Source organism: Tasmannia lanceolata, unplaced genomic scaffold (assembly GCF_043159265.1).
Source record: "Tasmannia lanceolata isolate RefF3 unplaced genomic scaffold, GAP_Taslan_0.1 ptg000018l, whole genome shotgun sequence".
NCBI lineage: Eukaryota > Viridiplantae > Streptophyta > Magnoliopsida > Canellales > Winteraceae > Tasmannia > Tasmannia lanceolata.
The window spans coordinates 5,252,418-5,396,596 of record NW_027518695.1 but is presented as its reverse complement, the minus strand read 5'-3'; the positions used below and the strand labels follow the sequence as shown (position 1 = coordinate 5,396,596).

General features: G+C 40.2%; 6 protein-coding genes and 2 long non-coding RNA genes across 14 annotated transcripts; 4 read left to right on the top strand and 4 right to left on the bottom strand.

The window, feature by feature from the left end:
* The first annotated feature begins 8,918 nt into the window (after nucleotides 1-8,918).
* LOC143849855 (zinc finger protein CONSTANS-LIKE 5-like) lies at nucleotides 8,919-10,473 on the top strand. Its single transcript, XM_077359121.1, has 2 exons — nucleotides 8,919-9,792; nucleotides 9,893-10,473. Exons 1-2 carry the CDS (start codon nucleotides 9,001-9,003, stop codon nucleotides 10,286-10,288), a joined length of 1,188 nt encoding a protein of 395 aa, XP_077215236.1. The 5' UTR covers nucleotides 8,919-9,000; the 3' UTR covers nucleotides 10,289-10,473.
* Nucleotides 10,474-28,130: 17,657 nt separating this feature from the next.
* On the bottom strand, nucleotides 28,131-32,116 carry LOC143850978 (Protein kinase superfamily protein). Its single transcript, XM_077360287.1, has 11 exons — nucleotides 31,906-32,116; nucleotides 31,692-31,810; nucleotides 31,498-31,616; nucleotides 31,294-31,415; nucleotides 30,747-31,199; nucleotides 30,415-30,669; nucleotides 30,156-30,313; nucleotides 29,993-30,072; nucleotides 28,780-28,915; nucleotides 28,544-28,693; nucleotides 28,131-28,444 (listed from the first exon to the last, which is right to left on the bottom strand). The coding sequence occupies exons 1-11, from the start codon at nucleotides 32,051-32,053 to the stop codon at nucleotides 28,304-28,306; spliced, it is 1,881 nt and encodes a 626-aa protein (XP_077216402.1). The 5' UTR covers nucleotides 32,054-32,116; the 3' UTR covers nucleotides 28,131-28,303.
* Nucleotides 32,117-37,870: 5,754 nt separating this feature from the next.
* LOC143850009 (uncharacterized) lies at nucleotides 37,871-42,685 on the top strand. Its single transcript, XR_013235933.1, has 2 exons — nucleotides 37,871-38,451; nucleotides 42,006-42,685. It is a non-coding gene; the product is annotated as an uncharacterized LOC143850009 (long non-coding RNA).
* A 7,381-nt stretch (nucleotides 42,686-50,066) lies between these two features.
* LOC143849532 (protein GLUTAMINE DUMPER 3-like) lies at nucleotides 50,067-50,606 on the bottom strand. The gene is made up of 2 exons (XM_077358590.1): nucleotides 50,264-50,606; nucleotides 50,067-50,086 (listed from the first exon to the last, which is right to left on the bottom strand). The coding sequence occupies exons 1-2, from the start codon at nucleotides 50,604-50,606 to the stop codon at nucleotides 50,067-50,069; spliced, it is 363 nt and encodes a 120-aa protein (XP_077214705.1).
* Nucleotides 50,607-74,107: 23,501 nt separating this feature from the next.
* LOC143849449 (uncharacterized) lies at nucleotides 74,108-82,325 on the top strand. 2 transcript variants are annotated; one of them, XR_013235675.1, is made up of 5 exons: nucleotides 74,108-74,243; nucleotides 75,907-75,990; nucleotides 76,084-76,116; nucleotides 80,175-81,469; nucleotides 81,639-82,325. It is a non-coding gene; the product is annotated as an uncharacterized LOC143849449 (long non-coding RNA). The 2 variants fall into 2 exon arrangements; XR_013235674.1 differs by lacking the exons at nucleotides 80,175-81,469; nucleotides 81,639-82,325 and adding exons at nucleotides 77,099-77,213; nucleotides 77,638-78,366.
* Nucleotides 82,326-82,745: 420 nt separating this feature from the next.
* Nucleotides 82,746-102,511, bottom strand: LOC143849448 (uncharacterized). Of its 3 annotated transcripts, none has more exons than XM_077358456.1 (10): nucleotides 102,327-102,511; nucleotides 99,719-99,774; nucleotides 96,195-96,339; nucleotides 88,478-88,539; nucleotides 88,008-88,120; nucleotides 87,818-87,920; nucleotides 84,758-84,985; nucleotides 84,380-84,598; nucleotides 84,013-84,273; nucleotides 82,746-83,382 (listed from the first exon to the last, which is right to left on the bottom strand). In XM_077358456.1, exons 3-10 carry the CDS (start codon nucleotides 96,298-96,300, stop codon nucleotides 83,080-83,082), a joined length of 1,395 nt encoding a protein of 464 aa, XP_077214571.1. In that variant the 5' UTR covers nucleotides 96,301-96,339; nucleotides 99,719-99,774; nucleotides 102,327-102,511; the 3' UTR covers nucleotides 82,746-83,079. The 3 variants fall into 3 exon arrangements, with proteins under 3 accessions (XP_077214571.1, XP_077214569.1, XP_077214570.1); XM_077358454.1 differs by having other exon boundaries at nucleotides 96,195-96,321; nucleotides 102,327-102,404; XM_077358455.1 differs by lacking the exon at nucleotides 99,719-99,774 and having other exon boundaries at nucleotides 96,195-96,321; nucleotides 102,327-102,478.
* Nucleotides 102,512-115,098: 12,587 nt separating this feature from the next.
* LOC143851178 (uncharacterized) lies at nucleotides 115,099-119,020 on the top strand. The gene is made up of 2 exons (XM_077360523.1): nucleotides 115,099-117,864; nucleotides 118,604-119,020. The coding sequence occupies exons 1-2, from the start codon at nucleotides 115,104-115,106 to the stop codon at nucleotides 118,993-118,995; spliced, it is 3,153 nt and encodes a 1,050-aa protein (XP_077216638.1). The 5' UTR covers nucleotides 115,099-115,103; the 3' UTR covers nucleotides 118,996-119,020.
* Nucleotides 119,021-120,434: 1,414 nt separating this feature from the next.
* On the bottom strand, nucleotides 120,435-142,774 carry LOC143851177 (histidine kinase 5-like). Of its 4 annotated transcripts, XM_077360520.1 has the most exons (14): nucleotides 142,301-142,774; nucleotides 139,766-140,703; nucleotides 136,309-136,365; nucleotides 135,863-136,090; nucleotides 132,397-132,490; nucleotides 132,097-132,303; nucleotides 130,464-130,594; nucleotides 129,431-129,480; nucleotides 128,133-128,476; nucleotides 127,825-127,928; nucleotides 125,569-126,429; nucleotides 125,124-125,303; nucleotides 124,715-124,894; nucleotides 120,435-120,660 (listed from the first exon to the last, which is right to left on the bottom strand). In XM_077360520.1, the coding sequence occupies exons 2-14, from the start codon at nucleotides 140,483-140,485 to the stop codon at nucleotides 120,526-120,528; spliced, it is 3,291 nt and encodes a 1,096-aa protein (XP_077216635.1). In that variant the 5' UTR covers nucleotides 140,486-140,703; nucleotides 142,301-142,774; the 3' UTR covers nucleotides 120,435-120,525. The 4 variants fall into 4 exon arrangements, 3 of the variants coding, with proteins under 3 accessions (XP_077216635.1, XP_077216636.1, XP_077216637.1); XM_077360521.1 differs by lacking the exon at nucleotides 125,124-125,303 and having other exon boundaries at nucleotides 142,301-142,771; XR_013236249.1 differs by lacking the exon at nucleotides 120,435-120,660 and having other exon boundaries at nucleotides 124,756-124,894; nucleotides 125,124-125,280.
* Nucleotides 142,775-144,179: the final 1,405 nt, after the last annotated feature.

Sequence of the window (144,179 nt, the reverse complement as noted above, 5' to 3'; positions counted from 1 at the left end):
GCTCTTGCCACTCCTGCTCGAGCAAGAAGATCCGCCGCTCCATTCACCGACCTTCTAGCATGATGATAGTTAACCCAATGACCTTCTACTCGATCCAAAATCTTGGTAAAAATCTCTCCAAATCGCCATGGATGAGAAGATCGGCCTTTTAACCTATGATTTTAATAATGATATGCAAAAAGATGACGTCCAAAGATTTCTGGTGATTTTATATCCAAAAAATATGAGTATTTACCAAAACAAATGGTGCAAATTTGATCTCAGTCACCCTAATGATCATCATTGGGATGGCCAAAGCTCCTTGAATTTACTAGATTAGGTTATTTTTATATTTATATATATTTATGTTTATCCTTTCATTGCTCTATATAAATATTCATTATGGTCCATTATAAACATAGATATTATTCAATCGAGGGATGCTAGATACACAGGCGCTCTTGCGTAATAAAGAGGAAAGGGCGACCTCATTGGTCCACCTCATTTTAAAGCAACCGGCATTACAAGTTCAGCAGGTTATATTTTCCCTTTAAGCGAGCGTTAATTACGGGATTCTAATTACGTTTTTAGCCATACCATTAAAAGCTAGCTTATAATTTTAGTAACCTCCCATTTATTTCGCCAATTAAATCTCCCTCCCTCCCTCTCTCTCTCTCTGCAATTGGTTTAGCCACCAAGAACAATATAAAACAACTGTGTATTGATGTCTTTTAACCATGTGCTTCTCTCCTTTTTCGTTTACAATACATGCATGAATTCAAAGGTCACTAAAACCGTACTCCATTGAAGAAGTAAATGGTTTGTCGGGTCACATTTTTTCCATAATATTGTTTTTTTGAAATGGCAAATATTATAAAAGAATCAGAAGGGACACCCGAAAGGGAAATCCCGAAGTTACAGAACACAAAAATAAAAAAAACTAATTACACATGAATAGGACATCAAATAGGAAATTGATCAGACCAATTCATCGAGTTGCATACCACCCATCTTCTAGCCAACGCATCCGCCTTCTCGTTAGCAAACCTTCTAACATGGATCAACTCAATATCTGATTCCGCCAATATATTCCATTTCGTCAAAAAGATCCAAAAACCTCCAAGGCGGAGCCACCCCACCCATCAGCCACCGGATAACATTAAACGAGTCCCCTTCAACAATTACACTCTTCAGACGGTCCATACTCACTTTTTTTATGCCATTGAAAGCCGCTTGGACTTCCGCCTCCGCAGCGTCAGTCACACCTAAAGGGCCCCAAAAAGTCCAAAGAACCCTGTCGGCATCATCACGACATAAACCTCCCACCCCGGCTGGACCAGGATTCCCAAAGCAAGCACCATCAAAGTTTATTTTTAACACTCCTTGAGGCAGTGGTTCCCATCTCTGCACAACTTTGTTAGCCCACTCACTACTCAAACACACCACACCCCATCTTTCCCTAAGATCAAAAGCTGAGACAAACTGGAAAGATGGATGGCATCTCATCTAATTTATAACCAATGCAATTATCTGTATATAAAGATAACGAGGAGCCTTTGACATTACCTCAAACACCCGTGCATTTCTCTCCTTCCAAACCACCCACCAAGTGGCAAGCAAGCATACTTCCCACAAGATTTTCCCTTTCTTCTTCCAAGGCACGAAGCTCCATTGTTGCAACAACAACTCAACAGATCTAGGAAAAATCCAGCTAATCCCAAATCTCAAAAATATGCGACCCCATATAGACCGGGTGAACGAACAATGCATAAATAGATGATCCGTAGATTCTTCATCAGCAAGACATAGAGGGCAATGATCAACAAGCCACATACCACGGTTTTCCATAATTTTATTGTTTAATCTCAAAGTTTAACGACTTGACTGCTAATTTTCTAGAATTTCAATCTTCTGAATGAATGAACTACTTGTAAATACAACTTATGTAAAAATCTAAAAGGAAAACATGTTATGTAAAAATCTAAGGCATTTGGGGATTACTGATCCTCGGATAAACACGCAAGCATTTTGGAATCACTTTGGTCCATTTTATTTTCGATTTTGAGAATTGATTTTGCTACCTGATTATTCCATTCAAAATTAAACACAATTGATTCATCTACCTTTGATTGATCTCAACCATTCATTTGATTGCCCTTCTTTGGATCTTCCTATGACCCAAAATCATGCATTTATAACAACCACCTACTGTTGTTGAATGTGAACATGTAGTTTTGACCGTTCATTTTGAGGCAATAGGAGGTACAAAGCAAGGCCAATTAAGTCGATGGTTTGGAAAGATGGGACCCACTATTCTGTATGTGGCACCACATTGTATTGCAACAGTACTGTACTTACTCTGTAGCGTTGGGAGATAATCCTACGTCTTGGATTTTGATCGGAATCATCTCCAGCATCATACCCACAACCAGTGGCTTGTCCTCGCTCACCATCACTACGACTTTAGGATTTTAATTCATAATTTCCTTTTAGTCTATCGTAGTTGAGGTGCCCGACTTGATGTGAGTGCTTGAAATAGTTGCTCTATTTAGTTGAGGTGCTTTTCAAAGATGGTAATTCTAGATTTTCACGAGGATTGATACACAAATTAGTCTATTAAGCCCAATCTTATCCATTGCGACACCAATCCAAAGTAACCCATTTCCATCATGATAGCTATCAAAACTGGCTCATGAGAACTTGCCCATCGAGGCCTAATCTTATCCATAAAGACTTATTATCCTTAGTTAGCCTGCATCAATGTTCACCTGTTAAGAGACACCTTCTTCAACATCACTGACAATTAACGCATATCAGTCACAATCAACAGCAAACACCATCCAACAGATAAACCATTGTTAGCCTTCTACTTGTGGAATATGCATCAATCCATAGACTCATGTTACATTTAGTATTGACACATTTCGTCCTTACAATCAAATGTATAATCCACATACTTTTGAGAGAAAATATTTACTATATATATAAGATAAACTGTCAAATTTGTTAAATTGACTAGCTAGATTAGAGAACCATGCTAGGTTATTTCTTCATTCACGAGGTGGTTGCTGTCAGATGCAACAGGCCATCCGCGAAATGCCTTCTGCAATGGACGCTAGCAAATTCCATCTCACATTACTAGTCTTTTAAGGTCCATCACATGTAGCATACTTGGGACCTAGAACTGATTAAGTCCCTATTAATTACTGCCAACTAAGTAGGGTTCGATCAGCCGTTTCCTATGCAAGATACTCCAGGTTTGGAAAGGAAGTGGATTTAGTTGTGTTGGGAGGAAATGTGAACGGTTGTGGGATAGATCCAATGGCCATTTTTTGTTAGAGATTTTCAAAATAAAAAATAATTTTTAAAAAAGTTATTAAAATAAAAGAGGAGGGCTTTTAGGAAATAGGAAATCTATTTTGTAAAAAAAAAATGGGGCACCATACGTGCCCAAGAGTACAAGGAAGAGAGCATGAATCCCTATAAAATGCCAAAAAAACACAGAAAATGGCGTAGCCGGAAGCGCGAAGAATGAGTCGAGGATTGATCTCCGTCAACCACCGATCAAATAAACCTTCGAATCCACGAAGGGTGCTCGTCGAATCCACGAAGAACAAGATTTCTTCTAAGAAGAAAGCCAAAATACGTTATTTCAGAAAAATAATTATCAATTGTGCAAACAACCCTTGCGCTTGAGTATTTATAAAAGCATTATTTCATACTCTAAATAAAACTCCTCTCTAAGCCCTTGATCTAATCTAATGGTTGTAATTAAAACCCTAAAATTCTACTTCCTCAACCTTCCTAAATTCCTACATAATAAATAAGAAACATGTTGCAACTTTCCCAAACTCCTATATAGTAACTACTAGGGCTGCAACAGGGTCGGGTTGGGTCGGGTTTTTCAAAACCCTAGCCCAACCCTGGATCCCATTATCTCGGCCCTGACCCTGAGTCAGGGCCGGAAAACCTCAACCCATTACCCGCCCTACAGGGTATTGTGCTGCCCCTTGGCCCGCCTTGATTGGCCCTGATTGGGCAGGGCCGAGCCGGCACGGCCCTAATTGACCCTAGTGCAAATACCTGTTAAGAGTGCCAAAAATAAAGCAACCACTTATCATATGGATCAATAAACAGAGAAAGGGAACAAAATAAGACAATATGAATTCAACAACACGCGGGCAACAGAGACAATTAATATTAATAATAATCTAAAGAAACATCAATCCAAGATAATAGAAAACATTAGCAAAAGAAACATGCACCGATGGTTCAATTCTATAATAGAAAACTCAGGGTCGGGCCGGGTCAGGGTACCCGAGGCATTAACCCAAAACCCGCCTGACCTGAGTCAGGGTAAAACAAAAAATGAACCTTGACCCGGCCTCAGGGTTAGAAAATCCAGCCCTGACCCTGTTCGGGCTCAGGGCGGGTCAAGGCTGACAGGGCCAAACTTGCACCCCTAGTAACTACACTAGGATTCCTATTAAAATAAGAAATATATGCTTGTAAAGAAATATGGCATTTTAAAATAAGAAAGGTGTTCTTTTAAAGAAATATGGTTGAATCAATGGACTTGGAAACTTTCCAAGTTGTGATGCCTTCCAGCCCACGCCAGAAAAGATGACAAAATGATCCTTCCTTTTCACCACCTTCTATATTTTCCGCACTTTAAAAGTGTTTTAGATAAAATAGTTTTTTATTTTGAAAATGGTGCTTTTTTGAAAGAGGTGAAAAGTACTATAGGAAAACTAAGGGGCCGTTTGGATACGCGGATTTTAGAATCTTGGATTTCCTCAAAAGCGTAGATGGGAGACGAGAGAAGAATGAGACCAGCCGTCGTTTTCTGATTTATCGCCCTTCTTTCCGTCAGCAAGCTGGAGATAATCTCATGCTCCAAGTTTTATAAATCTCAGGATGGGAGAGAGATTTCTAAAATCTGAATTTCTTACTTAAAGTCCAAGATTGTAAAGAGAAGCAAAACGGACGGCCTGCTTCTTCTCTTGTCTCCCATACAGGATTTTGAGGAAATTCAAGATTCTAAAATCTGTCTATCCAAACGGCCCCTAAAAGTTTAGTCCCACATTAGCAAATGAGAAGAGTGGAGAGAGGTTAATAAGTACCCCTCCACTACTATCCATAATTTTATTTTGATTATCTATGATTTCAAGGTTTGTTTACTTCGATCATAACTTTGAGTTCTGAAATCTTAGATATAGGCATATTTCTAGCTTTATGAATCTTTTATAGTTTTGAAATACTTGAACTCTGTTTTTCTCGTTAGTCATCGATCTTTTTCTTTTTCTTATTTCTTGAATGAAGTCTCTGATGTTGTTGCCTGTTAATTTTCCACATCAAATGTGCAGAAATTATGTGAATGACTTTAAAAGGTAGTCATGCTTTTGATATCAGCAACATCTTTGATATGATTTTCTACATTGAATTTGATATCAGTATATGTTGAGTTAGTGTTTATATTGAACTTGGAATTTATATTGTCTAAAAAAGTTGAATTCAAATGTTTTTGAAATGATGGGACCAAGGAACGGTGTGTTGCGCCATCCATGTGCGACGTGGGAAGTGTGGTGTGTTACATCGTCCGCACACGCACGCGTGCGTGGGAAGTGCGTAGGGGTATATTTCAAACAGAAAAGCCACCAGTAACTCTATAAAATGACTAAAACCAGCCATTTGAAGGAAAATAGGAATTTCTTGGTGGAGACTTCCCAATTTAGTGGGATGAATTTTCACTGGGTTTCATTTGTATCTTGGAGGCGAGTTCGTAGAAATTGATGGGGCGATTATCGTCATAAGGAAAGCGGCGTCTGTAATGCGCCTTGAAGCATCTCGTCTTCGTTTTTTCATCATCTCCACCGTCTATTTTCCAACATTGTTGAGATATCATCATGATTTGACCACGTCAAGGCGGGCTACAATTTTCGTGGTCAAAATGGAGAAATGAAGCATCGCTTTCCAAAAAGGCCCAATCATTCACCTCTTTTTATGGGTAGAGATAAAAGTTGCCCCTTCGAATTTTTGAATAGTCAGGTTTAAGTGAAAGAGCAAGAATGTAAACTGAATAACTGATTGAGAACTAAATCAAACTATGTACCAAAAGAAAATGGAATTGACATCATTGAACTGATTGAGAACTAATCAAATTCATGCCCAAAAATTGAAACAAGTCCAAGAAAGAAAACTGATTGAGAACTAAATCAAATTCATGTACCGAAAGAAAATGGATTTGCCATAATTAAACTGATTGAGAACTAAATCAAATCCATGCCCCAAAATTGAAACAAGGCCAAGAATGAAAACTGGTTCAGAACTATATCAAGGACTTATCAATCCATGTTGTTCGTGAAAATGATGGCCTCATGGTGTGGCCCACCTGCATGTTAGGTGGTTGGCTCAAATGGCATTGAGAGCAACATGATTTGTTGGTCCTAAGCCCTTGATCCTCAAGCCTGGTTGATGGTTCTACCAAGTAAATGTAAACCCTTCTTTAAATTACACATCGAATGTCTGCTTAGGATGGGGCCAAGACAATGTGGGTCGCCACATGATGTTTATAATATCAATGGTCTTTATGTCACTTACTTGCCCTTTTTCCTTCTTGCAAGACCCAAAAATTAGGAGTGTCAAAGGATTCACTTAAGGCATCCACATATGTCTTGATCACAATCGGTTCAAACTTCAAACCCTTTATGGGTCTGATCTTTTTTCGGTCATTACCATGTTTTAGTAATAGGCTTCAAAGAGCTTTTTGGGATTTGTAATAACTAATAACCTTTGATAGCTGTTTAAGCCATAAAAGACGAGAGAAGATAGTGCAACTTTTAAGACATGGTAGTGCCAATATCAGTTATGAATAGACATAAATGAACAAAAAACATGGAAGTTATTTCCATACTTTCGAACTATATGATATGGATTAACCCGACATGATTAAGGTCATGATTCTAAGGCCATCTTCGTTTATGTTATATGGATTAACCCGACATGATTAAGGTCAAGATTCTAAGGCCATGTTCGTTTATGTTACGTGCCTAATCGGCCGTAACGGAAATAAACAAAAAGAAAATAGAAATGAGGGGGAGAGAGGTTGATTCGAGGCAACCAGACCTCCTAACGGCTCAATTCGAGAGGAGCCATGACTCTCTAAAACAAAGATTCCTTTGCTGTAAATTATCTTTTTCTTCCCATTTCATTGAATTACTACTACATAGATAAAATCAAGATACATCACAAGCCCATTTACCCACTAACAAGACACATCACAAATAACTAACCCCGCAAACCTTAACTACAAAACCATAACTACATTCTATCCACCCACATACACCACAATCGGGGGCGGAGCCACGTATGTAATAAGGGGGGCAGCTGCCCCCCAAGAGTTGAAAAAAAAACTAAATAAAGTACATGCTTTAAAAGTTTTGGAAAGTTTTTTCTATGCTTTTCTAGAAAACAACAGTTGAAAAGTAGCAAAATATAAAAATAAAGTAGGACAATGATACTTTTCGTGGATCATGAGATCGGTTCACTGCATGTGGATAAATTCTCCACTTTTGACGTTTTCCTTTACCTTTGAAACTTAAAGGAAAACGTCAAGGACTCAAGGGGGGGAATTGGGAAAATATCATTGCCCTAAAATAAACCCTAACTTGAAATTCATACTAAAAAAATAGAGTTCTTTTTTCCTTTATCTGGAAACTACTCGCCCCTCCCACCCCCATGGTCCCACCGTCTCAACTCGGCAACTCTCAAGCCGTTCGATTCAACTTCGCCCCTCCCACTCTCATCTAAGAAGTAAAGAAGAAGAATAAGAAGAAGAATAAGGAGGAGGAGGTAAGGGCATATTTTTTTCCTTTTTTTTTATATATATTTTTTGTATTTCTGAAAACTAAATCATTTGATTGATGAGATTTGCCCTAGATATTTATGCTAAAACCCTAGAAATTTACGGAATCGATGAATGGATGACTGATACTTTGATTACTTACATTGAAAATGATATATTTTGTAGCATTGATAATGAGACCATCATGCATTGCTTTCAGAACATGATCGACTCGTCGAGGACAACTGTAGCACGTATCAGTTTTAAAGATTATGGTAACCCACTGTGAGTGCCAAACCGATTCATGGTCTATTGGCATCGCTACCAAAAATTATCAGTACCAGAAATCGTAAAGGTATATTTTAGTTCTCATTTTCAAGATACAATATTTTAAGGGCGAAACTAGCCCGAGTGAAAGAAAGACCACACGGCAGAAAAACAATACGAGGGCAGCAAATTTCAGATTTCATCAGAGTTACCAGAAAAAAGGTCACTGCGTCACTGAAATTACTCAAAAAGAGAAAAAAAGGACCCGTACTCGGCCAGAGTACCATTGCTGGAATCATGGGACCCTCTTTGAAAAGTTATGAGGGAGAGTTTAAAACCCCCTTTTTCTGCGCCAATCATGGAGAAGGTAGGGCATTTTTGTCATTTCAAATCAAACTGCAATGCATCATATACTAACTCTCTCCGACTCACTTTTACGTGAAACTGTGAGATGAGAGCGATTCCTCATGTATCAGGACCGAGTCGGACCCAGCAACTACTTTTTGATTATTATAAGGGAATTGATTTAGTCGTCCCCGTATCTTCCCTGTGCCAGCCACCGCTAGTGTATTTATGAATTCCTTTTACAATATGTGAGGGTGGCCCGAAGAAGGAAAGGGGTTAAATATATCATTTCCCTTTTTGTAAGACTAATTCTTCCTTTCACTGAAAGGCCAATACTCTATTCATGTGGGTCCCGCATCGGCACAGAAGACAGCTACCCTCGCGAGATTGCATTCAATCTAAAAAGAAATTTTAAGTGGCTAAGAGTACCACACATGTCGCACTCTCACTCGTCCACATACAAATCACTTCAGAAGATAGACACCAGCTAAAGATCTAACTATTCCAGATCAGAAAAGAGGTAGAATTACAGAGAGGGGGAGGGAGAGAGAGAGAGAGAGAGAGATATGGGGAGCGAGAAGGAGAGAGGGAGAGTTTTCTCAGGGGGATGGAGCCTAACGGCTAAAGCGTGCGACACGTGTAAATCGGCATCGGCTCTGCTCTTCTGCAGAGCCGACTCGGCTTTCCTTTGTTTCGGCTGCGACGCCAGCATCCACGGCGCCAACAAGCTGGCTTCTAGACACGAACGCGTCTGGCTCTGCGAAGTCTGCGAGCAGGCTCCAGCCAGCGTCACCTGCAAAGCCGACGCCGCGGCTCTCTGCGTCACGTGCGACGCCGATATCCACTCCGCCAACCCCCTCGCTCGCCGCCACGAGCGTGTCCCCGTCATCCCCTTCTACGAATCGGCTGCAAACGCCGTCAAATCTAACACCGTTAAATCTAACGCCGTTAGTCTGCTCGTCCCTGACCGAATCTTGAAACAAACGGACGATGACGATCTCGTGGATGATGACCCCAACAACGATGATCTTGAAGAAGGTGATACTTGCGAGGAAGACGCAGAAGCTGCTTCTTGGTTGCTCTGTAACCCTAACCCTAAGCTGATGGAGGCTCCTGAGCTTAAAGCTGGAGAGTTTTTCTTCTCTGATGTTGATCCTTATCTCGATCTGGACTATGCTTCGTCTATGGATGCTCGATTTCAGCAGCAGAACGGTGCCCGGACTGATAGTGTTGTTCCCGTTCAGATCAAACCTCATCCACCTCATATTCTCACTCAATCCCCTGATCAGAACTGCATCGATATGGATTTGTGCCGCAAGCCTTCTTACAGCTATACGACTCAGTCACTCAGCCATAGCGTAATTCCAGATCTGAATATGAAATAGTAAAAAAAAAAAAGTTAAATTAAAGTTTTTTTTTTTTTTCCTGATTTTCTCCTTTTTTATGCTTTTGTTACAGGTTTCTTCCTCTTCGTTGGATGTTGGAGTCGTGCCAGATGGAAACAGCAACGCCATGGCGGATATCTCAAATCCATTCGGTATGAACATGAAATCAGGGATCAATCTATCTGGATCTGCTGCAGGGACTGTAAATCAAGCTTCGTCTCAGTTATCGGGGTTAGATAGGGAAGCTAGGGTTCTGAGATACAGAGAAAAGAGGAAGAACAGAAAGTTCGAGAAGACGATCAGATACGCATCTAGAAAAGCGTACGCTGAGACTCGGCCGAGGATCAAAGGAAGGTTCGCGAAGAGAACTGAGATCGAAACTGAGGTCGATCGGATCTACTCTTCAGCTGCGGCCTTGATGGCCGAGACAGGTTATGGTGTTGTCCCCTCGTTTTGTGGCGCCATGTAAGATCTTACGAATTTTAAATACCTTTTCCTTCTGATAGTTTATGTTGTTGTTTATATTGTTGTAAATTACTGTCTATTGTGATCTTCCTCTAATCGGTGGAACTCACCATGAATTAGTAGAAGCCATTTACTGTGCTTTTGCTTATGGGAATCTCCACGCTTAAAAAGCTCTGCTACTTTCTTGTTTCTTCTGAGTGCTTTTGATTCTTCTCTTTATCCAAAGATCTTTTGCTTTTAAGATCTATTTATCTAGTACGATTGGCTCATTCTCGCCATTGATCTTTTGCTTTTAAGATCTATTTCTCAAGTACGATTGGCTCATTTTCGCCATTGCCGGGGGTGCTCTGCACAATCGCTCGTGTGATATTTTATTCCCATGAAGTGATATTCGCTCCCTTTTCTTCCTTGGGATAGCCCCTTCTACGATATTTACTACTACTCTTTTACACTACAAGGGGCTGGCCTGTGAAAGAAAATGGAGCGAATATATCATTTCCCTATTAATAAATAAATAAAAATTAAAAAAATAGTACTTTCTTGCTGACGAATATTAAAATTAAGAACTAGAAAGTCTGAGGTGCCCTCTGAGTTTGATCACTGTGGAAAGGTCTAAGACCACCTTTTCCACTGTAAGGACAATATTTTTATAAAATACTCTTGATTTTATTGGAAATTACTGGCGTACCATCCCTTGTTTCTTCGACTTTTCTAATCAGCTTAAAATAAGTGGAAGGATATACTCGTCTCCTTTCCTCCCCGGGCCACCCTCTTTGTCGTTTAAAATGAATGCTGCTTACAAATGCACTAGAGTGGGTGGCCCGGGAAGAAAAGGAGTGAATATATCACTTCCCAAAAGTATTTGAGCTCGGGCCGGGGGGTGTCGATAGATGCAGCTGGTCCATGAATCGGAATTCGAATGGACAGGATTTGGGCGCAAAGTTATCAATAGGATGTATATATCCTAAGGTATGAAACTATTTAGGATTGTGATCTAAACATATCCACAGAATTCGAAGAAGCATCCAAGTTTAAAAACAACCTTTTATATATTTGTTAGGCCTAAAATCGGTAACAGGTTATGGTAGGGCTGGGTGGTCCGAACTAACGAGCCACGACTGAGGGGCTGGTTGAGTCCTGCGCTGCACAAGAGTACAGACAAGAAAGAAAAGGGTCAGAGGACCAACCCGGAGTGATACTCCGGACGGGCGCTTCGACACTCAAGTCAGTATGAGCAGGAGTGCAGAGCAATGTCAGAGCAAAAAGCTTAGAGTTTTGGTTCTCAGATTTTCAGGACCCTCACCTTAGCACAAGTGAAGGCTATTTATAGTGATTCTGAGCCACCTGTCTAGGACAGGTGGTAGTTCTGAGCCAGGTGGTGGCCTCTGTATGGACCAGGTTTCATACCTAAGGAGGGCAGGTGGAGGTCCCTGATTGGTCCAGGTGCCACACCTAGTGGAGACAGGTGTTGGCCTTCCAACGGTCCTTGTGAGGGCCACGTGCCAGAAGCTAATTGGATGCTGAGTTCGGACCCCTCAGTGCTGAGTCCGGATTCTCTCAGTGCTGAGTCCGGATTCTCTCAGTGCTGAGTCCGGACCCTATCAGTTGCCCCCTGGTTCTTCAAGCCATGAAAGTGGCTAGAAGAAGCAAAGAGAAGGTAAAGACAGCGTCGGGCCGGCCTTAAGACCTCCAGGCAGCTTAGGCCGGGCTCAGACTCAGCTAGAAGAAATAGTGGCCGGACAGGAGACTCCGGGCGCCCTGGCCTGGCCTTGGCGTTTGGCCTGAAGGAGTACGGCCGGGCAGAAGGCATCCGGCTATCCAGCACGGCTAAATTTTTGACCAGAGGTCTGGGCGGCCAGGCTTCCTGGACGTCCTTGGTTCAAGAGGTTATGTGGTCCTGTTCGGCTAAGGCTGTGAACGGCCAGCCGGGCAGGTCTTTGCTGGTAAAGCTTTTTGTCGCCTAGCGCGTTTGTCGTCTAGCGAACGCGTCATATCCTGTCCGGACAGGTCTTTTGTCGTCTAGCGCTTTTGTCGTCTAGCGAACGCGCCATATCCTGTCCGGACAGCCGGACAGGTCTTTTGTCGTCTGAATGATCCTGTCCGGATAGCCGGACAGGTCTTTTGTCGCCTAGCGCTTTTGTCGTCTAGCGAACGCGCCATATCCTGTCCGGACAGCCGGACAGGTCTTTTGTCGTCTAGCGCTTTTGTCGTCTAGCGAACGCGCCATATCCTGTCCGGACAGCCGGACAGGTCTTTTGTCGTCTGAATTATCCTGTCCGGACAGCCGGACAGGTCTTTTGTCGCCTAGCGCTTTTGTCGTCTAGCGAACGCGCCATATCCTGTCCGGACAGCCGGACAGGTCTTTTGTCGTCTAGCGCTTTTGTCGTCTAGCGAACGCGCCATATCCTGTCCGGACAGCCGGACAGGTCTTTTGTCGTCTAGCGCTTTTGTCGTCTAACGAACGCGCCATATCCTGTCCGGACAGCCGGACAGGTCTTTTGTCTTCTAGCGCTTTTGTCGTCTAGCGAACGCGCCATATCCTGTCCGGACAGCCGTACAGGTCTTTTGTCTTCTAGCGCTTTTGTCGTCTAGCGAACACGCCATATCCTGTCCGGACATCCGGACAGGTCTTTTGTCTTCTAGCGCTTTTGTCGTCTAGCGAACGCGCCATATCCTGTCCGGACAGCCGGACAGGTCTTTTGTCTTCTGAATGCGCCATATCCTGTCCGGACAGCCGGACAGGTCTTTTGTCCTCTAGCGCTTTGGGACCTGTGCCTTGTATTTAATGCAGGCGGCGCATTTAATGCGGACGGCGCATTTAATGCGAACGGCGCATTTAATGAGGAAGGCGACGTGGCGCACTCCGGCTGGCGGAAAGGGGCGGGATTTTTCCCGCTCTTCCCAGCTTCTCTATAAATACTGAAGTTTACTCTTCATTTCTTACTTTTCATCTTTTACTCTCCTCCTCTTCTGTTCGGCTACTCAAGTTTTCTGCCCGCTTCGGATCAGTGAGCCCGGAGGTCCTCGTCCAACACTTCAGTTCGGTAATCTTTTTTAGCTTTTAGCTTTTCTTTTCTTCCTTTTTTATGTCTAGCACTAGTTCGGAGACGGACTCCAGTTCAAAGGAGTCCGGTTCGACCAGTACCACCACGGGGTCCGGGGCGTCGGAGAGGGCGGTTCCGGCCTCACCTATAGTGGAGGCCGGTGTTGAGGGCGAAGAGCTAGTGATCATAATAGACGATGAGAGCGGTGAGGAAATGAGTGTGGACTTAGACACAATCCCGGCCTGTGGGGACGGACCGGGTAGAAACCAGCGACGATGATGAGGACGTCGAAGCGGCAGTTCCTCAATCGTCGCGTATGCCAGTCGAGGTGATAGCGGAGGCACAGATGGAAGCCAACCCACAGTATAACATCGGGGCCCTATACGAGGTGAACCATCTGTGGCCCAACAGGCTTCAGATCGTCAAGGACAAATACTGTATTCCTAGCCGGTACATTCTGAGGGCGGCTGTCGAAGGGGATCGGGCCAGCAACGATAGCGCAGACCTCTGCGTATATGAAGAGGCCTTACGGGCCGGGCTTAGGCTCCCCTTCCACCCCTTTTTTGCGTACGTACTGAATTATTACGGACTGGCAGTTACACAGGTCGTCCCAAACTCTTGGAGAACGCTGATCGGCTTCTTGTACCTTCTTGAAGTCCGGCTCCGTAGGAACCCCACCGTGCCCGTCTTCAGGATGTGTGCGCACCTGAAGAGGCATAAGGACGGCGGCTGGATCTACATTAGCCAGAGGCCTGAAATGAAAATGATCACTGAGATACCTTCTTCCATTCACACATGGAAGAACAGGTTCTTCTATGTAAAGGACACCGTGCCGGGCTCGCACTGGCCGTTCTCATTACAATGGAGAACGCCGGACACTCGCCACCTTAGTAAGAAACCAGCCCTCGAGGACTATGACCATATGACCTTCGCTCTGATCAAAGAAGAGCTCAAGCGAGGTCCAATACACTGCTCAGAGTTCGAAGAAGAGGCCGAGCTGGTCGCACTCGGGGTCAGTCGTGCGACGCCGGCACGTACGTAGATCTTTTAGGATAACATTTTGTTTTTCTGAAGTGTTCTTCAATTTTCATATTTCTGATTGCGCTCCGTTCTCTTTTGCAGAAATGGTGAAGCAGATGTCCCTTTTGGACAGAATCAAGCAGACCTCGGGCGCGTCCCCAGCGCAGGAGCAGCCCCAAACAAAGGGCAAGAAGAGGAAGGTGCCGGAGTCGACTCCGCCGATGGTCGCACTGGCTAAGCCTCTGAAAAGCAGCCGGGCGACGCATAAGCTTGCCCTATCGAGCCGGGCAGATACCACGGGTCAGAGCTCCAAGTCCGGAGCGGCGACAGGGCCAAAACACGGCGGGGCAGTACTGAGTATTCCGGCCGCCGCATCAGTTGGAGGCGACAACGTCTTCCGCCCGAACTGGGCCGTGCAGAAAACGGACACCGGTCTGGGGGATACCCGGGTGGCCACAGAGTTGATGTACAAGGGCGTCCTCCCACGCGACCGGTTAGAAGTCGAAAAAGAGGTGCCGGAGACCTGCGAAGCGGCAATCAGCTCCGTCCTCTATCAACTCCAGGTCTACTCAAGGGATATGGCTAAGAAGCGATATCTCTTCTCTGAGACGATCACAAGGATCGAGTCTGAAAAGGCCCAGCTCCAGAAGGAGAACGGCGAGCTCAATGAAGCCGTCCAGATCAAAGAGGCCGAACTCAACAGCTTACATGACGAACTGCAGAGGGTCAAAAACCAGGCCGTGCAGGATCTCCTAAGTTCGGCAGAGAGGGCCGGAAGGAAGGAGAAGGCGGCCGTGGAGAAGGCCGTGAAGGAAACCGAGGAGAGGAAGGAGGCCCAGCACTTCGACTTAGGCCTCCAGGCTTACAGGGCGGGTTTCCTTCTCTGCTCCGAGCAGGTGAAGAGACTTCACCCCGGCATCTCCTTGGACGGGCTAACCGTCCCGTATGCACCTCCGGAGGAGGAGGAGGATGAGGAGGAAAACGAACCGGACTCCTCCCGGCCTATTGAGGTAGATGCGGAGGTGACTGTCGCCGCCGTCTCCTCTGCGGAGGGTGGCGAACTTGCAGCCCTCACTCCCACAGAGATCGTCACTGAGGTGGTGGCAGACGAGGAGGCCTGAGCAGCAGCCTTCTTTCTTTTTAGTGATATGTTTTTTTGCACAGTTTGTAATGCCCATTCTTTGTAAGCCAGCTCGGCGAAGAGAGCAATTTTGTAATACGAATACTGAATACAAATACATTTTTGTTCAACTGTCTGTACAGCATTCTTATTTTTTGTACGCATTACTCAAACACTTAGGAAATATTTGAAGGTGGTTTCCACTGCGGGCGTCCTGGCTGGAACTGATCTCCAAGCCACTATGATGAGCCGGAGTGCACCACTGCTGCTCGTCCTAAGTCTGCGAGAACCGAGCTGGAAGCTTGGTACTCAAACACTTAGGAAATATTTGAAGGTGGTTTCCACTGCGGGCGTCCTGGCTGGAACTGATCTCCAAGCCACTAGGATGAGCCGGAGTGCACCACTGCTGCTCGTCCTAAGTCTGCGAGAACCGAGCTGGAAGCTTGGTACTCAAACACTTAGGAAATATTTGAAGGTGGTTTCCACTGCGGGCGTCCTGGCTGGAACTGATCTCCAAGCCACTAGGATGAGCCGGAGTGCACCACTGCTGCTCGTCCTAAGTCTGCGAGAACCGAGCTGGAAGCTTGGTACTCAAACACTTAGGAAATATTTGAAGGTGGTTTCCACTGCGGGCGTCCTGGCTGGAACTGATCTCCAAGCCACTAGGATGAGCCAAGCCACTAGGATGAGCCGGAGTGCACCACTGCTGTTATATGCTGATGTCTACATAAGTTACTCAAAGAGGGACACTTGTTCGAGAAACTTATTTTATTCATTCCAGAACTTGGATGATTACAGCGGTTCTTTACAAGCCTATGAAGGCAAACAAAATTACTGATAGTAGATCCGAAGATTTCTAGAATTCCAGGCGTGTGGTAGCATCTGTTCGTCGAGGGACTCTAACCGATAGCTTCCTGGGCGGATGACTTCTTTGATTCGGTATGGTCCTTCCCAAGTCGGAGAGAGCTTGCCCACGCTTCTTGGCTGGGAAACGGAGGCTTTCCTCAGGACTAGGTGGCCGGCACGGAATTCTCTTGGTCGGATCTTGACGTCGTGATATCTGGATACTTTCTGCTTATAGGCCGCCGACCTGATCTGAGATTCCTCACGGACTTCTTCAAGCAAGTCAAGGTTGGCACGGAGTCCGTCCCCGTTGAGCTGCTCACTGAAATGGACGATCCTTGGGGAGGGGACGCCGATGTCAACCGAGATCACTGCTTCTGTTCCGAATGAGAGATTGAAGGGCGACTCGCCTGTGGCCGTACGCGGAGTAGTCCGATACGCCCAGAGCACATGATACAGTTCGTCTGCCCAACGCCCGGCCTTGCCATCCAGTCTCTTCTTTATCCCCTGCAAGAGGGTCCTGTTCGTCACCTCTGTTTGCCCATTCGTCTGAGGATGTGCCACAGATGTGAATCTCTGCTCTATGTGCAGGTCAGAACAAAACTTTCGGAAGTTCCTCGAGTCGAACTGCTTGCCATTGTCCGTTATGAGGACCCGGGGGATTCCGAACCTGCACACCACTGATTTCCAGAAGAAGTTCTGTACATTCTGCTCTGTGATCTTGGCCAGAGGCTCTGCTTCTACCCATTTGGTGAAATAATCAATAGCGACAACGACGAACTCACGGCCTCCCGAGGCCGGCGGAAAGGGGCCCAGAATATCCATTCCCCATACTGCGAAGGGAAGAGGACTGATGATCGGGGCCATCGGAACGGGTGCCTGGTGGACAGTCGGAGAGAACTTCTGGCACTTCTCACACTTTTTCACAAGGCTCAGCGCGTCCTTCCTCAATGTAGGCCAGTACAGACCTCTCAGGAGGATTTTAATGGCGAGGGCCTTGCCCCCGAGGTGCTCTCCGCAGATTCCTTCATGGGTTTCCTGCAGGGCTAACAAGGCATCACTGGGGCGAAGACACTTCAAATACGGGAGGGTATACGACCTCTTGTATAGAGTCTCGCCATCCAGTGAAAACCTCGCTGCCCTCTGCGTGGTGACCTTACGGGCCTCCTTTCTCTCTCCAGGGAGCTCTCCGCTGCGCAGATACCTGATTATCTCATCCATCCAGCACGGCTCATCGTCAATCTGCATCACCACGACGGACTGGGCATCGATACTGGACCTCTTCAGAAACTCCATGCGAATTTCTCTGAGGGCGGTGTAACCTGAGGCTGCAAGCTTTGATAGCACATCTGCCTTTACATTCTCTGCTCGGGGGATTCTGACGACCTCAAAGCTCTTGAAATGAACGGCCAGACTGCGAACCCTTCCCAAGTACTTGATCATTCGCTCTTCACGGGCTTCGTATACTCCCTGGATCTGACAGACGACCAGCTGTGAATCGCAGTACGCCCTTAACCTCTGAGCACGGGTCTGCACAGCGAGATTCATCCCGGCTATGAGCGCTTCATATTCTGCTTCATTGTTGGACGCACGGAAACCAAACCTCAGGGCGTAGTTCAGGACGAAGTCCTCTGGTCCAGTGAGAACTAGTCCTGCACCACACCCTGTCTTGTTCGATGACCCGTCCACATAAACTTCCCAGAGCGGCTCTTCATCAAAGACTGGGTGCGCGATGACGGACTCAGTCCCGGGGGGCGGTGATGCTCTGGAAACGACTCGAGGCTCCGGTACAGCCAGCTCTGCTTCTGGAGATGGAACTGCTACCAGCCCGGGGTCTGGGTCCGGAACTGTGCACTCGGCTATGAAGTCAGCGAGAATCTGAGCTTTGATCGCCGGCCTGGGTAGATACTTGATATCAAACTCACTGAGCTCCACGGCCCACTTGACAAGTCGACCCGAAGTGTCTGGCCGGTGGAGGATCTGTCTGAGAGGCTGCCCTGTCAAGACCTTGATTGTGTGCGCCTGAAAGTACGGCCTTAGCTTCCGGGCCGCCATAATGAGGGCGCACACGAGCTTCTCTACTCGCTGATATCTGGTCTCTGCATCGTGGAGGACCTTGCTGACATAATAGATCGGCTTTTGCTGGTTAGACTCTTCTTTGATCAGTACTGCTGCAACTGCCAAGGGTCCCGCTGAGAGGTACAGAATCAGCTCTTCTCCTGGCTCCGGCGTGGACAACAAGGGGGGGAGGATAAGTACTGCTTCAACTCCTCGAACGCTGCTTGACATTCCGGAGTCCAGGGCGCGGTTTTTATACCTTTGATCGCATTGAAGAACGGGAGGCATCTCTCGGCGGATTTTGAAATAAACCGCCCCAGGGCTGCCACCAGCCCGGTCAGCCGCTGTACTTCTCTGATAGTGTTGGGAGGAGTCAGCTCCATTACTGCCTTGATCTTCTCCGGATTCGCCTCTATCCCTCTCTGGCTTACCATGAAGCCCAGGAATTTGCCTGCTCCGACGCCAAACGTACACTTGGTCGGATTAAGCTTCATGTTGTGTTCCCTCAAGACTTGGAAGGCCTCTTCGAGGTCGGAGACGTGGTTGGAAGCACTTCTGCTCTTTACTAGCATATCATCAACGTAGACCTCCATGTTCCGACCGATCTGATTTCTGAACAGCTTGTTGACGAGACGCTGGTAAGTGGCTCCTGCATTCTTCAGTCCGAAAGGCATCACCCGATAGCAATAAGTCCCCTGGTCGGTAACGAATGATGTCTTCGGGATGTCTGACTCGTACATTCTGATTTGATTGTATCCTGAGAAAGCATCCATGAAACTGAGCAGCTCGTGACCTGCTGTAGCGTCAATGAGCTGGTCTATTTTTGGGAGTGGGTAGCTGTCCTTTGGGCAGGCCTTGTTCAGGTCTGTGAAGTCTATACAGGTCCTCCACTTCCCGTTGGACTTTTTCACCATCACCACATTCGCGAGCCAGTCCGGATACTGGATCTCACGGATGAAATCGGCCTTCAAAAGCCTCTCCACCTCTTCTCTGATGGCTCTCCGCCTTTCTGGTGCAAAGTGTATCCGCTTCTGCTTTACGGGCTTGCAGGTCTGATCGACACCGAGCTCGTGGGTGCTAATCGACGGGTCAATGCCGGGCATGTCTGAAGGAGTCCAGGCAAAGACATCTGCATTGGCTCTGAGGAACTGAGCGAGATCCTGCTGCGCGGCCTCTGGCAGGGCAGAGCCGATCTGGACAACCCTCTGTTCGTCACCGCTGTTCAATTGAATGGAGATGAGGTCCTCTGCGGGCTCGTTGACCATGACCTGCGCTTCGTCTCTCAGATCGTACAGCTCGATTGGAAGAGACTCAGACGCATTCTTCCCTCTCAGCGCTGCCGCATAGCATAGTCTCGATTGGGGCTGATCCCCTCTGACTTCACCTACGCCTCCTGGCGTAATGAACTTCATCTTCTGATGATAAGCGGAGGGAATAGCTCGGAGGAGGTTCTGGCCAGGGCGTCCTAGAATGGCATTATAGGCTGACTTGGCCTTAACCCCTAGGAAGGTCACCATTGCGAAGGACTGGCGGGGCGGCTCCCCGATAAGAACTGGAAGCTCAATCTGCCCTTCGACCTTGACAACTTCTCCTGAGAACCCGAACAGATCTGAGTTGGCCGGTTTCAGACGGTCAGCTCCGATCATCATCTGTTCGAAGGCGTGATAGTAGAGGATGTCGGCGGAGCTCCCGTTGTCGACCAGGATCTTCTTCATTTCCCAGTTCGCCACTAGCATTGTGACGACCAGGGCATCATCGTGCGGGAGGATCAGACCGTCAAGATCTGCCTCCGAAAAGGATATCTCATTTTCTGGCTCGGCCCTCTTGCTGCAGGCATGGACGGCGTTGACCTGCCGGGCATAGGTTCTGCGGGCCGATGAAGAGGTCCCTCCCGCGGTCGGCCCTCCTGAAATGGTACCAATAACACCATGAGGTTGAAGTTGAGGTTGAGGTACCTGAGGAGGGAGAACGGCCGGGGCAGGAGCCTGGATGCGGTCGCCCAGGGGTTGGGCGTCTCTAGGGCTTCGGTCTCTGGGCCTCGGGTTGTCCTGGCGCTCCCTTCTGTTGTCGTTATTTTTTAAGTACCTCCCAAGGTACCCTCTGCTTATCAGCTGCTCGATCTCCTCCTTGAGATGAATGCAGGCATTGGTGTCGTGGCCGTGGCTCTTATGGAACCGGCAATACCTTGACATATCTTGGGTGCCCGCCTCTGGCGTCTGCTTCTTCGGCCATCGGATGAAGTCTTCTTTCCGAATGGCTGCCAAAATTTGAGCCCTAGATGCGGTGAGCGGCGTGTAGCGCTCCCTCGTGGGGGGGCTCCTCTCCTTTCGAGGCCGGGGGGAGCTCCTTTCCTTCCGGGACGGGCTGCTCTCCTTCCTCTGGGGTCTGTCATCCCTACGCTGCTTGGCGGGGTTCTTCTCCTCTGGTCTTCTCTTGCTGACGGAATCCAGGGCAGCGAGAGTCTCCTCGACGGAGATGTACTCTTCCGCCCCGGTCATCAGATCTGCCAAGGACTGCGGATTGCGTCGAGCGACTGCTCTTCTGAAGTCGGTGGACCGGGCTCCGGCCAGAAGAGCATTCGTTGCCGCGGAGGGGTCCAGGTTGGGTACCTGCAGGGCCTCCCTGTTGAACCGGCCAACGAACGCTTTTAAGGCCTCGCCGTCTTCCTGCCTCAGAGCCATCAGTGAAGCCGTTGTCTTTCGAGGTCTTCTGCTGCTCATGAAATGCCGGGCCAGATCGTCCCCGAAGTCGTCGAAATTGTCCACAGACTTGGGCTTCAGCCGTGAGTACCAGTCTCTCGCGGCTCCAGTTAATGTGGTGGGGAGTGCCCTGCAAAGGAACCCGTCCGACGCCCCGTGGAGAAGCATCGTGGTCCTGAAGGTCTGCAGATGATCCACGGGATCGGTGGTCCCATCGTACTGCGGGATCTGCGGCATCTTGAAGCCCAAGGGGACTGCCGCACCGAGTACCCTGTCTGTGAAAGGGGGATTGCTACTGAAGATCCTTGAAGCAGGGCGGCCATGATCTCTAGCCAGCTCTTCGATTCTATTATCGATCTTCTGGATTCTCAGTAACATCGGATCATCCCTCTGTTCGGCCAGACGGACAGGTCTACTCCTTACGGCTGATGGGCTCCTTGCGGATCCGGACTGGCTGAGGGGACTCCTTCGCCGGTGCCGCGATCCCTCTCCGTGCATAGGGTCTCTCTTGCTGCCACGTTTCTGCACGGAGGGAGATCGTGACCGGTGATGCTGACGAGGCTCAGGGCGCACATTCCTGTCCCGCGAGCGGTGGTCTCTTCTTGTGGAGTGACGAGTTTGGTCCCGGGGTTGAGACGCGTGTTCTCTGCGGGAGTTTCTCCCCTCTGAACGGGTCGAGAAACCTCGACTAGGTGTTGCTGGAGTGCGGGGGCCGCATTCCTGAATTGCGCAACTACAGCAGTCATTTCTTGAAAAAGGGCCCGCATCTCCCTTGGGGTCGGGGTAGGGTCTGAACGGTCCGAGTGGGGCGAAGTTCGCTCCACGGCCGCCCCGACCTCCACCTGTGAGGCCAGCCGCTCACTTCGTCCTTCACGGGAGGCCGTAGCCCGGGTAGCCCGAGAAGTCGGAGGTGTTCGCTTGCCGGTCTGTCCTACCATTTTTATCTGGGTGAGATTTCGAACAGCTTTTTGTTGCGTAGTCCCACGGATGGCGCCAAATCTGTTAGGCCTAAAATCGGTAACAGGTTATGGTAGGGCTGGGTGGTCCGAACTAACGAGCCACGACTGAGGGGCTGGTTGAGTCCTGCGCTGCACAAGAGTACAGACAAGAAAGAAAAGGGTCAGAGGACCAACCCGGAGTGATACTCCGGACGGGCGCTTCGACACTCAAGTCAGTATGAGCAGGAGTGCAGAGCAATGTCAGAGCAAAAAGCTTAGAGTTTTGGTTCTCAGATTTTCAGGACCCTCACCTTAGCACAAGTGAAGGCTATTTATAGTGATTCTGAGCCACCTGTCTAGGACAGGTGGTAGTTCTGAGCCAGGTGGTGGCCTCTGTATGGACCAGGTTTCATACCTAAGGAGGGCAGGTGGAGGTCCCTGATTGGTCCAGGTGCCACACCTAGTGGAGACAGGTGTTGGCCTTCCAACGGTCCTTGTGAGGGCCACGTGCCAGAAGCTAATTGGATGCTGAGTTCGGACCCCTCAGTGCTGAGTCCGGATTCCCTCAGTGCTGAGTCCGGATTCTCTCAGTGCTGAGTCCGGACCCTATCAATATTCATTCTTTTTTGTCTATTCATGAGTATTTTTTTTATAACGTTTTTCGCAACCGTTAAAAAAATATTCAATGGAATATTAGTGGGGCCAATTGTTAGAGACGGGTTGAGAGGGAGAGACTTGAGACTTGAGACTGTGAGAGTCAAGGGAGCAGCAGAAGCACTTGAAAAACAGCCACACAAAAAAAAAAAAAAAAAACAATTCGAAGTAGTGAACTTTTTCCTTGTTTTATAGGTATTTCTCGTGCTACACTTGTGCCCTCTATACTCATATCCAGGGGCGGAGGCACGTATATCATCCCCGGCAAAAAATATAAAAAAAGACTTGCAAAATCTCTTTAATGGTGCGTAGCTGTACATGCATGCTTAGCCAGTTTAGTGGCCACGCCCCCCGATGACCAATGCAGGCAAGTGTAAATCAGCCCGCCCCCAAGTGTAAATTCCTGGATCTGCCCATGCTGATATCCTATTATGTCTTCGCTCCGTGTTATCTCTTCTTTCACAATTGGGCTCCAGAATATTCCACTGAATAAATGTTTTATGATTGCTTAAGATGGTTTGGGCATATCCAACGTAGGCCTTTGGATGCTTCAGTGAGAAGAAGTGACTCGTGCCAAGTTGATGGAGTAAAAAGAGGTAGGAGCAGACCGAAAACAACTTAGGTAGAAACAGTGAGAAAATACTTGAGAGCTAGGAACATAACAGAGAACATGACCTTGGATAGGAGAGCATAGGCGAAAACGATCCATGTAGACAAACCTAACTAGTGTTAGGATTAGACTTAGTCAATTTGACCTGAATAGATCCTTTCACATTCTTCATGAAAATTTTATAAAGGAAGAATTAGCCGACCCAAACTGGTTGGGGACAAAGGCTTAGCTGAGTTGAGTTGAGTTGAGTTGCCATGCAAGCTCTTAAAAAATAAACAAAATGGCTAGGAAGATGATATTTTCACCCCTCCGAAGTACGCATTCGCCCACCTTATAACGTGAACAGTGGGAAACTTTAACAGTTTTGACATCAAATCACGTTAAAGGGGGCGAATACGTACTCCAGGGGGTGAAAATATCTTCGCCAAATGGCAAATAACATTTTATTTTATTTTTCTGCCTTTTCATCTCTCTCTCAATTGGGTTTTTTCCCATATCTAAGAGCCTCTCTCTCTCAAGTCCCTCAGGGCCCACCTGTCATAAATGGCCCTACCAATATTACATGGAATAATTTTTGGGAGAAGATAAATTTGCACCCCCTGTAGGTTGATTCACACTCCTCTTAACGTGAATTGTGGAAGACTTGGACGGTTTTTTTTTTTTTTACATATAACATGGGTGCGAATCATCCTACTGGGCGTGCAAATTTATCATCGCCCTATTTTTTTCATGGTTACCAAACTTGCCCTAGATGTACAGATGAGAAGGGAATCAAGGGCAGTTAAATCTGGTTTTTAGCTGGAGCTTAAGTTTCGGTTTGGTTAGAAAGTAGAAATCTCTCGTCATTGGTTGCGTCAGGTTGTCTTTTGCCTGAAAGAGAGCAGCAGCAGATAATCGCTTTTGTTTTCGGGCATTCCAGGAAATAGCATGTGCACCTGTTCACGTGTCCTTGACCTTTTTTACACCAGCCAATGGTCGGTACCGAAATATGGACCACCCATTTCCTTTCGTATCCTTCACCTCCATTTCCACGAAGCATGGCCGGCCCATATTTGTGGTGGGGCCCACCAAAAAAATGACACATGTATTCCACAGCTGGAAACTTCTCCCAAAACCCGTGCCTCACACCTTATCTAACCTATGTCCCCATCATCGGTACCGACTCTCCGGAAAATGAAACACGACCACGGAAATCCTGCCACCAAGTGGAAAACCCAGTTGACCGTTACACTAAAACCGCCTCCCACATCAAAAAGAGAAATCAAAGGTTTCTGCCTAGACCACCATCCCTCCTAGGGGTCTTCATTCGGTTTAAACCGAACCGAAATATTTCGCTTAGTGCAAAATGATAACCAAAACCGAACCGAATTATATTATAACCGAACTTGAATCGAAACCGAACAAAATTTCGGTTCTTCGGTTAGTTCGGTTATTACCGAATTATACGAGGATGAGAAAAAAATAATAAACCATATTACCCTAATCCAATAATCCTTACTGGAATCCGTCAATCCGGCGCTTCACTGCTTCAGTAGAAAACCCTAAGTCCCAAAAGTCCAAAACCTTTTCGTTTCGTGGCTTCTTGCTTGCAAAGTGCAAACGACTGAAATAGGGGATGAAAACCTGTAAAAAGATGAATGATACAGTCAATCCGGAGTCGGAGATGGAGAGATGCCAACGATGGAGATCATGGAGTCATGGATTGGAGATAACACCAATCCGGAGAGATGGGGAGATGCTGACTATGGGGAGTAATCCGTCAATCTGTAGTCGGTGATGGAGATACCGTCACCGGAGTCGGAGATGGAGCAGAAATCACTCAAATCAGCCGCTGCTAAGTTCCTTACGAGCAAAACCGTAGTTTCACTTCAGAGCTTTGAAATAGGGGAAGGAAAAATCATGCGATGGAATAGGGAAAGTAAAGTGTAAAACCCTAGTTTTCGACTTTTAAGACTCTTTAACATTTAACTTAAAGTTACAGTTATACCCTCGATTTTTACTCGGGACAACCATTTGATATTTCTCTCTCTAATGGCAATGGCAATGGCAATGACCACTCAATGGGGGCTGCCCCTAGTAAAGAAATGTTAAAACATTAAAAACTGAAACCGATAATCGAATAACTATTAAATTTCTAAAATTTCTGTTATTCGGTGCAACCGAATTATTGTAAGATACAAACCGAAACCGAAACCGATACCGATAACCGAACTACTACTGATTACATAACTGAAACCAAACCGTTTAATAAATTAACCAAATCGAAACCGAAAAAAAAATTCGGTTCGGTCGGTTAACTCGGTTAAAACCGAGTAATGCACACCCCTAATCAACTCTGTCTACGTATTCAAATAATCATGACCCCACGATTGTAACCGCCGCCCATTCCGCCCCACGTGAGCGGAATTAAGGACATGATTATCGCCGTGGGCATTATGGATCTCCTCTACTATAAAAGGGTGTCCACACACTCAAGCAGAGAATCTAATTTCTCTCTCCATCTTGCTGGTAATCATGGTTTTAAATTTCGACCGAAATCTGAAATAGGCCGAAACTGAAATTCGCCGAAATTCCAAATTTCGCCGACTACCAAATTTTGGATTTTCGGTCTGAAATTTAGTCTTAATGGCATTTTTTTTATTAAAAAAAATTGTTACAAAATTTCGGAATTTCAAACCCAAATTTCAAAGCTTAATACCAAATTTCGGATTTCGGTAGGGTCCGAAATAGGTACCGAAAACGAAATTTTAAACCTTGCTGGTAATGTACCTTGGCCCTCACACCTTCTCATTGCCCTTCTGTCTGTGTTGCCTATCTCTGACTGGAGTGTCGAAGTGGCCGCCCGGAACCACAACTCCGGGCCCACTGATGCTTTGTTTGTGAGCACAGGATGGCAAGCTCCACCAAGCTAGTACATGCAGTCAGATTTTGTGCACCATCAGCGTGTATTTTTCAAGGGAATGATATTTCTCCCCCTTTTAACGGTTTCTGTGAGAAAGGTTCACTCTTGAGGATAAACTCACCCTCTTTAACATTTTTCTTTGCCTTTAAAACTAAACTATCCAACCATTCATTTGTACGGTCCCAACCTAAATTTCGTTTCCAGAGGATGATCCCTTTAACAATTATTGGGTCTATACTAGAGTTTTATTTGTTTTTTCTATTTCCTTCCCCCTTTTGGTATACCTTAAGAATCGATTATTTCGTTGCAGTTCGGTTTCTGGATCCTCGATTTCCTGGATTTATAAAACAAATTTTGTCACGGTTTGAATTATTGTTTTCTTGTTTCTAAAGTACGTAGAAATTTGGATTTCCTTCCTTATACAGATAAAAAATCATAGTATGGCAGGCAACCCACTGTATGAGATAAACTCTTATCCACCGGTTGTAAACTTGTAATATCAGCCTTGGATGAATTTATGGTTTACTTTGGGGCTTTTTTTACTGCTTGCTTGTGCAATTTACCTTTTGTTTTGACCAGTGTATTTTTTCTTAGTTACCTTTTTATTTGATCTGATATATTTATAGGTTCTCATCTTTTTATGGTTTGATTTTTCTGTTAAAAGTGAGTTCAATCTATATATTTAGTTTTTGTTAAATTTAGGAGTCAAGAATTGTGCACCAGATCTGTTATTTTCAATCATTTTTTTTTGTTTTTTTATAATTATTTATGGAGGAGATCTTTTGTCAATCAAATCCCAATAGATTAAATAGCTCATAACTACATACAAATTACTGAAATTTCTCTGCTTAGATTGTGAGAGAGATGGAAAGAGCATCTTTGCTTCAAGGGTTAGTTAATGAGAAATTCTTTGGTGGTTTTGAGACCCACTCCCCATGGCAGAAGAAAGAGAAAAACATCTTTTGTTTGGATTGCTGTAAAAGCATATGCCATGAGTGCATTACTTCCCATCATTCTCATCTTCTTCTTCAGAGGAGGAAAGATGGTAATTTCGCGGCTGTTGAATCAGAAGATCTTCAAAACCTCATCAACTGCTCTACTATCAAGCCCTACAGAGACAAATGTGGAGAGATAGTGTACTTGGATCTAAAAGAAAAATCAATACCTATCAAAGGCCCAGCAAACATCTGTCTCACTTGTGGTAGGGTTCTGAAAAAGCCATTCGAGTTTTGTTCCCTCTCCTGCAAGGTAGAATATGCGGAGCCTTGAGGAGAACTGTTGAACATGTTACAGAATTTCAATAGATCTGACTTTTCATTTTCATGAATCGAGGGGTTTCAAGAGGTGGGTCTTTAGCTCAAATGGTAGAACGCTTGGGAAATAGGGTCTGACCGCAGCATTTCCAAAAATGATCGTGGCTCGAATCTACCAAGATATTTAATTTTGCAATCTATTTTATTGACAATGAGCATATAGTTTTAACTTTTAATTGAATAGATCTTAGATCTGTTTTTATATAATTCAAACTCAGCGAATTCAGATTTCTAAATTGAATTGTTTCAGATTAATGTGTGACACTGAGATTCAGCAAGTTCAGAGTCAAGTTCTTCAATTTCAGTCAAAGTTCATGCATGCTCTCGAGTGCCTGGATGTCCGCAAATTCAAATTCCAAGTTCCCGAGTCTCACGGATAGTTTATGAGAGTTCACAGAACCTTCAAAATCCCTTGCAACTAACCCTCTGTATAAATTTTGGCAAAACGTTAAGTGCTCTTAGGAGGCTGCAAGGGTCTTGCTGATTTGACCATTTACAGATATGAATACCATTTGTTTCATTTCCTGACATTTCTAATTGGGTCAGAATCCGCTGACATCTTCCTCTTAAACTTTAGTCTTTATGGTGAGTTTTGAAACATTCAGACATGGATTTAATTAACAATAATTTTTATTAATCTAGAGAGAACCCAAAACTTAGAAATGGATAATTATAGTCAGCCAAGCCAATCAAGTAGCTACTTGTTGTTAGATCATTGTTACATATGATTTAGTACTACTACTACTCGCGCAATCGATGTCTCCTTCCAAAGCAAAACTAACCAGTCATTAACCAAAAAAAATATCGGAATTCTTCATCTACAGCTCCTCCTGTGAATTGGGACTAGTTGGAAACTGGTAATCGACATCCGAAGCATAATCGTCTGCCTCATCGACCTTGCATTCTGGTATCCTCCAGCTCCATTTTTCCTCGAAGTCATCAGTCATAAGCTGCAACACCTGAAACTCCACCACGAGAGGAAATTGGAATTTAATATTCTTAAGCACTCTATGAAGTGAGTTTGAGGGTTTGATTGTATGGAAAATTTATTAATTTACCTGGCTCATAGACGGGCGCCATGTTGATGATTGTCTTACACAGTAAGAAGCTGTGAGCACTAAACTCTGCATCTGTTCAATGTCGTATTTACCTCTCAGCTTTGGATCTGCAAGCTCAGCGATGTTTCCAGACTCTATAAAAGGCTTTGCCTGTACAACACTCATTCAAATTTTATCAACACGTGAACTGAAATTGGATGAAATTTAGGTTTTCCCCTTCTACTCAGTGTACTCACCCACAAAAGAAGGCTCTGCATTGACTCATCCACAGGCCTTCTGCCTGTAATGATCTCCAACAGCAGAACACCGAACGCAAAAACATCAGTTTTCTCATTGACAGTTCCATGCATGAAGTATTCTGGTGCCAAATATCTGATCAAAACATAATCACATAAGAAAATGTCTTTTTGTTTTCATATGCACTTATTTTAAAGTGCTTCATTTCCTATCATGTTCACCACATCATCCTTCTATGAACTGGTCCCCTTGGGGCTCTGTTTGTACTTTGTACATCAAATTTAGCTTAACAGTGCCCAAGCTTCAGTTTGACTCTTGACCTTAACTCAAATGGGTTAATAATGTAGCATTTCTTATATGGGAACCTTATTTATAAATTCCGTTCCGGTCGCCGTTCTGTTTTGGCTACTGGAACGGAACATTTCGGTGTTTTGGCTGTTTCGTTCGAAACTTTTTGTTCCGCTTCGGCGAGGGGAATTTTAAAAAAAAAAAGTTAAAAATATGAAAAAAATCCAGTGGGTATGGTGAATTTTTTGGAATTTTTGTTCCACTCCAGCGTGGGGAATTTTTTTTAATTTTTTTCAATTTTTTTGCAAAAAGACGAAAATAGCCCTCCAAACAGCACCCACGGTCATAAAATGAGGGTAAATATGTAAAATACACTCCCCAACAGCCATAAGGGCATTTCTGTAATTTTTTGGATTTTTTTTGAATTTTTTTATTTTTTCCAACTTTCTAACCCCATTCCAGCCGAAATAGGGGGTTTCGCCCGTTCAGCCGGAATTCCGGCCGGAATGACCGGAACGGAAAATATAGGCATTCTGTTCCGGAATCCGGACCGGAACCGGAATTCCTGTGCGTTCCGGCCGGAACGGAACGGAGTTGATAACTAAGATGGGAACTGATGAAGTGCGAGAGCTTTATTTTAAATTGTTAGCTTAGCTGACCAAATGATTGTTTCAACCCATGGCTGTTAGGTTCTCAGATTTCCTTTTTGGGGTTCCCTTTGCTTGTAGATTCTTGAGAAAAACGGATGCCCCTTCTTGCAGTAGCGCTATTATATAATCCTCTTCTCAGACCCCTGACCTCTGAGCTTAACTCGTTTCTTTTCCGGGAGAGCAAGAGCAAGGCAATGGAGAGGGTCTCTGAAAAAAGTGTGAGTTCTGTTCCCTTTATCTATCCGAATTGGGAAAAAAGGATAACAGATCTTACCCAAATGTCCCTTCTATTGGGACAACAGAGTGATGAGTCATTTGCTTTGGAAGCCATTTTGCTAGTCCAAAGTCCGAAATCTACGTCAAGAAAAACGTAGTGAGCTTGAGCTTCACAAGAATTACCATGCTTGTAAATTTAAAAGAGATTTTGACTTCTTCACCTGTGGTTCAAAGTCTGGTCCAAGAAGAACATTGGATGCCTTGATATCCCGATGGATTATTCGGTGTTTACAACATTTATGAAGGTAATGAAGACCTCTTGCAACTCCAATGGCAATCTTGTATCTGACTGACCATTCAAGCAACTTGCAGTTTTTACCTGGTGTATATTTTACCCATCCATTTTCAATTTGAAAATTGCACTGAATTACTGAAGTTCAACTGAAATAACAACCGAAAGGAAAGCAGTTTAGGCCTCACCATGCAATACTGATGCCAAGCTTCCATTTGTAGAGAAATCGAAGATCAAATGGAGTCCATTTTCAATGCAGCAGCCAACCAAGTATGAGGTGTTGGGGTGGCAAACATGCCCTATTATACCCAATTCTGTAAGAAACTCTTTCTCCTTATTTTCATCTGTATTGTCTTTAGCCAGTCTCTTCACTGCTATAGTTTGTCCACTGTAGAGATTTCCTCTGTATACTTCTGCGTATCCTCCTCTGCCTACGATATTGTCTGCCATAGAAAGTAAATATGATCTTAAAGATTCATAATAAATTGGATGTAATAGTTGGCATTTGTGGTCTTGTTACCTGGATGAAAGTTATTTGTAGCATGTGAAATCTCCTCGTAACTGAAGCACCTCCACGAAGGTTGTTGGCTTTCTTCATTGGATATGCACTCCGTGCTCTTGTTTCCAGTTTGCTCAGAGGCAGAGCGAACGAACGGAAATAAGAGTTTGATCATTGATAGAGGCTTCCAGATGTTGGAGTGCCTGTGTTCACTGTTATTATGGTCGAATTTGCGAAGCTTTGGTCCTATAGGAGGTGACTCTGTTGTGCTGGAATCCCCCACACTAAAGTAATCCGGTACGGGATGGGATCCTCCTTCAGGTCCATCTAGAACAGCTCTAGGTGAAGGCTTCTCACTGATGCTTTCAGTGTGGGAAAGCCGACTCGATAGATTCTTATTGAACTGCAGAGATGGGAGGGGCTTAGCAATATGAGTGTCTTTGTTTGACCCTCTTGAGCTCAATTGATTTAATCCTGCAATCGAAGTGATGGAGTTACTGGTGTTAGAATTCATAGGAACCATCTTAACTGAAGGTCATCAAATTCAACTTGAGTTGATTTTTCTAACCTTCATAAGGCATGGACTCTGAATCTGAGTCTTGGGTAGGCTGGGCTCCTTTTCTTATTGCAACCATTGAACAGCCTTCTGGAGCATTCTTGAAGCAATAGCTTGTTATTTTGTGTGACGCTCTGATTCATAATACATGATTGAGAATCTTACAATTACTGCGTATTTTTTTATAACCCATTAAATCTTACATGGTAAGCTCACCTCTGTGGTCGGTTTCTCGATCCACCAATGACGAGAAAGGAAGCTTTAAGGGAAGTTGCCTCCTCAATAAGGCCTTTTCTGACACTGGAACTCCACACTACTTTTGCCTCCAAATTCACCTGAGAATTGGCGAATTAAGGAGCGCTCAAATCAAAATATTTTAGATATGTTTTCATCAGTAGTTAGCGATTTACCTGGTTTGATTGGCAGATTTCAGTGAACTCTCCAAGCATTTTTATCACAACTGCTTTTGCTTTGCGCAGATTAGTCCTGTCAACTGCAATGGAGTTGGGCTTCTTCCCATCTTTGCCATCTGTTAATTTAGTCATAAAATGTAAAATAGATCAAACCCAATTCATATCAGAATTTAAAAGGATAATGACAATTGTATCATGTCAGAGTACCAACCAAGAACATGTAGAGCGACAACTATGTCGTTTGGATGAGATGCAATTCCAATCGCCCATGAAAGAAGCTCCATACTTGTTTCTTCATCAAGAGATATGCCAACAAGTATTTTAGAAGCAGAAGAAAACTTAGCCTCCATAGAATTCATGCTGGAGAAACTGTCTGTTTCTTGTGGATTGAATATGACTTGGTTATCTGAATTTGTAATGCAAAAAAATAATGATTTAGATCTGTGTGAGTGATCACCATTGCTCTCAATTAAATTTCCTTGCTTAAGAAGTTTTCACAGTGGAAAGAGGATCAGTGATTAGTCCATGGAGCTGTTGCTTTCACAATGCCTTTTTTTGCGGAGAACAAGAGTTGGTTGGGTTGCTTTGGGATGGAAGCAAAGGGATGAGCATAATTTGTCTTGCTATTGAAGCGTCCAAACAAGTGAAAAGTAGTCAATTGTTTTATCATGGATGTGGCTTTGACAAGACTGCAATATCTACTTAGCTTTGTTATAGGTAAATGAGTTTGAGTTCCTTTCCCTCCTTTCCTCATACAGTGCAATATCTACATGGTCCCATTTGAATTTTGGTAACTTCATTTGCACTTTTTTTGTGGTGCAACACAAACTAGAACACACATGTGCATGAGAGAGAGAGAGAGAGAGAGAGAGAGAGAGAGAGATTAGGGGTGCAACTCGGGTCGGGTTGGGTCGGATTGAGGCCAACCCGAGGAGCTCAACCTCCAACCCTAACCCGACTCTCAACCCAGCATGGCTAATCCAACCCAACCCAAATTGGTTTTTCCCTAACCCAACCCAACCCAACCCAACCCGAATTCCCAAGTTGGGTCGGGTTGGGTTGGGTTTAGACAGTTATGATGAAAATATTTAGGAAGGGAAATGGCATCCAAGTTCAAAACCCAAGGAAAAAAATACACTAATAGAACACGTGCACAGATTAAATAACTGCAAATGAAGCAAGGAAAGATTGACAATCACAATCACAAGGATATGCACTCTCTGTATCTCCATCTCATCTACACAACAGCAGCCATCTCTCTAGAGAATTATATTTTTGAGGATAGAAAGTAGAAAAAAATAAAACGTCAAAAACTAAAAAAGCCAAAAAAAATGCTAATGTTTGCCGGGTTACGGGTTGGGTCGGGTTGCCTGATGCCCAACCCAACCCGAATTTTGGTCGAGTTGCCAAATTCCAACCCAGACCCAAACCCAACCCGAATTTTGTCAACCCAACCCGCCCAAAAATCGGGTTGAACCCGACCCAAGTTGCACCCCTAAGAGAGATCCCATTGGTGGAAATGGTGAGAGAGGGGTATTCCCACTGGTATTGCATGTGTTTGGTGATCAGGACCATTGATGTGATGGCCTATTCCTCGGCAACCGAGTGAGTAAAGGTTTCGGGCTGGGCTGGGCCATTCACTAGATTGAAGCGTTCAAAGAATCAATGGCTTGGAGGCATCTCAAAATTATGGACATGTTTGGCAACCATGAAAATAGAATTCATGGAATATTTGTTTACCAAGTTAGAGAGAGAGAGAGAGAGAGAGAGAGAGAGAGAGAGAGAGAGAGTTGATAGGGTTGGTAAACATAGGAAAAAATTCCGTTTAAATAGGAATTTAGTTTCCCTGTTTTCCAATCCCATCGCATGCTCTCCTCTGTAGTCACCGCTGTAGTCTCTCATACTCTCCGACCTCTCTTCAGTCTCTTGCATTAGGAGTACATTTGGCTACCATGAATTTTTTTTTCTTAATAAATCGGTGTCTCCAAAGTGGAGATGAAGGTGAAGTCGCTAAAAATCAGGAAACAAAATCCAAGAAACTAGTGTCTCCGGTGATGAGATGTGGCTAAAAACCAGGAGACAAAAAACTCTAAAATCTGATCAACCTTTTTCTGATTTTTAGTCATATCTCATCACCGGAAACACTAGTTTCCTGGATTTTATTTCTTGATTTTTAGCAACTTCACCCTCATCTCCCCTTGTAGACACGGATTTATCATGAAAAAAAAAATCATGGAAGCAGGACATGGCTTAGATAAACAAATATTCTATTATTTTTTTTCAAGGTTGCCAAACATGCCGTATGTCTTTTTCAGCACCCTTGATCTAGCGATTAAGATCATCTGGTGCGGGTGACAAGGGGAAATGGCCCTGCCTTCTCAGTTCTCACGAGTGCCCCCAATCATCGTACATCATCAAGAGTGTAATACTTCAAAAATTGTATTTTCTTTTCCATACAGGTGTCATGTGTACGGTGCAGATTGAGGCGCATAACTTACCAACTTCTCCAAAAGCTTAAGCTGATGGAGATGGTTTGGATTTTTGCTATCGAGGAAGTTTGAACTCGGGACCTTCAGCTCTGATACCAGGTGAAACAACCAGTTACGCCAAAAGCTTAAGCTGGTAAGTTATCTAATTACGGTAATATAAGGACAACCATAATTTTTTAGGGAGATGATTTTTTTCGCCCCCTGTTCACGTGAATGCGTTAAAGTCTGCCCACAATTAAAGTCACGAGGGGGGGGGGGGAGGAGTGGTGGGGGGGCGGAGATAATTATCCTACAGGAAGGAGAAAAATATCGCCCATTTTTTACTGTAATTTTTAAGAAAGATTAAATGCCACATTTAGGCATCACTTGTGTCATATGGATGTGATTGAATTCGTTGATTTCTCTATAAGTCCGGCCGTTTTTATTGGTGTCACTTTGATCAGATATTCCTAGCCCTTGATTCAATAAGTTTCGTTTTAGGATTTTGCCAAGAAAAGCTAAACTGTTGTTTCCTATAGGTCGAAGACCATGTGGGCCACCTTACAACAAAATCAACGGTCTTGATTACACATGCATGTCTCCCTGTAAGATCCAGCACGATCTCTCACATTGTTAGAGATCGTGCATTCAAGTTTAGCCAAAGAAAAAAAGAAAACCCGTGGGGCCAACAATATTGGCTGATATAAACCATTTGGTCATTCACTTGTGATTCTCCTCGACGAATAATCTTAACCCTCCGATCTGTGGAGGTTTCTACTCTATTCCATCCATTTTAAACCTACACAAATCATAAGGTTATGATCATCGTGTAGAGAAGATTTTTATGGATTTTTTTTAGGGCTGGGCACACGATCCAACAGGATTTAGATCATCCAATAAAGTTGGCCTCACTGTATTTTTTGTCACATGTACTTATTTCCATCAGACATAGACGCCATATTTAAAAGATGATTGTTGGGAATGATGCCATATTTCCACACAAGTGTAGTTTGTTTCTTAGTTAGACTAAAGAGACAGTTTAGGAAACCTGAGTTATATAAGATATACGGGGATTGCTAGCGTCCATAACAAAAGGCATTTCATGGCTCATGCATGTCAATCCACCCACCTTGTGAATGGAGACAAAAGTTGTCTTCGTTCACGAGGTGGCTGGACTGACACGTGACAGACCAGCTGCGAGATGCCTTTTGCAATGGACCCTAGCAAATCGCAAGATGGGAATTGCTATCTTCCATCACAGAAGGCATTATTATACCTTATGCTTATGCAAGGTGGGACGTGAAAAATGAAGAGAGAGCTTGAATGTGTGAGAAGTGATAATGATCTCCCAACCTAGAGATCACAATCTTCTAGGTTGAGAGTGTTGAGGGTAAAAGGATTCGGTTAAGGAATTGGTGTTCATCTCCTTGTTATCTTGTGTGCTTGTTACTTGTAGTAGAAGATTGTTTTCCCTCCCATAAATATTGACATTATTGTCGAACTATATAAATTCATGCCTTCGTTGTGTGTGGCTTGTGGGTGTTTACTATTTCTATTATATGAGGCATGAGGCATGTAGTAGATTTGTACATGGGTCTCCCAAAACTGTGGGAAGTAATAGTAGTTTAAGTTGGGCATAGTGTGCTTTTTGGTTTAATCTTTCACATTACGAGTGTCGAGCATTTTAGGATTAAGGATTTGATAATTATCTCTCTATAATTTCTTATCATTGTTGCCTATAGTCCAAGATGATTTCTCTCCTGTCCAGTGACTCTAGACAAATCCATTGGAACTATGTAATCTCACGTCTTCATTTTAATAGAGTATTGGTTTAGAAAAACATAGTAATAAAACAGTCAAAGAAACAAAAACATGAAAAGAATCTGTTTAATACGTTTAAAATTTTGTTATTTACGACATATAACGAAGGGAAAACTGGAAAGTTGGCCAAAAAACGCGTTTGATACTCTTAAAATGCAATGTTTTCCTTAAAAAGTGTGGTTTTTTTAGCTGTAAAAGTTTTAAACGAAGCATTAATGGCGAACCTACAAAATTTGTTAAAAAAAAACGACATTTAAAAAGAAGTTTTACTGTGAGCCTGACATGGCTAATGAGAAGAGATCATGAGTCCTGATTACATTATTATGATCACCATTCCAAGCAATCTGATTGTGAATCCTGTTTGATTGCTGGAAAAATATTCCTAAGGAGAAAAAATTTACATATCAATAAATTATATTCATATCATTTTCCTCTAAATAAAACTTGAATTGCAATGGTTGGATTTGCCTTTTTCCTTTGTATGAAGAAGTAAAAAACTTCGGAAAAAAAAAAATATCTTCCAAACTTTTCCAGAAAATTCTTGCAATCCAAAGAGAGCTCCGTCATATTTGCGAACTTCATATAAAGTGCCATTGGGGAGACCGTTTTAAGCTCGTGTAATCATATGACTTTCTAGGGGATTTAGAGTTCAGGGTTTAGGGTTTTAAGCTGACTCGAGAACGTTTGGGACGCATAAAACCCTTTCTCGAGATCAACCCCAATTCGAACACAGTGGTAAAAATCTCCATCTCGACTTGTCGTCTATTTCTTCTACCGATCTCCCTCTCCCACAAACCCTAGAAAACCAAACCCCATGCTCTGTTTGGTTGCCGGGTTTTTTTTGTTCCCGGGAGTTATGTGGGAGAAAAAAATACCCTGGGAGATAGGTGGGAAAAAAAAACTCCTGGAAGTATCCTGGTAAAATAAAAATCCCATGTTTGGTTATGTGGGAGAAAAAAATACCCTGGGAGATATGGTGGGAGAAAAAAAAACCTTTGTTTGGTTGCTTGAACTGTTGGGTAGAAAAAAATTCTTCTCAAGCTTATTTTTGGTTCCTGAGTTTATTTTGGTTCCTGGGGTTATCTTGGGATGGGATGAAAAGGCAATCATTACAAAAGTGGGATTAAAAAATTCACCCCACAAGTAATCATTACAAGAGTGGGATTAAAATAAACCTAGTGCTAAAAGGCAACCAAACATGGGATGGGACCAAAATTTAACTTACTCTCCCACAAAACTCCCAGGCACAAAAAAACCCGGCAACCAAACAGAGCATTATGTTATGATTAGAAAAGATATTCCTCAATTAAATATCTTATCCTAAAAGACCAGCCAAAAAAATACACGTATCACCTTCATCATCAAACCCTCCCCCTCCTCATAAATTTGAAACCCTAGAAAACCAAACCCCTTCAACATCAAACCCTCCCCTTCTTTAAAAAACTGAAACCCTAGAAAACCAAACCCCTTCAACATCAAACCCTCCCCCTCTTCATAAAACTGAAACCCTAGAAAACCAAACCCCTTCATCATAAAACCCTCCCCATCATCATAAAACTGAAACCCTAGGAAAGCAAACCCCTTTGTTACATGCCTAATCGGTCGTAACGGAAATAAACAAAATAAAAGAGAAATAGGGGGAGGGGGGATGGTTGATTCGAGGCAACCGGACCTCCTAGCGGCTCTATTCGAGAGGAGCCACGACTCTCCAAAACAATTTGCTGTAAATTATCTTCTCTTCTTTTCTTTCTTTCATTAGATTACTACTACATAAATACAAGCAAGAGAGAGTGCCACATCACAAGCACACTTACCCACTAACACATCACAAATAACTAACACCCACTACTTAACACATACACCATAACTAACACCTATAACTCTAAAAACACATTCCCACAACTAACACCCACACCATAATTATTATGCACATAACACCCTTCAGCATCAAACCCTTCCCCTCTTCATAAAACTGAAACCCTAGAAAACCAATCCCCTTCAACATCAAACCCTCCCCCTCATCATAAAACTGAAACCCTAGAAAACCAATCTCCAACAGTCACAAATCCCCCTCCAGACGCAGAAGAAGAGGTGGAGAACGAAGGTGATGAGGAGGAGACAGAGTGTGGTTTCTGTCTTTTCATCAAAGGAGGGGGATGTAAGGAATACAGAGAAGAACAAGGAAGACATGGTTGAGAACTGAGAAATGTTTTGAAGTGATGAGATTGCTGAAAAAAATGCATGGATGAGCACATGCATTACTACGAGCCCGTCCTTCGGGCTGAGAAAGCCATGGAAGATGAGGCGAAACAGGAATTGGATCCAGAAGAGGCATCATCTGAGGTCAAAACAATGGAAAGCTGATGTATTCCCTTTATTAGATTTTCCTTGAATCGCGTGATTCTGGTTTTTGAATATGAGAGGAGAAAAGAAGGGTTTTCAGGGGGTTTTTTTTGGACCCTAAAGAGGTAAATAAGATATACGGAGCTTTTATTTTTTGCATTGTAATTGTTTCCCATTTTTCGCTTTTGGAATAAACTGCATCGATTTTGTTGTAGTAAAGATAGTAATATTCATGTGCAAACCCAAATTGTGCGATTATGCCTTGATCAGGTTGATCTTTTTTATATCTATGGACTGGATTTTCGTTTTGAAACAGCAAATTGTGAGGCTAATTGAGTAACATTTTTCTCTGGATTTATCCTTTGGTATCTTGTTGCTTGTTTGTGATTGCCCTACCTGAAATGTTACCAGCACAAGAATCTTTTCGGGCTTGATATTGAGTGTAACAAGGTGCATTCCTTCTTTGTTTAGGTCCTAAATTATAAGTTACAAATCTGCAATTAGGATCAAGTTCATTGGAATTAAATTATGATTTAACATGAAACCTATTTGACAAGAAATATATGTTAACAGAAAAATCCACTAAGAATGAAGTTGCCTAGAGTTTCATGAATGTTACTGATGATTATACTCTCTTAATTTTTTCGGTGTACTTCATTGCTTCCTGGATATGCTATCCAACATTATAAAACAATAAAAATTTGATCTCTGTGATTTTTTGTTGATCTTGAAAGATGATATATGGAAGGAGGCAACCTGGAGACTGTTGAGAAAACTAGTAGGGAGACCGCCAGAGTAGGGAATTAGCTAGGCTAGAATGGACAGTTAATTATGAAAAATGTGCAGTGCCGGCAAGTAGACCTATGGGTGATTCTAGCGCAAGTTGATTGCAGGGAGAAGAATTTGAACTTACTTGCCTCACCACGGCCTAGATCCTTTCGATGACCTATGTTGTGTTGAAGGGATATCTATATGATCCGATCGATTGCGTAAGACCCTCGGTCGCAACGGAACCGGGGATAGTATACCGAAAAGACAGTTCATTTCTATTATATTAGTAAATGAATCAGTCTTTCCACGGAGGTAAATCTTTGCCTGCCAGGCAAGAGGATAGCAAGTTACAAATTTTGTCTCGGTAGGACATTTATTTCTATTACTATGAAATTAATAAATAAAGTAGTTAATGGTGGGGTTACCCTTATCCTTTTTGTGGTCGCGAATCTTGAATGTGTTCCTAAGAAAAGGAATTTGCCCATTTTTCGAGGGTCTCAAAGGTCGTGGAGATAGCTTCTTTCTTGTTGTTGATCGGTGTTAGGAATTAACAACGCAGCCGAATAACAATGCAAAGATAAACGAAAGATTCACACACAGATTTACGTGGTTCACCCAACCAGTTTGGTATGGGCTACGTCCACGGCAGAGCGACAAGCCAACGATTCCACTATTATGAAGAAAAGATTACAAACCCTCACACCTCTCAGTAGCGTCTCCTGATATCACATCTCTTTTATATGGCGTTCAGAAACACGTTACAATAAAGAAAAACCCTAATTCATGAAAGTACAAAACTACCCCCAGTATAAAAATACCTTAAAATTCACAGATTAGATTGAGATCAGGCTTCACCAATAACAACCGGTTCTCAAAGATGACACATTTCATCCCTTTTAAATATGTTCATGATACCAGTAAAATTTCTGATTTATTCTTCAATGAGGTGGTCAGTTGCCATGAGCTGCTGAAGACCACTACATTTGACCGCGATACCAAGTCTGTGAGTTTTTTTTTGGAACGATTTGTAGTAGAAACTTCGGACTTCTTTAAAATGCACTAGCTCTTATAATCCTCAAATTGACTGTCAAATGAAGGTGATCAACCATACGTCAGGAAACATGTTGAGGTTTCAAGTCAAGGTAATTAGAAATTGGGATCTTGTACTTCCGATGATTGAATTTGTATTTAATTGCTCTAATAAACACCCAACAGGTTTCTCTCCATTTCAAATTGTTCTTGGTCGTAATCCTTAATGGCTACTTGATTTTATTCCTATTCTTAGTGTTGAGAAGACAAAGAAGGTGGATTAGATGATAGAAGATTTGGTGGCTATTTGTGAACAAGTGAGAACTAACATTGAGGCTAGCTATGCAAAGTATAAGGCAATTGTTGAGCGTCATCGTCAAGAGCTTACTTATGAAGTTGGTGACAAAGTATGTGCATCTTTTAAGAAAGGTATCCGAGTGTTGGGTATCATAAACTCAAGCCATAGAAGATTGGTCATTTCAAAGTTCTGGAGAAAATTACTGACAACACCTACAAGGTGAAATTGCACTCCCTAATTTACACGTTACGGCATTAGTGACACTTTCAACATCAAGCATGTTTCTCCTTATATCAACTCAACTCAACTCAACTCAACTCAACAAAGCCTTTGTCCCAAACTAGTTAGGGTCGACTAATTCATTTCATAGAAGAGTGGCAAAGTTTACGGCCGGCTGCCAACCTGACGCTAACCCTCCTCCTTTATCCTGGCTTGGGACAGGCTGTGAAAAACACAGGCGGAGTTATGTTTCTCGTTATATCTGTTAAAGTATAAAAGATAAATCCACATGTTAACTATGTGAAAATCCACTCGTTATATCTGTTGGTAAGTTAACATGGTATCAGAGCCAAAGGTCTCGAGTTCAAACCTCCCGGATAGCAAAATTTCACATGCGATGGTCGGCCCAAATGGGACCACATGTGTCACGTGTTTGCCAAGTGGGACACACGTGCGGGGGGAGTGTTTAAGTATAAAAGATAAATAACGCCTTTCTCCAACAGCTTAAGCTTTTGGAGTAGTTGGGTAGTCAGAATGGATCAGAGCCAAAGGTCTCGACTTCAAACCTCCTGGATAGCAAAAATCCACATGCGATGGTCGGCCCAAAGTGGGACCACATGTGCCACGTGTTTGCCAAGTGGCCACACCACACGTGCGGGGAGTGTTAAAGTATAAAAGATAAATAATGGATTCCTCCAACAGCTAAAGCTTTTGGAGAAGTTGGTAAGTTAACATGGTATCAAAGCCAAAGGTCTCGAGTTCAAACCTCCCGGATAGCAAAAATCCACATGCGATGGTCGGCCCAAAGTGGGACTACATGTGCCACGTGTTTGCCAAGTGAGCCACACGTGTGGGGGAGTGTTAAAGTATAAAAGATAAATAATTCCTTTCTCCAATAGCTTAAGCTTTTGGAGAAGTTGGTAAGTTAACAATATCTCTATGTAGGAAATTAATGTGAATCTGTAAATTGTATCTTACTTTATTTCTGCTACATTTTTCTTAGATACATTTTTCTTTTCCATGGGTGTATTAAATTTGTGCGTGTTGTGTTGTTGGTTGGAAGAAATTTCTAAAAGATAGTGAAACATTTACTTTGTGTTTGGCAGCCGTTGGAGTTGATCTACAGAGATATACTACTAGATATAAACACCCATGGGAACTGTTTAGAAGTTGTGATAATTGAAATTTCTAAAAGATGGTGAAATAGTTGCATTGTGTTTGGCTGCCATTGGGGTCGATCTACAGAACTGTTTAGAAATTATGAAAATTGGCTTGGATTATAATCCTCATGTTTCAATACCCACGAGTACAGTGTAGAAAAATACTTGTATTTTTATTCAGCCTCCCCTTTTCCTGGTTCAGGTTGGATGTTGTTATCCACATCTTTCACAGAGAACTCCATAGTGGGTTGGGGCAACCTCCCAAGGACTCTAATACAGTTATTTCCAGACAATGATATGCAAATCCAACAACATCAATAACGCGACAGTTAACCATGATCTCCAGTATGTTGCTTGGGATTCTCTGCCAAAGTAGCATACTTTGTCTCTCAGGCTGAAGTTTAAAAGAGACTGATTATAAGTTTTGTACCATTTGCTAAACAGTTCAAGAAAGGCGACCATGTGCTTGACAAAATTGATCCTGATTCCTGACCCCAACTAAATATGGAAGCAATTCATGCACGGCGGGCGGTGTTCTGAGAAATGGCGGGCGGTGTTCTGAGAGAGTGCAAGCAATGGGATGGAGTTTTGGTACACGTGAGAATTTGAGTATTATTCGAGTCCTGGAGCTGGTTCGTGGAGATTGAAATCCTTGTATGAAAGTTGCTTTCTAAGAATTTTAAATGAAGTCGATATAGTTGACAATTTTGTAATTATAAAACAAAGGGGAGAGAGAGCTAATGGTTGAAAGGGAATTTCCTTCCATTTTCCCTTCCATTTCTTGCCTCCACAGGAAAATTTAAAATCTCCCTTGACCTCCTAGACTGGTCCCGTCTACCTTTGGCAATTGAATGTATGGTAGAAGCTTTCATGTTTTCTTGACTGTATTGTAACCCCATCCAACAACAGATCCTTCGTTTTGTTAGGCACTTAGGCCAAGATGTAGAGATTGCTCCAAAAAATCTCAGCTTTTAGTTGAAATAAAAGCTAAAATGTAGGAAACAGACTCTTAGTGGGTCGGTAGCTGAATGAGATTTTCGATGTTTTTTGGCTTTTGTTATACTCCGGATCTAATAAACCAGGAGAATTACAGTTTGGCGAGACATGAAATTTGAGATGCAATTCTTTGCAGGCGATGGGAAGAGGATTAGATTGTGGCTGCATACATGGTGTGAGGATAGATCTTTGAAGGAGGATTTCCCATTATTATTTAATGTGGCGTTGTCGCATGTGCCTCAGTCAGCAAGTGATGGTTCTGATTGTGCAATTCTGTTTTCTTCACATCATGGGATCCAATTCTCTACCTGACTATGTTGGTATTATTTGGTTTTAGGTTAGGATTTGTATTTAGTTTGTCTAACATGCTAAGGAAAGTGGATTTTAATGAAAGTTCTGTTCTTGGTCGAAGTTACTCTTCTCTATTCTCTTGTTTTCTTTCTACTACTGCAAATCAGTCTCTCTTTTGCCTGGATGGGTCCAAGAAGTAAGAAGGGCAATGGTGAAGCCCAAGTTGATCTTATTCACTGGGTAGCACAGGACATGCATCCCACAAAGTGTCTGATTCTATTTGTAGAGCGAACAGTGAAGTGGATTGGAACTTCGGGTTCGGCTAGTATTTTTCAATCATCGGAAAGAATTTTTTGTTCGGGAACTTGATGACGTTACTTCTTTTGTGAATAGAATCAACTCACTGTACATAAGTAGTAAGGATTCGGATAAAAGAGCTAGGAACTGGATCCAATGAGCTATTTCACTGTCAAATCTTTCTATGAACATTTGGTTCTAAGGCACTAGTCATCACATTCGGAGATTGTTTCAAAAATCAATGCCATCTTAGGATTAATGTCTTCTATTGGTCTGTGTGCCTTAATAAGATCCTCACCGCAGATCATCTTTTTCTTTTTTTTTTGGAAAGGTAACATTCCATTCATAACAAAAAGCTTACAATGATAGTAAAAAACACACCAATTAAGTTAACACAGACGGATTAGGGATTCATCAAACGTGAAAAGCATGTCCTCCCGCCGAGCCCCATTTTTAGCTAGTTCATCCGCCCTAACTAGCTGAGGTTGAATGGATCTCACTAGATCCCTAATTTCGTCCAAAATGTTCGCAAGCTTCCAAGGTCCGGCACATATACTCGAAGCCCATGCAATCACATTGCTGAAGTCCCCTTCCACAATTAGTGGACCAAAATTGTACAAGCTAAACCATCGTAAACCAAATAGTAATGTTCTAGCTTCAGCTTCATTTGCATCTCATGTACCCGCCGGGCAGGAGAAAGACATAATCACTCTTTCCTTGTCATCGCGGATCGATTATTGTTCCTTTGCCTAGCCGACGCTTAGTCTATTAACCACCTTTGCCATCATTATTGATTTATCCATAATTTGTAATACCTTGTCTTCAGTCTCTTGAATTTGTTGGGTTCTCCCCGGCCACATCACTGGTCATATTGAGTCGTGTAGTTTCATCCCTCGGCCCTCTAGAAGTAGGTATTTTTTCGAGCATATTCCTAGTTTTCACTATGTGGTTCATGTGGAAGGAAATAAATAGGATAGTTTTCAAAGGCACATCTAAAGGTGTGCAAAATTTACAAAGACAAATTTTTTAATCGTTGTCCAGTAGGCATCAGTCCTCTCTTTGTTTAGACCGTGTTCGTTTCAGATTGTGACAACTGATGGTGAGGCCTTTAAGCCTTGATAGATCCCTCCACTTTCTGAGAGGTTGGAGCGTGGTTTGAGTTACCCCTAGCCCAATAATTGTATGAGGACTGCTGAAAAATGCACACGGAGAGGTTGTGGGTGTTTTCAGGCCCAATAGGTGAGAAGGATCTATTGAAGCAAAGGCCATGGTGCTTCTTAGAGGGATTCGAATCACATTACGGGAAAAAATTGCAGCATTTGAATTAGATGGGTTGCAATTCACTAGTTTAATTAGAAATGAAATGTAGTTCCTAGTTGAACCAGCATTCAAAGCTAGCCTCATTGTTCCTAAAATCTACCCGCAGATCCCACACAGCCAAAAATTCCTTTGATTTAAGCTGTTGAAAATTTGACATAGTGAGTGCGCGCGAAGTCCAGTATTTTTCAGAAAGTACAGTGGGGCCCACTTCTCAAGATGATCTAAACTGTTGGGCGACAGTGTAAATAGGTTGCACCCTATATAGATCATCTCCATAGGACGATCCTAACCCTCCAATCAGTAGATGGACTGCACAGTGTAGATCGGTTTAGATCATCTTGAGAAGTGGGCCCCACTGAACTTTCTGAAAAATACTGACTTCAAGCGCATTCACCATATAAAATCCATGGTGTTTTTGGTGCTCCCAATTCATGTCTTTTCAGACTTTCGGCCCAAGAAAAGGAAAGAAAGTTGAAAACTGCGAAAGTGAAAGTAAAAGATTCAATAGAAAAGAATCGAAAAATAGAAAACTCAATATGCTAAATTCTGTAGCTCACCCTTCTCTAGTGGCCGCATAAAACTCAATATACTCAACTCGATCTGTAGCTTACCGTTCTCTAGAGGCCGCATATATTCAAAAGAGTTCAGAGTAAATGGGCCACGTGGAACCACGTGAGCCGTGGAAAGGGGAGTGCGTTTGAGAAAATGACATAGAGTCCTTCTGAGAATAAGAATAGAACCCTCATAAATTCAAACATTTCATAATTTGTCAAGCCACCTTACCTTTTCTATCTAGGCAATTTCGCAAAAACACTTTTGCACTCCTTTTTCATCACAGAATTGTCACCCGATGAATCATACAAATTGAGCCCCAAGGTATCTCTTCTCTCTCTTAAAAAAGATAAAATGCGAAATGTCTCTCTGCAAAATTGCCAAGGAACTCCACAATCCATCCGCATATTACGTTATAAAACAGAATATAATCCCACCGAGAAAGAAGAAACCTCCAGCTCTCAGTCCTCTTCCTCTAAATAAAGAAATGAAATGTTGGGAAGTTCACACTCACTTGTTTTGAGAAAGAAACTCTTCTTTTTGTTAAACATATTTCTAATCGGTCGTCGGTAGCCTTTTGAGAATTGTAACAAGTGTAAAATGCTGTACCAAAAAAATAGATGAGTTTAAAATGATGAGAGGAGTCTCATTATCAAAATAAGGCCAATGGAAACACTCCTACCTAAGTGGCAGAAACTTGATACAGCTTTCTAAAGAGGTTGTGTGTTCTTTGATTCAAATGGGGCCCACTTCACACGATCATTCATCTTCTTCTTTTTTTCTACTTTTTTTGAAATGGCAATAATTATATATCATAGCAAATTTAGGAGGCCGAGATGGACCACCCATATCTACGATCATTCATCTTAAGAGGACCGATCTCGACCGTTCCCTTTTGTACCTCCCACTTAATATCTATTATATGTGGACACGTGTTAATGAAACTAGACAAGCATTGTAACCCACCATATATAGATGGGCCATCAGTCTAAAGAGTCATGGATTTGATTATCCTGCCCATCCAATTGCAATGTGGCTGGCCCGACGGTGGAAAAATTGGCACCCATTAATAATCAACATGCCCACCTGCCATGTGTACCGTCATGGTACATTTAGAGAGGGCTAGGGATGTAACTCGGCCCAAGATGGGTAGGGTTAAACTCAACCCTAGCCCAACCTGAGATAGCATTACCTCAACCCTAACTCGAACCGAACCAGATCTAGGCCGGGTTGCCAGGATCAACCTTCACCCAACCAACACTACTTTAAATCTCTCAACCCTAATCCCTAAATCAGGTCGGAGACTGTTAATATTTAGGCCCTGTTCGTTTTAGATATTGAGATTTGATTAGGAGTACAGAACTGATTATAGGACTCGATTTTTTTAATTTTGAATGCAAAAATCACTTTTGGACACGTAATGAATTCTCAAAATCCAATACGAACAGAAACATGATGCCTCGTGCAGCTAGCCAATCGCCATGTGTTGCACATCACATGACATGCATGTGAGAGAGCTTTGAGATGAGCCACATGAACTGTTGTCTTTACAAGCCTCCTTACAAGGAGAACTAAAATTTAAGAAAGAAGAGCAGAAGATCCAGAAAATTAGATGCTTTCTTAGTTTAGTCGACAGAGCAGAATGACTTTATGGGTTTGATTCCATAGATGACGACTCCACTTCTATTTTTTTAGGTTACATTGATTCTTCTCTACGTTTGTGTATGAAAGGTCATCATCAACATTGAAGTTTGGAACTGAGAAAGCTAACCATCTTTCCATCAAATACTAAGAAATGAAACAGATGGACCACTGACAGAAAATGATAGATGCAAGAGCTTTAATTACATCGAATCCAAATGGACACCCAGTGCATATCTTTGTGATCTAATCAAAGAGATCTCGTCCATCTAAGGTAGGGGTGTCAACGGATCCACTTCGGATCGGATCCACCTATGTCACAGTCACGCTCCATTCAAATTTCTTAGCGGTCGGGTCGGATTCGGATTGTTCTTCGGATCCTACTTTCCACGTCACGATCATGATCCATTTTAAATCGGACTGTCCATCGGAGTGTCCTAGTATGTCCTACTAAGCTCAGTACACAATTAATATAGGCCTTTGTACAGTGGAGGTCCCACCCTTGATATTTGATTCAACAGCAGCTTCTCAAAAAGTGAGCTGCTGTTGGATCAAATATCAATGGTGGTACCTCCACCGTATAGTTGTAAGGCCTTAAACCATATAAAAACTCCAAAAGGAAAACTCTATGATAAAAACCAGGCAGTGATAAATTCACCCCGTTCTATTACAATATTCACCCCCTATATTTCAAAATTCACTGTAAAGCCCACACCCCCACACCATAGGATGATCCAAACCATTCAATAATGATGGAAAGTTGGAAACCGATAACTATTAGAAAGATTTGGGCTATTTTGACGAGAATACCCCCACTTATTAACATTGATGTTATAATGATTTTGACTTTTGAGGGTATTTTTGTAAGATGATTTCAGATCGTGACTGTCCCTAAGGACTTTTGAAGCATGTCCGGATCCGATCTGAAAATTTTCGGATCGTATGATTGGGAATCCGAAATATGCCCATGGACCCTCTTGGTATGCTTATATCCCGTTAACTAAAGTTCGGATTCGGATGGTCCATCGGACCGTCTGGATCCATTGACACCCCTAATCTAAGGCCATGTTTGGCCACCATGAAAAACGAAAAATTTTTGGGGCCAGTTTTGAGAGATGGGCGAGAGATCGAGAGACTTGAGAGGGATCACTTAAAAACAAGGGAAAAAAAAACAATTCTTAATTGATATTTTCTTTTAAGATATTTTTAGGAATTTTTTGTGCTATATCTACTGCACCCGTTCAATCATCTCACTCTGCCTTCTTCTCAGCTCCTCTTATACAGCTGGGACGTATATTCCATGGAATATTTTCTTCATGGTGGCCAAACATGGCCTAAATGTTGGGCCAACATTGTCTGTGCAGTAGTACAATCGTAACTGTTCACTCGATCACTAGTTTGGAAAAATGGAACATTACGGCATTGAGTCCACATTCAACGTGCAAGATGCATTGACCCACTAAAAGTATAGTCCAAAATGCAAACGGTCGAGATTAGGGATGGACTATTTAACTGTAGAATTGAGTGATTATCTAAGGCCCTTGATTCATCAAGCATCTTTTACGGCTCTGCCAAGAAAAGTGCTTTTGTTATCTTATACATAGGATATCCGTCCATTATGAAACAGAGACCACATTGGTCTACTCATGATGTTGTACAACATAAACAGTCTTGATTGTAGATACATGTATCTGTGTGTGTGGGCTCATGTTACCATTGATCTCGACACTCACTATCCACCACTAGTCGTTCGCTCAATTACTCTACTATTATCTAAGAGCTAGAATCCCTTCTTTCCTCACCCTATAGCGCTGATCAGGTGGTCTAAGTCGGATTAAGGAAAATTCAAACCTAGCCCAAGGGACTATTTTTCCAACCCTAGTCCCTTGTTCAACCCTAACCCGACTCGACCTGACTTGTAACCTGAGGAGGGTCAACCGGACTACTTTTCCAAATTTATGCACACAACTATCCCGTCTTTCTTTTGCTCTCCCTCGACCTGTCACCATTTATAATCCGCAGTAGTTTAACACCCTGTTTGGTTGCCGGGTTTTTTTTGGTTCCTGAGATTTATGTGGGAGAAAAAAAATCTAAGGAGATTGGTGGGAAAAAAAAAGTCCTAGAAGTATTGCGGTAAAATAAAAATCCCATGTTTGGTTGACCGGACTATGATGGGAAAAAAAAACTTTGTTTGGTTGCTTGAACTGTTGGGAAGAAAAAAAATCTTCTTAAGCTTATTTTTGGTTCCTGGGTTTATTTTGGTTCCTGGGATTGTATTAGGATAGGATGAAAAGGCAATCACTACAAGAGTGGGATTAAAAAATTCACCACACAAACAATCATGTAGACAAGAGTAAGATTAAAAAAAATTTAGTGCTAAAAGGCAACTAAATATGAGATGGGACCAAAATTACTAAAACTTCCTTACCGGCAACGAAACGGAGCAAAAATTCTGAAATAACAATTTTATCCTCAATTTGCATTTCATTTTTAGAGCTTTTCTGAAAACGAGCAAGGGTGTGTTTGGAAATTTATCTAAAAGCAGTTCCAAGTTCCAACAGTGAGATCGTATCGTAATTCGTAGCCCACAGACTGAGATAATTACGAGCCATTACTCACCTTCACCCTCCCGCGTCGCCGCATACTTGCATGACGTACACCTGTCTTTTCAATTTTCTAGATCCAATAAAAATAGGACGCGTGGCAACAACGAATTCATTCCTTTTGCTCGTCTTTTTCCTTGCCTCCCAAGAAAGAAAAAAAGAAATAGTCCTTCCTTTTTCTTCCTACTTTGATTTACTGTTAGGTTTTTTAACCCTACGTGGTAAACTTTCTAAAATTGTGGTTTAAATACCGTAGCAATTCCCCATGAATAAGTTCCCTACAGAAAATTAGAAGAAAAGAAGTTCGTGCTTCACGAAAAGTTGAATTAATGGTGACCAAGATCATCACCTACGATCTTCTTTTTACTTGAAGAAATCATAACTCATAATGTCCACAAAATAAAAATAGAAATCTCTCATTTTCATGTCACCTCTCCTCATCAGCATCTCAAGTGCATAAAAATATAGAAGAAATAATTAGAAAAATTTCTCTTCCATTACATCTCAACATCAAATTACATCTCCCGAAACAGGAAACCATAAGAACAAAAAAGAAGCCCATTTCAGACACCACAGGCAAAACCTGAAATACGAGCACTGACAAGTCAAAGCTAACTCAAAAAGGAGACCCAAATGAAGAAAAGAGCTCACTGATTCTGGTTTGGATTTTCTGTGTGAGTCGTTTCATGGTTTTCTTCTTCTTTTTCCTGGTTTTCAACTTCTTTTTCCTTTTCTTGTTTCTCTTTATCTTTATTATCACCAAAAGAAGAAGCCCTGCTAGACATTGGGGTGGCTAAGTAAGTGGGTTTCTCATCTCCGGCCATAATCACTACTATTTTGGTTTCCAAAATAGAGGAGATTTTCATAGCATCACAAGGCTTTTCATTACCATCTTCAAGATCTCTTTCTGAATCATCTCTGTTCTCCCAATACCCAGAAAGTTTCCAGTAAGAGCAAGCAAGCATCAGTAGAGCAAAGGCTATAAGCCCCAGCATAGCAGCCAAACCCCCGAACAGGTAAGGCACCGGAGAATGCCACGCCGAATGCTGTCCGGCACCGCTCGCCGGAGTTCCGGTCAAGGGGCTGCCAATACCACTTCTCATTTTCTTTAAAAAGTATTAGAGAGAGAGAGAGAGTAATGTTTAAGGAGGAGAGAAGGAGAGATGGGGAAATGAGAAATGGGGTGGTGGGTATTTATAACAAGGAAAACAAAGAGGTGATTTTTCTTTATTTAAAGTATTTTATGAATATTTGTGATTGTAAATCTTATTTTGGAACTGGTTTTGGATTTGGTGGTAAATGTCGTCATTTGGAGAAGCTTTTCTTTTTGTGCAAAAAACTTGTCTTTTTCCAAGAGTGAGTGTTTTAGTAACACAAGTTGATATACTGTGTGTTGATTCCTTCTTAAATGTGAAACTTATCCATTTAAAGGGGCCCACTCTCATCTCAGGAATAGTAAAACGCACTAAGAGGTAAGTGTTTGAGAGCGACTACAATCATAAGAGAATGGAATTTGGAGTGTAAAGAGAAAGTGCTTTAATTCTTTTTTCATCATTTGCCCCTTGATTTTGATTGTAGTGATGTAACTACCGATAATACCCCCAAGCAATCATACATGCATTAAGAGGAATTTGCTTGGCAATTAGGCCCTAAGCCATTTTGGGCTCACTTTTTCACATGAGAACAGACACTTAGTAGATGACTTATGGCTTTATGCGACGTTGCCTAGCAAATCCCACATTAGAAATATCATTTTCAACTTCTTTCTTTTCTTTGATCAACCAAAAATGGTAGTGGATCTATAGCTAGATACATACTGTGCATGTATTCGTAAGTTGTCAGCTTCCACTCAGAACTAGGCCTGCCGATGGATCCAATTCGGATAGCATTGTTTGTGTTGTTATATACATTTAAATCATATATAACTTGTTATTGCTTTTCACAGCTAAAATTTTGGCAGCCATGAAATTTTATTTTTTTTCATGATAAATCGGTGAGAGATGGGTAGGGAAGTGAGAAAGGAGAGAGATTTGAGAGAGTACGATTGAGATGAGCAGGAGAAAGTAAGGAAAAAGTCTATCTTATTTTGAGTAGAGTTTTTTGTTTCTTGATTTTTAGCAACTTTTCATCACTTCGAGACACTAGTTTCCTATTTTTTGCTTCCTGATTTTTTACCCGCTTCACCCTCATCGCCACTTGGACACTGGCTTATCATGAAAATAGAAATCATGGTAGCCAAATGTGTCCTGAGTATGTTTCAATCTCTTATCAAGAAAATATGATCTACAATTTTGCTATAACTTTGTGTTCTCAGCAAAGAAGAGGGTGACAAATTGCGACAATTCGGATAACACAATCACACAATAGATACTAGTTACGGAGTGCTTCGAATAGAGACGGATGATTGTGAATGGTGATGGGGGTCAACGAATGGGTCTTAGGGACTTTGGGTTGAGAGAGAGACAGAGGGAGATTAATGACAATTCGATCGGATATGTTCATTTAGATGAGATTTTTTAGTTTTATTAGAATCTATATACCAAACATACCTCTAATATTAAGTGTGTACGTAAAAAAAATAGTTTTGGATACGAGAGTCGGATTTTTCGATAGTAACTAGTCACCTACCATTAATTAAGGGTTATGTCTACGGCCCACACGGGACACTATGTCCCTGATATTGAGACTAGGATCTAGAGGATCTGTCAGTCCTTATGAGTTCATTGAAAGCCCTACTAAGAAGATTTCTCATAATTACCCTCTGATGGGTTTAATACTCTAATTTGAGGACTTGAGTTAGCTGGAGATAATCATAATTTGTTCATTTCTCTCAAGCAGAGTTTCCCAGACAGGGAAAGATCATCGGATGCACAATTTCATCTGACAACTGCCTTTCCTAGCCAGGTATTTAGTACCTTGTTTTCATCAGGCAATACCTTTTTTTATCATACAACTACAAGATTTCTTTTACAATCTAAGATCTCATCAATAATGTTGACGGGGCAAATCACCTTATATAGGTTCCTTTACAAGGCTAAGTGATGGCATTAGTTGAACCTGGCCATTTCCTGGCCAAGTTATACACTGAAAAGGAAAAGTAATTCAAGGTTTTGGTCGATCATTCACCATTGATAACAGTGATCGTTCTTACACAAGATTCCCCGGGTTGTAAATCGAGAAAACAAAGCATTAGTAGGTCAAAGTGACAATCTTTAGACCCAGAAAAACATTTATGATGAAAAATATTTTGTTGGAAAAAATTTTCATTCCACGATTTAGAGAGAAATGATAGGATTATGGCTAATTCAGAAGGATATTTTCTTAAATTGATGATCTCTCTAAGTAAAAAGTGAATATGGTTGGTTCAAGTTATATTTGTGTGTGATACGAAAGCAAAGCATTTAAAACTAGGATTTCTTGAGCATCGTTTTCTTGGATGAAATATGTTCTAATTATAACTTATTCTATTATATACTGCATTTGGAAATAAGTGTATGGTCCCTAGGAAGGTAAGAACTAACAACACAGGAAGAGAAAGAAAAGGCCGGAGGATACATGTGTCTTTAAAAGAGGAGTATTAGGGTTGTTCTTGGAATATAGAGGGAGCCTCTTTTTTAGTTGTGGGTGGCAGTTTTTGCTGACGTGTACTATTTTCTCCCGCAATTCCTGCTGCTCGCACTCCCTCGCGTACTCCAAGCTGTTTTCCTCCCCTCTATGTTTTTTGTCGGTTCAGCTCGGCTCGGTTTTACCACTACAGATCTAACGTCTACTTCGTGCTTTCAGATTTTTTTTTAATTTCAAATGTTGGTTCTCCTTCTATAGTGCGCCACAGTGAGCGTAATACTCACACGCTCTGTCCTTTCAAACGCACGTAACTATTGGTTTCTTCCCTACACAAGTTTCTTGCCTTCTCAACCTCTTCTTTCCTAATAGCCAGTGTCTACGCACAAGAGGCTTTCAAACGAGAGTGGGAAATGAGGTAGGGTGGTGTGCCCCAATCTCGACTATAGAGGTCATTGTTTAAAAACTCGTTGACTCGACTCGGAATTCGCCCAAATCAACTCTCTTTTACCTTGGCCGCGTAACGTGTTGCACCGCATTCCGAATTACGTATTTTGTCTTACAGAGTCAATAAAAACTTCTTTTTTGACTCTCCCGAGTTATAACCCCGTCAACCGTGTTCTTGGCCTCGTCTGTGCTGAGTTGACAAGGATTTTTCTTAGTACATCTGTATTTTTAAACATGGATAGAGATGGCCTACGTGTGGTAATATCATTCATCCAAAAGTTGCTCTTAGAGCTTCTGATTATGTATGGAAAGAAAATGACTAAAGAATTTAACAAGCAAAGTGACAATCAAGATGGTCACAATAAGGGCCGGCCACGAGATGATCTGCTCAAATAAACTTACACACCATACTGTTTTAAGTGGTTAATTACTTACATTCATTTTCTTCATGCCCGATTAAAACATTCCAATTAGGGGTATTGATGGACCGAGATGATCTGATGGATCCAAAGGATCTGAACGATAATGAAAACATTCCAACCTGTCCATTGGATCCATGCCGGAAGGTTTGAAAATATTTCAGGCATGATCGAGAAGTGGGCACAAAATTCGATCATCCGTCATATTTTTGTTCAATTATGTCTATTTATGAGGGTAATTTCGTAGCATTAAAAAATCCACTCAAAACAATGAATAGCATATTATTTTCTGGCTTTTTGTTTGGATGACGATTGTCTCCTCTGTCACTGCCTCTCCAATTCCTTCCATCTTCCCTCCCTTCATCCTAAGCTCTAATTTTGTACAACCTAAGAAAGACCTTCGACACTCCGATGACTAGTCCAATTTGAAATGGATCATGACCTAGACCCAAAAAAGTACCACGAAAAGGTTCCAACTGATGAGGGATCTGAAATTTTGGGATAGGCACACTCTAATAGTCATTGACACTCCAAGAGAGTCCTGGGGACATTTAGAATCCTACCTATCGACGAAATCCCACTTACACGCTAATGCTATTGGCATTGAACGTGATCTTTCTCCCTCCCAGAAAAATACAAGGGAGAGCAGTTTGGCTCGGCTCGGCTCGGCTCCATGCCCTCGAGCCATGGGCTCAGGTGGTTAAATCATGTTTCAGGCCAAAAAGGACAATCAGTGGGGCCCTCCACTTTATGCCTTTGCCTGCCACTCTTTCTCTCTCCCATGGAATTTCGGGTCACATCCGTACAGAGTCGGACCTGAGGACCTATGTACACGTGGCGCTACTAGATAGGTAGGGTCCATTTCTCGCTCGTATCCCTATTGAAGGGATTTGCTAGGGGCTATAAGATAAAGGCATTTCGCGATGAATTAAACCAATAAGACAAATGCTGCTGAAAAATGAGCCAGGGTGTCTGCTCTCTCATGCAACAGCCAGCCGGGAAATGCTTTCCTATGAAAGCCCCTAGCAAATCCCTATATTGAAAAATGCCAAAAAGAAAGAGGCTATTGCATTCCTTCATACAAGACACTTATGGCCTCCCACATCTACCTCCTGCAAGAGATCAGGGCCGTCGATCCAAATGGCAGCTGTAAGTTCAGCCAAATGCGATTGAGAAATACTTTCATCGGATGATCTTAGAGCTCTGATCCATAGAGCCTTATTTCGGGTTCTGCCCCCAAAAAAAAAACACTACACACTTGATTTTTCTAGGTCTTAAGATTAGATCAAAATTAGGCCAAAATCATGTGGGTAGCCCACAAGATTTTTGCAATTGAATTCTTATACAGGCCCTACTCCTTGTGGCACCCACAACAAGGTCTCGATTGTTTATTCTGTTTCTTTCTTTTCAGTTTGTCCAATGAGTAGATTAACATGGCATTTCCATCTTTTGCTCACATCAGTTTCGGTTCCAAATGCTCATTTGCTTTTCCTTTTTTAGTTTCTACTATCTTATTGCGTTTCTGATGTGATCTTTTCCATATGTTCACGTCAGCAGCATAAGAGTTTTTTATTTTTTAAAACAACAGCTACTTCAATTACTATTTGGAGTGCTGTATTAATCAGTACAAGTGGGGGCAATCCACCATGAATTATCTCATAAAGATCTTTTAAACAAAAGGTGCATATCTTCATTTGTTTAACAGGAGGCCAAACATTGCTTTGATTTGGTCTATTATTCTAAGTAAAAGGAGTGTCATATCTTAGATATGCTGGAATCTTTCTTCACATAGGAAAAAAACAAGAGGCTGGAGCAGTTGTTCCCTTAGAGGGTGGCTTTGCTATTGTGCATATCGATTGGGAAAAGCATTAGCTTCAAAAGAAAATCCAACTAATGGAAGGGGACCAAGTAAGACGTGATGAAATGTCATTGGGGTCATTTCATGTTTTTTCGCACCTATTGTTTAGCATCAGAGAGAAGGATGAATTTGTTAGAGATTTTTCAAAATGATATTGGAAAAATAAATGAATTTTCACAAGTTTTATTTAAAATAAAAAAAACAATTTTCAACATTCTTTCATGTCTTTTGCTTCCCAAGAGTCATGGATGTTTTCCAAACACAAACACCAAACACAAGCTTAAATCACAAAGAGTTGTGATCAAATTGTCACTATTCAAATCAATCCAAGAAATGTCTTGAAGGAATGTTTCCCTTAATGAATAGACATCTAATGCTTTATAAAAAGAGCAGAAGTCTGTCTTTTAAAAACTAGAAAACAATTATTGCTATAGCTTTTCTCTTACAATTCCCTTCTCTCTTATTTTCGTATTATTATTCATAAAACAGTGCACTAAAGAATGTTTTTTGCAGAAACAGTTTTAGTTATTTCTGAAAGGCTTGAAGTTCTTAACGAGGCGTTTTGGGTTTGATTCCACTTGTGCAAAGTGTCATCAAACATTTGTAGGATCTTCCTCGAAGGCTTCATTGTATATTGGAGGCAGTTCACGGATCCCCTTTGCACACAACTGGTGGAGGCAAAATTTGTCTTAAATAAAGCGATTACGTGCCTTGAAGCAACTCTACAAATTTTTATCTTTTAGAAATTCGCACCAACTGAATTGACAGACATGGTTTTGGCATAGGTCAGGCCGCAATACAAAAGGTAGTTATAAAATCCAGGCTACCACCATATATTTTGTCATGGTAAAATTGGCCAAACCCCAAATTCAGAAACCACTAAGGCCTTGTTTGGCAGCTATAAATTAGTTTTTTCCCATGGAATATTGGTTTATCAAATGGTTGGGGAAGAGCAAGGAGGGTGGGAGGCAGAGACTTGAGAGGGCATGAGTCGGACAGGTAAGAAATGGTGGAAAAATAGGGAAAGATAACTCTATCCAAAACGTTGTTTTGTTTTGTTTTTCTTTTTTTAGCACTTTGCATCATTTCCTCACTCATGCCCTCTCAATTATCTGCCTCTCCCACTCTCCTTACTCCTTTGTCAAAAACTTGGAAAGCTAATATTCCATGAAAAAAAAATTCATGGTTGCCAAACATGACCTAAGTTTGCGGAACCGGATTTCTAAGATAAAGCTTAAATGGGTCTGTTCTTCCCGAGTTGGGATGTTTATTTTCATGGGCTAAAGACAAATGGGCATGTGCTTCACAGCAAGAGAATTTCAATACAGAGGCATCTGGGGTCAGGCCACCCGAACATGATCATAAAACAACAAATAGTAGGCCCTGTACTTGAAGGGCAAAAGTAATGGCGGACTTGAAAGATTGACTCAGGCAAAGATTCACGCCTGGAAAAAATGAGAACGACTGGACAGACATTTAGTATCGGGATCGATGCTATCAATCAAGTTTTGGGCCCTCCGGCCCTGTAACAGAGGGACATGTATGTGTAATAGAGACCATTGATCCTATAGAAAATCGCGAGCCAGCCCACCAATGCCTAACGGACATCACATACATAAGATAAAAGGACTATAAAATTCAACTGATATCTATTTTGTTAGCGGAACCCAAAATGAGACTAAGAACATCCTACGATATATTACCCAAAACAAAATTTTAGTAAGGTGCCTACAGGTATTTTCATTTTCATCCATGGAAAACTACCATATTTTTGTTCTAATTTTATTTTTATTTTTTTTGAAATGCAAATTTTATAAAAGAATCGGAAGGGACACCCGAAAGGGAATACCCAAAGATACAGAACAAAAAATAAAAAACTAATTACACAATGAATAGGACATCAAATAGGAAATTGATCAGACCAATTCATCGAGTTGGTCTAGCATTCTTTTGTTCTAATTTTATTGTGTCTAGCATTCTTTTTATTTTGCCATCATCATAAATCAGAACTCCGAACAATGGGCATTATGTTACATAACTACCATATATTAGTAACAGTGATTTTGAGCTTGCATGTAAGTTATATATGTTCAGTTAAGATTTCAAAGCATTTAGAAATACTTAGAAGTTACTTGATTATAGGTGAATTTGCTTTTCATATCCTTAAGAGGCAATGATCTAGTGGATCAACTGGCTGAATCCGGGTCTTTGAGGAACCCAGTTTACCCCGGCTCCTCTCTTCCTATTGATGATTATCTCTAATCTCTTCTTTTTTTTTCTTTGTTTTTTTTTTTATGACATAGGGTGTCCCCACCCCATTTTAGGGCGGGACTAATCCCTATGAATCTCTAATCTCTTCTTGCTCTGGATATAAATATATTTATTCAAAAAAAAAAACACACACACACACACACACAGGTGAATTGGTTTGTTTGAGTTAATGCTAATAGCACAACTCATGCAAGCACATTTGGAAACATTCTGCAAAGTTTTGAATTCAAACTTGTTGCGCACTTTCCCATAAAACCAGGCTTACCGGCTTGTGTCCACCATTTCTTATTGATTGAGAGAAATTCTAGTCTAACCTTGATCAGTACACTTTGAAATGAGTATTCATATAGCCCAAACAAACACCAGACTGCATAGCTATGTGCCCTCGCCTCCTAAAGTTCGTATCTCGTCAACCTCTTTGAAATAAGCAATAACGCAAACGAACACTTGGAGGGTGTCCATATCTTCTTGATTCAGTGACATTTTATAGTGTTTAAAATGAGCACTCAAATAGCCCAAACAAAGACTGCATAGTTACGCCCTCTGAAAGTTTGAAATTCTCGATCTCGTCTACCTCTTTGAAATATGAGCACGTACATAGCCCAAATGAACACCCGGGTGGCTTGTGAAGCTCTTTGAAATGTCCAAATGGACACCAGAGCAAAAAGTTACACCCTATAGAAGTTAGATGCTCTGTGGCTAGATCACATCAAGCATATTGGAATGGGAACTTATACCTGAGGGTATAGTTACACCCCTCCCCCGGGGAGTTAAGGGGTTATATAGGTAAAGAACACCGAAAGCTATGACACTCTCAAGTACATCTCAAAATGCGTAGTTATATTAGCCCAAATGGACACCCGAGTGCATAGTTTTGCCCTTTTGTGATCTCATCGAGCTCTTCAAAATGAGTACTTTTATAACCTAAACAGACACCCCGACCAAAAAGTTAACACCATCTTATGGTTAGACGTCTTCTAAATGAGTGCTTATATACCCCAAACGCACACAAATGCATATGCCATCCAGACGTTACTTACACATTCTCTAGGTAGATCTCATTGCATTATCACCTTTTGCTTACATCCGCATTGGATCCAAGTACGTATTTGCATTACCTTTTTAGTTTCTACTAACTTATTGCGTTTATGATGTGATCTTTTCATTTGTTCACGTCAGCAGCACAAGAGGTTTCTAAACAATAGATACTTTAATGACCAATTTTGTGTGATGTGTTAATCAGTACAAGTGGGGCAATCCACCATGATCTCGGCTGCTCTGCCCACCTAATTATCTCAAAGAATAAGATAGTTTAAACAAAATCATACCATGAGTTGTTAAACAAAGGGGCACCTGAAGAAAAACAACTCTCCGCCGTGTGATAGGGCCAAACACACTTTGATTTCTTTAATCAAGATTAGGTCTATTAATCTAAGTAAAAGGTGTCATATCTGAGATATGCTGGAATCTTTCATCACATGCACAAAAAGAAAGAAAGAAAGAGGCTGGAGCACTTGTTCCCATTGCGGGTGGACACTGCATCGCCTACGGTATTGGCTTTGCTTTGATTAAGCAAAGGCGCACTTCGCTATCGTGCATATTGATTGGGAAAAGCATTTGCTTGAACAGAAAAGGCCAACCAATGGAAGGGGGAGTGGTGGCTCGAGTAAGATGTAATGAAATATCATTGGGGTCATTTCATGTTTCTTCGTCGGCCAGTTATGGGTAAGTGCAATGAAACTCGCATGCCTGTGAGGAAAGATGAGATACCTGTCTGCTCATTTTTCGCATCTATAGGAAGACATCAGAGAGAACGATGAATTGACAGATACGGTTTTGGCATAGGTCATGCTGCAATACAAAAGGCAGTTATAAAACCCTAGCTACCACTGTATATTTTGTGGTGCCAAAATTAGCAGAACACTGAATTCAGAAGCCACTAAGTTTGCAGAACAGGATTTCTAAGATAAAGTTCAAATGGCTCTGCTCTTCCCAAGGTAAACTCGATCAGTAGAAAGACATCCCGGGTCGGGCCCTGTACTTGAAAGTAATGAAGGACTTGATTACAATGGTGGCCTGCTTGGAAAAATGAGAACGACTAGGCAAATGCAAATAAGATATTCATGTTGTTAAGAGAGCACCGACTCTCTCTCTCTTTCTCTAGATCTCTAGAATCCTCTTTCTAGAATTCTCTCTCTCCTTTTCCTAGACAATCTCCTCTCTAGAAATTTCTCCACTCTTCCTTATTCCCTTCTTTTAAAACATCGTTCTAGATGTTTCTTTCTAGAAATATCTAATGCTAGAAGAGTGTAGCCACCATTCTAGAATAATGGGGAAGCATTTCTAGCAAGTATAAAAAGGAGGCATCCCCTTCCATTTGGGCATGTAGAGTTCAAAGCTTCTCCTTAAAGTGTGCAAAGGAGTAATTGAGTGTGTGTGATGAGAGCAAAGTGATTGTGGGTGAAAAACTCTTGAGTGCATTTGAGTGTATACAAGTTGTGTACTTTTGAGCTTTTACATTGAATAAAATTAGTTCTTCTACCACTTAAGTTCAACAAGTGGTATCAGAGCAGGCGATCAGGGATCGTTCTATCAAGAAGTTCTGCAACTATACAGTTAGGGACTGTGAAGCTTATTGGTCTGGGACCAGGCTTACTTGGTAGAGTGCAGGGCATCACCAAGTCACGATGGCAGGTATTTTTGGTTCGACTAGCGGGGTGGAGAAGCTCAATGACAACAACTACAACAATTCGAGTGTTCGCGTACAATTTTACCTGCTCGGACAGGACCTATGGGATATTGTCGACGGCGAAAACACCGCACCACCCACTAATGCTGACGAGTTGAAGAAATGGAAGATTAAGGCTGGTAAGGCTATGTACGTCCTTGCAGTAACTATTCAAGATGAATTACTGCAACACATTAAAAGCGCGAAAACGCCAAAGGAAGCACGAGACACTAGCGGCTCTTTTTGCACGGACGAATGATGCTAAGCTCCAGTGGCTGGAGAATGAGCTCCTATCATCTTCACAAAAGGATATGATAGTGAGTGAATATTTCACAAAAAATAAATCTATTTGTGAAGAACTTTCAAAATTAGATCCTACAAATGCCATCTCTGAAGCACGAATGAGGAGAATAATATTCACGGGTTGAGACCGGAATATAACGGGCTTATTACGGTGATCCGTGGATGGGCCAAAGAGCCAACTCTATAAATATACTAGCCAATCAGGAGGCCCTAGACAAACAAATGTCTACAGCCTCAGTAAATGATGACAAGGTGCTATTCAGCAAGAGAAAAGGATTCAATGACAAAAATGCTGCGAGATCAAAAACTGGCGGTGATCAAAATATCAAGAAGGATGGAAAAAGAGACCAGAAGGAAAGGGGGAGCTCGACAAGGACAAGGCAACGAAGATAAGAAATATCGTCGCCAAAATAACCAATGTTACAACTGCGGAAAAAGATGACACTTTGCACGGGACTGCTGGTCCAAGCGAGTGGAGGGTAATGCAGCAACCTCCACCCAAAATGAGAATGACAGTGAAAATGAGTGGGATTTTCAAGCATCACATGTCGTTGAAGACCCCACGGAGCTTGCGGCCTCATGCGTCATAGACCCAGAGGAGGAGTCTGCACTTGTTACGGTGAGTGATAAATGAATTAATTATGATGATGATTCTGGATGCTCCAATCATATGTCTGGAGATATGGAGAAGTTGACTGATATGACGGAATATAAGAAAGGAGGAGTGGTCGTCACGGCAAATAACTCTAGATTGCCTATCACTCACGTCGGCAAGGCAACAATAGTACCTCGATTCAGCTCTAGCTAGGTACCATTGGAGAATGTGTACCATGTGCCTGGGATGAAGAAGAATTTGTTGTCCGTCTCACAGCTCACAACATCTGGAAATTATGTGGTGTTCGATGAAGCGTCTTCGCAGTGGTCATCACAAGAGGTGTTGCTGCTGAATATGAAAGAAACTGAAGAAAAGCTACAAGAAAGAATCGAAAATCAATCAAAGCCTGGTGAGGTTCCAGAAGTTGAACCCCAAGAAGAACACGAAGAGGTTGGATCCAAGACTCCTGAAAAAGCAAAGAGTCCTTGACGAACAAGAGCATTGCAAAAGACACCTGAAGAAGAAAGACCAAGACAACTTGAAGAGTTCGAGGGGGAAATAGATCCTCAATCAATTCCGAGAAGATCCTCGAGACAAAGAAAACCAAATCCCAAATATGTGAATGCTGCACTCACAAAAGAAGAGATAATTAAGGAGCCAGCCTCATATGAGGAAGCAGCACAGATGCCAGAATGGAGAAAGGCTATGGATGAAGAGATTCAAGCTTTGCGGCAGAATGAGACTTGGGAATTGGTACTGAGGTCTGAAAATATACACCCTATATCCTGCAAATGGGTGTACAAAGTGACGACTCGACCTAATGGGTCGGTAGAAAGATATAAGGCTCGACTTGTGGCTCGAGGATTCTTACAAAAATATAGTATAGATTACGATGAGACTTTCAGCCCGGTGTCGAAGATTACAACAGTACGTGTCTTAATAGCACTCGCTGCAAGTAAGTCTTGGAAGCTCTAGCAAATGGATGTGAAGAACGCTTTTCTGTATGGCGAGCTAGATCATGACATATACATGGAGCAGCCCCAAGGTTTTCAAAGCAAGAGATATCCAAGCTATGTATGTAAGCTCAAGAAAGCGTTATATGGATTGAAGCAAGCACCAAAAGCTTGGTATGGTAAAATTGGAGAGTTCCTAGTACAAAGTAGTTATTCTCTAGCACCGTCAGATTCTAGCTTGTTCGTGAAAGCCGGAGGGGGAAAAGCACATCAACTACTGTACGAGGAATCAAACTACCGAAGTTGAGTATAGAGCAGTAGCGATGGTAGCTCAAGAAAGCACGTGGCTAATGCAGCTGATGAAAGACTTACATCAACGAATTAACTACTCGGTGGAGATCCATTGCGACAATCAATCAGCCATAAGGTTGGTAGAGAACCCAGTCTTTCACGCAAGGACTAAGCATGTGGAAGTACACTATCACTTTATTCAAGAGAAGGTGCTACGAGGACAAATTGAAATGAAGCACATCAAGACTGGATGCCAAGTTGCAGACATATTTACTAAAGGACTAAGAGGCACAAAGTTTGAGGAGTTCAGAAATAAGGGAGAGTAGCCGATAAAGAGAGAGTTGTCGTTGAGGGTGAGTGTTAAGAGAGCACCGACTCTCTCTCTCTCTCTCTCTCTCTCTCTCTCTCTCTCTCTCTCTCTCTCTCTCTCTCTCTCTCTTTCTCTAGATCTCTAGAATCCTCTTTCTAGAATTCTCTTTCTCCTTTTCCTAGACAATCTCCTCTCTAGAAATTTCTCCACTCTTCCTTATTCCCTTCTTTTAAAACATTGTTCTAGATGTTTCTTTCTAGACATATCTAATGCTAGAAGAGTGTAGCCACAATTCTAGAATAATGGGGAAGCATCTCTAGCAAGTATAAAAAGGAGGCATCCCCTTCCATTTGGGCATGTAGAGTTCAAAGCTTCTCCTTAGAGTGTGCAAAGGAGTAATTGTGTGTGATGAGAGCAAGTGATTGTGGATGAGAAACTCTTGAGTGCATTTGAGTGTATACAAGTTGTGTACTTTTGAGCTTTTACATTGAATAAAATTAGTTCTTCCACCACTCAAATTTCAACACACGTGATGTCCCTTTCGAGAAAAATGGACTTGAAAGACTGGCTTAGGCAAAGATTCACACTAGGAAAACGAGCAGAAGCCCGGCTTGGAAAAATAAGAACGACTAGACAGACATTTAGTGTCGGGATCAATTCTAGCAATCAACTTTTGGACCCCACAAAGAGACATGTATGTGTAATTGAGACCATTGATCTTACAGAAAATTGTGAGGCAACCCACCCATGCCTAACAGACATCACATGCACAAGATAAAGGACTATATAAACAACCGTTTATCTATTGTCTTTGTGGAACCCTAGATGAGACTAAGAACATCCGATCAAGACAGTCCTATTGGCAATTGTTTGGAATTGTGGTTAACGGTTAGATCAAAGGAGCCTAACACATCCACTGGGGCAAGCATAGCGAGAAAAAAGAGTGGCTGTTAAGGAAGAACAGGACAGCATCATGTCATTTTAGCTTTTCTCTACCAAAATATACTCCCACTTTTGTTGAAGATGATAGACACCAACATTACAGTTCAGGACCCAGTCAATGCAAGGTTGAGGGCCATTACTTCATCAATCCGATGTGAAGTGGCGGCTTTATATCAGGAATCATGCAACTCAATGTAGGATCCATCATTTCATTGCTTGATCAATCAGGGAAGAGTAACCAGTTTAGTGCCATGAGGGAGCACATCCTTTTCCAATACAAGCCTTCTCATCAGAAAAGGTAATCGACTGGAGAGCTGGAGTATTAAACTTCAATGGTTCAAACATCATGAACTAAGATTGCAACGCAAACAGCATTTGAATCCTTTATGATATGTATGTAAATCACGTAACAGTTCAAGGATAAGATGGGTCCTGCAAACTGCAGGAAATATCGGTGTTTAAAAACCTAACATGAACAGAATGCTTGGGAAACACACCTTAACACAGTTTATGACTCAGGTCAAGTTAAGCGATAGCTCAGATTTTTCTTGAGACCCGAGAAACAATGATTGAGTACATGTCGGAGAAAACTAATCCATGAACTCAAAAAGCCAATACAAGTTAATCAAAACATCACAAAAAACACAGATTGCATAAGTCTTTTCAAAAAAAAAAACAAATCAATTAATCAATTAACTTTTAAGGTTTTATTTTGATAGGTAAGCTGGGATTGAATCTGTAATCTCAAGGTTGAGGTCATGAATACCTTCAAACTGAGCTGATGGAAGAGTCCTCAAGTTTTGAGTAGATTGGGGTGTTCATGTTGCAATTCATGTTATGGGTTTATAAACTTGGTATCGATTATTCAATCTACACTGAGATAAAAAAGATCAACTATCCAATAGCAAGTCTTAACATATCAGATTAGCACATCACTTATGTGCTACCATTAACCTCAATCAATATTGAGATGTATATTCTAATCTCTATATTCAAATCATGGTTGCCGAACATGGCCTAAGTTTGCAGAACAGGATTTCTTAAGCTCAAATGGGTCTGCTATTCCCGAGTGGGGATGTTTACTTTCATGGGCTTGTTGGACTCGAAATTTTATAAAAATGGGATGATACTAAAATTTCTTACTAAAATAAGAAGAGAGATCGAGAAAAGGGGGTGTTACGTATCACATTATTGTTGGAAAATTTGTTGAGGGTACTGTTGATGATAGAAAACAGAAACTTGTTGCTTCAAGGCGTGATATCACTTTCCTTAAGACAAGATTCGCCCCCACTAGTAGTGTGCAAAGGGGATCCGCGAATTGCCTCCAAGATACAATGAAGCCTAGTAGGGAAGCCCTACTAATGTTTGATGACGCGTAGCACTAGCGGAATCAAACCCGAAATGCCCTTCCGAAATCTCAAGCCTTAGAGAAATCTCTAGATTCTGTTTCTGCAGAAAAACAGTATCTAGAACAGTAAACAAAAGAAAAACAGTATGTAGAAATACTTGGGGATTTTTGTAGGAGTGTAGAAGAGAGTGTAAAATCAGTCAGAATTGCCAATTCGATTTCTATCTGAAATGACTGAAGTTTGCACATTTTTATAGATCATCTGGTGTCTTTTCAGTGTGAAAAACACCTCTACAGGGCACCTTTCCAGAATGTTTGAAATCTGACCGTTAGATCGCACCCATTGATATTGAACGGTCCTGATCGATCCTAGATGTGACTGTTGGCTTGAGTAAAACCTCTCTCCAACCCAGTCATCGTTAGATCAACCATCTATGGTGTGGATCGCACCCCCTTGGCACATGACCGTTGGGGAAAGGGACACAACCCATTTGATCACACCCTTTGACCGTTGGAGTCATGGGCCCGTTGGGCCGACCGTTAGGCCCGAACCGAAGCCCAACCCAACTGAACCATTCGGCTTGATGGGCCTGCGAACCATTTGGCCGGTCCACCTTCATCTTGATCCAACGGTGCAGATCAAATCTGGAAAAATTAAAGGCTCCAATCGCTCCTCGCGACGTTGCGTACGTGCGAAGTGCAAAGTGCGCCTAAAAAAGCGCCAATAAAGCGCCACTATGCGCCCTATAGCCCATTGCCCACGCCGCGCGCGCGCGTGCGCGTGCGCGTGTGCGAACGGTGCGTTGCACCGTCCCGCGGGTCCAACCATGGGTTCAACCCAATGTGCAATCAACAAGAGTTAGAAAAGGTAGTGCTTTATAAGCCCTTCTCTTTCTTTTCTCTCATCCGATGTGGAACTATCTTTTCAACTACACTTCTACATCCTTTTGTAAAAGCAAATATTTCCAAGAAAATATTTTCTTTTTCCCAAACGCTTTTGATAAAACATTTTCCAAAACACTAAAACATGTAATATACATGATTTTGAAAATGCAAAATCACTAACAATCCCCCACCATTTTTAAAATCAAAGAAAATTTTCTCATCAGGCTTGGAAATCTTATGCATAGATGAAGGTATCTCTCGATTTGAACCTTCACTTAGTGAGGACATATCAAAGTTAACCAGAATTGCATAGTAGACGTATCTTTGAACTAGCTATTCTATTTGGTTAACCGGATACGTCTCACACACAAGATTTCACCTCTTTGGGCAATTTCTAAAACCGACACATGTACTGGCCTTGTGTCTATATCTTGGTTTCGTGAGCGCTCTAGAGACTAGCCAGGTCTCATAGGAAGCGGCACCACTTCCACACTCACATAGGTAGGCTTATCAAGAGTGCCCCTGTAACTAAAACACTCCAACACTATGTTATAAGCCTATTAAGAGTTTAAATACTCAGCCTTCTCCTTTTAAACATTACAGGTACCAAGCACTTTACCTTGGGATGGCAAATAATACAGATTATAGTGCTTGCAATCACTCCATATGATGTACTTGGACTCATTGAACTCAAGACTTGATGTTTATTCAAGTGTTGAGTTGATGTTCCATCATTGGTGACTATTGGTTAATGGCTTTAACCCCATCCCTAATGATGTTTTACACACCAGATCTCTTGCAAGAGCTTTAGTGAATGGATCGGCCAAGTTTTGGCTCGATCTCACAAAATCAATAGTTACTACTCCATTAGTAAGTAACTCTCTTATAGCACTATGTCTAAGTCCTATATGTCTGGACTTACCATTATAAACATGATTATATGCCCTTGATAGTGTGGCCTGACTATCACAATGGACATAAATCGATGGCATTGGTTTAGACCATAACGGAATTTCCAATAACAAATTCCGAAGCCATTCCGCCTCTTTACAGCATGCTGCCAGAGCTATAAACTCTGCTTCCATAGTTGAAGTTGTTATGCATGTCTGTTTCTTAGAGGCCCAGGAGACTGCTCCCCCACCAAGGGTGAAAATCCACCCACTGGTTGATAAATGGTCTATACGCTCAGTTATCCAACTAGCATCAGAGTATCCTTCTATTACAGTTGGATACCCACTATAACATAAACCATAGTCTATAGTTTTCTTTAAATATTTTAAAACTCTATAGACTGCATTCCAATGAGAAAAACTAGGATTACTGGTAAACCTACTAAGTTTACCTACAGCATATGCTATGTCTGGCCTAGTACAAGTCATAGCATACATAAGACTACCAATTACACTAGCATACCCTAGTTGAGAGATAGTCCTGCCAGTATTAAGATACAACTTTATATTTGGGTCAAAAGGTGTTGAAATGGGTGAACATTCAAAATGGTTAAACTTTTTAAGAACTTTCTCAATATAATGTGATTGTGTTAGAATAAGACCATTGTCCTGTCTTATGATTCTAATACCCAAAATCACATCAGCTTCACCCATATCTTTCATATCAAAGTTTTGAGAAAGATATGATTTAGTACTTTGAATGCTTGCAATATCAGTACCAAAAATTAACATGTCATCAACATATAAACAAATAACAACACCTTTGCTGCCCTTAAATTTACTGTATATACATTTATCTGATTCATGTATCTTATAACCATTTGACACTAAGACTTTATCAAATCTTTCATGCCATTGTTTAGGGGCTTGCTTAAGCCCATACAAAGATTTGATAAGCTTACATACTTTATGCTCTTGGCCTGGCAGAATAAATCCCTCAGGTTGTTCCATATACACTTCTTCATCAAGTTCACCATTTAAGAATGCGGTTTTAACATCCATCTGGTGAATGTGAAGTTTGTATATGGAAGCAAGGGCAATCAACACTCTAATGGTAGAAATCCTAGCAACAGGTGCATATGTGTCAAAGTAATCAATACCGGGTTTTTGAGTAAACCCTTTGGCAACTAACCTTGCCTTAAACTTTTCTATGGTCCCATCTACATTGATCTTCTTCTTGAAGATCCATTTACATCCTATAGGTTTAGACCCAGGTGGTAGATCAATCAAAATCCAAGTTTTATTACCCATGATAGAATCCATTTCGTCATTAATTGCTTCTTTCCAAAAAGCAACATCTTGTGACTTTATGGCTTCTCCATAGGTTTGAGGGTCACTTTCTATGCTTAAGTTTAACAAGACAGAACCTTGGAGTTTTTCCCTTGTCCCTTCTACCAGGTAGGTTACAAAGTCAGGGCCAAAACTCCTATCCCTTCTATCTCTTGAACTTCTTCTTATTTTACTAGGTTGTACACTAGGTTCACCAACTTCTGTTTGCGATTCTAAAGGATGATCTACAGAAGTTGTAGGTTCAATTTCTTTAGGAATTGCAGTGAACCTATTTTCATAGAAAAAGGCATCTCTGGATTCAATTATGGTATTGACATCTATGAAATCATTAGGTTCTATAACTAAGAACCTATAGGCCTTACTGTGACTAGCATATCCCAAAAAGATACACTCAATACCCCTTTCACCTAATTTTCTTAACTTAGGTTTAGGGACTTTAACTATAGATCTACAACCCCAAACTTTAAGGTAACTTAAGTTTGGTTTCCTTTTCTTCCACAATTCATAAGGGGTTATATCAGATTTCTTACTTGGTACCCTATTCAAAATGTGACAAGCTGTAAGTAAGGCTTCACCCCAAAAACTTTTATTTAAACCAGAATTAACAAGCATAGCATTAATCATTTCAGTAAGTGTCCTATTCTTCCTTTCTGCTACACCATTTTGTTGTGGTGTATAAGGGGCAGAAGATTCATGGACTATGCCTACTGATTCACAGAAATGAGGAAAGTGATATTCACCACCTCTATCTGATCTGAGACATTTAATGCTTGTTATACATTGGTTTTCTACTTCAGTTTTATAAATCTTAAATTTTTCTAAAACCTCATCTTTATGACTAAGTAGATAAACATAACAGTACCTAGAATAATCATCAATAAATGTAACAAAGTACTTTTTACCTCCCTTTGTGGGAACACTATGTATGTCACATACATCACTATGAATTAAATCTAACAAGTTAGAAGTTCTATCTACTTTAGGAAATGACTTAGTGATTATCTTGGTTTGCATGCATGTTTTACATCTATCTACTAAGTCATTTTCATATTTAGGAATTAAGGTTAACTTAACCATATCATTCATTTTCCTAGTATTTACATGTCCTAAACGATTATGCCATAAAGATAAAGAAGAATCCAAAACATAAGCAAAGACATTCACTTTATTGATATTAAGTTTGAACATCCCTTCATACATATATCCCTTCCCAACAAAGGTACCCCCCTTAGAAAGAATGAACTTGTCAGATTCAAATACAAGTTTGAAGCCATTCTTGTTGAGAATGCTTCCAGACACTAAGTTCTTTCTAACTTCTGGTACATGGTAGACACCGGTTAGAGTGAGTCGCTTGCCGGATGTGAACTCAAGTTCCACCTTGCCCTTCCCTTTGACTTCTGCTGTCGACGAATTTCCCATGTATAACACGCTTCCATCTTCAACTGTTTCATAAGTTGAAAACAGGTTCCTGTCTTTACAGACATGCATCGTCGCACCAGAGTCAATCCACCAATCATTGCCATCTTCAAGCATATTTGCCTCTGAAATCATGGCGACAAACTTTTCTTTGTCTGTTGGTGCACCCGACTTCTTATCCTTAAGAAGTCGGCACTCACTCTTGTAATGGCCTGGTTTGCCACAGTTGAAACAAGCACCCTTTCTTTTCTTATTCTTATTAGTATTCTTTTCAGGGTGTTTGTTTCTCTTCCAATTGCCTTTTCTTTGTTGGTTCGAATTCTTGACATTTTCCACCAAATGGATCTTAGAGGATACAGTTTCATTTTCTTTCTTGTCTCTGATTCTTGACTCTTCCTCAATCCTGAGGCATTGAGCCAAGTCTTCAATAGACATTTCCTCTTTCTTGTGTTTCAGACTTTTTCTAAAGTCTTTCCAATTTGGTGGAAGTTTGTCAATAATTGACGGGACAATGAAGGAATCATCAAGAAGGATGCCTTGCAAATGAATTTGATTAATTACATGTTGTATTTCATGTAATTGATCAATAACAGACTTATCATCTACCATTTTAAAATTTAAAAATTGACTCACAGTGAATTTCTTGCTACTGGCATCTTCCGCCAAGTATTTGGCTTCAAGTGCATTCCAGATTTCACTTGCTGATCCCATGCCTTGATATATGTCAAATAGTGTATCTGACATAGCATTTAGGATGTGCCCTTTGCAAATGTAGTCATCCTGTTCCCACTTCATCCTTGCACGAGCCTCCGCCAAAGTTTCATTTTCATTTGCTGACGGCTTTAGAGTAGTGAGAACATGGACCACTTTGAGTGATGTCAAAATGAAGTGCAACTTCTTCTGCCAGCGCTTGAAATTTCCTTTGTCGAAACGTTCGAGTTTGACAAAGTCTTGGGTCATTTGACGAATTGAATAAAGTGCCATTGAAACAACAGTAGAATAATCTTGTCTTAAGATTGTTGGAAAATTTGTTGAGGGTACTGTTGATGATAGAAAACAGAAACTTGTTGCTTCAAGGCGTGATATCACTTTCCTTAAGACAAGATTCGCCCCCACTAGTAGTGTGCAAAGGGGATCCGCGAATTGCCTCCAAGATACAATGAAGCCTAGTAGGGAAGCCCTACTAATGTTTGATGACGCGTAGCACTAGCGGAATCAAACCCGAAATGCCCTTCCGAAATCTCAAGCCTTAGAGAAATCTCTAGATTCTGTTTCTGCAGAAAAACAGTATCTAGAACAGTAAACAAAAGAAAAACAGTATGTAGAAATACTTGGGGATTTTTGTAGGAGTGTAGAAGAGAGTGTAAAATCAGTCAGAATTGCCAATTCGATTTCTATCTGAAATGACTGAAGTTTGCACATTTTTATAGATCATCTGGTGTCTTTTCAGTGTGAAAAACACCTCTACAGGGCACCTTTCCAGAATGTTTGAAATCTGACCGTTAGATCGCACCCATTGATATTGAACGGTCCTGATCGATCCTAGATGTGACTGTTGGCTTGAGTAAAACCTCTCTCCAACCCAGTCATCGTTAGATCAACCATCTATGGTGTGGATCGCACCCCCTTGGCACATGACCGTTGGGGAAAGGGACACAACCCATTTGATCACACCCTTTGACCGTTGGAGTCATGGGCCCGTTGGGCCGACCGTTAGGCCCGAACCGAAGCCCAACCCAACTGAACCATTCGGCTTGATGGGCCTGCGAACCATTTGGCCGGTCCACCTTCATCTTGATCCAACGGTGCAGATCAAATCTGGAAAAATTAAAGGCTCCAATCGCTCCTCGCGACGTTGCGTACGTGCGAAGTGCAAAGTGCGCCTAAAAAAGCGCCAATAAAGCGCCACTATGCGCCCTATAGCCCATTGCCCACGCCGCGCGCGCGCGTGCGCGTGCGCGTGTGCGAACGGTGCGTTGCACCGTCCCGCGGGTCCAACCATGGGTTCAACCCAATGTGCAATCAACAAGAGTTAGAAAAGGTAGTGCTTTATAAGCCCTTCTCTTTCTTTTCTCTCATCCGATGTGGAACTATCTTTTCAACTACACTTCTACATCCTTTTGTAAAAGCAAATATTTCCAAGAAAATATTTTCTTTTTCCCAAACGCTTTTGATAAAACATTTTCCAAAACACTAAAACATGTAATATACATGATTTTGAAAATGCAAAATCACTAACAATTATTCCCTAAAGTGAAAAAAGATAAACATGAAGTTAAAGTGCTTTAGTAAAATGGAAACAAAAAAAAAAGGAGCCTACAACTAAGGGAAAAGAAATCCCTAAATTTAAGGGAATAATATATATATATATATATATATATATATATATATAGAGGAAAGTGTTTCTAGTCGGCCGACTAGAGATCATTCTCTAGACCGCCGACCAAAAACACATGGGTCTCACATTTTTTGGGTGATGCAAAGCATTCATTTGATGGGCCCTGACATAGAGATGGTATACACAAAAAAATTAGCTACATAGGATCATCCCAACCCTATGATTTGTGGAGCTTAAAATGGACGGCTATAAACCGCCACAAATCGAAGGATTAAGATGATCCTATGAAGATGATTTTTTGTGGACACTCTATCTATGATGAGGCCTATCAAATGAATGCTTTAGATCACCACAAAAAATGTGGGACCTATGTGTTTTTGATCGGCGGACTAGAGAATGATCTCTAGTCGGCCGACTAGAAACACTTTCCTCATATATATATATATATATATATATATATATATATATATATATATATATATATATATATATATATATATATATATAGAGAGAGAGAGAGAGAGAGAGAGAGAGGAAAGTGTTTCTAGTCGGCCGACTAGAAAAGTTTTCTAGTCCGTCTGCAAAAAAAACCAGTGAGGGCCCACATTTTTGGATGATCTGAAGCATTCATTTGGCAGGACCTGACATGGATATGGTGTGCCCAAAATATCAACTCCATAGGATCATTTCAACCATACGATTTGTGGATATTAAAATGGACGGGTATAAAACTCCACAAATCTGTCCATTTTTTAGCTCCGCAAATCGAAGGGTTGAGATGATCCTATGGAGCTGATTTTTTGGGCACACCCTATCTATGTCAGGGTCTATCAAATGAATGCTTTGGATCATCCAAACAACGTGGGCCCATGGTGTTTCTGACCGGCGAACTAGAGAAGGTTCTCAAGTCGGCCGACTATATATATATATGTGTGTGTGTGTGTGTGTGTGTGTGTGTGTGTGTGTGTGTCTTCGGTTTGGTTATTGGTCCCAGGATGCTAGGACCCCAAACTCAGAACTGAACCGAAAACCAACGGTTCCAAAATTTTGGATCTGGAATCGAACCACATATTTTCATAACGTGAGATTGCATGTACTGAACCGAGCCGAACCGAACGGTTAGGTTCATCGGGTTGGACCAAAACCATGTCCACGCCTAGGCGATAGATCACACGATTAGAAGCACGTGAGATTGCATGTGCTGAACCGAACCGAACCAAATAGGCCAATTCGGTTCAGTTCTTCGGGTTGGACTAGAACTATGTCCACCCCTGGGCGATAGATCACATGATTAGAAGCACGTGAGATTGCATGTGTTGACCCAAAACCGATCCACATATTTTCAGAACCGAACCGATCGAACCGAACCAAATAGACCGGTTCAGTTCGGTTCTACAGGTTGGACCGGCACCATGTCCACCCCTAGGCGACAGATCAAGTGATTAGAAACATGTGAGATTGCATGTGCTGAAGGTCTCTTGGGGTAGTTTTGTTGTTATTGCAATAATTGAATGGTATATTGGCTCATTCCATACAATTAAGTATTCTTCATGCTTTAACCATTTCTAATTGATTTCACTTGGATTATGCATGTTCAATATTCCATGACAATACATGTTCTTTACATGGCAAAACCATAAATAGAACAATGTATATAGTGTGATAGGGCACAAAAGATAGGCCAAACCTAATTTCTTGGCATGATTCGTCCTTATAAAAGGCACATATCTCCATCCTTTTACTACTATAAAGCTAAAGAATGCAAGAAATTGTTGAAGTGATGGTTTAATTGAGATTGAGATATTGGGAGAAACTGATTGAAGTCGTTATTGATGGTAACATTTTAATCTTTCTTTGTGGTTATGTGCATCGCAGTCTTTTTACTAGTATTACTAACATGGAATGATCAAATCAGTATCAATTTCTTCACCCTTACAAGTCATTCTTATACATAGAGACATTGTTACCAATAACATATTATGCCGCTTAGTTTTGTAATGGAAGATATATACAACTACAAAGAATCAGCTATCAAATGTTGTTAGAAAATATATGCAATCACATTTTCTTAAAATTAGTACTTTTCATGAATTGAACACTAGATTCGGCTTCTATAAAAATTACAATCCTTCCTAATATAAGAAGAAACTGAAAAATTCAGCATACGTACGCATTCAGAAATTCCTCAAAAAGTACCTCATTAGAGCCTCTGAATCAGCCACTATAGAAGTCCTTTGCCTTTTTTTTTTTAATTATAAAAAAAGTGGTTCTTTTAAGGCGATCCGTGAGTCAGCCATAAGTAGCTATGTTGTGCATGGATTTTATAATCCAGGATAGTAAAATCTGGGATTTTACATGCAAAAACCTATATTTTAGAAGCCATGTATTGTAAAATCTGGAATTTAGCTTATCAAATCTAGGTTTTAACATGGATTTTATAATCTACGTATTTTAAAATCCGGGTTTTAGCTTATAAAATCCAGGTTTTAGCTTGTGTGTGTATATTTATTACGACTGTAAAATTGTTTTTATTTTGTAATTGAATCCTGGATGATCCGCTGAACCATCCATATACGAATGGATTTGAATTTAAAAATCGAGGGTAGGACAGTCTGATTAGTGGACTTATGGACAGGTGATTACTGGACTTATGGACAAGTCCATTCGTTTACCCATTGCCTTAAACCCACTCTAATCAGATTATCCTAGACTGTTGGGGTTCCATGCAAAAACCAAAGATCCCACATCGGAAAAGGGAAGGGATGCCCCTTGACGGACAGCTTTTAAGGGTGAGTTCTACGAGGGTCCTAACATAGGCCCTTGATCTATAATTTCCATTTTCTAGTTCTGCCGAATCTTTGATTTTGTAGGACTCAATTGTATGTATATGATTCCCACTCACATGGGTCCTATTACATGAGTCATGTGGGACTCAATTTTGATAATTAACGTTGAATCCTAATTCCTAACTGGGACCCAACGTTGATCATTAATGTTGAATCCTAATTTGTAACGATGATTATTTTGGTAGTCGGACTCAATACATATACGCTTAGAATCAATGGGCCCAGCTGATATTCATGGACCATTATACCCAACCAGAGACAGGCTTCCTCCTATATGGCTATATGAGATTAGGATACATTTTTAGATGTGGGCATACCTAGCTAGCGTATTTAGCTCCTCACTTCCTCCCAAGTCCCAACACGCTAGTGTAAGAAAAAAACAAAGAAAAAAAAAGCACCACTTCCCCATTTCCAACTCATCCAAAAGCAAAACAGACGCCATATGTCCTTTTTCTCTTTCTCCCCTCTCTCTAAAGAAGGTCTTCCAATTTTTGGGCATTTTTCTTCTATTTATGAGTTTTGCTACAGATCTTCTAAACTTTTGGCCCTTTTGTTTTCTCTTTTTTTTTTTTTAAGTTTGTGTATTGGTAGATCAAGATATGGCTGCCTGTACATGGGTTTCTTTATCTTGATTTTCTTACCTTTGTTTCAGAGCTTCTAGTTTTCGGGCATAAAGATGGAGGTGGAGTAGGTGGGTATGTTATTAAAGTGTGAGCTGACTTGTGTTCTTTCAATGGTATGTAATTTCAATCCCATTTCTCATCTTTTTTTGTTTATAATTTTTTGTTCTTTTCTTTATGTTCTTATTCATTGATTTTTTGGGTTGCAGGATATGGCATGGAATGTAGCGGTTTTATGAGAGGTAATGTCTAATTTTTTTGAGGTATGGGTTCGGTGAGAAAATGGGTTTCATGGTTTGATTCCATCAAAAAACCATGGCTTACTGGTTGCTTTTTACTTATATTTGGGTCTGATTTTGGTGAGCAGATCAATCAATGGTTTAACTTCTGATGTTCTTTTATTAAATACGATAGGTTTTGTTTGTGATTTAAGGCTTTTTTTTCTACTTTGATATTTGTTTCCTTCTGTGGGGTATGACCGTATGAATTTGGTGAGGCTGCGGACATGAATCCTTTCTTCTATAGTTATCTATTGTACTCTGTTTATTTGACGGGCTCTAACTAGGGCTGCAACTCGGGTCGGGCGGGTCGGGTTTTGGAGAACCCAACCCTACCCGAGAAATATCTCGGGTCGGGTCGGTTTTTTTTTTCCGGAAAACCCACTATTCCCAAACCCGGCCCTACCCATGTTAAATCTCGTGTCGGATCGGGTTTTTTCATGTTGACGCAATTTTTTAAGGAAAATTCTTGTTTGGCAAGGCAACTCAACTCATAGAAGCAGAAATTACACTCACATTACACTTGAATCAAACAATGGTGTAATTACACTCACATTACACTTGAATCAAACAATGTTGTAATTACAATCAAATAATGTTGAATCAAACACTTGAATCAACTCAACTCAGAGAAGCAGAAATTTCACTCACATACAATAACAATGGGTGCGTAGGTTTTCACTTTTAACTAACAGTATAAAAAAACGTACATACTATAACTTATGTAACTCGAGTAGGGTCGGGCCCCTTCAAACCCGGCTTGACCCGAGATTCATGCAGGCTTTTGAATGCTCAACCCGGCTCGACCCGAAACCCATGAAACCTGAACCCAACCAGGCTATTTTTGGGTCGATGCGGGTCGGGTAAAACCCGGCTCGAGTTGCAACCCTAGTTCTAACTTCGAGGGACTTCGATATTTAAATTTCTTGTTTTGATAAATGCACAGCTTTTGAGAGGATATGTCGATTACAAAGGGCACAGGTGATGGAGAGGACCTGCTATTACATCAAGAAATTCCAACATTGTTAACTATTGTGACGATTTCTTCAAATCCGATTGTGGTAAGCAAGCAATCTATTACTCAGGCCCACATATCTTTGTTCTCTATATAGTGAAACTAAGGCAGGCAAAGCGCGAACAAGTGGGACCCACATGGTTCGACGATCCAAATCGTTCATCTATTGGGCCCAGTCGCCTAGAGGAATTGGCTTGGACCATTGAATCGATGGCTCCCATCACTAAAGCATTTCTAGGGTTTTAATGTTGTTATTGATGGGGCCTAATAGGGGAATTGGGTCCAATAGAGGAATTGGCTTGGACCATTCGATTGATGGGTCCCACCACCAGTGCATTTATAGGGTTTCAATGTTGTTATGGATGGGGCCCAATAGAGGAATTGGCTTAGACCATTGCATTGATGGGTCCCACTCCACTAGTGTATTTCTAGGGTTTTAATTTTGTTTTACCTTTTTTCGTGTGTTGCAGAGCAGGAGGAATACAGAGAGAAGGTAGGTTTTTGTACGGAGAATCAATGGGAGGAGCGGTGGCTCTCCTTCTACATAGAAAGGACCCCACTTTCTAGAATGGTGTGGTGCTTGTTGCACCCATGTGTAGGGTAGAGTTCCCAATAAATAGAAGGAATTTATCAAAAGAAAGGGAGGAAAATGGCCTATTGAAGTTGAATTGAGGGCATTTTGGTCAATATGATACTAATAAAAAAAACACCCCGGTATTTTCAGATCAGAGAAGGTTAAACCCCAGTTATGATGAACATACTCACGAGGGTAGAAGAAATTATACCCAAATGGAAAATTGTCCCCACCAAAGATGTCATTAACTCTGCCTTCCAAGGACCCTCTCAGACGTGAAGAGGTTATTTCATATGGGTCCCACCTATGTGCGCCATGCCCTTTATGTAACGGGTGTTTTGTAATTATATTGTTCTTCCATGGGCAGATAAGAAACAACAAACTGATTTATCAAGACAAGCCAAGGCTAGTTGACGGAAAGTCCTTCGGGGTGGGAAACCCGTTTCCTCTAAAACGTGTTTCTCGCGCTATGGGAAACTCGTTTCTCCTAAAATGAGGGAAACATGTTTCAGAAACGTTTCTAAAATATGATACAAAATTAGAGAAATATTTATGAAACACATGAGAAACATATGGAAAACTTATGTAAATAATGTGTAAACGCGTGATAAATGTCTGCAACACTCGTAGAAAACACATATGAAACTTGTAGAAAACACGTGTGGAACTTATGAAATTCATTTTTGGAAAAAACACATCATTTACTAAGACGTTTCTTGTACGATTTTTCATTGTTTCTCGCTTCTCGTTTCCCCTTTTTTTTTTTTTCATGCGTTTCGTGTTTCCCTTTCACGTTCGTTTCCGAATTCTTTTCCCACCCTAGTAACTATGCTGAAAACAGAGCTGAAAATGCCAAGGACCAAGGATAGCTTGAACAAGGTTTTCTATATATTTCATTTTATCATTTTACTACTTTGCCCCCTACTTCTTTCGTAATTTATCAATATGCTCTGTAATCGCCTTCTTTATGGTATGGCATGTTGTGAGTCGAGAGTCTAGACCCAAGAAGAAGGGCAGTGGGAGAACTTTAAAATGAAGAGGGGGTGTAATTTCCAAAAAAATATTAGGCGCCTAAAATAGACCGCAGTGGGAGTGGGCCCCGTCGATTCATCGAATGGCGAATGCTTTAGTTGTTGGTAGGTGTGATTAAATTCTATCACGGGAAAGCGTAGAACGCACCAACTTAGGAATTTATTACATATTTATTTGGCGCACCTACACTCTAGAGTCTTTTAACTATTCTGTCGTACTGTGGTTCAAACATAAATTCATTGATGGGTCCCACCCAGATTAATCGCATGCATGAATCTTACCCATCGATTTAGTGGACTTGTTAGATAAGCAAACATCTTTTTAGGGACCCACAACAAGTTTATGTTAGAAAAATTGATGTGCAAATCTGAAATTTAGGATTCGAGAATACCTTATAACAAATTAATCTCACAACTTGAAGACAGAGATCAATAATACTATTTTCTGCAATAATAATCTGTAAAGGAAAAAGAAATCGTTAGATCACTTATCGAGTTGAGGCACGAAAGAATCTTCGTTGTCCTTAAGGCAAATCTCGCCCCCACTATGACGAATCAACGGTGCAGATGGGAGTCTCGGCGTATGCCTCCAGGATACAACAACTCTCGCTCCAGGGGTGTGCACTCACGCAGCCCGGATGCCTAAGAACTCGCTTATATTTGCCAAAAGCCTTGAGCAGAAAACCAGAGAAGAGAAAGAGCAGAAGAAGAATCCGTCAATGATATCTTTCTGTTTTCTCTAAAACCGATTTATATAGAAAGTTAATCGACACGTTAAGGTGAAACGTCGCACTCTTTTAGTGCGTGAGAGACGTTTTCCAAACGGTCACTAAACCACGATTAAGGAATCTCAAACGGTAAAAAAAGAGTTTAAATAAATTCTTGACCGTTAAAAGGAAAAAATAAATAAATAAAAAGAAAAGCCTTAGGTCCACGCGCGCGGTCGGCCGGGCAGCGCCAGGCCGGGCGGCGCGCGTGTGTGGTAAGATCAAAAGCCCACCGGACCCAAGTGGGCAATCCGTGTGCGTAGGATCCCCATGACCTCTTGCTTATTCACAAGGTTAAGAGAGTGAAAGTATATATATATATGGCCACTCTCATCCTCTCACACTTCCCATCTATGACTAAAGTTTTCTCATGACTTTAGTCTTTTTGGAGGGAAGCCCAAAAGCATACATATAAAGACTAAAAACACCCCATTGTAAGTTTGAATTACAAAAAGATTTTTTTTCACATAAAAGGTGAACAGTTTATTGGATTGGTGGGACACCGAAATTGGACGATCTAGATCTGTCACCTGGTTCGTGACTGTATTATGAACCAGTTCTTATTTTTTAGATTGGTCTTAATTTCAAAAAGTTCTTTCACAACTGGTAATTATGGGCAACTCGGTTGGTTACAGGTGAAGCTCCCATTCTTCGGGCTGCACGGGGAGTGACCAACCCAGAATTGAGCCGGGCCTCGTACGAACGAGCCAGGAGTGCAGATATGACAATGAAATTGTACCAGGCACGTGGCACGCTCTCACGTCGGGTGAACCAGACCAGAACGTGGAGACCGTGTTCGGGGACATCATAGCGTGGGTCGATAAGCGGGCCAATAAACCATTGCAGGTTCAACCAGTTCGGAGAGAGAACCAGGTCCAGACCAGCAAAAAAGTAATCATATCAACAGAGACAAGTGCAACAACGGCATGGAAGAAATTACTTGTGCGAGTGGAAGGGTGGAAGGGACGAGTTATGTAGAATATCTATCTCACCTTTCTTCCTGTCTGTTTGTTTTTTTTATTTAATGAAGTGTGTTAATATATAATAAAAACTAAAAAGTGTCTTAATAATTGGAAAAAACAAAATAGAAGAGGAGTGGAAAATACAAAAAAATATGAGTTAGTTAGGGTGGCAATATAATTACATCTCCTTACTAAATGAAAAAGGTAATGAAATGTCAATTTCTTGGGTTCTGTCGTGGTGAGTATAGTGACAGACGATCTTCTTTGATAAGTTTTCCTGAGTTGCGTGATCTAATAATTAATATGCAAGGGGGGACACTGGTTGACGTAGAAAGAGAGGTGGTGGTGGGGATCCCTTCTCTCTTTAAAGTCCCCAACTTTATTATATTTGGGCTACTGTGTTTTGATAATTGGGCGAACTCACCTTGTCTTTTAATTTTTAACTGGCATGGAGAGCTTTTTGGGGATTGTGCCTTCGACAATTGAAAGCTAATTAAATAATGAAAGAATAGGTGAGTTCATACAATTATATGAAAACATGGTGGTGCAAATATCAATAGCCTTTTTAATTAGCTTTTAACGACTGTTACTCTGTTACAAAAGACACTACAAACATGAGTACTCTTTTCCTGTCAATTTTGCAGAAAGCCATTTCATTGTTCACTTTTGCAAGAGAGAATGGCCACACAGGCTTGCTTTCTAGCAGATTTTGTCTTAATCATTGTGAATTGCTAGCATCCATCGCAACTGGTCTGTCACATGTGAGACCAGCCACCTCGTCAATGGAGACAGAAGCTATTGTCAAATGCCTTTTGCGTGACCCTAGCAATTCCCAAAAAATGGATTTGACTAGGCGATTTCACGGGGGGCCATTGCCACACACTTTTTCAAGAAAGAATTGCCACCTCCGATAAATTAAATGAAGAAGACAGAATCTGCTACGAGGTGGTGGTTCTCTCCAGAAAGAAGTGAGCCGTAAATAGGGTGTATAGATGCTCCCTATTATCATTTGAATGAGCAAAATAATAAGTTTTTCTTTTAATTTCCGTGTAGGATTTACTTAAATCCAGTAACAACTGGTCTATGGTTAGTTGATTTTGCAACATCTTTTAGTTACTGCAATTCTTTTCTTGGTAGCCCTAGTGTGGAGCAGATAAATGTTGTAAAGGGATTCTCTCCCAAGATGGGTTCTCTCCTATTCCAACTTTTCCAAAGCCTCTGGAAGCACAACAGAGACAGTGAGGGATTATCTGCCCCTACAGTGACGGATGGATCACAAACGAGACAGTGAGGGATTATCTGTCTGCCCCTACAGGCTACAGCGTTGGATGGAAAGTCTTGAGAATCCAGGATAGTCATTGTGAAACAAGCTGTTTATCACTACCATCAACGTCAAGTGGAAGTGCAGATGAAACCAATGGGCCTACCCGTAACTGATGAAAATTGCAAACTACATACCCAAACCAAGCAAACAGATGTACCAGAGAACATAGTTACTACCAATGAGAGGGTTAAAAAAAAAAAAAAAAAACCTTGCTGTATGGATTGTAGATGATCCTGTTGGAATAGCAGAGATTCTGCACTCTGGTGTACTAGACTCAAGCCTGGAAACAGGCATGAGTGCTAGCACCTAGCACAGAGCTGCACTCACCCAGTTTTCGGGATAATCAAAGCTCATAATTTCTATTCTGGCTTCTGTACATACAAACCAAAGAGCTGCAGGGAGGGAAGAAATAAATAACATGTTACGGAGAAAACATCATTTCATTTTGTACTAAAGTATTACGATCTCTAACGGTACGACACAAACCTTCAGTGCGCATGTAGATCGTTAATCCAACTCAATCTTTAACATGGATGAATAAGAGCAGACGATCAATCTTTGACCAAATCTTGCAGATTAGATGATTGGTTCCAAACAGCTTGATTTGCTTGAGACTTTTTCCGGAAGGTGTAAGAGGAGAATCTCAAAGAACCCATAAGGAAAAAATTCTTAATCTCCATACGAAAATCTAGGCACAAATGGACTGCTGAATCACTACAAAAGGCAACAGCTCACATTCTCTGACCAAAAACCCACGGATCAGATGTTTTAAAGATCATTGGAATGGTTTTTTTTTTTTTTTGAAAGATAATGGGAATGTTGGTCTGTGGACAATCTAGAGGGCACATCAGATGTAGGGTGCAGACCAGTATCAACCCTCAAAGAATCAATGACCAACCAAATAAGCAAAACAATAAATCTGTAGGCAAAAAGTGAGGATATCGATTACCTTTGCTTCAAAATACTAAGTCTGACAGTAAAATAAAGTCCGCAACAAGAACAAAACTAGAAGATCACTCGGCCAGGACCATCAGAAAATCCATGCTAAAAAACATAGAAACTAAAATGAACCAAAATAATATGAATTCAAGTGTTTTCTTCTCCATCTCACTAAAATAATATGAATTCAAGTGTTTTCTTCTCCATCTCACGAAAATTGTTCCTAAAAGTTGTCTTCCCACCAACATTTCAACTCTCTTACGCACAAGGCTTGTGTACTATAGGTTTCAGTTTCTTACCTGTGTGTGCGGGGATTTAGATGGGCGAGGCAGGGACTTCGAGTGTGACTCCGGCTTGAATCTGGCCCCAACCAATGAGACGCCAGTGTTTCTCAACTCGCCGACTGAGGGCGACCTTCTCCCCTTTGCTGGTGCACACGGGGGAGGTGAGCTGCAGCTTGGCGAGATCGTTCTTCACAGCAACCACTCGAGCTCCTGTTGACATGGACCCAATGTTCAGCATCAGAATTTCGGCTTTGGTCAACTTTGACACTTTTCCCTGCTTCTCTGAACCCTTTGTCCTGACCCCCAGAAGCCGTCGTAGCAAAAAGAAATTGACCTGCACAATGATAAGGGAATGAATAGGTATAACAAGGATAATGTAGATGAACCCTTCATTGACAAAGAAAAACTCAAAAAAATCCCATAAAATGATAATCATGTACATTTCAGTTTTTCTTTGGAAATACACATGATTATCGTCCCTAATAAAGTCATTGAGCACAACAAACATCTGCTGGGCCCCACAATTGATAATCATGTACATGGTCCACACCAGTACCTCTGCTGCCGTTCTTTCCAAAGAAAAAATAAGGGTCACCATCGTCCCTAGTAATGGTCCAAACCAAGTGTTTGTTGAGCCCAATAACATTATTTGGGACGATGGTGACCCTTCAAATTATGACGGTCCAGAAAATGAAAATTTAACAGCAACGAATTTCCAAAGCTCAGGTGATGGTTAGGAGATTTTTAGGTACATGGTCCATCAATTGTGGGGCTCAGCAGACAACGGGTTCGGATCAGAAACTGGTCAACATGACCTGTATGTTTTCCACGTACTTGCAGACACCAATGCAACTCCTCTTAATACTTAAGCTCCCCACAGTTATTAATCAGGAGCAAACCAGCTAGTTGGTACACTAGAAATATTTACTGCATTTATTGGAAAAGATCCTCAAATAAAACGTACCTCTAGTTCAACAAAAACATCAGGGAGTGTCCCAACCTCTCCAAGGACCTGACCCACCAGCCTGTCAGCTCGTGTCAATGTGGGATCCATTGTAGTGCCAACACCGATGAGACCGCCAGGAACAGCAAATTGCAGCTCATTCTGCTCGGCATATAGCGAAACTATTCTCGAATATATCGGGGTGCACTTTATGTTACCAACCTCGTCTTTTACAACAATGCCTGGACGGACCTCGATATATTGATTCACTTTCAAAACACCCTGCAATAACATCGTAGTCGGACCAGACAAAAAAGTTCAATAGAGCAGCACAAATCTCCGAATGGAAATATGTACAAAAATATGAAATTATGCAAAATAAACTTACCCTGAGGATGCTCCCACCAGCAACACCACCCTTTATCTCATCAACCTCAGAACCAGGCTTATTCACATCAAAAGACCGGATGACTATCATGTTTGGTGGCGAGACAAAGTTCCTCTCCGGGATGGGAATTTTGTTAACAATGTACTCGCACACAACATCAATATTATATTTCAACTGTGCAGATATAGGCACTACTGGCGCTCCATCAGCAATTGTTCCCTGCAAGTGAAATTCAAAAATTAAATCCACCCAGATGAAGTTGATAGACAAGGCAATCATGGCACAAAGGAATCAGCTTTGTGAACACTCAAAGAGTCACGTATAAGATATGGTCCACCATAACTGACCTGAATAATACCATTCATATAAAACACTGACCTGAATAAACTTTTGAACTGCTTCATGCTGGTTGATAGCCACACTTTCTTGAACAAGATCGATTTTATTTTGTAAAATAATAATATGCTGGAGACGCATAATTTCAACAGCAGCAAGATGCTCAGAAGTCTGAGGTTGGGGACAACTTTCATTACTGGCTATCAAAAGCAATGCTCCATCCATGATTGCTGCTCCATTAAGCATGGTTGCCATAAGAATATCATGACCCTTGGGAGGAGAAAACAAAACAATAAAGGTCAGACAAGAAAAAAAATGATGCAGCCCTCCTTGACACATCAATATCATGATCATATGAAGATTTTGGCTATTCATCCAATTGATATCAGTCAACATATACCCCAATACCCTGTCTAGCAGTCGATTCATACAAGAGTGTTTTTACTAAATAGGTAAAAGAAAAGGCAAGTAATAGTCAGGTAGGACAGCTTTGACTTTTACTACTGTCAAGAACTCCAGACCATAGTTTCAAAACAACCTGATGTAGGATGTTCTTCGTTTTTAGGTCTCTTTTAGTTGGTTTCTTGGGGTATCTTTAGTTAGGTTAGCATGAGCTATAGTTTAGCTAGGAATCTTAATCCTAATCCTAACCTTAGTTGGATTAGAGATAGAGTTTATCCTAATCCTAGAGAAGAGTTTGAGCAGCAGAAGAATTTGATTTCTATAAGTAAGGACATGTGTATAGAGAGAATTTCAGATCTTTTCATTAAATAATAAACTCAATTTCAGATTTTTATCTTACTTGTGGATTCAAGGGTTTTTATCAAAGGAGACGGTGTTCTTCTACAGGGTTGAAGACGGTGTTCTCCTTTCCATCTTCTAGCTTCCGCCACGTCAACTAGTATCAGGGCAAGGATTATCGGATAGAAACAGCTTGATTAACCATCAAATCACCACCAACCGAGAGGCCCGGATTTCTGGTGTGGATTTGCCACACAAAGGTCCAGCTTCCAGTGTTTCAAGCTAGTTTTTACTTCCCATTAAACTCAGCCCTGTCTTCTACCCTCGGTCGAGAATCCAAAAACTTCCATAATTTTAGGCTACTCCTGTTTACATCCTAAATTTTCGCCCAATAACCCTACAAAATAGCCGAATAAAGACATTTTCTTCCTTGGTCCTGAAAGCTTTGCAAATCCCTCCTTAATTCCCTATCTTTGAGGTACCTTTATCCCAGCCCAATTTGTTCCTGTTGCAGCCGCCTAAACCATCACCCGAGACACACTCTTTATCTCCTTATTTCCAGCAACACAGGCGACCCAAACTGTTCCAAAACTCATCAAACAGCCCTAACCGAGAACCCAACCCTGCAGGTTTTGCCGCAAAACAAAACTACCCGAGCACCTTTCTCCTTAATTTTAGCCACACGAACCGAAATAACCAGCAACACCCCCTTTTTTTGTGCCAGACAAAAGCCAATTGCAGCCTTGCTTTGATTCCCATTCTCAGTGCCTCAACAGCCACCTCTACCCACCTAAAACACCCTATTTCTCAGCCTCTACCTATCCGAGAATCCCCATAGTCTTCCTTTATTTCAGCCTTTTTTCTGTGTTTGTTGATCACAACATACCACCCACCTCCACCAGAAATTCTGCTCCTCACCTGCGAATGGAAATTTGCAGACACATGGTGAAACGATTCTATAGCTAGGTGTTTGTCTCCTGAAGTTACGCATGCAACTTGAGATGATAGAAATCATTAGAGTCTTAACCATCACATTTCCTAGCAGTTTCACATTGTCAACAAGGAATACCTCCATGGTCAATTGGAAAGAACGGGGAGTGGATTAAGTCACCATCTTCTACCATGAACCGATTTTGCCTTTTCTCGTTTAAACTCTATCTGATTGAAATTGTTGCCACCACAAGAATGTGCAGCCCTTTGAGTGTAATAATCCCTAACTTTAACCTTTTGGCTTAGAAAAACTACAGCTACACAAAAAGCCTTTCTACTTCAGCCAACTATTCAAGTACTTGCGCCGAGTGATCCTATCCACAAAACTTGGTGTGTCAATGGGATATCCCAACTGCTTCCACCAAGTCCGTGTTGTTGGAAATGTGTTCCTCAGTGCACAAAACCTGCTATTTTCATCATCAAGCAACTCAAGAAGTGGAGCACGCAGATTGATGGGGGGCAAGGAGAATATAGGGCTTCCAACGACATTATCAGCCCAAATTCCACTTGCTCCAATTGATGCCAAAATTGTTGAATCAATTATTTAAAGCTTGAAACTCCTTTTGCTCGCATAGTCTTGTTGGATTGATAGGTTATTTCCTCATACAGTGACCCAAGAAAATTAACGACCAAACAGGATCTAATTCTAACTAAAATAATCTAGTATTAAAAAAAAAAAAATTTAGAAACAAGAAAAATATAGAGAGAAGTAGGGTAAAACTCTAACAAGCACTCAAAGAAACACCATCAATAGCATGAAATATCCCTATCTTTTTCTTTCTGTTTGAGAACAAGAACAATAGCATGAAATATCCCTTTCTCTTTCTTTTCTTTTACCTTTTTATATGGTAGCCCTAGGCGTGATTCCATATGAATTTCCTTGCTTTGCACCCAAAAAAAACAATAGAGCAGAGAGATGAAGTAGAGACTAGAGAAAAGAGTGTGGTAAAACTCCAAGCACTTGAAGAGAACAAGACCGATATCAGGAAAAGAGCACCCCAGCCCCCTCTCCTACCTTTTTATATGGTAGCCCTATGCATGATTCCATACGAATTCCCTTTCTTTGCACCCAAAAAAAAAGACAATAGAGCAGAGATGTGACTTATATAAATTCCCTTGCATCATGCCAAAACAAAAACCCTCCCAAAAGGTGTAATAAAGTGAAAATCCCTATAAAACCTGTTTCAAGTAAATAACAGAAAACAAACTTATAAAAAGTTAGACCAGCATTGGGATTCTGCGCACAAATCGGTCCATTTTTTTCTTTTTCTGTACCTCCTTGATGTAATTTGAATGGAGCTGCATCAATTTTAAGCAATGTGGGAAATTTCAATTCCAGATGGATAGAGAGAGAAAGGTCAATCATCTCACCGGGCAGTCCACAAAAGAAACATGCCTCAAGAGTTTCATCCGAGCATTCTCAAATCCTGGGACATCACACAGAGGACTGTCTTCTTTTCCACTTCCATAGGCCCTGCAGACATAATTTGAAGAGAAGTCACATAATGTTGCACATGAGAATGAAAAAAACAAGAATAAAATTTCAAAGACATCACCATACTTGTAGCACATGGGTCTAAGGCATCGTTCTTCTTCACATTTGTATATTTTTGCATTAGCATACCCCAGCTTGATAGTAATATTACGCTCCAACTCATTTTTAAACCGGACAGTCTGTAGAAAAGGAAAAGAAGATGAGGAATGCTTTTCAGTTTTTATGTATTTGAACGTTTGTAAAGGAACTGCTAGTGTGCCTTACACTCGAGCTATAGTTAACATAATGTTATTCCCAGGTAGAAGCAACAATATGAAAAATAAAAATTTGTTCATTAAACCTGTTCAAGCATTGGTCATAGAAATTCAATTAATTTCGAAACAAGCTAAAAAATAGGCACTCTCCATCTTGATTCTCTGTTTCAATTCTTTGAAATACCATCATTATTAGTTTCATAAGATTCAGGTAATAAGAGAGCCAAATGTATGCCTATCTAAATTGAAATTTTGAACTCTATAGAAAACATACACAGTTACCTGGACACCAGATATTGCTTTTACAACAGTTGATTTCCCATGTGCCACATGACCAATAGTACCTGGGACAAAAAATTGTCATAAGCATCTCAAAATTTCAACCATAATGGAAGGAAAGGAATTTTTCTCAAGAAATCAAATGGAAAATATTTAAGATGATGCCAACGTCTCAATGACGATGTGAGGAATATAATAATCAATCATAACTGCAGCTTACTTGCATCTGGTAAGAGAAGACTAAACATGGCTTGGAGTTTATAACATATTCACAAGTATATACTGTACAAGGAGATGATATTCTCACTCCCTTGTTTTGATACTGGAAGTGCTCTCTTTATTTTAACTTCTATGATTATTTGTAGTAAAGAGCTTATTGAGTATTACAATAACCAATGAGAAAAGTGTAAAATATTAGTAGGGCTGAAAACATAAAAACAAGGGTCTGCCAATATCAACTCCCATTGTGTAAGTGTGTATTATTTTATTAATTTATATGTATATATATATAGAGAGAGAGAGAGAGAGGAAAGTGTCTCTAGTCTCTCCCCTAGATAAGCTTATCTACTCCTCCCTTTAAAAAAACACAGTGGGCCCACGCTGTTTGGATGATCCAAAGCATTCATTTGATAGGTCCTAACATAGATAGGGTGTGCCCAAAATATCAGCACCAAAGGGTCATCCTAGAACTTCGTTTTGTGGGGCCTTGTGGTACCCAGAATGGACACATATAAACGTCAACGCTTATATGCGTCCATTTTGGACACGGTGTGCCCCACAAAATGAAGTTCTAGGATGACCCTTTGGTGCTGATTTTTTGGGCACACCCTATCTATGTTAGGACCTATCAAATGAATGCTTTGGATCATCCAAACAGCGTGGGCCCACTGTGTTTTTTTAAAGGGAGGAGTAGATAAGCTTATCTAGGGGAGAGACTAGAGACACTTTCCTCATATATATATATATATATATATATATATATATATATATATATATATATATATATGTTAAATTTTGGAGAGAAGATTTCACTAATCTTGAATATCTTGGATTAAATTACAAAGACAATTGATGGTGCTTATAAAGAGCACTTACATGATAGACATAGAAATAAATCAAGACAACTATGGAAAGAGATAAATATAAAATTTCTACCTACTAAGATTGGCCTAATTGCTAATTTAATTAAGCTACCTAATCTAGCTAGCTTTCCCATTCAACCCACTTGCCTAATCCCATTCAACCCACTTGTCTAATCTACACCAAGATAATCCAACGGTCTGATCTGACAAATCTTAACACGCCCCTTCAAACGTATATTGATTGAAAATCAATAAACGTTTGCTTACAATAAAATTTTCCAAATTGATTACAATAAAATGTCCCCAACACACTTAGCGATGCAATGCACAGCAACCTGATGAAGAAGGTCTTGATTGATGCTTCTTGCCAAATGTACACCAAAGCCGGTTTCCGAAAGGAAGCCACAATGGACTAGATGAGACTCAAGGCCCCTATGGACGAGTCTACATGAAATGGGTCACTATGGACCGTACCAATGCCAAAATTGGCGAAATTCCTCTATGGGCAAGAAACCCTCTCAGGCACGCACTCCAAGTGTCCGAGAATACACCTCAATGGACTGAAGCACCTCAACTGAGTAGAGTAGATACTATTTCAGGCACGTACCCCAAGGGTCCGAGGCATATACCTCAATGGACTAAAGCACCTCAACTGAAATAGTTTGGAAAAAGAAAGATTTGAAAGAAAAATAACATGGAGACAAACGACAACTAACGGCTTAAGGACGACAATTATTGGCAAACATAAAAGGTCAGAGGAACCCAAAGGAAAAAAAACAGCAAAGGGGGCAAGATAGATAAGGACTTGAAGAAGGGATTTATGGATCAAAAGAAGATTATGCAAATCCAAGGGGTGCTGATATTAATGTTGGCATGTATTTGTTTTTAAAGAACAGAAGCAAGAGGTGTGGTCATATAAAAGTTGGATATAGGCACTATCTTTTGCAAACCCAAGAGAAGGAAACGAGAGTACATCTACACAAGACAAAGGCAACATGGTGGCTGTTGAATAATATTACTTAGCTTGCTTCCCTTGTATCTTCAAGGTCTCCAGCCCATCAATCTTTCATTGATTAGAGAGCTTCATCCGTGTCTTGTCCCATCCAAAATAAAATATCACAACCTTCCTCTTCAAAGAAGAAACCAATATCACCCCCTTTGCAAAAAATTGGGAAGACAAGAAACAGCAAAGGTTTTTTTTTTTTGTTTTTTTTTTTTGGCTGGGCAACGTCCTCGAATCAGTGAAAGGCTAACATGCTCGGCATAGGTGCACAGTAAAAAGTAACAGCCACAAGCCCACAACACTGATGGAGTGGGAGTAGGATGGGGACAAGCAAGAAAGAGGTAATAAGCAAAAGCCATATGAAGAAGGCAGAGAGATAGGGTTTAGAGTTGCAGCGGTAGCGGTCCGGCGGACAGCCGATCTAGCCGTCTGCCGGAGAGAGCGGTGCTTCTAAGGTTGCGGTCAGCACAGGAACGGTCGCTCTAATGCCATGTTAAAATTTGGAGAGAAGATTTCACTAATCTTGAATATCTTGGATTAAATTACAAAGACAATTGATGGTGCTTATAAAGAGCACTTACATGATAGACATAGAAATAAATCAAGACAACTATGGAAAGAGATAAATATAAAATTCCTACCTACTTAGATTGGCCTAATTGCTAATTTAATTAAGCTACCTAATCTAGCTAGCTTTCCCATTCAACCCACTTGCCTAATCCCATTCAACCCACTTGCCTAATCTACACCAAGATAATCCAACGGTCTGATCTGATAAATCTTAACAATATATAAATAAATAAATGAAAGTTAATTTCATAGATATGGTGTGTACCAAAAATCAGGTGGTTAGGATCATCCTAACCCTTCCATTTGTAGAGGGAAAAATTGGGCAAATCCGTGGAGAAACAGCATCTGTCCATTTTTCAAATGTTGCTCAATAATGTGCTTTGTAAGCGCATAATGACGAACCAAGAGTAGAATGGGGAAGATATATCAAAATAAATAAATAAATACTGGAACAGGAAAGAGAACCACAAAATTGTGAATGGTACATGCAATCGTAGCAGCCTTGTAATTATGGTAACTATATTAACGAAATTGTTTAGGCAAAAAAGGCAACTAGAGAGTTTGGTCCAATGGACAGTTGCTAGATGCCTAGATGAGACCCAAGCAGCCAAAAAAAAGTACTATTCATGTTTGTATATCTATAGAATATAACTATATTATATAATTCTGTGTGGTCTATTTGCATATTACAACAAAAAAGAAACATGGCTTGGAGTTTATGACATATTCACAAGTATATACTGTACAAGGAGATGATATTCTCACTCTCTTTATTTTAAACTTCTATGATTATTTGTAGCAAAGAGCTTGCTGATTATTACAATAACCAATGAGAAAAGTGTAAAATATTACTAGGGCTGAAAATATAAAAACAAGGGTCTACCAATATCAACTCCCAATGTGGAAGTGTGTATTATTTTATTAATTTGTACATCATATGCCTATGATATCTATATACTATATAGCAGAAGAGAAAAGGAGAGAATTATTTGAATTTCTCCCAAAATTCTATGAGAATTACACGTCACTTTTTTTGACTTTTTTTAACAAAGGCACCCATTCAACCCACATATTTTCAATCCTACGCCCTCCTTTATGCTTTTTAACAAAGGCACCCATTAAAGCCACATAATTTCAATCCTACCCCCTCCTTTATGTTTTTTTAATTATGGAAACCTCTATAGATTGGAGGGCTAGGATCAGCCTATGGAAATGATTTTACGGGCACAACCTATTGATGTTGTGTTCAATCACATGGACGGTTTGGATCAACCTATGATGTGGTCCGTACAGTTCTTTGTCGGCCCGTGCATCGCACGGGTTTTTTTTACTAGTTATACTATATAGCAGAAGAGAAAAGAAGAGAATTATTTGAATTTCTCCCAAAATTCTAATAGAATTACACATCACTTTTTTGACTTTTTTTAACAAAGGCACCCATTCAACCCACATATTTTCAATCCTACCCCCTCCTTTATGCTTTTTAACAAAGGCACCCATTAAAGCCACATAACTTCAATCCTATCCCCCCTCCTTTATGCTTTTTTCATTATGGAAACCTCTATAGATTGGAGTGCTAGATAGATTGGAGTGCTAGGATCGGCCTATGGAAATGATTTTACGGGCACAACCTATTGATGTTGTGTTCCATCACATGGACGGTTTGGATCAACCTATGATGTGGTCCATACAGTTCTTTGTCGGCCCGTGCATCGCACGGATTTGGAGTATATATATATATATATATATATATATATATATATATATATATATATATATATGAAAGTTAATTTCATAGTTAGGGTATGTACCAAAAATCAGGTGGTTAGGATCATCCTAACCCGTGGAGAAACAGTATCTGTCCATTTTTCCCTTCACTTCTGGATAGGTTAGGATGATCCTAACGACCTGATTTTTGGTACAGACCCTATGCTTGTAAGGGCCTTTCAAATGAATGCTTTGGATCACCCTAAAAATGTGGGCTCACATGAGTTTTTGAGCTCCAGCTCAGATAAGCTTTCCTCATATGTGTGTGCGTGTGTGTGTGTGAGGAAATGGTTTGTGAGAAGCTGCTCAGATAAGCTTATATGAGCAGAGCTCACAAACATTTGGGTGGGGGGGGGGGGGGCACATCTGGAATTCTAGTGCATTCCAGTATGGCCGGAATGTTTCGGCTAGAACAAATTGTTTTTTTTTATCTTTTGAAAATTACATAATTTCCCTCCAACAGTTATATTTAGCATTTTGACCGTTTTACCCTTATTTTATATCCAGTTTTTTACCGTTTTATAATCGTTTGAAGAGTGTTTTTAGTCATTTTGTCTCCTCAAACAAAAAAATCCTAAATAAACCCATCTAAGCCCCCACTTCTTCACTTCTTTCACCTCTTTCACTACTTCTACACACTATCTCTCTCAATTCCTTTTAAGTTCTACTCATCCCTACTCATCTCAAAGGGTAATTTCAACATCCAAAGGTTTCTAAGGGTATTTTCAACATCCAAAGGGAGGCTTGGAAGATCCTACTTGGGTTGTTACGGGTGACGAAGATGATGACATTGATCTATAGGATGTCTCCAGGGATGTGGGTAGCGATGACGAAGGGAATCGTTCCATTGAGTATCATGATTCAGCTTATGACACCCTATAAGGAGATGACTTATGTTTGAGCGATGAGATGTAGTTTGTAATATTTATCATATTTTTTTCTTACTTCTTTATGTATTACGATAAGTTTAATGTTTTGAGTAATAAAATGTGTCTTTTTATTAAATTTGTTCAGTCTAATAGCTTTTTAGATTTTCTAACAATTTTCTATTTTTAAAAAATTTTAATTATTAAAAAAAATTATTTGAACGTAGCGGCTTTTACAAAACATAATTTCGAAAGGCCAAAACACTGAAACATCTCGTTCCACTAACCAAACCAAACGTCGAACGAAGCGGCATTGACAATTGGCATGCACAACTCGTGTAACAATTCTATGGCTACAAAGAGTCATGGAGCACAATTAAGTGAAAACGGTAACTTATACAACAAAAGACAATCCCGAAGGTATGACCCAAAGATTCTACGAGGCAGCTATAGACTAGAATCGTTGGCACAAGATGTCACTATATAGTATGTTGGAATATATAGTTTGATTAAGACTATTGAATCTTCTAAAGCAACGAATTCACAAGACACCAAATCATCTTGAACACAAAAAGGTGCCAAAAGTGACAGGCTGTGACTTCTGCACAACGTTCAAAAACCATTTGAGGCAACAAGGACCCTAGTGGAGGCATTTTCCATATAGAGAATCACCTTTTAAAATGTCTCTGTCTTTCATGGTTTGTATATGTGTCTTTGTTCTTGAAGGGGGGGGACCTTCTCAGTTAGGGGTGTAAACGGATCGAATTCGAATCGGATATGGCTATATCCGAATTCGATTACAGTATACACTATCCGAATTCGGATTCGGATTCGAATTTGACGGATATTTAATATCTATTACCGAATTCGTATCCGTCGGATATTTTTCGAATTCGGATATTAACCGTATCCGTTTATCCGGTAAATTCGAACATTTTATTGCAGCACTTTATCTTTCTTCTCATTCTTACTCCTCGAATAAATTTTCCAGACCCTAAAACCATACCTCTACCTTCTCTTCACAAAATTAACTCTCAAACCCTAAAATATATGAGATTCTCTTCTTCCTTTTAAAACAAAGGCAGAGTGAGAGAGGCGGTGGGGATGGATGATGGTAGTGGTAGTGGTCTTTGGGTTTTTTCTTTTTTTATGTATATGATGGAATGAGTTTGGGCTATTTTGAACAGTGGAAGTGGGAGTGCTAATTCTAGAAGATGAAGAGAAATGGGGATGGAGATGATGATTGGGTTAGAGATGGAGGTGACTGGCGGTAATGGAGGTGGCTGTGAGAAGGTGGAGAGGGGCGGCGGTGGATTTTGGTGGGATTGGAGACACCAAGGAATGCAGAAGATAGTGTCTCACCTCCTCCTTTCTCTTGCTTCTCCTTGCAAACCTTAGAAGTCCCCTCTTTTAATTGCATTTTGGGTTTTTAGATAACCCTAAGTTGGAAAATTGATCTGAGCCGTCCATTTACCATCAATGACTATGGCCTTTTTGCTCTATAATTCTCTAGAAACTATGCCATTTTCTTTCAATCACCATCATCCATTTGTCTTTTTCATCCTACAGCCCACATTTGTTGCTTCATAAAGAAGCCATGTCAAACTCCAAAAATGCCCTTAAAATGAGAGATTACTTCCTTTCCTACCCAAAACACTTTTTGTTTTTTTTTTTTTCTAAAAAGAAAATTTACTTTTCTTTTAGAAACAAAAGATAGTGTGTCATTACTAAAAATAAATATTAATGATATTATTAATAATAAATAAAAATAATTTACTTCTCGGATTCGGATGTTAAACCGATCGGATATACCATTTACCAGATTCGCATCCGCTAAGAGCCGGATATCTCATAAACGGATTCGGATAATATCCGCTTGAAACGGATCCGGATAATATTCGCTTTAAACGAATTCGGATGCGGATGGTAATCGAATTTTCGAATATCCTTTTACACCCCTATTCTCAGTCTTCTTTTAATGAATTCTATTACCATTCAAAAAAAAAAAAAGAATCACCTATTAAAATCCATCTTTTGTTTCATGGAAATAAAGAACACCCGGTTACCCATGACATCCTTCATCTACAGGAAAACATTCTGCATATTACCCCACTTTGACAAGAATGCACTTTGTAAGCTTGAGGAAATCCCCAGCGAAAGGCTTGTCGTACCTATGATGATAATGGAAACAAACTAGTCGCATGCAAGTGGTAATCTCTCGATGCACACCATCCTATAAAGTATCGAATGAGTTGTATACTTGTATGCTTATAGCAACCAAAGTTGTTATGCAACAAATTTGAAAGCACACCATCCTGTAATGTATCAATATAAATTTCCTAAACAATGCTGCTAAACAGAATATAATTAGTGATATCATGTAAATTTCAAATTAAAATTAACATATGAAAGTGAAAGTAAAAAAAACTAACCAATATTAATTGTAGCCTGACGAGAAATGACTTCTGGAGACAGTGGATGTAGCTTTGCTACATCTAGTTTATTTAGATCTTGCTCCATTAACCCTTTTCGAGACATTTTTATTAGGCACTGTTGATCCTGGCAAAATAAAAAAGACTATTTGTTGTTACAGCAGATGTATTGAATTTTCAGAACTAAATGATAGCATGAGAAACAATATTCATAACCTTGTTAAAAGAATTTGACATGTATTATTATTATTATTATTATTATTATTTAAATGGCAACTTTGACATGTATTATATATTGATGCTTTGCGAGCTTTTAGGCAATGATTCTAGTGACATCAAATCACAATATTGGCATTGTTATGAGAAACATCCCTATTACATCTTAACCAAAATATCATATTCATAAAGACTAGTTTCAAATTTTGACTACACCCAAAATCATGATATGATATACATTTCCTAGGAACAAGTAAGATCATTATCCAATAATCTGATTTCTATAAACACATGATTATTCTTCATGTATCAACGGGCAATCAAGTAAAACTGCTAAGATTTATGTAATAACCAAGTATTTACCATGATAACTTTACACATTTACAAATCTATTGATCATTGCCGACAATGATAATTGAAAAATGATCTACATAATCCATAGAAGCAATGTTATATGATCCCATTTGGAAGTAGATTTCAATAAAAAAATGTTCTTGATTTACTAAATGCATAGATACTCCATATTTAATAATAATCACAAGGCCAACAGGTGGAATATTATATGATACCATTAGGAAGTAGATTTCAAAATAAAAAAAATGTTCTGGATGTACTAAAATACATAGGATGATGTATTTAATAGTAGTCACAAGGTCAGAAGGGTTGTACCAACACGGACGGTGGGGTGGGGGTCGTTTATTCATAAAATGCAAGAAAGACGTGCCAAAATTAGCTTAAATGCGGCCAAAATGTATATCACTATACCAGGACAGTTCATCAGTCGGTGCTCTCTTGTAACCAACATAATAAAATACCGTGACCTATAATACCTATATGCGGAGATGGATAGGGCACGGGCACGGGTATAGAGAAAAAAGTTGACATTTTCAAAAATCTTGGAAGGAAACACCGCTATCTCATTACAATGAGATAAGAAACAAGACATGTGCAAATAAAACACCATAAAAACTAAAATATATTAAAAATTAGAAGATGGAATATTGAAGTAGCAACTATATGGCTCCTACACACAAAATTATAATTTAAAATATGCTACACGAACACGAAAAACATGTGTTAGTTGATTCAGATGGAGTGACATATGCTTGAAACATTATATCTATTTTAACCAACAGAAGTAGTCATAAAGTATCCTGTTGTAAAATGTTGGATACAGTATACATTGAGCTTATACAAGTATCCGGGTATAATCAATCATGAGATGCCCTTATCATTTATCATTCAACTCTTCTCAAAAATCTTGTAAGGAGATACGGGTATCCCATTACAATGACACAAGAAACAAGACATGTGCAAATAAAACACCATAAAAACTAAAATATATTAAAATTAGAAGACAGAATATTGAAGTATCAACTATAAGACATGTTTGATTTCCCTCCTAATAAGGTGAGAATAGGTCATTGCACTATTGTATGGACATTCATAATAGAATTCAAATGCTTCAAGTCCAGTTGAATCTATAGAATCAAATAGAGAGAACCCCAAATCTTTTCTTTGACAATACACTCGAAACCCATATGATCAACTCAAAAAATGCAATTCAACAAAACAGAAAGAAAAAGGATGCTGCAGAGAATGACTAACTTCCGATTTCAAAGAAAACCTTCCAAAGAGGAAATTAATAGAGAGCTTCAATAATGGATATTCCTGCCTAATTTCAACCTAAGCAGTAATATATTCCTGCCTAATTTGAAGCAACAAAACTGTGAATCATATTAAATGGGTATTCCATCATCCTACAACAACATAACATGGATCCAAACAGAAAGAAACAAACAATAAGATGCTATCAACACATCATATTTACAACAAAAAACAATAATGAGTCATCACCAACCCCTCAAATCAAATTAAACTATATACTTAAGAAACCAAATACCCATCCCAAATCATATCCCTAATGCTTTGTTTGGTTGCCGGGTTTTTTTTGTTCCTGGGAGTTATGTGGGAGAGTAAGTTAAATTTTGGTCCCATCCCATGTTTGGTTGCCTTTTAGCACTAGGTTTATTTTAATCCCACTCTTGTAATGATTACTTGTGGGGTGAATTTTTTAATCCCACTTTTGTAATGATTGCCTTTTCATCCCATCCCAAGATAACCCCAGGAACAAAAATAAACTCAGGAACCAAAAATAAGCTTGAGAAGAATTTTTTTCTACCCAACAGTTCAAGCAACCAAACAAAGGTTTTTTTTTTCCCACCATATCTCCCAGGGTATTTTTTTCTCCCACATAACCAAACATGGGATTTTTATTTTACCAGGATACTTCTAGGACTTTTTTTTTCCCACCTATCTCCCAGGGTATTTTTTTCTCCCACATAACTCCCGGGAACAAAAAAAACCCGGCAACCATACAGAGCATAAAACACTCACAAAAAAAATACCCTAGATCTTGCAAAATAGATGGGAAATGAAAATAAAATAAGACTCCTGACAGACAATCAGATTACAAGAAACTGAAAATAATAACAAAACAGTAACAAATTAAAAACATTAAAAAAAAAAAAGTAATCAATTGAAAGAAAGAAGCTCAAACTTACAGAGACGAATCAGAAACGCTATCAGATGCAAAAGTTACTAGAAACTTTGCATGGAGAGACAGAGATGGAGGTAGGGTTTCACTAGGCCTACGGTTTCTCGAGAAAAAGAGAGATAAAGTTAGGGTTTTGCGAGATCTTCGAGGCAGAGATGAAGTCGCGAGATCTAGGGTTTGTGGAGATAGAAAGATGGAATTTTGAGATCTAGGTTTTGTATAGAGGAAGAGATGGTGTGGGGAGATCTATAGGAAATACAGTATTTGAGTCGCGAGATCTAGGGTTTCGCCATCGTCATCGCCATGTTAGGATTTGTGGAGAAATTTCTGGTCAAGAGAAAGGGAGGCGGAGTTATGCTCTGTTCTCTTGCATGGAAAGGAAAGGAAAGGGAACGGAAGTGAAGGAAACTGATGTGGCAGAAAGGAAAGGAAAGGAAAGGAAAAGAAACCTGACAGAAAACCTGTCAGATGAGCGTTTTGTTGTACAGGGTTTCTGATAGAAAGTTGACAGAAACTAATAGAAATTACAGATATATGTGTTTCGTTGCAGGGAAAGTCAATAGAAAATTGTTAAACAGAAACTGTGACAAACTAACATGCAGAATGATGCCTAGTCTAAAATAAGCAGGTCCAACATATGGTTTAAACGCAATACCACGTAACAAATATAAGAAGCCTCAAACACGACATGAAATGGGGCTTGTAACACATAAAAAGATTATAAAAAAGAGATCAAGATTATAATGCAAACCTCAGGAAAGTTTAGGAACACGATTGATAGTAGGCTATCGATAGTAGGATGGTTACCTGCAAAAGAAGAAATCAATCAAAAAAACATGACTAAGAAAGATGATAATGCAACAATAGAATGACAAATCCAACATGAAATACGCCCTGCAATCCTAATAAGACATCCAAATGTGTGTGTACTATTGATGTAAACAAAAAGAGTGTAAACAAAAAGAGCAAAATAAGCACCCAAATAAAAGCCCCAAAGTAGCGTTTCCGATGGTGGAGACAACACAAAAATAGCACCCAAATTAAATCAGATTTAAGCACAAAATCCGAAACCCAAACTCAGATCTAAAAATCAGGATCCCTAAAAGCAGAGAAACCCCCAAAAAAATTAAAAATTTCGAAACCCTATTATCATATTTCAACAAAAATATAAACCCTAGATCAAACATTAAAAAAACTAGCTATAAAATGGTAAAATCCTATGAAAGCAAATGCAAAAACCCAACCCAACATATGAATCAGAAACTATAAACCCTAACCCTGACCCATCCGTTAAAACAAAAACCATCTGTTAAAAAACAACCCACAAAACCCTATTTCACCAGATTTACCGACAATAAAAAAATCAAAGTGAAAAGAAGAGAGCTAGAGAGAAAGAATGTCCCATCGTTTGAAGTGAGAGGTTGTAGAAACCACAAAAACCACTGAAAAAGGGAAAAAAACACTGGTGGAGAAAGAAGAGAGATAGAGACAGAATGTTACCTGGTTCGAAGGTTGAGAGGGTGGAGAAGAAGAGCAATGGTGGAGACGCCCAAACCCGAGGTTGAAGACGACACCCGAAGTGCCTTTTTTCTCGTCAAAGACGTTGGGTCACGGGAAACTCAAAGAAAAGAGGTCCTTCCGATATGTGAGCTCGGAAATGGGGCGACAGTAAAGTTGTGGAAATAACAATTACACATAGTTATTTTGGTTTTTCCACGTATTTTTTAAACGATTCTGCGGAAACTAAAAGAACACCGAAAAATTCCGTTTCCGTGGAAAATAACTGGTGTTTCCATGGAAAAGGCGGGGGGAAAGAAAACAAAACAAAACAACACAGCATTATGCTCTGTTCTCTCGTCGGGAAAGGAAAGGGAAGGGAAGGAAACTGATGTGGCAGAAAGGAAAAGAAACCTGACAGAAAACCTGTCAAACAAGCGTTTTGTTGCAAAGAAACTAACAGAAACTACAGAAATATGTGTTTCGTTGCAGGGAAACTCAATAGAAACATGTTAAACAGAAACTATGACAAACTAACATGCAAAATAATGCCCACATAGAAACTAGTCTAAAATAAGTGGGTCCAACATATGGTTTATAATTTGCATATCAAAATAAGAAAACTATGACAAACAAAAGATGAAAAATAACAATGCCAATCAAATTGTCACAAATATAGAGTTGCGAAAATATAAATCACGCAACCAACAACATAGACTTGAATAAAAGCTACATATGTATGCTAATTATCAACCAAATCCCAAAAGATGTTAAACCATTACCCTGACAAGAATCAAATAAAAGATAAAAGAAAAATGACCATCACAATGAACATGCATGCCATAGTAGGAGGCAACTGACTATACATTAAAATAAAATAAAATAAAATAAAAAAACATACAATATTGTGGGAATCAAATACAAGGCAAGAGTTTCAATAGCATTGTACAATAGTATTGATTGGATATGTTATGCGCAATGATGGCATTATAAATTGTAATTTGAATGAGCTCGGATGCTCAGATCCTGATTTTACATATAAAGCTCAAGATCAAGGAGTATCAAAAGTGAATAACTAAAAGATCCAAATATTGATTCAGAATGGAAGTATTTCTATGATCTATACTGCTATAAAGCTCGTGATCAAAACATATCAAAAATGAATAACTATTAGATCCAACCATTTATTGAAAATGAAAGTATTTCTATAATTTATACTGCCCACTCACCAACCCACACACCTTGCAAGAAAAAGAAGCACTGGCAGGTTGAATGCATAAAATATAAAAAACTGAATAAAACCCCACCAAGGATTTTACTGAATAATCAGAACACTAAAAAAAATTTAAAACTAAAACAGCTACATTAAATTACATTTGAATCAATGACTAGTCGTCAATAGTCTGATAACACACTAGAAAAAAAAAATGAAACCATTGCAGCTCAATGCAGAAAGTATGGAAGAAAGAATTAAAAAAAATACCCAGACGAAAAAAAAAACCTTACAAAAGAAATCATAGTAACTCGAAAACAAGGAACTAAAAAAATCAGAAACCCTAAATAGAAAATCTGAAACCCTAATCTTGAAATAAGAAACCCTAATCTTCAACAAACCGAACCCTAAACAACAACCCCAATAAAAATTTCCAATCAAAAAATCAGAACCCCAATCAGAAAATAAAACCCCAATAAAAAACCAGAAACCCTAATCTGTATAGAGCTCAAAAAATTATCTTGAAAAAACAGATTAGGGTTTAATATCTGCAAAACCATTGTTGCAATCTTCTTAAAAACGAAAAAAAAGGGAGAAAGAGAGAAAATGAAACACGAGAGAGAGAGAGAAGAAGGGAGAGAGAGAATACCTGGTTTGGGCGGTGGAGGGTGGCACACGGTGGAGAGGAGCAGAGAAGGGAGAGAGAAGAAAGGAGAGCTCGAGGGTTTTCTTTTCTTTACAACGCGAGAGTCACGCGAGAGTCGGGGAAAAGTCGGGTTTCCGATATAAACTATCGGAAACCTTGGCCGAGAAAAGTCGCGGAAATGACATTTCCACGTAATTATAAAAATGTTCCAAGTCTTAAATAAAAGTTTCCGAGGAAACTAACGAAACAACCAAAATTTTAGTTTCCGCGGAAAAAAACCATGGTTTCCGTGAAAACCCGACGGGAAAGAAAACAAAAGAACACGGCATTAGGTTTCGTTAGGAAAAGGGGTTTAGGAAAAAGGCTATTTTGATTGTGGATTCTGTTGTCATTTCTAAAATTATGAGAGGGAATTATTGGAAAGAGGTTCCCTCTCCCGCGCACAATCGGCTATAACACGGATTTCAGTGATTATGACCACGGATTTCGGTGGAGACTGACACTGAAATGGGGAAAGACCGAAACGGTATTTTATTTCGGCCGAAATTTAGGAATTTCGGTCGAAATTTAGTTTTTTCTGAAATTTCACCCAAAAAATCTTTTTTTTAATTAATTTAATATTTCACCGAAATTTCAGTAATTTCGGCCCAAATTTCAAAATTTCAGGGGTCCGAAACCATGCCAAAACAGAAATTTTAAACCATGATCATGACTGGACGTATATTTTGCTACAATCATATAATCAGATTATGAGGGATAAGTGATTATTAATCAACCAAACCAAGCAGCCATTTATGCAAAACCATTTGTACGAATGATTTTTAAAGGTATCCAAAAGAGGTCCCTAGACAGCACAATGACGGCAAGCAACATAATCGTGTCGAGTGGGAGGCACACATCTAGTCTTATAAATTATAACTAATAGGACAACCCGTGCACTGCACGTGTTTAAAATAAAAGATATGATTTTGATAACCATTACAAATTATTCAACATCCCATAATGGAGAAAACTTAAAAAGAATGATTTTACCATCTGATTCAAGCATCTCCAAGATTCAAACCTTGAAGCCCAGTGATTTCCTTTCTCCTATCTAGGATGCTTTGTTTGATATAGGTACCTAAAAGATCATAATGGGAAAAAATAAGGACAAATAGAAAGACAAGCATTAGAACATTGGTAGAAATAATTATAAAATCAACAAAGTCCATCTTATAGATACAGTAACCATTCAATCATTATAAATTCCTAACATCTCAGCATGGAGAAAACTTATGAACGGTGTTCTTTTAACATCTGAAACCCAGTTGAGAGGATTGATTTCCTAACTGGTGATCTTCTCACACGATCCTTCTCCGGCCTTCATTTCCTCTTTTCCTCCCTATGAGTAATACAGGAAGACAAAAAATCCTGTAATACAGTAATACAGGATTGATTTCTTTAACATCTGAAACCTTGAGATGGTACAAGACAGTACCATCTCTAACTCGGAACATAAGAGAGAGGGAGATTAAAAAATTCGGGATACAAAAATAGAACACTAAACCTAAGAGTTCAAACTACTTAATACTCTTGAGTTACATAATCGACTAGTTTGATGGGAGCATGTTGGGATCTTTGGGCGACCTTCTACGTGGATCACCTGAGAATATGAGGCTTCTCTCCCCTTAGTTGTCATGGATTACCAACTGCAATAAGAGAAGAACGTACGTGAGCCAAATGACCTTAGGTGTGTTCTTATAGAGAAGTCTATCCCTCGTCTCAAACATCTGCCCCTGTAGTTTATGTCTCTAAAATGATAAGTATTAAGGTATTTGATAGAAATCTTTACCTTATGATTCTAATATCACAGGGCCCACTGATCTCATGAGGGTGTTTGGATTGAAATCAGAATCGGCATTTGATTGTGTATCCGTCTATTTCAGTGTGGTTTGGCATATTAATGGCCTAAAGGGAAACCGTCGGCGGTATTTTTTTTATTGGAATATCATGTGGATTTTGATAGATATACCACCCGAAGATGTGGTATTCTTTATTCTAGGCCTCTCTCTCATCCAGGCAAAAATCTCTTCAAGCTATACTGCCCCACCCTCTTCGTAATCAGAACGAATTGATGAGAAAAAGCAATAAGAGATGCTCCTAGAAAAATCTAAAAGCCCAATACCCTCGTTTCAATTAAATCATCTTCACGGGCTAACCCAAGCTACGAATTTGTGTCATTCCGTTTGATGGGAGAATTGGAACAAGAATAGTGTTGACAACCAATTACTCCAAAAGCTTGAGCTAGAATTGGCATTATTTAATCATTTATACTTCAACAGATAGAATAGGATACTGAATCTGATTCTTGATTCCCAGCAACCCAAAAGCACCATTAATCTTTGCATAGGCCACTTAACGGTTACTATCAATGCTAACAATCTATAGAATGCCATTATTTTCCGGCTCAAAAGGTTCAAAACACTCTAAATAAGGACAACACATCTTAACAATGCCATCGTTTTCAGGGTGAAAAGTCCCAAAACGCCCTAACTGTTCTTAGCTTAGAAAGGTGTGGGCATGTTTGAGGTGCTTACCTATAAAAAATAAATGTTTATGGGTCAGCAGCACTATTGGTAAGCAGCATTATTTTCTCTTCAGACATTGAATGTTAAAGAGCATGCAACGTCCCATGACCATAGTTAGCAAAATGTGATTCGGCAAATTAAAAAACGGGATGCCATAAATTCAAGTTTAATATGGTATTGGTTCAAAAATACATAGTAAAAAAAAAAGAAAACACAAGAAAATGAATTTTAAATTTTGTCGTTTACAAAATATGGTGGGGGTAAAGTTGAAAAGTTGGCCAAAAAATGTGTTTAAAATGTTTTAAACGTGTCTAAAATATTTCATTGTAAAAGTTTGAAACGGAGTATTAAAAGGCACACCAATAAAACACGTTTAAAAAAAAAAAAAAAAAAAAAAACCGCCCTTTGAAACAGAGTTTTTCTAACTATGCCCAAGACAAGGCTTCATCCAGTAGCAACTGTATTGTTCAACCCATCCCACCAAGGTGAGAGAGAGAGAGAGAGAGAGAGAGAGAGAGAGATCTTATTATTTGAAGTTTGAAATACAAAAGTTCAGACTGAGACCAACTACAGAGACAGATAGATAGATAGATGCTTGAAAATGCTCAACAGCTCAAGTCATCGAACCAAGGAGACTTGCTGTAGCCTGGGAGATGTCACAAAGATTAAACAAAATTTGATTCCTGAGCGTCACAGGGCAATTACGGAATGGCTCAAAATTGAACCTATCTTGACAATTAATGGTTTCATGACCCACAGCGCCCATATCAATACGCAGGGGGTTGTAGGCTCCTGAATTCAAATCCGTGTTCGCCTTTTGAATCCCAAACAAACACGCTGCGTAGTAATCTAAACACCCATTTAGGTATTGCTCCATCACAGCATCACTAGTATTGCTAATCAATTCTCCGATATATTCTCGAGTAGGTTGTGTCCGAAAAAATCATTTCTGTAGGATGGTCCTAACCCTCCTATCTTTAGAGGTTTCCATAATATGCAGTGTTGTAGATTGGAGGGCTAGGATCATCCTATGGAAATGATCTTTTCGGCACACCATATTTATGTTGTGGCTCGTCAAATGGATGGTTTGGATCATCCTACGGTGTAAGCCGTACAGTACTTTTCCTTGATCCTTGAAGGAGTGTAAAAGTGACCTTTCATTTTTAGCTTTTTTTTTTGGTGATTAAGCTGGGGTTAGGCAGACGCCTACCAGATTCAATAAAAAAAGGAGAGAAATTACAAAACAAACTGGGGCTGCTCCAATGAGTCGGCCAGAACAATATCAAGAAGGGGAGGGGGGATGGAATGGGGTTCTAATACAACACCCTTGATTGGGCAGCTAACTTTAGAGGAAATCAGCCGCTCGATTCCCTTCTCTGAGGATGTGAGATACCTTCGAAAAAGGGAATTGCTGGAGGAGTTGCTTGATGTTGCTAAGAACAATTTTCAGGCGCCATGGGCATTTGAAAGAGCCATTTATTACTTCCACGGCAATTCGAGAGTCAGACTCTACCCAAATATTACTGCAGTTGATTTGGGTTGCAAGGGAAATGCCTTGGGAAATTGCAATCATTTCAAGCTCATTAATGGAACAGGCGTCTTGGAGATTTGAAAACAGAGAAATAATGTTGCTGTTGTTATCACAGATAATGCCCCCGATAGCTGCATCTGATGGATTGAGAGAGGCATCCGTATTCAGTTTAAGCACTTCAGCTCCAGGTTTTCCCCATTTGCAGACTTTACCTGTATTTTCAACTTTGTGAATTGGGACCTGGAAATTCTAAGAAAAACAGATTGCACTGTGAGAACATGTATCTGAAAACTTTAAGAAAACCAGCTTGCATCTGATGATGGAGAGGATACTATGAAGGATGTCTTGTTTATGCCTTGTAACATTGTTGTGGTTTCTTTGATTCCTTTCTTGCCATAAGTGGTATATTGTGGCACAGAAAGCAATTCTGCTTGCAGTGGATGATTGAGTCTTCCCCTTAAATTTGCTCCTCTGCCACTGTTCTTCCAGAATGAGGCTACATTTGGGTTTTCTGCGATGGCCAAATCTCCAAAGGATCGAGCGCCACACCCATGCTGAATAGGGGCATGAAAAGAAAAGGTGATTCGTGTCCTCAGTACCATGAATGCAGAGAGAGCAGGTTGTTAATCTAGAGCTTCCGAAGAACAGGAGACCGGAGACGGTCTCCGGTGCTAAGTTTATTGTGAATGGCTTGCCATGTGGTGAAGCTATGACTAGGTGTGTGACCAGTAAACCAAACAGAAGAGTGCCAATCTGTTTTATATCTCTTTTTCTGATCTGATTCGATTCACCTTTTAAAGTGAATTCCCCGTCCGGACTTGGCTTCCAGATTGGTTCATCAACTGAACTTTGGGAAATCAGATCTTTGGATAGGATTGGAGTCAGGTCAGAGAAGTGAGGGGCTGACAGAATGGGGTCCCATCTACCATTGCTAAGTAGAGAGCTCAGTGGAGTGTTCCTTGGAATGCTTGTTCTGGTTCTGCCAAAAGAGGTTTGGTTATCAATGGGCCCGTCGGGATGTCAAGGATCAGTCCAAAAACAGATGTTATGCCCAGGGCCTATGATGTAGCAAATGTGAGGAATGATGATGTCTCTAGAATGGACGATGCTCCGGGCTATCCAAGAAGGTTTGCTAGGGACAGGAGAATTCCAAAGGTTACTGTCTTTAACATACTTGTTGATGAACCAGGTTACCCGGGGGGATTGTTTCCTCTCTATGATCTGCCACACATGCTACAATCTTGCAGCTTGGTTAATGTCAGTTAGTCTCCGAATGCCCACCCCACCTTCTGTTTTCAGGCGGCACATAGCTTCCCAGCTAATTGGATGATACTGCCTGTGCTGATCTGAACCCGACCAAATAAAATTACGGAAAAAAAATTTCAATGGACTGGAGGACCCCTTGGGGTATACTGAATGCGGCTGACCAATATAATTGAAAGGAGTATAGAACAGTCTTCACGAGCTCTATTCTCCCAGCTCTCGAGAGGAATCTACTGGTCCATGAGGCTATCTTCAAGCGAATTCTACTAATCAGAGGCAGACAATCCTGAGTAGTCAAACGAGATGTGATCAATGGGAGACCCGGATATCTTATGGAAAACTTGCCTTCCTTGATGGACAGGATATTGCAGATGAGATTCCTTTGGCTTGGATCATCACCAGCAAAGAAGATGTTGCTCTTTTGTATGTTCATTTCAAGGCCTGCACAATCTTTAAACTTATCCAGAGCATTTTTTATGCCTCTTGCAGTTTGGGGAGTGGCCCTGCAAAAATCAAGACGGTTGATCATGAGACGCACATGGTAGTCAAACCGAACATGCATTAATAAGATAAATAAGCACAAAAATCATTCGTTTAGCTTTTGTTAGAGGAACCTTAAAAGAGGCTTAACGGATCAAGAACTTTGGACCATTCCATCACTGTGTGTGTTTTCAACATCATTTTGAGAAAAATTGCAAATATGCATTTATACGGTCTAGAGGTAACCTTACCTCTTGATTTACGGTTGCGATTGCATCCACGTAAACCAGCCTAGCGCCAAAGGGGCATCCTCCCTAAGTTTCATCATACAGCTTGTATGATGAAAGTGGTGATCTAACCTCCTATGCCATCTGGATAATTGCACTAGAAACAAATTGTTTACAAACAGCTGATACTTATTTTAGGGGGTTTTACATAGTGCTCCTCCAAAAGCAGGTAGTCCTAAGTAAAACAAAATTACACCTACCTAACTTTCTTAAATCGGTTCTAGAATACTTTATTAGTTCTTAAGAGGAATTTAAGTATTGAAATAGATATAATACAAAGAGGGAGGTCTAATTTTGTTTTAATGAGAGACTAAAGTAATGTTAAAGTGTAAACACACCAAGGACATCTTTGGATACCTCTAAAAACAAATTGTATATAGTCTTACATACAATATTATGGCCAGATAATGGTTATATATAGTATATAATTTTATATCTATCGAATTTAATGGTTTCAAAAGTGGACTCAGTCCCTCAATTGTAAATAAATTTTACTTAAGATTATCATATTTATGAGCAAGAACCAATTTTGGCAGTATCCAAGAGGCCCTTAAGGTAGGGTACCCTGATACATGCTGTCACATTGAATTAGGAAAAGAAAAACTTGAAACTATCACAATTTTTATGCGGCATTTTGAACTTTAAAATAAATAATTTTAAGCATTTTATAAGTCAAATGCAAAAAACATTCAAATCAAATCTATTGTTTTTGAATTAAACACAAATTGATGAATAATCGCTAATTTTTAATTCTTTTGAGAAATTCAAATCTAACCAAAAAGACATTTTTAAAAAAAACTGAACTCACATGCTAATCTACCAAACACAACTATCTGTCCATGTTTAATAAAATAAGGGCACTGATATCCCCCCCCCCCTCCCCACTTTCTGTTAAGTTTCAAAGGTAAAGGAAAACGTTAAAAAGTGGTGAATTTATCCTCGTGCAGTGAACCACTCTTATGGAAAACTTTAAAGCGGGGGGATTTTATCCATTTACCGGGGGTGGGGGGATATCACTGCGTTAAAATAAGTGTATATACCGTATACCATATATATAGGTGTTATAATAAAAAAACAGATGCCTTTTCTGGATTTTTTTTCTTCTAACTCTTCCCTCCTTGCTTGGCTTGGAAGAAAAAGAATATCTCTATCAGAAATCTTTTTCCTATAATTTTTTTTATTTCCACAATTTCTCACAGAAATCTTTTTTAGAGAATTTTTTTTCCTACATGTTATTGAAAGTTTCGCTAGATAAAACTTGAACTTCAGTTGTTCATGTTACTTTTTTTCATGTGTAATCAAACAATGAATAAACAAAATTTATGAAAAGCTTTCTTTTCCAAACTTTTCAAAAATTTCTCGCAATCCAAACACATTCTTTATACTCCGAACATTTGCCTTATTGCCTTGCCTAATTATTTCCAAATCCGAACTTTGCTAAAACGCCTGAAACAACCAATTACTACAAAAGCATAAGCTTTTAGAGTAGGTGTTATTTAATCATTTATATTTGAACACTCCCCTGCACATGTGGCCCCTCCTCCTCTGGTTTGGCCATACGCCCATACACCTGGATTTTTTTATGTCAGGGGCTTACTGGGTTTTGAACCAGGGCTGCCGTGCGGCTATCACTCTGAAACCATGTGAAACAACCAATTACTCCAAAAGCTTAAGCTTTTAGAGTGGTGTTATTTAATCATTTATACTTCAACATTATGAGAGAGAGGAGAGACCAAAACAAATTAATACATAGACGATCAGATTCATGGAGAGATCACAGAAAAATACATCTATAATTAAACATACAGATTAGATAGATAGATAGTAGACTAGTACTGTATAATGGTGAATCAGATCAACCACCGAGCTTTGCTATGATCCTGGAAATCTCACAAATGCGTACCAAATATTCATTCCTACTCCTTAGAGGGGATGGAAAGTCTCCTGGGTAACCTAGCTCGCAACTCCTGGCTTGCTCATATACAGTACTCATATCAAGTTTCACTGTGCTATAGCGTTGTGAATTCAAATCCTTGATCGCCTTTCCAATCTTGTAGATTGACCCTCCGTAGTAAATTAAACAATTGTTAAGGAAATCCTTCATCTCGGGGTCGGTTGGTTTCTTGACCAACTAGCTGAGGTATTGATGGGTGTCCCAATTACTGGCTGCCGCTAGCTCAATAGAGATACGACATAGGCCGTGCATATTAGCGGTGGCTGTACGGTGATCGGAATTCAGAGCTAGGAAACAGAAATCGTATTCTCCGCTCATTTTGCAAACTTGTCTGATACGTACCTAGATGGGTCCCATTTAGTGGAATAGGTTAATTAGATATTTTTAGTGAATAAGATCATATTTTAATATATTTAGTAGTTAGGTTAGATTAGGATAGTCTCTAATTAGCTATTTTTATTCTTATCATAAGATCTTTCTAGATCTTTCTATCTTTTTGCAGAAAGGAGGATTGATCCTTCCCTCGAAGTGGATCAAGAGGCCAATCTTCCCTCTAAGAAGATCAATCGCGTTACGAACTGATTCGGGTTCGTAACATTGTCCACTAACTGTGCAGAGCTTCCAGAGGAAGGGTGAACTAATAGAAAGAGTAAAAGAAGTAGGAAGCAACCAAGAGAGGCCATAGTTCTTCGTATAAAGCTGCACAAGGTAAAGATAATAGACTTTAAATACATGTTTTGTTTTCAACTGTATTTATAGGACGTATGATTTCCATTTATGGGTATAATTCTTAATGGCACAAAATGCTTTTCCTATTCACAAGGTTTTTGCTTTGTTTGTTTCGACTTGTTGTATATTGTTTTGTTTCCCAAAACAGTTGGGGCGGTTTTCACAACCGTATAACATGGACACATGGAGATGTTGTTTTGAATTTTAAAATGCAAAAACAAAGGCACGGTTATTCTTCTTTGTAAACACAGAGAGAAGAAAAGAGATTTTACATGATATTTAAAAGGGAGCTGATATTTACGCCCATCTTAATTCTGCGGACACCTGCTTTCACACTCTCAAACCGGCTAAAATTGGTTGCAAGTTACAATGAAAGAATTGTTCCAAACATGACCAAAATGCCCTTTCAACTGAACCCCCTCCTATCTCTCTCGCGCTTCCAAATCCCGCAACCCTCAGCTTCTCCTCTGCATCACGTCTCTCGCTGCAAAGCTTCAAGGTCTCTCTCTACAAAGAAATAAAATTTCAGAATCTCTCAGTCCCCTATGTGATGTCTCTTGGAATCCTTCAAAGCACTTTCGATTATCCTCTCTCACACTCTCCTCTCTTTCAATCAACCCAAAGCTCCCTCTACCTTGATCAACGACTTCACAAAATTCTGTCACCCAAGGGTCCTCCCCATGGCCATCAACGACATAAAATCCCTCCAAAACCACATAATTCGTGCACACAAGCGTGATCACATTACTGGGAACTCATCAAATGTTGCATCCAAATAGTGCAATTGAATAAGGGAAACTCGTCCATCAACACCTTTTCTCACATGGGTTCAAACCAAAATCCTTTATAATCAACAATCTCATGAACATGTACATGAAGTTAGGTCTAAAAGATGAAGTACGCCAACTGTTTGAAAAAAATGTCTGAATCGTAATGCCGTTTCTCGGACCACAATGATTTCAACTTATATTAATCCTACTGTGGAGAAGGATAGATTGAGGACCATTCAATAGATCCGTTGCAATATAATTGTGAGATGGGGAGATTTAATCGCTTAGAGTTTGATCACAGGAACATTTGCTAAGAACAGTAATGATGTTGGAGCTCTTGATCTCTTTAAGCATATAAGGGGTGGTTTTTGAGCAAATAAGGTACACTAACGAGTGTTTTAACTTTTAAGAGCTTGTACAGGTGTAGTGCTTTTGGAATTTGGCAGACAATTGCATGCTCAAGTGATGAAATTTGGGAGAGAATTTATGCTTGACAATGCACTTTTGGATAGATATTGCAAATGTGAGGTTGTGGAGGAGGCGAATTTGGCATTCGAGCAGATTCTGGAGAGAGGAGCAGCGGTTTACAGATTTAGTCATTCAGATGGTGCGAGAGAGAGAGAGAGCAACAGGGGTTTCATTGAAAGGGCATTCTTGTCATTTTAAAAGTACCCTTTTTTGTTGTAACTTGCAACCTATTAATGCCGGTTAGGGGGTTTAAATGCGGGTGTCCGCAGAATGAAAAGGGTGTAAATATCAGCTCCCTATTTAAAATCATTCTTGTTTGGATACTCATCATGTCTTTTTCCTTGATAGAGAGATTTTTTTGCATGAGATTTCTGTGATATTTACTGTGATATGTGAATGTTAGTGGTGTATATGGTTAGTTAGAATGTATTTATTGTGGTTAAGAGTTCTGTGTTTTAGGGTTATGGGGTTAGTTGATGATCATGTGTCTTGTAAGTAGGCAAATGGATTGTTGATTTGTTAGCTTTTTGTAGTTGAGAAAATCCGCTAGGCAAATTCGATCTGATCGTGCACAAATTAACGAAAAAGTAAAGCAAGAAAACAAGGCACGAGATGAACACTAAGATTTTACGTGGTTTGGCCAAGATGCCTACATCCACAGGCAAGAACATGATCTTCCACTACACGAAAAATATTATACAAGATTAACACATACCCACAAGCCCATAACCCTTTCCTAGCTATCTCACCCAAGGTCATACCCGAGAGTGACCCAAAAGAATCCACAAAACAAACCCCAAGAGAACAAACCCAAGAGGAACCCAGAGTGACCCAAAAGAATCCACAAAACAAACCCAAGAGGAACCCAAGAAAAAACCTCTCTCTCTCTCTCTCTCTCTCTCTCTCTCTCTCTCTCTCTCTCTCTCTCTCAAGCCTCCACCAAGAGAGAAAACGCCTCTCTCTTGCCTCCCATACAAAGCCGGATCCTAGAGTACGCCGCCAGAAATATGGTGTACACCGGTGGAATTCATGGGTACGCCGATGGATATAATGGGTACGCAGGCAAAATCTCATACAGTGAGATGATGGTATTGTTAGAAGACGCCACCGTTCCATATTGATGTCCATGTGTCGTGGATCCGACCGTTTATGCACATTGGCGACGGTCAAGATTTAAACGAACCCAAGGGACTCTGGGTTCATAGGAAAATTTCAAATCCAAACCAAATCAGCAGAGGTGCCAGAGTTCCATAAATTTTTTTAACACTTGTAAAGTATCCATCCGTCTCTGGTTATTTCCGACGGTCAAGATTGAAACGAATCCAAGGTTATGTTGGTTCAAATACACATTCAAACGAACCAAAAGAAGCCTTGTGAAACGTGCCAATTTAATAGGCAGTAATGAAAAAGAAAGTTGAAGGACGTTTATGTTGATGTCAGAAGGCTATTGGGGTCTTTTTACCACCTTTTTTGAAGAATCACCCGTGTTTGATGCTAGTTTTAAAAGGTACCCATGATCAATAATTCCTCAAAACTTGTGCCCACATTCCGTACTTTTCTCTTTAGACAAATTGAGCTATGTGTAGCCATTCAATGAGGTAATTCCATGTGGGATTCAGGCTTCCAAGAAACACTAATGGCATTTATTTCAGACAGGCTAAGGTGTACTGGGCGGCTACCCATTTTTCTATGCAAAAGTTGAAAAACCCATTTTTCTATGAAAACGTTAGCTGCAATTAAACTTTTAAGGTTGGATGATCTCTTGTCATATCTACATTAATTGGTTTGATCATCCAAGCCGTCCATTTGAGAAGAAATTGTCTGAGTGAAAGCCCTTGTAAAATTTGATATTTAATGTAATACAATGCATGTATTGATCATGGGCTATCTTAGCTCTTTTCTTTGTGTCACCAGATTAGTTCTCTTCCGGTGTTGAAAAAACTATGCATGGTCAGATGTTCCACCAGCCTGCCCTTTTCCAGTTCCTGGGATAAGAACTCCACTGTTGTATGTCCACTATAAGGTTATGGTGGTGTACTCCTTCTGACAAGCGCATAAGCCAAATGAGGACCTTTGGTAGCAGCTCTATATTTTTGCCACATGCAATGTATTAATTTTTTGTAGAAAAATATGATCCATTTCACTAATGATACTTTAATACTTATTTTTACATTATTTCTATTTTTTTGAATTTATTTATTTATTTTTATAAAAAATTACGGCTGATCTGACTTGGCAGCGTCAACCGCGTTCTTGACTGCGTCCGCGTAGAGTCGACAAGGATTTTCTTCAGCCGCGTTCCGTGTTCCGTGTGGAAACCGTGTTTTTAAACACTAATTTATCCTCTTATTGACTAAAATCTATCCAAAATTCAACAGCCACATCATCATGCTTATCCGCAACAACCACTTCATGGGCAATTCATTTGGAAAAATTGCCAATGGGGAACATCAAAATACGAGAATTGCCAACGGAGGACACACTTTTGAAAAATTGTTAGAAAGGGACGAAAAGGGGGTTATCAAGTCTCTAAAAGGGGGTTATCAACCCTCTAAATGGGGTTATCAAACTCTCAAAAAGGGGTTATCAACTCTCTTTAACAATTTTTCAAAAGTGTGTCCCCCATTGGCAATTCTCCAATTTTGACGTCCCCCATTGGCAATTTTTCCAACATTTTGCACCTAACTCTCTCTCTCTCTCTCTCTCTCTCTCTCATTGTATGAACGCATGGATGATGGACCTAAGCATAAATAGGAAGTTGTGCAGTATGGGTATCCCATATCCCCTAGCTCCAGCAATACAGATGGGTTTAGTTCCTACATCCACTGTAACTATATACTGGTCTTCTCTCTTCCATGCCACCATCCTTCTCTTTTCTACACAATCTGGATCTGCCATCACCCTTGGAAATGAAACTGACCTTGTAGCTCTAATCCAATTGAAGAACCATCTAACCAGCTCTGACCCTCTTGATCCTTTGAGCTCCTGGAACAGTTCTCTCCATTTCTGCAATTGGGAAGGAGTTGAATGCAGCAAAATACATCAAAGGGTCACTGTTTTAGACCTCCACTCACTCAACTTAACAGGTACCATTTCTCCTTATATAGCCAATCTCACCTTCCTTCGCATAATCAACTTCCAAGAAAACAACTTCCATGGCGAAATCCCTCCAGAAATCGGCCGTTTGTTCAGACTTCAACATCTCAACCTCAGCTATAACACTCTCCAAGGGAGAATTCCTGCCAACCTCACCCACTGTAAGAAGCTCCAACTCATTAATTTAAATTACAACGATCTTGTGGGAGAAATTCTTGTGGAGCTTAGTTCTCTGCCTAATCTCCTCAGATTGTATCTCTCCGTTAATGGACTTACAGGAAGAATCCCACCTTCGTTTGGGAACCTCTCCTCTCTACTTGCTCTCTCTCTAGGAAGAAATAGTCTAGAGGGAAACATTCCTGAAGACCTCTCTCGAATCACCAACTTAAGATTCTTTCAAGTTTCACAAAATAGATTATCTGGTTCGATTCCTCCCTCCCTTTATAATCTCTCATCAATCTATTTGTTTGTTGTTTCGAGTAACCAACTACATGGGATCCTTCCACAAGAAATTGGCCTTGCTCTTCCTCATCTCCAGACGCTGTTATTAAGCTCAAATCAGTTTACAGGCCAAATCCCTATCTCGCTATCCAATGCGTCTGGACTTGTAGAACTTGATTTCGCTGGAAATCGTTTCAGCGGCCCGGTGCCTACAAGTATAGGAAGATTAAAGGGTCTCTTGGTACTGAATGTATGGGGTAATTGGCTCAAAAGTGACTTGGGTTTTCTCACTTCTTTGGCCAACTGTACCCATCTGCTGACTTTAGCTCTGCATGAAAATAATTTCACAGGCGAATTGCCTAATTCCATAGCCAATCTCTCAACCCAGCTAAGTTGGCTAACACTAGGGGCAAACCATATAACTGGAAGCATCCCTGTAGGGATTGGGAACCTCATCAGCTTAACTAGATTGGGTTTACAGCAAAACTCCTTGATGGGTAAACTTCCTGATGTTATTGGGATGATTTCTAGGTTGGAACTCTTTTATGCATCTGGTAACAGACTCTCAGGTCAGATTCCCTTCTCCATTGGCAATCTCACTCGACTCTCCGGACTCGACCTTGAAGCGAATGAGTTTGAGGGAACCATAACTTCTACTCTTGGAAACTGTTCGAATCTAGTGTTGCTAAACCTGTCTAAAAATAAACTCCGTGGGACCATTCCTGAACCAGTTATTGGGCTCTCATCCCTATCAAATTACCTTGACTTGTCTAACAATTTTTTGATTGGCCCCTTACGACTCGAAGTGGGTAGATTGATAAATCTTGGGATATTGGATGTTTCTGAGAACCAATTGTCAGGTGAAATTCCTACCACTCTTGGAAACTGTCGAAGCTTGGAACAACTTTATATGGAAGGTAACTTGTTTCAAGGAACCATTCCTTCATCTTTGAGAAGTCTAACAGCCATTCAAGTTTTAGATCTTTCACGCAATAACTTGTCTGGAGAGATTCCAAAATATTTAGAGGAGTTCCAGATTTTGCAGAATCTCAATCTGTCGTTCAATAATCTTGAAGGTGAAGTGCTAAATGGAGGGGTATTTAGAAACTTGACTGCTATATCAGTCACTGGAAACAAATATCTTTGTGGTGGTATCCCAGAGCTAAGATTGCCTGCATGCCCGATCCCAGCTTCTGATAAACAGGGGAGGCACCTTGTTTTAAGAGTAATAATTCCAGTAATTAGTGCAGTTTTGGGTTTGATTTTGTTGTTGTGTGTCTTTTCCACTCTTTGTTGGATAAGAAAGTCAAGAAAGAAGCCATCTTCCATACCTTCTATGCAGAGTAGGCATTTGAAGGTTTCTTACTTGGAGCTTTTTAAAGGAACAGACGGGTTCTCTTCATCCAATCAAATTGGTGTCGGAGCTTACGGTACTGTGTACAAAGGAATCTTAGATCATGGGGAGACAGTAGTGGCTGTGAAGGTACTCAATCTTCAACAACGAGGAGCTTCCAAGAGTTTCATGGCTGAATGTGAAGCACTGAGAAACATTCGGCATCGAAATCTCCTCAAGATCATAACTTCCTGTTCAAGCATTGATTTTTCCGGTAACAATTTCAAAGCCTTGGTTTTCGATTACATGCCTAATGGAAGCCTAGAGAAGTGGTTGCATCCAGAAGTAGATGGGCAGCAACAGTTAAGGAACTTGAACCTTATTCAAAGGCTAAACATTGCCATTGATGTGGCATCTGCATTGGATTATCTTCACCACCATTGCCAAACACCTATTGTTCATTGTGATATAAAGCCAAGCAATATTCTTCTTGATGATCAAATGATTTCCCATGTGGGTGACTTTGGATTAGCAAAGCTCCTTTCAGTAACATCCAACAAATTTTCTCAAGATCAAAGTAGCACAATTGCAATAAAAGGGTCTATTGGGTTTGTTGCTCCAGGTAAATAAATGATTTACATTATTTTCTTCACTTTTTTAATTATTTGTTTTTTTTTCGTGAAATTGCTGATTTTCTTAAATAGAGCAACAAAATTGTGAAAGCTTAAGGGCTTCTTTAGATGCCACAAATGGTGGTCCTTATTTGCAAATAAAATTAATTTAGTTTAATCTTATTTGCAAATGGGACATTAACACCTATTTGGAAGCCATCGACTATATCATTTCTGTGAAACTACCAGTTTACTCCAAAAGCTGAAGCTGTTGGAGAAGGGCAATATTTAATCTTTTTTATACTTTAACACTCCCTCTCACGTGTGGCCCACTTGACAAACACGTGGCACATGTGGCCCCTCTTGGGTTTGGCCATTACATGTGGATTTTTGCTATCTAGGAGGTTTGAACCCAGGCATTTGCTCTGATACCATGTGAAACTACCAGTTTACTCCAAAAAATTAAGCTGTTGGAGAAGGGTAGTATTTAATCTTTTATATTTTAACAATTTCTATAAATTTTATTAACATTATTTGTGAATAATCATATCTAACTTAAAATGGGGCCTTCTTATTTGAGTCTCCCCATATCATGTCTGTAAGGAAGTTAATGGCATATTTGTTTGTTAAATCTTTCAAATGAAACACTCAATTTCTTCAATCTCAATATAAACTCTTTACTTCCCTCTTAAGAACAAAATAATTCCTTATTTATCATGGCAAATAACATGGGAAATGTATGAATTGCAGAATATGGTATGGGTGGACAGGTGTCTACAGAGGGAGATATATACAGTTATGGAATCCTTTTGTTGGAGATGTTTACTGGAAAGAGGCCTACTGACGATATGTTTAAGGAAGGTTTAAACCTTCATAAATTCGTAGAAATGGCTCTGCCAGAACAAGTGATGGAGGTCACAGATCCTGTACTATTGGAAGAAGCAAATGCAGATGTAAACGATTACAAAAAGTGCAGCAACATGAGAAGCAAAATGGAAGAGTGCTTTGTTTCAGTGCTTAGAATTGGACTGGCATGTTCTGCAGACCAACCAAGAGAACGAAAAGAGATGGGAGATGTTGTTGATGAAATCAGTGTAATTAGAGACATGTATCTCGAGGTTGGCATCCATGTGGAGAAATGAAATAGGGCTCCATTAGTAATTGTTATATGCTGTTTATCTTTCCATTACACAGAAAGAGAGCATGTATCATTGTTAGTCGTGTCATTCTACACATAGAGAGAGAGAGAGAGAGAGAGAGAGAGAGAGTGCAATTGGTCGGATTTGCTATGACCGACAATATTCATGGACCCAATGGGTAAGATTTTTGTCTTTAAAGATTTTCCTATTAAGTTTTTCTTGATAAATAACTTTACTTTATTGAATTAAAAACATCATTGCAGGAACAACCAGTCCCCATAAATAAAGTACAATACAAGCGATTATCACTTACAACTAGACTAAGCTAATTGCAATCTAAATGGTACCTACTGTTCCTAGATCAGTCCCCTAAGCTGATTCTGATCTAAGTAGTACGTACTGTTCTTAGACCAGTCCCCTACTAATCAACTGATTTCTTGTTGACCCCAAGATGCCATGATATTAATCCACTAGTGGGATAGAGTAACCTATGATAATCCTTTCCCTGGTTATTCTTTGTTTCGCTAGTTAATCCGCTAAATCATGTACAGATTGATGTTGCTGCCCAATTTGTAGATGGCATATATCTTGGATCTCTAAAACAACCTTCACTACCTTCTGCGGTCCCACAGTCAATCCTTTTACCCACCTAATTGCATTTGAGGAATCACCTACTATCAGTTGCCCACCAAATGATGATAAGAAGATTTTCCGCCCACACAGCATCAGCGTTGCTTCCTCTTCATTCGAGTCGCAAACACCCGTGACCCAAATATGCCTAAATGATTCTCCCATTTGAGCCTCAAAAACATCCCATACCTGCCATCCCATGTTTTCCTACTGCAATTCCATCAAAGTTCAATTTTATCCATCCAGTTGGTGGGAGCTCTCATTTAGACTTCTCCATGTTGATAGCTTTCTTCCAAATTATTTTCCTCCTATGTCTCATAATTTCTGACATCGCAGCTTCTTGCTAGCATTTTCCCAAACAATTAGGTCCGTCTTTATCTCTGAATAGACACACTCCAAAGCTCTACTTTTCTCATAAAAACATATTTTGTTCCTTTCCTTCCATATATTCCAAATTAATATTATCACCCACCCACACACACACACACACACACACACACTCCTCTACCCCACCCCCCCGCCAAAAAACAAAGATTTATTCCCCAATTAAGAACCACTTTTTAGGGAGTCATGAAACACCCACTGAACCTCATTTTTCCTATTAAGTTTTTCATCAATATAAGGAAGTAGATCCTGATAGGCTCGCCTTCACACAGAGATAGCCAATATTGACCGGTCGAGGCTGATCCATTGTTCTTCATCAATGACCCACTTATCATCCTTATAGACCTCAATGCACATTTCATCCACATTTCTCTTCTATTCCTAACACGTGTGTGGGTGATTTTGATTATCATGTAACTAGAAATATCGATCAGCAGGCAAAAACATGATTCCGCAATTACAAAACTTTCCTGGATTACATTCATTTTTTTTCTTTACTCTTTTTACAGAACCACTACTTTACAAATTTTGTAGTGGGAAATATTGCTGAAGACAGTGTTTTAATTTCTGAAAGGTCACAGGTTTGGATACAAAGGAGTCCATACCATTGGAAAGACACTCGGCTGCACTCTCTGCCATTGCATTTGCTGTCATCTGCATTAAAACACCATTTTTCTTTTAGACAACACACTTCCAATTTTCTTGTAATGCAGATATCGTATACAACTCATTTCATGCATTGATCAAACAGTTTAACACATGGATGCATGGATACACACAAAGATATATGGTGTGTGTGTGTGTGTGGAGAGAGAGAGAGAGAGAGAGAGAGAGAGAGAGAGAGAGAGAGAGAGAGAGATGTATGTACACACACACACACATAAATATATATATGAAAATGAAAAGAATTGGTAATTCATTATGCATACTAATAAGGATAAATACCGGTATAAAAAAATATGTGCATAATACGTATCCAAAACTGCATCTCAAGATCTTGATGCATAATGAGGGAGTTAGAAGTTTGCCAGGTAGAAAGTGATGCCTTTGATAGGGTGTATGTATTTGTGAATAAATCTACAGGCAGCAAGGATATGTAGTAATGAGATGGCACATCAACAAGTAGCCCACAAACTCAGTGCTAATCAACCTCGATACATGTGATACAGTTACGAAAGAATGTATCCAATGCTATTAGAATGGAAAAATTGTTGTCAAAAAAACAATCAGAATGATCAAGATCATTAAACGAAAACCAAGAACATGAAGTAACATAGTTAGCACAGCTTGGGCACCAAAACAACCAGCTAGGCATTGGGTTTCCCATGAACTGAATTCGAATGTGAATATGCAGATATATAATTTCTGTCAGTACTAAGTTGGATCAGTTAATAATGAGCTCCACATCAAACTCCAAACAAGTGTCAACAGTTTTTTGCATCATTGACATTGGCTAAAGTAATCAATGCTCATGACTAAATATGATCAACAGGGGAGATATCGATAAGGAGAGGAGGCAACCTTCAAACCAAGAAAATACTTGAGGTTACCAAGATCCTTCATGGGAAATGACAATTAATTGACAAGATAGTAAGAATTCGCCACTGATGACATCATATCCTCAATGAAGATAAAAAAGTACGTCCTCATGGAGAGATTGAAATAAACATGAATACTAAGAAAACTTCAATGAAACTACGATGTTGAATTCCTGAACGTGGGCCCAAGAAGTTTTCTTCTATGGATTGCTTTGTGAAGCTAGCAGACAAGAAGAGGAGACGATTAGATTAGTCCAATGGGAGGTTGCAGATAAACCTCCTCATGAAGATCTACACGAAAAAGCATTCTTAAGTCTCCAAAATATCAGTGGTCCTAAAACTCTACAACTGACAAATCGAGTACAATGTTGGGGCTGTGATTCACAATGTTGAGAAAAAGAGATCAACCAACAAGAGAAATAGTTCATTTGGAGAGTAACAGAGAGCTAGGGGTTAACTCGGGTCGGGTTCAACCCGAACCTGTAGGGTTCGACTAAAAAAAAATCAAGGGTCGGGTTGTGTTTGAGTCAGGACAGTCTCAGGTTGAGGAAGTTGAACCCGGGTCGGGTCGGGTTGGGTTCGGATTGAGGTGTCGGGTTGACCCACCCAACATCAAAACCCGATTTTTTTTTTTTTTTTAAATTTACAGTTTTCCTGTTTTGTTTTTTTTAGAACATAAAAACCTAAAGGGGAAAGATATCACCATAACCGAGTCAACCCGACCAGAATTGGTAAATCTGATCGGGTTCGGGTTGAGATATTAATTTTTCGGGTTGGGTCGGGTTAGCCTTCATCGGGTTGAGAGTCAGGCCGGGTTGGATTTCGGTTGACGGTTTAGAGTTTCGGTTACCCGACCCGGCCTGAGTTTCTCCCCTACAAAGAGTGCCTGACAAGGTTAAGTAAGAGGAGGGCGACGTATGGAGAATGGCTAGGTCAAGATCCAGAGAGGAACGCAGGTTGCACAGCCAGGCTGGTCGCCGCAATGGTCCGATTGACATTGTCGAAGAAGCTTAGGATGTGGTTCACAACGGGAACCAAAAGAGGTTCAAGAGGGCGGTTGAGGAGAGACACAAAAGGAAGCTAGAAGATTGGACTTGCAGTAAGTGCACATTTTGCAACTTCAAAAGAAGAATCACTTGCTGACGGTGTGAGGCGTATTACCATATTAGAGGGAGGCTGATAAGGAGGTGTGGATTCAGAGCCTGGTTACAGAGCCGAAACTTAGGAATATATGCACCACTACTGTAGTAGAAGAGCCTGAAAACTCGGCTAGGGATTGTGAAGGTTCGAGAGGGGCTTTCTTACTAGTGGGGGAGCTTCCTATAGGGACACTATCTCATGTGGGAGACCGGCGGAGGGTGGCACTTTTGGCTCGGGTGGGGGTTGGCTGTCCTTTACTTGGTGTGGCGAGTTTTTGGAACCTATGCTTGTGGCTGAGGGCCTGGAAAGTTGGTTCTCACACGCCGGTGGGTAGTGGTGGGGTTAGCCAGAACAAGGTTCTGGTCTTAGCCCTTGATGTGGTGGCTTCGAATGAGAGAGCCGTTCAAGCTTGACCACCAGGAATAAGTCATGTGGGGTCCTTGTGAGATTGGTTTGGTGGGAGGTATGACAGGTTTTGACAGACCTAGACGATGGAAACGTTTTCCAGAATTAGAGGAAGAGTCGGGGAAATCATCTCAATGGATTGGTCTTCCTACCGTGGCTTTGGCAGGGAGGTAGCATGTTTCTGTGCTAAGGCGTTGTTGTGTTGCCCCTTTTCTCTTTGCCTGTACCATCTGGATGGAACAATCTTCTAGGTGGAGGTGGTACCTTAATGCTCTGTTTGGTTGCCGGGTTTTTTTTTGTTCCTGGGAGTTTTGTGGGAGAGTAAGTTAAATTTTGGTCCCATCCCATGTTTGGTTGCCTTTTAGCACTAGGTTTATTTTAATCCCACTCTTGTAATGATTACTTGTTGGGTGAGTTTTGTAATCCCACTTTTGTAATGATTGCCTTTTCATCCCATCCCAAGATAACCCCAGGAACAAAAATAAACTCAGGAACCAAAAATAAGCTTGAGAAGAATTTTTTTCTACCCAACAGTTCAAGCAACCAAACAAAGGTTTTTTTTTTCCCACCATATCTCCCAGGGTATTTTTTTTCTCCCACATAACCAAACATGGGATTTTTATTTTACCAAGATACTTCTAGGACTTTTTTTTTCCCACCTATCTCCCAGGGTATTTTTTTCTCCCACATAACTCCCAGGAACAAAAAAAACCCGGCAACCATACAGAGCATAAGGGGCGACGAGCCAAGGGGGTCTAGGGTTCAATTAAGCTCGTAAGGCAAGCCTAGCGAGCAGTTCTCAGTGACCGACAATGGTATGAGGAGATAGTGACAGACCCAACGTCTGAAGGTTGAAGTCGGTGACTTGTATATGGTGGTGGCGGGACCCAAGCATTGTCCTTCATTGAGCTGACACATGGGTGGTCCTCTCTGGAACAGTAAGGGAGGTGGTCTCTTGCTTTCAAGACTAGTTGTTGACTCAGACCACCCTGTACTACCAGCTTGGACAAATGTGCTAGAACGGTTTGCACAAGTATCGAGGCTTGACGCGGCCAAGAGAGGGATGTCTAGCCTTGTGTTTGGTTAGGGGTACGTGTCAGCAGCTGGCCCCTGTCTACTTGCTTTCTCTGGGCCTTCCTCTGCCCCCTGCAGTTGGGCACAGATGGAGTTCGAGAAGTTTGTGTAAACGTGGGACCAGGCGACTCTTAAAGTAGTGGTTCAATGGATCCGAGCGGGGTCTAAGTCAACTCATGGGTACACTCGGCCCCTGAGCGAGTCTCAGGCTGAGTCAACTTGCATTGCTAGACTTGAGTTGAGTTGACCAAAAGAAACTAACAGCTTTTGCATTAGCAGGTAATCCAAATTTTGACGATGAAAGATCAATAAATAACCTAGAATTCTGCACTACATTACTGTTAACTTCTATGCACATAAATGTTTAGTTTGATGACAAAAGAGTAAATACAAGTACATCTACTGAGATTCATAATATAAAATGTAATTTGCAAAAATATTTGAGAAATTAATTGAATTTTGGGTAATTATATGCCACTTGAAAATTATGTAAACATGTGAAAAATGAAGGGGCTATCAATATGATGTGCCTAAAATATTGAGTTAATTACCGCAATGATAGCAATCCTCTTCCTGGATGGCATTGCATCAAGATTGTTCGGTAGTGAACCTCTAGAGGGGGTGGCTTGATCAATTCCAGCCTCCACAGCCGCATCCCAGTTGCCACTTGCTTCAAAAGAGCGAATCAACCGTGTTGCTTGTAGGCCATCCATAATTGGCATGTAAACATCCTGCATGGAAGTATGCAAAATTATCAGTATATTGGTACTAAACATTTTCAATAAATTTAAGCCCTGTATGGCTTAACAAGACATTCAGTAAGCCGCAACAGGAGCAATTGATTTTTCTTTAAAGGAACTGACAATAAGACAGAATCACAACCGTCTATTTCAGATAGAAAGTCAGATAGGACAGAACTGCATCTTGTAAGGCATTACAGAGGCCTCCTGTTAAACTTACTTCAAAATTTCTTGCATAAGATGAATGGCAGTTGCTTGCAAAATCAGCTTCTTTACAATTTCTTGCATATGATTTTTCTTTAAAATTTCTCGAAGATAATCCATAATCTGCTTCTATGGTAGTTGCTGGCATAGGACGAATGGCTACCAAGAAAATACTGTTATGCATTACAAAGCCCTCCTGTTATGAAGTTTCAAATTCCATGCCTTAAATCATCAAAGGAAGGATGATTAGACTGAACCTCATCAACAAAATCATTAGTGTTGAAAATTATCTTAAGTTGATCTATTTCAAGGATTGATGCCAAATTAATGGATTACATGGTCACTTTACAAGCTACCGAGGACTAAAAAAGCTCAAGTACTATGAAAATCCTACAGAATGAAATGTCTATAATGACCATTTACTTCAAAAGATTCAAAGATGTCCTAATTTAAAAGCTTACCATCAGAATGAGATCGTAGCTATAGGACTGAACTGCATGCACTGCTTCCAATCCATTATTCACAACATCTATGTTGTGCCCTAACTGCTTCATCATGGATTGTGTCACCATAATATTGATCTTGTTATCTTCTACAAGGAGGATTTTTGGTTGGAATATGGTTTTGGGTACCTCCGAACTATTGCAAGATATGCTATGGCAGCTTTTATTAGAATTATCATGTGCTTGGCTCCGATATGTACTTTTGTCTTTGCAAACTTGCTCAGCTGTGTTAGCATCCTCTACGCCTGTCTTCATACAATTTTGGGAACCTGTACCATTTTTAAAACTCTTCGAACAAATACTCGAACTGTTGTATCTACTCATAACAAGGCCATTTACATCAACATGGCGTTGCTCGCATCTTTCAAGTAAATTTCCGGCATCAGGATACATGTCCTGCTTTCCAGAACTTCCATTTTCGGAACATGTCTCCACGGCCTCAGCAATAGAGCAAGCATCCTCAAGCAAAGCCGCTCTTGATAAGCAATTACTTGAAGGAAATGAGTAGGACTCTTCCGATGAACCATGTAGTTTATGTGAAGGACCATAAACATTATCGTTGGATGATAGTTTTTTTGCCCTCGTTATAGATCCACCAGATGAGAAAAGAGAACCCAATGTGTGTGGTTGAAAGTGGAAATAGCCAGCATTCATGTCATTGGCATCAGACACGGCTTCATGATCAGCCATATCGGAGAGTTCATCCGGGTCATCACAGTGGTCCTTCTTTGGAGAAACCTTACAAGGCAATACAAACGTAAATGTTGAACCACGGTGCTCTTTACTGGTCACAGTAATATGACCTCCCATCAGCTCCACCTGACTCAAATGAGTTCCAACATTTAGAGACGGAAGCATTCACAAAAACATAGTATTGGGAATATTTTCAATAAAACATTCAAATTTTTATTTTTCTTGTTGAGTGATCAGCTGGAATCGTCCTTTTTCTTGTTTTAATGAAGTTGCTCATTATCTTTCAGTAAATAAAAATAAAAATAAAATAAAATTGTCCAACATCGCTAATGTCCATTACATGGACCATCAGAATTTTTCAACTTAGCAGCTCTTGTTTGACGGGAAAAAATTTTCTTGAAAAAATTGCAGGCCCCACTATGAGGAATGATGCAGTGCAACACTAATTATGCAGCGGTGGTTTTTACATCATGCTCTTAAAGTTCAGATAAATGGAGTGACACCACCCCAATTTCGAACAAAAAGAGAGCATGGTCTAACACCAGAAACTACAACTGGATGCATGTATTGAAGAAACATAAAAGTTAAAAACTGGAAATCCTCTTTCACCCAAAATCTCTATAAAACGAGACCTTTCAGAATCTACTTGTCGCAACAAATATGAAAATATCAATCATGCAAACGTTGATGCTAGCACTATGACTCTTATGCACAATATACCTTGAAATTCGAACAAGAAATACCTGAAAGAAGTCCTAAGAAGGATGCAAAGCAAAAAAAACGAGTCAAGGCTCCGATCCATGTAAAACTTTGATATAGAGGAAACAATATTTGGAATAATCAGTAGGGATTTGCTAACATCCATCGCAAAAGGCATTTAGCGGATGGCCTGTTGCATGTCAGAGCAGCCACCTCGTGCATGAAGACAAAATCTGCTGAAAAGTGAGCATGGTGGCTGCTCTGACATGCAACAGACCATCTGCGAAATTCCTTTTGTGATGGATGCTAACAAATCCCTAATCAGTATTATACAAGAAACATTATGGGTTAAATGTTGTAGAACTTTGAAATAACGGATCTACCCCCTTACTAATGTGAAAAATGGCATGCCTATCCCAATGTAGCATGCATGTATAAGAATACAGGCTACCAAGACAAGAGGTGATAGTACATTTATTTACTGGAGTCATATTATCAGTTCATCACAAGCCGAACACACAGGACCAAGGGAAAACATTCTTCTAACAACAGGCTTCCGCGGAACACATATTGGGGTCAGGGCACGGGCACTGTCACAACACTAAGTAGTAAATAGCATGATTAACTGATTTAGAGACTACCGTCTACCGAATCAGAAAGGAAAGGCCTAGGTTAATCGAATTCACATCTGAGGCTTGCTGAAAGTATAACTAGAAATTTGATTCTAAGTTCTGTTTCAAATTACTTCCCAGTATTAAATGAGCAATCTAACTAAAGAATTTTGACCAAATGAAAACAGGAAATAGCCAATGAGCAGCTCACCAATTGTTTACAGATTGCAAGGCCAAGTCCTGTTCCACCATACTTTCTAGCATGATCTGCCCTGACTTGCATATATTTTTTAAATAATGTTGGTAATGCCTTCTCTGTTTCAAAAAAATAAACAAGTGTTATTCAAAGCTTTGGGACAGAACAACAACAAAAAAATTATTAAACCTTTTTTTAACAGTAACAACTTACACAACTATGTCACGCTTCAAAAGAATAGGAAAGAAATAAATCAGATTGCATGCATAAAAAACAAACAGAATTCCATAGGATGAGACAAAATTGGGGAACTTTATCACTACCTGGAATCCCAATTCCTGTGTCGTATACATCACAACGCAACCAAACTACTTGTTCATGCGAATTATGATGATTCTCTAGATCTTCATCCATCAAAGCTGATTTTTTATATGTTGTTCCTGGTCCGCCATCAGTGCCACCATATTGACCAAGATTTTCCCCACATGTTCGAAAGTGTACATCTTCTAGGCAGCGACTACTGTGAGATGCTTTGAAAGAATTGTCTTCTGTTAGTTCTTTTGTCGAAACTGCAAGGTGATGTCCCTCTCCATGTCCAGAATATTGTTGGGACATCACATGAAGTTTTATCCCGACCTTCCCTTCGTGCGTAAACTTGATTGCATTGCTAAATTATAAATGCAACTTAGTAATCTCGAGAAGACACAAACAAGGGCATACTGGTACAAGAAAAGGAGCAAAAAAGTGACAGGACATTAACAAGAATTCACAGTTCATAGTGGCATTCGCTGATTTATGAATAGTGTTGTATAGGAGCATCTCATCACTTTAAGGAAACAATGCCAATCTGCACTTTTAAGGTCAAACTGCAATATACTTTGTATTCCACAGTTACTGAGAAAAGTTATGCACAGACATGGTGAACAAACAGTTCATCATCATGGAACATCATCACCCTACTGAACAAACGACAGACAAACTTTAAATCTTAAGACTCAAACAAAACTAAATCTTTCTTAACTTTTCTTTTATCCAAGCATGCAAACATAAGTTCAGTAGTTTGTTTAGGGTTCTTTACAGTCACGGGAACATCGGCCTAAAACATTTGTTTACCCCTGATGAGATTTTTTCAGTGTTCCAATCTGCATACAACTTGAATTTACCCCCTTCTTTCCCATAAAGTCATTTACTAAATTGGGCTCGCTACTTCCCTCATGACCCCTTCTCCCCCTACTTCTTCCAACCAGTCCCTCGTTTGTTGTGTGTCTCCTCTGGCTATCGTTCAGCCACCAAAATTTTATCTTTTTTTTTACATAATTTTGGCCGAAATTTCTGCCGAACCCGAAAAATTTCGGTTTCGGTGGTGGCAGAAACCGACACCAAAACTGACAATTAAAACCTTGCCTATTACATTCTCAAAAATTAATTGTTTACTTAAAAAAGTTACCTACTCCATCAAGAGTAGCATAATGAAACTAATCTGATTTAAATATGAGTACAAATGTCATGGAATTTTGTGACACAAGAATGACATACAAAGTTACTATACAACAGCACAAATGTTTTGACATTTTAAGCATAAAACATAGATGTTTATGCATGGACCTGATGAAGTCCTTACCTGATCAAGTTGGTAAGAATTTGCCGAATCCTTAGCACATCGCCAATAACCTGAAAGGGGAAGGCTCTTGTATAACCATCATCAAATATCAAAGGAAAAATAAACTCAGGAGAGTTTTCTATGTAAAATAATGAGCTGTTAAGTATTGCAAAATGTTGATTGTGGCTGGCGTAGCAGACTTTGAAACTGTGAAGATGGCGTGTGAAAACTACCAGTTACTCCAAAAGCTCAAGCTGTTGGAGATGGCATAATTTAAGCTTTTTATATTTTAACAAGATCCATGCATATAGATTGATGTTCATGTATAAGCAATACAATATACAAATAATATTGCAGCACCCCCTAACCCTTTCCAAAATGATAAGCATACCAAGAATGACACATGTACACCTAGAAATATTACTAATATGAGGCATTCTCTTAAATAAGTAGTAACTGAATCGATATTGCGCATATGCATGCATATATAATATATGATAAGTTCCATAGATTATTGCTATTAGAAATTTTATATCTGCATCATTATAACACTTGGTGAGTACATCTTATAAAACATAATATATAAATCAAAATATGTGCCTTGTTTTTCAGGGGTCTTGCCTTACCGTTGTGTCCGTCCATCATTCTTACAACAAAAACTATGGATAACTACTCGAGGATGCAAATAAGTAGGCATTTATTGCCACCCTAAGATGTTTGGTGTGTTTAGGTATCTCAATTTCTTCTAAACCGTGTTGAGGGCATCTGTTGCTAGGAAAAAGAAGTGGTTTATTGATCATCACTCTCTTACTAGGGCCGAACTAGTTGACTAGTGAGAGCATGAAAAGGATCTAAGTGTAGTGTAATTGTGAAATTGAAGTCAATCCTACAGGGGGGTCAGTAAATCTCATGCTATAACAATATCTTAAGATTTATGTAGCAAAGAAAAAAAACAAGAAAACACGAACGTATCAAAAGCATGGTCAATCCATCTTACAAAACATGAGACATCATGTGATGCAGTTTAGTTGAAGCGAATGATATTAACTCTCACCTCCATGGGAACATCATCTCCCAAATGTCCTTCCAAGGTCAGTTCCTTCTGCAATGATGCGGCAGCAGTGTGTAGTACATGTTTTACTACCTCTCTTGGTCGAAACTTTGTAGCTTCCAACTTCATAACTCCTAACAAAAGCAAGAAAAACACATTAAACATCTAAGTACTCAAACACAATATGAGCAACAGACAAAAAATGTGTTGGTATAAAATTATCTTAGAGAAAAAGACCTATAAATCAAGATATTCACTTCTTATTAGAAAAAAAAGAAAGAAAATAGAACGAATTTGATGGAAAAATAAGTTTAAAGTTGTCAAGAGCTGTGTTGAACATGAATACAAGGATTGACAAATGAAAAATCTTTTAATTAGAATTTTTGCAATGGATAGAAATAAAAACGAAATTGTATAACCACTTTGCGCTCACTAGTAGAGCACCTACATCAACATAAAAGAGACCCAAGAGTTAAGAAGAGTAATCTCATTAGATAATTTGCTGGGATAATCACACAGATCTGATCCTTATGCCGCTTATGGAGTTGAAGATGGTGTGCACTCCCGGAAGCCGCAGGACCCTCCTAGACATTTATTTGATCCAAGGATTTTCACTCGCAAAAAAACAACTTTTTAAGACCCATAAAGTTGTATACGTGAGTGACTATTAATTTTTGCTATTTCACATATATAGTATTAAAACCATAATTCCATGCACGATACATGATGCTGCATCATCATCACATTTCATTTATTCCATTACTTGCTCCCAATGCAATCATTTTTTTAACTCCCACGGAAAAGTCCATCATGAAAAACTCTCAAGCCTTTGTAGTTAGCAATGCTAATGCAATAAATTATACATGGGAATGTAAATTGAGTCACCTCTTTCCCAGAATCATACCTTTCCTCCCATTTCCTTCAGAATATTCTTTTTAGTTAGGTTTAACTAGATCTAATTGCATCCTATTCAAATGAGAGTTGTCTTGCACAAGTTTGAGAATACAAACACCCCTACCCAACCCAACCCAACCCCAACCCCCCGCTATCCAAAAATGAAGAGGTAGAAGAATAGAAAGGAAAAGAAAGTCCTCGTGATTAAAATCCAAGAGATCCAATTAGATCAACAGAAACAGTTAGGACAAAGACCAACAATATCTTGACATGCAATTTGCTTTCTGAAGCAACAGGTACTTCACCTTGTGGTTGTGCAGCTTTCTTAACATCTACAATTATCAGGGGTGTCAATAAAAGGCTTATTTCCATCTTGGAAATTACTGGATAAGAATAAGTATATAAGTTTGAATCAATTTTAAAAAATTTAGGATTTGACATTTGCATTATTCATACAAATTTTCCCCCTTGAGGTTGAAATTGTCAATTTGGTGGTTGCATTCGAACTTAGCCTTTCCCCAACCGGTATTGTTGTTAAATTGTTTGGATAAAGAAACATTTGATTCTGTGGTTATTTTGTGTTTTTGGTTCTCTCAGACCTAATAATAAGGAAGCTGAATTTCAAGAAATTAAGATCAGCACAAATCAATAGATACTAGAGCAAAATTTTACACATCCAGTTTCTTTACTTACACAATACGAGATAGCAAGATAATATCAAAAAAATGTATAAATTTTGTACCTGACTCAACCTTGGAAAGATCAAGAATGTCATTAATAAGTTGTAACACCAAATCCCCAGAAGACAGCATGACATCCAATAGCTGCCGTTGCTCTTTGTCTAGTTTTGTATTGGCAAGAATCTCAGCCATACTAACAACCCCTGTAAGGGGAGATCTTATCTCATGAGACATAGTCGCTAGCATTTGTTTTGCCCGCATCGTTTCCTCTGAAGTAAGCACAGAAAAGTAGAATTAAAATACGTGCATTTTTTATTTACACAGTTATGTTCAAGATTTACATAAAGTGGTAATTGCAGTACCTGTTATGTGAATTGTTTTATTGAGTTCTGTTTCCTTGGCATTTTGTACAGCTATCTCCTCCCGAATCTTGGCCATTTTTTCTCTTTTGACAACCTGTTATGCAATCAAAACATTATATGTTCTTACTATAGAGAAAATACACTGGAATGATCACGAAAATTTAGAAATGAGTAAGGAAATTAGGGTGAGTTGTATCTGAAATGTTGGGGATTGAACTTCTTTTCAAATTTAGGTTCAGCTCTTTCTGGGCTTAGTAGTCAAGTCTTCAATATCAGAAAAATGACTCAATGTTGGGTTATTTTTAAAGTTTGGCATACAGAGATTCCAGATTTATCCCTACTAATGGGAGTCAAAGTGCTAACCAATTACTAGCATCTCCCTAATATAGATAATCACAATCTTAGAAACAAAATCAAGTAGATCAAGTTTTTAGTCTGTAGTTAAAATGCCATCATCCTGACAAAACATGAATTGGCTATGTATCCCTTTCAACTCTTCTAAATAGAAGCATACACAAAGATGCTAAGGTATTTCAAAGGAACTGAAAATCGAGTGCTTCAACCAATTGGTGTCCCATCCCATAAATCAAATCATGAAATTTTGGGTTCCATATGATCTTGTGAAAAGTGATTAAAAAATCAAATGATTCTGATAATGGTGCTTCTTCTCTTTTTAAATTGGAAAACTTCCCAAAAATCCAGGAATAAGAGAATCTCCCAAAAATAATCAGATTTCTCTTCTTCATCGCAAGCATATACTTAAGAAACTTTTTCAACCCAAGATGCATGAATCAGCTAGTGGGACTGGATTTAAAGAAATATTAGCTTGGCTAATTTAGTTCTCTCGTACTCCGGATACTCATGACCTGGGATTGACTTAGTCAAGCCCCATTATTTGACTCAGTGAATCGTGATTTTTTCATATATAATTATTATAATTCAGAAAACTTTGTAGATGCAAGCTACAATTCAATATAACAACTTAACAAGTATCAAATACACAAAAACTGCCTGAACCTCAAAAGATGTCCCCAAGATTTCATTTGTCAAAAATCTAAAATCAAAGACAATCATATGGAGACAGAAATATATTGGAAAGATTGAAGCATTAAAGACGAGAGAGGAACATGAAAACGGAAAAAGAAAAAAACCCTTCGATGGGCCTTCTCTTCACTGTGTTGTGTCTCACGTATATGATAGAGCATTAGTTTCTTCTTTTTCTTTAGTAGATTTAGGTTTTACTTGCTAAGTTTAATATGAAAACATTTTCTACACTTATTTTAAAATAGATATTAGGTGCTTGATTTAATGACTCACCGAGTCACGAGTTTTAAAGAGTTAACAAAGCTCGGCTCAGTTCATACCAAAGAAATACAGTGCAACTCGGGGCCAAATCAGAGAGTGAATCAAGAATCGGTTAGTTCACACAAGTCAAACGATTGTGTAGACTCAGTTATCACATCAAGTTGACCCACCAAGTTTCTGTTCTGAGTTGACTCAAGACGATTCACAGTAAAGCAGGCAAGTTTTCAAACTATGATCTTTTCATTGCAAGAAGAGCATTGGACATGAAGAAATACTGGTCTAAATTATTTCATGATTTACAGTCTAACTCAACAAGCATAGCCTTATATTTCATTGTGTTTCAAAATGCAGATGCGGACAAAATGCGGCCAAAGCAAATCCTAGTCAACTTGGCGCAACGCGATCGAGTATTCGGTTGACGCAGTTGAGTACTCAGTTGATGCAGTCATAACTTGGGAGAGTTAGAAGAGTTTCGATTGATTTTGTAGGCAAGTGTCACAGGGAAACTGTTGTGGGCAACCCAGTCTTTGCAGAGTGCTCCGTGTCACGGGGATGCAGTTGGCATTTTGGGTCATCAATGTCTAGTGAATTCCTCACGGGTAGTCTCTGATAGAACTTTTGGTGGGCACTTCTGGTTGAGAGGGTTGGTTGGCCAAACTCCTTAGGAGCCCGTGACATGTTGACTCTTCCCTCGGATAGGCCTAGCAGGTGTAGGGCGTAACCTTGGTGATTTGCTTATGGGTTGCAAGAGGACTTGCTTGTGCATGTGAGGCACAAAGCAGGAAATCATACTACAGCTCATGTGCGTGCCCTAAGGGAGCTTTGGGTGCGGACTGCGAGTTTTCCAAAGGGGTTCTCCAATTTCTTTGGTTTAGGACGGGGGCCAAAGACAATGCATGTTGAGTTGGGTTCCCACATGCATTGCGTGTACGGACCGGTGCAAGGGGCTTGCTATACTAATTGCCTTGTGCACGGAGTACGTCTTGTGGGTAGGCCAATCTCTAAGTCTTCCATGAGTTCATGCCGAGGCGACCTCAGTTGCCCTCGCAAGATGTACACCTTGCGGATCAGTCCATGGGACATCTTGCTTCTTGGATGACCAAGCCTTTGTGCTTGGCAGACTTGTGCGTGGCATCGTCATGCCTCCTACTAGATGGACTTTGCATTGGGCTCCAAGGCATGATGTTCGATGTACTCGTGATGCAGGCTGATCACGAGAGTGGGTTCAAAGTTGGGCACAACATGGCCAAGTTCAGTAGCTTGATGAAAGGCTTGGTGGTTGTGTACAGGTATCCAGAGGTGCATTGCAAGTTCTTAGCCAAGTAACCTGTTGAACAGCTTAGAGATTGTATGCACATATGAAGCATCAAGAGGTTTTGGGCGTGTAGGGCCTTCAGAGCCTTGCACGGCTGAAGGATTGCCCTAGCATATGTGGATGCTGGGGCACCGCATGGGTTATTCCGCTAGTAAAACAATAGGCCCGTGACACAAGACTCAGACTCCAACAAGAACTCGGCCAAAGTAAAAGGGAGTAGACTAGATGAGTCCTTCTGACACGGGATAGTCTTGAAACTATTATCTCACCACAACTAAGAATGTAAGTATGCCCAGTTGCCCACCCATCCTGTCTGCTCGGAGTCCCCCGCACACCGCACACAAAAATGAAAAAGGAACTCCATCCTCGAGATCTAGCAATAGCTTTTACTATGGTATAAGATGAACTCTTGTTCTAGTAACTGACAATGTTATAAGAACACAGAGACAAACAGTATCCTTGTCACTATGCGGACAAGATTAGATGCAACTAACTTTTTTTTTTCTTCTACTAGATTTTCTTATAAGATTTGGAAGCAGCAATGTCTCACAGAGATCAATTACTTTTTCTTTTTTTTTGCATTGTAGATCAATTACTTGTCGGGGACTAAAATTGCAAACTGAGGTATTATGAAAGATTTTCTTATAAGATTTGGAAGCAGCAATGCCTCCCAAAGATCAGTTACTTGTTGAGGACTAAAATTGCAAAATGTGGTATTATGAACATGACACTCACAATTAAATATACAATCAATTCTCCATACACAGGTGGCTGGAAGAACAAAAACATATAGATAACCTTTAGTTTAGAATGATAATTACACCTTTAGTTTAGAATGATAGATACCTGATCGGTTATATCCATCCCCATAAAATTCACACCTATCGTATCTCCTGCTTTGCTAAATACTGGTTCCACATATATCAAAAACGTCTTTGATCCAAATAATTGTGTCTCAAACGTAATTTCCCGCTTTGCAGGTAAACCCCGCTCCAAGACTTCTTTCTTGAATTCTTGAGACTCTTTAATGCCAGCCCCAGAAAATATCTCAACATCAGTTCTTCCTATAATGTCCTGAAATATCACATATTCAGAAAAATGCAACTAGATCAATGCCTGCAAAGGAAAGAAATGGATTGCTTCAGAGGTGTATGAGCAGACTAAATTTATAGAAAATAAAACATTACACACGCCTCGATGATAAATTGAATGAGTTGAATAAAAAGAAAGACAACAATGTTTCCAAAGTTGCAATTTGTGAACCTTAATTAAAGTTACTGATGATCAATTACCTCCTCCTGCAAACTTGGGAAATGGTTATAAATGAACCGATATCGCAACTCTTTATCCTGTAATGAAAGGTTATTGAAACATAACTTGTATTAAAACAATGTGGCCCAATAAAGGAAAAATCCAAAGCAGAAATTTTGAGGGATCTTCAAATTTCAAATGGATAATTCTTAGACATGCTTTGCATCAGTCTCACATAGATCACAATGCAAGTAAGCTTCAAAAATGCATAAATAAGTAAAAGTCATGCACATACATTGAATGCTATTACACCTATGCATGGCAAGTGATGGGATCATAACTTTGAGAGGCAAACCATGCGCAGTGCTAGGCGACGGGGAAACCGAATTAACACTCTCCGGGTAAACGGCGAGCTGTTGGAGAATAAGGAGATGATGGTGAGAGAGGTAGTGACATTTTATAAGGATTTTTATTCTACAGGAGGAGTCATCAACCCTAAGCCAAACGAGGTAGTTTTCAATGAGTTGGTGGAAAGGGAGAAGGAAAACCTAGAAAACACGTTTGAAGAGGAGATAAGATTGGGACTATTTGCATAGGGGAGAGAGAGCCTCGGGCCCAGACGGTTTTTGTCTGGCATTCTTCCAATGTTGCTGGGAATTCAATTTAGGTCTGGAGTTGGATAAGGGAAAGAGAGCAACTTTCATTGCTTTAATTCCTAAGGTGAAAAGTGCAACCAATATTGGGGAGTTCCATCCTATTAGCCTAGGGGATGCCTATATAAGACCTTGACTAAGGTTCTGGAAGAAAGGTTGAAGAAAGGTGCTCCCAAGGATCATATCTAGCAACCAGTCAGCTTTTATAAGTGGGCGTCAGATCCTAGATTGTGCTATGATTGCAAATTAAGCAGTAGATTCCTACTTAAAGAAAGGGGAAAGATATATTGTTTGCAAGCTAGATATGGAGAGAGCATATGATCAGATGGAGTGGGATTGTTTAGATTAACTTCTTCAGAGATTGGGTTTTGGGCAAAGATGGCAAAGTTGGATACAGAGATGTATATCTTCAGCATGGTTCTCAGTTCTGGTAAATGGATCCCTCAAAGGATTTTTCAAATCCACAAGAGGATTAAGGCAGGATGACGCCTTATCTCCATTTCGATTTGTGATTGGCAGAGATGTTGAGTAGGATGATTGATAAAGATAGAGTTTGGGGCCGGTTGAAGGACTCAGGATTGAATGGTCGGAAGTGGAGGTCTCTCAGCTGCAGTTTGCGGATGACAATGGCATTCGGTTTGCCATACAAGTTTAAGTCCATCATTCAGTGGTGCTATGAGATCGTAACAGGTCAACAATCAAATTTCCAAAAGTCTAGGATCCTTGGCACGAATATCCCATTAGAAGAAGTTGAAGGGTTGGCGCTTTATTAGGATGCTCTGTGGATCAGTTTCCATCTACATAGTTTGGTCTCCCGCTGGGAGAGGGTAAGCCCAGAAAGAACCAATGGGATCCGATAGTCGAGAGGGTGTAGAAGAGATTGGACACGTGGAAGTGCAACCTGGTTTACCTAGGTAGAAGAATAACTCTAATAAAGGTGGTTCTAGACAAACATTCTGATTTATCAGCTTTCTGTGTTCAAATGCCACATGAGCGTCATTAAACAAATCAAGCAGATACAAAGGCGATTCTTTTGGGGTGGGTGGGAGGGGGTGGCAGCTGAAAAAAGGAAGATGCATCTAGTGGAATGGAAGGAGGTATGCAAGCCAATCATCCAAGTGGTGGGCTCATTCATGGAGGTTTGCCCATAGGATTGATGAGATTAGCAGGATTGATGAGATTAGCAAGATCATCCATCTCCTTTCATCGTCTAAAAAGGTCGGCTAACAACAAGGCCGATAGGTTAGCCAAAGGAGTATCAAGGTTGGCCATAGGGATTTTTTATTTCCTTCCTCCTTGAAGGGGCTACTTCTTTGTATTATCTTTTTCCGATGCACTTTTTCCTTGTATTGACCATCTCGGTCGCCAGGTAGCTCCCGTGTTCCTCGCTCTATTAATGAAATATTTGCTATTAAAAAAAAAATACACATGCACATAGATAAATGCCATAACATTCATTCTAGCAATAGCCATTTGCAGCCAGGCTGGACATGCATATTTCCCATGAGAACCACAACAGCTACTCATATTAAAGTTTCTTTATAAAACATACAGACCTATTGTCTCTCAACATTCAAAATGAGTAAATTGTTGAGAATAATGGGAATTTTGTTTTTTTCTTTTGGACTGGCTATGATGAACATAGTATTAAAACTCCCCCTCGTCAAGGGGTGCAACTCGGGTCAATTTTTAGGAATTCGGGTTGAGCTTTTACCATAAATCGGGTTGGGTTCAGGTTGATTCCAATTCATTTTTTAGCAAAAGCTCGACCCGACCCAAGTTGCACCCCTACGCGTCTGCGTCAAATCCCCAAAGTCGACTCCCTTTTACCTTGGCCGTGTTCCGCGTTGAGCCACATCCTCGTTCCGTGTTTTGCCCTACAGAGTTAATAAAAACTCCTTTGACTCTCCCAAATTATGACCGCATCAACCGAGTACTCAGTCGCGCAAACCGGGTACTCGACCGTGTCATGCCGAGTCGATTAGGATTTTCTTCACCCGCGTTCCACACCGCATCTGCGTTTTTTAATACTGATGATGAAATCAAGGGAGTAAATCTGATTTGGTAGCAAAATGTTTGCAAACCAATATTCAGAAGAAGAATCAGAATCAAGGATTTAAATGTCGATTTTGGGGCCACCACTGGAACCGAAATATATCGGTTTCGATGGAAATTTCAGCCAAAATCATGTAAAACCTTGACAAAATTTCGGTGTAAATTTCGTTGGAAATCATTAAATTTCGGAGGAAATTTATAAAATTTCGGTCGACATTTTTAAAATTTTGGTGGAAATTTTGTAAAAAGGGAAATTTTGGCGAAATTTTGCTGAAATCTTGCAAAAAATGATTTTGAGTAAATTTCGTGTTGGACTTGGCCGAAATCCGAAATTTCGGCTGAAATGTTTCAGTTTCTGCCAAAATTTAAAACATTGATCCGAATTAGATGGTTTATGTTGTTTCACAAGGTCTTTCAGTAAAATGTTGTGGATACTTGGGGTGACAGATAAGGGGAGTGGCGAAATTATATTTTCTCCAAGAAAAAAAAGATTCTTCCAAATAAGATTGGATAGTTAGGTCTTTATCTTAAACAAGCTAATCTTGAAAAGTGCGTAGAATGGGTGAGAATTGAGAATAGTTTTCAAAATGCGAATGAGTAAATGTGGCAAGTGGTGGGAACATTTTATCTGGCGCACCAATCTTTCTTCAGAAGAAACTTCTCTGGGCCATTTAAATGTTGGGTATCTGAAATCAGATTACCATCAGCATAAGCTAGTCTTACAACATAACTACAAAACCTGCATCCCATGCATATTCCAGAAAATCAATTGCATAGGAATCAATATTACCTGATGACCAATGACAACTGGTGCATTCTGGAGAACAAAATGCAAGTAGTTGTCCGCTCTTTTTAAAATTTGAGACAACTCTTCTACCGGTGAGGACTGCTTTTCCAGATTTTTTATGTTTTCGAGCAATTTCTCCTGCAATATCTGTTCTCTTTGGATACTTGCATCCAACATTTTATCAAGTTGCATGGCCCGCTGCTTCCAGTACTTGGTCATGTCAAACTTAGCATCAATTTCGAGTTTCGTGTTATGTTGGACAAGATCATTTTTTCTCTGAGGCACAGCTCCCCAAATATCGTAAACTTCATCCAGTATGGAAATCGATCGCTGGTCACCAGCATATTTTTCTGCCTCAAACCGATGCTCCTCCAAGATCTCCAATTTCTTGAGCTCAACTTCCTTCCTTTGTTTGCTTAAGATGTTAAGCTCTTCATTGAGAAGGCGAACAGCATTAGCCTGCTTATACTCCCAATTCTTTACAAGGTACGCCAACTGTGAAGAGCCTTTTTCACTATAACTGGTTAACTCTAAGAGGCGCTTAAAATCCACTATAGAAGGCCCCTCCACAATTATAACCTCATCCAACATATCTTGATCAACTCCAGGCCTTTCTATATTGAACTGCTTCCCAACGTTATTTCCAAGGTCTTCAGGCCACATGGAAGGTACACACTCAATGTCCATTTCTTCTAAACAATCACCCTCCATCTTGCAAACCATGAAAAGAACTAAATTATCACATCAGACATCCATGTCTACACCATAACATCAAGATCAAAGTATATATACAGAACTCTTGTACCATTGCAATTTAATTATTCAGTAACATGCCAGTTTCATCGGAGGACTGAACTAGTCTTTTGGAGAACATCTGAAAGCATTGATAGTTCCGTTGCAGTCTTGTTTGCAATGGAAGGTTTAGAATCAGATTAGGAAACCTACACAGGTCATTTGAATTCGAGATCAGAAATCATGTTCTATAAATCACCAGAATAAAAAGACGACATGAAAAATAAATCAATGCTTGTGTGGAATGACTTACTAGTAGGCATCAAAAAAGTAAAGACAATGCCAGATACCTAATCGAAGGTACTATAAAAGCAAAAGATGCTATAAGGATTAAGGAGCAATGAGTATCGATAGATGTCCAGCAAAAATTGGGTTAGCAAACATTATCAACTATGTCTTTCAACAGGCATCATAACATTTAAAGAAACTCACGAAAATGATGATGAAGATGATGATGATAAACATGAGTATGTTTAAAGAAACACATAAGAAAGTGGAGGGAAATTTTCAAAGTAAAAGTGGAATGCTAGAAACAGATAATAAGTGTGCAAACACACCCTAAACAAGTGATCACATCGTTACAATTCATAAAATTCCAGGTAGAAAAAGTTTAAGACACCTCGATTGTTTTCCATTCATCTGTGTGTTTGAGGTGTATCCACAGACATTGCATCTGCAGCTGGAGTTGTTCCTCATTAAAATCAAGGACTTGACACTGACATGGTTTTAAATTTCAGCCGAAACTGAAATATTTAGGCCAAAATTTCAGATTTCCACCAAGACCGAAACAAAATTCGCATGGAATTGTTTTTTATTTTACAAGATTTTGCAAATTTTCTACCGAAACTGAAATATTTCAATTTCCATTGTGGCCAAAAGCGAAACCAAAATTAAAACCTTGGACACAGACACCACACAAGGGAAACTAGTGGACTATCAAGGCACCAACGGCTCAGCTGCTCCAGGCTCAGGGCCAGACTGGTCAACCCCAGTCTGGAAGCTTCTGCATAGGTGCTAGCTAAATATCACAAAAGCCCATATCACTACCTAGCCGAAGTCTGATCCTGACTAGCCGTTCGCATACAGCCTTAATTTTCACTTCTCCACATCCAAAATATATTTAAAATGTGGTCTCTACGTCAGTGATAGAGCAAACATGCCCAAATTTCCAGCAACATAAACATGGCAAACTATAATTTGAATGGTGGAGACAAATTCATCCAAAAAAAATAAGGACACCAGAAGAAATTCCGAAGGGAAGCTATCGCTACCACCATCGAAATTAGAAAAGAAATAAAGATCAATGGATCTCTCAGTCTACATAAAAGTTACAACCCTTTCCAAGACACTAAAAAAAAACAGCTTTAAGGAGTTCTAAGTTGAAACAGAGAAATGGAATAAATGCTATATAAAATCGAAATAACTTAACATAATGTTCGACGCTCATTAAAGCAAAGATGTTGAATTAAAGATGCTCAAATTGAAATCTACTCTGTAAATCCAAAAACAGAGTTGCAGTGCAAGATATTCATTGAATAAAATCTGAAAAATGTGTCAATTAATATCAGAAATCACCAACAGGAGAAATGGATAAAGAAAACAAAAAAAAATCGATCTAAGATGGTAAAGATCCACGGAAAGAAGAGAAATAAACTTTCAATACTCGACAACACAGAAATTGGAATTTTAGGACGAAATTTTCATCACATTTTAAATAATCAATCGTCAGTCAGCGATTGATAGTACCTGAAAATCAATTCCGGAACGTGCATTTGAAGCGAAACTCCAATAAAAACCCCGATCGAATCAAGCAACAAAAGCTCCCTCGAGAAATCCACGAAAAGCACTGATTTGAGTCACGGTGTTTTTTTTCCTTCGGCTGCGATCTGATCAGAGCAGGAAATGCTCTAGAAGCAATCTAGCGAGTGAGAGATTTCCAGAGGCCGGAGAAAACAAGAGAGAGAGAGAGAGAGAGAGAGAGAGAGAGAGAGAGAGCATGTGAGAAGGGGTAAAACAAAGGAGAAAGCCTCGCGGAGCCATGTGCTTGGAAGTTAAAATATTGCAGAAAAATGTGATTTGTTCTTTTAGGGTTTGTTTTTCTGTGTTGGAAACTTGGAATCGCTCTCTCTCTCTCTCTCTCTCATGGAGTTGGAGAGGGAGAAGAATCGGTTTTCACTTTTCAAGATCTCTCACCATAGAGAGGTGCATGTAAAAAATCTCTCTCTCTCTCTCTCTCTCTCTCTCTCTCTCTCATGATCTCTCACAATAGCGAGATGCATTTAAAAATTCCCTCCCTTCCAACCCCCGCCTCCCAGACGAGGGGCGGGCGTCAATCTCAGATGGGACCCACCAACCAGATTGATGATTTCACTCTCAACGTCTCCAATTAGATTGGTGTCACATCGTAAGGGGATTTGCTAGGCAATTTCGCCCAAAGCCATTTCACAGCTGGATTTTACATTTGAGAACAGCCAAGTCAGATGAATTAAATGAAAAAGACAAAATCTGTTGAAAAGTTAACCTGTGTGGCCCTTCTCGAGTAAAAGTCAGCTGCGAAATGATTTTCCTCAAAATTGCCTAGCAAAACTCTTTTGTAAGTGTCAAAGGCATACGTTGGAAAACCCGAAAAAGTGGAAGGTCCCTACATCCTCTTTTGATTAGACTGTAAAGCTGATAAATCATATAATTTAAATGATATTTGGGAATTGCTATCGTCCATCGCAAGAGACATTTCGCGGCTAGTCTGTTGCATGTCAGACCAGCAAAATGCCTCTTGCGATGGACCCTAGCAAATCCCATGATATTTAACTACTTTTGTAGGTCGCATACAAAGTAATTAAATACTCGCATTAGCTAACATGGTTCTTGTGTATATAGAAAACGACCAAGTTGGAGGCAGTTCTATCATATGTACATACACTGAAAACCAGTGTATATACTATTCAATTGTGCAAGTGGTCCACTTGAACATGGATTCGGATTATTCAATTGATGGACCGTAGACTAAAAACCATAACCAGTTCTACTGTTCAAGCGGTGCACTTCTTCTTTGATCATTGATAGGCCACATACTAAAAATCAGTTTTCATTCTGTACATGCCAGATCATGAATTAGTAACTGCATCCAATCTCCGAAAAAGTCCCAATTGTTTCGAACTTTTGATTTTTGGAATGGGATATTTACGGAATCCCCATGAATAGGATCAAACCTTATTCCATCGATCAAATATTCCTAACGGCTGAATCAATGGCTGGCATTTCAGCGAAAGTTTCAAAAGAAGGCCTGACAAATATCCATCAGGCCACGTTTGGATACCCACAAGATTTAGATTTGGATTTCTCACAAGTTGAGAATGGGAATTGGATCGGATACAAATAAAGAAGGCTACTATATTGGCAATTACACTATGATGTTTTAATTATGGGCCGAACTCACCTAATCGGCTTATCGTTTCTCTTTTTATTGGCTGTTGAGAGCTTTTTGGGAATTGTAATATCTTTTTACTGGTGGTTATATATAAAAGACAAGGTGAGTTCTTTTCATTATCAAAGCATAGTGGTGCCAATATCAGTAGCCAAAGGTTTTCCCACAATGATCAAAGGTATCATTAAGGGCCACCAAGAA

What these genes read in the sequence shown, in the direction of transcription:
- LOC143850978 (XM_077360287.1), bottom strand. Translation starts at nt 32,053, where the DNA reads ATGAATTCTATGGAGGCTAAGTTTTCTTCTGCTTCTAAAATACTTGTT. An exon ending in TGTCGCTCTACATGTTCTTG is followed by an intron (nt 31,811 to 31,905) that starts GTTGGTACTCTG and finishes CTAAATTAACAG; the next exon opens with ATGGCAAAGATGGGAAGAAG. An exon ending in GACCAGACTTTGAACCACAG is followed by an intron (nt 30,073 to 30,155) that starts GTGAAGAAGTCA and finishes TTCTTGACGTAG; the next exon opens with ATTTCGGACTTTGGACTAGC.
- LOC143849855 (XM_077359121.1), top strand. Translation starts at nt 9,001, where the DNA reads ATGGGGAGCGAGAAGGAGAGAGGGAGAGTTTTCTCAGGGGGATGGAGC. An exon ending in CTCAGTCACTCAGCCATAGC is followed by an intron (nt 9,793 to 9,892) that starts GTAATTCCAGAT and finishes CTTTTGTTACAG; the next exon opens with GTTTCTTCCTCTTCGTTGGA.
- LOC143851177 (XM_077360520.1), bottom strand. Translation starts at nt 140,485, where the DNA reads ATGGTTTGCAAGATGGAGGGTGATTGTTTAGAAGAAATGGACATTGAG. An exon ending in TAAAACAATTCACATAACAG is followed by an intron (nt 132,304 to 132,396) that starts GTACTGCAATTA and finishes TGCTTACTTCAG; the next exon opens with AGGAAACGATGCGGGCAAAA. An exon ending in GCTACGATCTCATTCTGATG is followed by an intron (nt 125,304 to 125,568) that starts GTAAGCTTTTAA and finishes ACTTCATAACAG; the next exon opens with GAGGGCTTTGTAATGCATAA.
- LOC143851178 (XM_077360523.1), top strand. Translation starts at nt 115,104, where the DNA reads ATGATGGACCTAAGCATAAATAGGAAGTTGTGCAGTATGGGTATCCCA. An exon ending in TATTGGGTTTGTTGCTCCAG is followed by an intron (nt 117,865 to 118,603) that starts GTAAATAAATGA and finishes TATGAATTGCAG; the next exon opens with AATATGGTATGGGTGGACAG.
- LOC143849532 (XM_077358590.1), bottom strand. Translation starts at nt 50,606, where the DNA reads ATGAGAAGTGGTATTGGCAGCCCCTTGACCGGAACTCCGGCGAGCGGT. An exon ending in TAGCAGGGCTTCTTCTTTTG is followed by an intron (nt 50,087 to 50,263) that starts GTGATAATAAAG and finishes CTCGTATTTCAG; the next exon opens with GTTTTGCCTGTGGTGTCTGA.
- LOC143849448 (XM_077358456.1), bottom strand. Translation starts at nt 96,300, where the DNA reads ATGTCTCGAAAAGGGTTAATGGAGCAAGATCTAAATAAACTAGATGTA. An exon ending in TCAGGCTACAATTAATATTG is followed by an intron (nt 88,540 to 96,194) that starts GTTAGTTTTTTT and finishes TTTTTGTCCCAG; the next exon opens with GTACTATTGGTCATGTGGCA. An exon ending in CTTAGACCCATGTGCTACAA is followed by an intron (nt 87,921 to 88,007) that starts GTATGGTGATGT and finishes TTATGTCTGCAG; the next exon opens with GGCCTATGGAAGTGGAAAAG.